Source organism: Daucus carota, chromosome 3 (assembly GCF_001625215.2).
Source record: "Daucus carota subsp. sativus chromosome 3, DH1 v3.0, whole genome shotgun sequence".
NCBI classification, from domain to species: Eukaryota; Viridiplantae; Streptophyta; class Magnoliopsida; order Apiales; family Apiaceae; genus Daucus; species Daucus carota.
In genome coordinates this window covers 41,933,671-42,064,852 of record NC_030383.2, presented here as the reverse complement: position 1 = coordinate 42,064,852, position 131,182 = coordinate 41,933,671, and the positions used below count along the sequence as shown (strand labels likewise).

The 131,182-nt window shown below is 34.9% G+C and overlaps 3 protein-coding genes and 1 pseudogene across 6 annotated transcripts; all 4 read left to right on the top strand.

The window, feature by feature from the left end:
- The first annotated feature begins 19,191 nt into the window (after positions 1–19,191).
- Positions 19,192–19,853, top strand: LOC108212490 (uncharacterized; annotated as a pseudogene).
- A 45,380-nt stretch (positions 19,854–65,233) lies between these two features.
- On the top strand, positions 65,234–73,243 carry LOC108215366 (organic cation/carnitine transporter 7). Of its 4 annotated transcripts, none has more exons than XM_017387844.2 (6): positions 65,234–65,470; positions 68,950–69,221; positions 69,919–70,156; positions 71,245–71,755; positions 71,865–72,067; positions 72,793–73,243. In XM_017387844.2, exons 2-6 carry the CDS (start codon positions 68,950–68,952, stop codon positions 73,021–73,023), a joined length of 1,455 nt encoding a protein of 484 aa, XP_017243333.2. In that variant the 5' UTR covers positions 65,234–65,470; the 3' UTR covers positions 73,024–73,243. The 4 variants fall into 4 exon arrangements, with proteins under 4 accessions (XP_017243333.2, XP_017243334.2, XP_017243332.2 ...); XM_017387845.2 differs by having other exon boundaries at positions 65,234–65,478; positions 68,946–69,221; XM_017387843.2 differs by having other exon boundaries at positions 65,236–65,470; positions 68,946–69,221.
- A 2,973-nt stretch (positions 73,244–76,216) lies between these two features.
- On the top strand, positions 76,217–95,558 carry LOC108215438 (uncharacterized). Its single transcript, XM_017387941.2, has 9 exons — positions 76,217–76,477; positions 76,561–76,669; positions 76,988–77,169; positions 79,449–79,594; positions 79,813–79,904; positions 80,068–80,396; positions 90,100–90,169; positions 91,926–91,985; positions 95,267–95,558. The coding sequence occupies exons 1-9, from the start codon at positions 76,335–76,337 to the stop codon at positions 95,450–95,452; spliced, it is 1,317 nt and encodes a 438-aa protein (XP_017243430.1). The 5' UTR covers positions 76,217–76,334; the 3' UTR covers positions 95,453–95,558.
- An 800-nt stretch (positions 95,559–96,358) lies between these two features.
- LOC108213587 (pollen receptor-like kinase 4) lies at positions 96,359–99,365 on the top strand. The gene is made up of 3 exons (XM_017385397.2): positions 96,359–97,298; positions 97,372–98,013; positions 98,378–99,365. The coding sequence occupies exons 1-3, from the start codon at positions 96,623–96,625 to the stop codon at positions 98,965–98,967; spliced, it is 1,908 nt and encodes a 635-aa protein (XP_017240886.2). The 5' UTR covers positions 96,359–96,622; the 3' UTR covers positions 98,968–99,365.
- Positions 99,366–131,182: the final 31,817 nt, after the last annotated feature.

Below are 131,182 nucleotides of genomic sequence, written 5' to 3'. Positions count from 1 at the left end.
ACTGATTCTAAAGCGCAAGGTTTGACTTTATACACATGTATATATATTCAAGGCGCAACTTTGTGATATATATATATGTGTATACATAACTGGCGCCACTTCATGATATTATGGAGTTAGAATTATTTTGGTGAATCAAATCCGTCCAGGACGAACTCAAGTCGTCCAGGACGAACTCGTTAACCATGGTTAGTTGTTGGAAAGCCTATAAATAGAGCTTAGTGTTTTCATTTGGAAACAACTACACACTTTGTAAGTGCACACACTATACACGTTCTCGAGAGTTAAATTAGAAGATCGTATTTATCGAGAGTTTGTAATAGAGTGATTGTAGTCTCTGCAGCCGACACTTGTGTTGGAATTTGTAGCACCCGAGGATTATTTCTAATACAAAGAATATTCCCCGACTTGCTGGAGTTATTTATTTACGATTGATTTAACATGGACTGAAACAGATTATCCGCAATTAAATTAAATCAAAGAAATTGGTACGACGTATTCAACCCCCCCCTTCTACGTCTGATTGGACCTAACAATTGGTATCAGAGCTTAGCTGATCGATATACAGATCTGAGATCCGTAACCAATCTGAAAAGCTAGCTGTCCGTACAATCGTAATTTTATCTGATAACAATGTCGACACACAAGTTAGGAATCAAAGTACCTCCATTTGACAAGGATGACTACAACAACTGGAAGATGAAAATGTTGCTGTACATCAGAGTTGCAAATCCCATGTTCATTGGGATTCTGGAAAATGGTCCATTTGTGCCTATGAAGATTATTCCTGAATCTGTTGAAAATGGTGTTCGTATTCCACAGAAGTCTGTTCCCAAAGAGAAAAGTGAATACACTGACACTGATAAGGAATATGTTGCACAGGATCATAATCTGCAACTCATAATTGTTGAATCAATGACCAAGACAATGACACATCTGATACTAAGTCTGAAAACTTCAAAGCAGATGTGGGACACTATTGAGGCATTGATGGAGGGATCTGAAGAAGTCAGGGAAAACAGATACGATATGCTAATTGCCAGATATGAAGCATTTCAGGCAATACCTGGAGAGAACATTTCTCAAATCTACGAAAGGTTCATGTTGTTACTGAATGAACTCACCCTGCATGGAAAGACTTATCCACAGAAAGAGATTAACAGAAAGTTCTCATTTGTGATGCCACCCCATCTAGTTGTAAAGACAGAGACCATCCGGGAAAGAAGCGACTTCAGAACTATGACTTTGGAAAAGCTGTTTGGAAAACTGAAGACGTTTGAGATGGAACTTGAACAGAGAAAGATCATATATGGTGGTGGATCAACAGAATCCAAGAGTATGGCCTTACAGAAGACCACTGCACTTATTGCTGATCAACCATACTTTGGTTATCAACAATTAGTTGAATATGGTATCAATGATCACACTGTTGCTCAGAGTGATTGTTCATCCATCAAAGCTGACTATCCTTCTACCATTACTGAGATTGTAGAAGCTGAAGTTGATGAAGTTTCTGATGAACCGGAGGATGAGTTTTACACTCAAGAAGAGCTGGAGCAGCTAGAAGATAAGTCAATGGCTTATATGGCTGCAAGGTTCAAGCATATCAAGTTCAGGAAGAACCCCCGGTACAAGAAAACTTCAGGGAACAAGTTTCAGGGTAAAGGAGGATACTCAGGCTCAGGGTCAAAGACTACTGGCAGTTTCAAACCAAACATGTATGACAAGAGCAAGGTCAGATGCTACAACTGCAATGACTTAGGGCACTTTGCAACAGAGTGCAGGAAACCTAAAGCTGCTCCTGTCAGAAGCAACTCATATGATAAGAAGAATTCTTATGAGGATCTGAAGAAAGAGAATGAGAAGCTAAAAGCTAAGTTGGAAGCAATGGTGGCCAAGCACAAAGGAAAGGCTTACATTGCTGAGGGAAAAAGCTGGGATGACACAGATTCTGATGATGAACCTGTCCAGAGCAATTATGCATTTGCATTAATGGCTGACACTGTCGAGGAATCTCCATCTCAGGTATCTCCTGAAATTTCTGTTGATGACATGACTACTGCTGATTATAAAAAGACTATAAATGAACTAGGTCAAGAGATGTACAACTTGCACACTAGTTTATTAGCTTCAGAATCAGATAACTGTAGTCTTTCTCTAAAGATAGCTAAACTTGAAGAAAGAGTAGATGAATTAGCTTTAGAGAAACTCATGAACACTAACCTTAAAGATAGAATTGAATATCTAGAGAATAAGGAGAAGTGTAGTGCAGAAATTGAGGAGTCCCTTAGGTCTCAGATTGTTGACCTAGAAACTAAGCTTAGGGCCTATCAGAACTCTGCCTTTCTACAGAAAGAGATCTTGGATAGTCAAAGGGTTGATAAGAAGGTTGCTATTGGCCTTGACTATAGTTCTTTGGAAAGAGCTAAAAGAAAGAAGAGAAAAGAGAATGAAGGCATATTTGTTTCAGCAGGAACTGAGAATGCTCCTGAAGGAACAAATATACCTAAAATTCTGAAGAACACCAAGACCCCTATCTTTAGAATGGCTCAAACAGAACCTCTGATAGAAGAAGACCTTGTCATCAAGGAAGAGTTGAAAAATGAGGAAGTTGTTAAGCCTCAAGTAAAACAGGAATCACAAGATGTACCTTCTAATTCCCATGTCAGAGATGACTCAGATAAAACTGGATTAGGAAGTACTAGTTCCAACAAAAAGAAGAACAACAGGAATGGCAAGATAGATCCTAAGAACACCAACTCTAGGAATTCTAATGCTAGAAAGGTTTGTAATAATTGCAATTCTACTAATCATCTTACTCATGCATGTAAAGTGATTAAAGTAGATAATTCTGTTTCTAGCATGCCTAATACTGTTAACATGAATGCTGTTCATTTGCCATGTGGTAGAGTAGGTTGCATGCAATGTGCTATGAATATGATGTCTGCATGCTTTACCATGTTGAATGCATCTTTTTCTGCACCATCTGCCATGAATATGAATATGCCTGCACCCTCTGTTGCCCCTGTGGCAAAGACTGCTAGTCCTTCTAAGAAGAAGGAAACTCCCAACTCCAAGTCTAAAAGCACTTCTGCTAAGACTAAAAAGGAGAAGAGTCCAGTCACCCCTGAACAAGCACATGTTAAACCAGTTTCTGTTGATAATCCTGTTTCTACTAAATCACCTGGACCCAAGAACGTCTGGGTACCAAAGAAAGTTTAATCCATTTGTGAATGCAGGGCACAGGAAAGAAGAGAAAAGTTGTGTGGGTTCTTGATAGTGGTTGTTCAAGACACATGACTGGTGAAAAGTCCCTGCTCACAGATGTGGTAATGAGAACCGGCCCAATTGTAATCTTTGGAGATGACAGCAAAGGTTTTACAACGGGATATGGTAAGCTGAAAGTTGGAAATGTCATAATTGAAGACATCTCTCTGGTGGAAGGACTTAAGCATAATTTACTAAGTATCAGTCAGTTCTGTGACAAAGGATACGACGTAATCTTTCAGAAGGAAGTTTGCTTAATCCAGAACCGGAAGAACAAGGATCTTACACTCCGTGGTGTAAGAAAATCAAGTTTGTTTATAGCCGACATAGACTCAGCAAGTAAGGGGGAGGTCAAGTGTTTCTACACCAAGGCCTCTGCTGATGATAGTTGGTTATGGCATCGGAAGCTCTCACACTTGAACTTTAAAACTATGAACTCTTTAGTTAAAAGGGAACTTGTGAGAGGATTGCCACAGAAAGAATTCTGTCAAGAAGGACTCTGTGATGCATGTGAAAAAGGGAAGTCAAAGAAAGCATCACACAGGAGCAAAGGCATGACTGATATTGGTTCACCCCTTCAACTGATTCATATGGATCTGTTTGGACCAGTCAACATTCCTTCTATATCAAGGAAAAGATATGCTCTTGTGATCGTCGATGACTACTCAAAATACACATGGGTATTATTCTTACATTCGAAGGATGAAGCAGCACTCGTCATCATTGATCATATCAAGAAGATTGAAAAGGAAGCAGATCTGCCAGTAAGGGCAATCAGATCAGATAATGGAACAGAATTTCGTAATGCTGTTCTTAATGACTTCTGTACTGATAAGGGCATCTCTCGTCAGTATTCAGCTCCAAGGACTCCACAACAAAATGGTGTCGTAGAAAGGAAGAACAGAACCTTGATTGAAGCAGCAAGGACTATGATTAGTCAATCAAGACTTCCAATCTATTTCTGGGCTGAAGCTGTAAGCACTGCTTGCTACACTCAAAATCGTACCCTGATTAACAAAGATTTGGATAAGACTCCTTATGAAGTTATGGCCAACAGAAAACCATCACTGAGTTACTTTCATGTGTTTGGTGCAAAATGCTTTGTGTTAAAAGAAGAGCATTTGGGAAAGTTTGATGCCAAAGCTGAAGAAGGCATATTTCTGGGTTATTCTTTGGAGTCTAAGGCCTACAGGGTTTATCTGATCAATGACGACAAGCTGATTGAAAGCATCAATGTAAGATTTGATGATACCAGACTCCCAAGTCTTCAAAAGGAAAATGAATCTGATTCTCTGGAATTTGAGAATTTAGAAGACATCTACTTAGGAGAAGATGAACCTGAAGCTGATATAAGAGATCCTAATGCAAATGAAGAGAATGCTGATCCTGAACCATCTGGAGGAAGTATTGGCAACAATACAAATGATCATCATGGTCACAGTGGTCAAAGTGGAGGATCATCAAATAGAATCTACATCAGCTCAGGGGGAGTAAGTCAAAGTGGATCTACTAGTCATCACACTCAACACAACTATGATTTTGGTGAATCATCAAGATTGAATCTGCCAAGACAAAGGGTATGGAGTAGAGACCATCCTGTTGAACAAATCATTGGTGATCCAGACACAGGAGTGCAGACTAGAAGAGCAACTCAGAATGAATGCAACTTTGCTGGATTCTTGTCTCAGACAGAACCAAAGAAAGTTGAAGAGGCTCTAAGTGATCCAGATTGGGTATCTGCAATGCAGGAAGAACTCAATCAATTCGAAAGGCAGAAAGTTTGGAAGCTGGTGCCAAGACCTAAAGGAAAATCTATAGTTGGCACCAGATGGGTTTTTAGAAACAAACTGGATGAAGATGGTATTGTTACGAGGAACAAGGCAAGACTGGTTGCAAAGGGTTATTCACAAGAAGAAGGAATTGATTATGATGAAACCTACGCTCCAGTTGCTAGGCTTGAAGCAATCAGGATGTTCTTAGCATTTGCTGCACACTCCAACTTTAAAGTATATCAGATGGATGTGAAAAGTGCATTCCTGAATGGTGATCTGGAAGAGGAAGTCTATGTTGAACAACCCCCTGGGTTTGAAGACAAAGAATTTGAAGACTTCGTTTACTTTCTCTTCAAAGCACTCTATGGCCTGAAGCAAGCCCCTCGAACCTGGTATGACACTCTTTCCAAGTTCTTACTTGAAAATGGTTTCACCAGAGGTATCATTGATAAAACTCTTTTCCATAAAAAGCATAAGGATGATATAATTCTTGTACAAGTATATGTCGATGACATTATATTTGGTTCTACTAATGATCTTTTGTGCGAGAGATTTGCTAAGTTAATGCAGAGCAAGTATGAGATGAGCATGATGGGAGAATTGTCCTTCTTCCTAGGACTTCAAGTCATTCAGAAGCCTGACGGTATTTTTATCTGCCAATCTAAATACATCAAGGATCTTCTGAAGAAATATGGAATGGAAGAAGCATCTACTGCCAAAACCCCTATGCCAACTGCTGTCAAACTTGATCAGGACAAATCTGGTAAGTCAGTTGACATCACGAAGTATCGAGGTATGATTGGCTCTCTCTTATACTTAACTGCTAGTAGACCAGATATCATGTTCGCAACTTGTTTATGTGCTAGATTCCAGGCTGATCCTAAAGAGTCACATCTTATAGCTGTTAAGCGTATTTTTAGGTATCTTAAGGGAACCCCCAATCTAGGGATTTGGTACCCTAAAGATACAGGTTTTAATCTGGTTGGCTATACAGATTCTGACTTTGCAGGATGTAAGATTGATAGGAAAAGTACTTCAGGAAGCTGTCAGTTTCTTGGACGAAGATTGGTGTCATGGTATAGCAAGAAGCAACACTCCGTGTCTACGTCTACAGCGGAAGCTGAATACATAGCTGCTGGAAGCTGCTGTGCTCAAATCTTGTGGATGAGGAATCAACTACAAGATTATGGACTCATGTTGGATAAAATTCCGATTCTGTGTGATAACACGAGTGCCATTGCCATTGCCAACAATCCTGTTCAACACTCCAGGACTAAGCATATTGATATCAGGTATCATTTCCTTCGCGAGCATGTCATGAATGGAACAGTAGAGTTACACTTCGTACCTACTGATCAACAAATTGCAGACATCTTCACTAAACCACTAGACGAATCCACTTTCTCTAGACTGGTTGGTGAACTTGGGATGTTAAATATGTCTAATTAATTAGACAAGAAATAACTGCAATTTGTTCGTAAGTTCTCAAGTTTTAAAATGTACATATTTTCAGGACTTGTGAATTTACAAAGTGCATCCAGTATTTTACATAATTTTCTGATAATTAGTTTTAATTATTTGCCATGATTTATCTGATCTGCATGACCTTGTGTGATTATGTGATTAATTGCTAAGTGGTAGATATTTAGAATTAATTTTCTTGAATTATTTAAGTGCTTATATTCAATTAATGAATATTAGTATTTATTTAATTCATATTTTAATTATATTTGATTAATGGATTTGAAGCAATTCAAATTATTTTAAGTTGTTCATTAATTAAATTTTAATTAAAATACCTGCAGCATAATTAATCTGGATACTGGTTGACTAATTTTTAATTTAGTTTAACTTTATTTAGATTAATTGTGGTTTATTCAAGTTATTTGTAAATTATTTTGTCTCGAACAAAATAATAAACAATTTGAACTGTATGTTTGTACTGAACCCAAGCGCAAGGTTTGACCAAGTCAAAACTTGCGCCCAGGATCAGTTCTTGGCTTGGATATTGTGACTTAGGTTTTTTTCTTCTTGGTGCAATGTATACATTCATACTCTCGTTCAACCAAGCGCAACATTTGACCAGAAAGTCAAACGTTGCGCCTCTGGTTCTTATGTATGCATATATATATACTCTCGACTTAGAAGAATCTAAGTCACTGAAACTTGCGCCTCTATACTGTTATGTATAGAGGGCATTTCAGTCATTTCAAACGTTGCGCCAACCGCATCACTCTGTATGTATGATGGAGGGCAACTTGGTAATTAACCAAGTTGCGCCTCGATCATACTCGATGTATATGTATATGACTTGGGCGTTTTTATTCTCATATCTTATTTTAGTACTGATATACACATATACATACACGAACTCAAACCTCTCCCACTGCCATTTCAAAACCACGGAGTCGAGGTTTTTGATCGAGCAAAACACGACTGAATACTTGCCCATTTTCGATTTCAAGACCAGTTTTAGATTCCTTGAGACAAGGGCTTTCATTTGATCCGAACCTCTTCACGATCCATTACGCTTTTTCGAAAGGGTTTTTGTAGACTTTTCGAATTCCTGGACAGATTTCTACGTAATTTTAGTGTCGATAATTTGCGAAACCGATACCATTATTCTTAGAATTTCAAGAAGTATAACATACTGTAATTTCATCAAAATCTGAAATTCTTGAATTTAGGGTTTTTCGGAGCGTTATTAATTAATTATTTTCGTGACATAAAGTGAATATTTGTTCGTGTTTATTCGTGAAACGAAATTTATAATCATTTTTAATTCTAATTAAAAATGGCTGCAAATTTTGAGATTCCGAAAACAAATTTCACAATTGTTGAGAATAATAATTTAATTACGCAAGCGAATTATCGACGTTGGGTTAGATATATGTCAGAATATTCATTTGCTAGATTTGCTATGACAGAGTCAGTATATCTTAACAAATCTCTTCTACGAGATTTCTTGTCTTCTATTTCTGTTGTGAATGCAGGACAGGTACTTGGTATTACTTGTCAAATTCAGGGACGAACACTATCAATTACTGAAAATACCCTGAACACTGCTCTGCAACTTCCAACAGAGGACTTTGAAGCTGTTCCAGATAGGGCTGAAAGAACAAATTTCTTCTTTGCTATTCATTGCCAGAGGGAGAATGGTGATCTTCCAAGCAAAATGTACGTCAAGCATTTACCTCGAGAATGGAATTTCTTCTTTAATTCCATTTCTCATGTATTTGCACCAAAGACTGGAGGGTTCCATGGCATCACTATCTTCAACCAGGAAATAGGAATTGCAATAGCACAGAACACAAGGATAAATCTGGGACACTTAATCATGGGAGCTTTTCAGGATTCTCTAAGAAAGAACAGGAATGTACTTCTCTACCCTCGGTTCTTTCAGATTGTTCTGAATCAAATGCTGACTCCTGCTGAGAGAGCTGTCTATCCAAATATAGACAATGTCATATGCTCCTTCATGACCACAAGGGTGATATCTATGCTGGAGAGTCACCAGAACTACACTAACAATGAGGATGTGGTTCTTCCGGAAGCAATGCAAGAATTTCTAAACAACCAGAATTTGCCTCCACCACATATTCCAAATGTTGCTAATCCAGTGGTTCAGGAAGAGGAGGTCCCTGAAACACAAAGTGCAGAAGTTCCTGAGTCATCTCATCAAGCTGACATTCCTGAGACTCAAACTTCTCAAATTCAAGAAGAGGTGATAGTGGAAGATGCACAGACATCCTCAGATGACAATGCTCAATCTGAAGGAGAGGATTCATTGCAAGACAACTCCACTGATTCAGAAGATGAAGTGAATACTCCTATTCAATCCACTGCAGCTGATGTAATGGTGGATGTTGATGAACTTTTCTCTAACACCTACAATCCACTGCTACAGTCAGGTATTCCTTCTGACTCTGACAACTTGTCATTTGATGCACCTGATTGGGTTCAGAATCTTTTGGATTCCAATCAGCTTTCACCTACTATCACAAGTGCCATTGAATTTGAAATCCCCCAAATTCATAACCAAGGCACCACTTCACAAACAATTGTAGCAGAAACTTCTCAACCCCTCAGCCAACCACTTCATATTTCTGAGAAAGAGGGAGAAAGTGCCTTAAGTGCACCACATAAGGAGATTGTTTCTGAAACTGCAGCTCTGTCTCCTAGTCAAGAAAGGAGAATAGAACCTGAGACAACTGCAGATATGTCTATTTCTTCACCACCTCAGCCAAATACTATTTCAATGCACAGTGAGGTTGCACACACAGTTGAAGAATTGACGGTTGCGAACACTTTGTCGTCCATGTCAGGGATAGACACTGTTGTTTCTGATCCTTTTCAGGGTCAATTGCCTTCACAGGCTTCTGGGGGAAACTTGGATGAATTGCCACATTCTACATCCTTGTCTACCCCCCTGGGAGGAACATTCCCAGATCCTTCAAAGGACTCTTCACCTCTCGAAGGTGAACGGCAATCTGTTTCTGAGCCCTTCGTATCAGGAAGTGTGCCAGTTATAGAGGACTTGTCACAAAGTCATTCGCCGTCAAAGGCAGTTGTGGGAAACCAGGGTGCTTCGCCAATTCAAGGATCACATCCTTCGAGCCCTGTGTCTACCCACCCTGAGATTCCAACTCAGGATCCATCAAAGGACTCACCACTTTCAAGTGGTCGGCAACTTGTTTCTTATGACTCAGATTCATCTGACGAGGAAACCGAGGACGAAGGCTCACGAACCTTCATTGCACCTTCTGTGACCTCTCTAGAAGAGGCTAAGAAGATTTCTATTGCAGGTACATCCACAGAAGCTGGAGATTCTTTGAGTGAGAGGGAAACACTTACAGAACCAGTAATACAGAAACCCTCTGACCCACTGAGTGTTCTAGCGTTGAGTGAAATGAGAGAAACACCTGCAGAACGTACTAGTGAGAACCCCAAATCCCAACCTACAATTGAATCTGCCGTTCCAACTGTATCTGTGACAGAATTTGAAGCTCTGAAATTCAAAGTTCAACACTTAGAAGCTGAGAATCTTGTTCTACGGGAGGAGTTGGTAGAAATCAAATCAACAATGGAGCAAAGGTTGGCTACCCTGGAGGCTAAATTGCTGGCATCTCAACCTTCCAGAGAGGATTACTCAACTGAGGGGGAGAGAGCAGCAGAAAAAGCAAAAGGAAAGAGGGTGATATCAGGGGTGTCTGAAGAACTGATTGATTCTGCTCTTAGGCATCAATTCAGTTACACTCATGATGAATACATCCCTGAGTTTGTTGATGACAGGGTGATTAGGATGGTTGGTGCTGAGAATGAAGATCTTGAAGAAGGAGAAATCCCAGATGCTGAAGTCTTTGCTGATGAACTTGCATATCACAATGACATCTTTCCTGCTGAAGAATTTGAAATTGCAAATCCACAAGACATTGCTAATGTTGCTAGGGATTATGCTGAGCAAAAGAGAGCAAGGGAGAAGTTAGAAAACCAAAGACGGATTCGACGGGAAAGGAGACTTGCCAACTTACATAAGGATGGAGCTGAATGGGATGCTGCTAGATCTGTGTTTGACTTTCCAGAGGTCACTCAAGATAATGATGATGACGAAGTAAAAGATATCTTTGACTCCTTCAGGAACAACTACAAAGATTTACATGATTATCACGAGGTGTTGAATGATATCATTTCTACTGTGTCTGTTGCTGTTCTTCCCAGAAGAGGATGGATGGTTAACATATCATTTGAGCTACAAAGAGAAGGCCATGGACTCAAGCATGTGTCAAGTCAGTTTCTCAGAGATCTATCTTTAACTGAGTTGTTTGTGGTAAGAAACAAGATCATCTCTACCGGCAGAAAGCATAATGAAGTATTCAGAGATATGGTGGAAGAATGGATCACTGATATTGGAGTTGAAATTCATGACAAGCCCTCAGTTATTAAGTACTTCAAGGATGGTATGATTCAGAGTATTGGACTCACTGATGAAGCATTATCAACATACAATCCTCGTATACTGAAATATCTGGAAGCCCAAGTCAGGGAGAAGTGCTCAAGGACTAGCAAGGGAAGACTAACTGCTGAACTGCTATATGCCTATCGTCTGAACTTTGCTGCTCTGAGAGAATTAGACTTATCAGCCATCAATCGTCAACCACCATATCCACTGCCTCCACTAGACCCTGAAGTTCCTGAAAATCCAAATGCACCTGTTGTCACTTACAATCCTACATCTGTAATATTCAAGAAGAAGAAAGACTCTGAAGTCACTGCTATACCACTCACAGAGATTGGAAAACTTAATTCCAAAAGAATCACTCGTGCAGTTGCAGCTGTTAAGTGGTCAGTGGTAAAAGAAGACAAGAGTGTGCTCAAAGATTTGGTTGATCTTCTGGAGATAAGGAAAGCTGTAGAGACTGTCCACAACACTTCTAGGGTTCGTGCTCATCCATCAAGGATCATTATGAAAATTGAAGGAATGGAGATGAATGTCACTTTCAAGAAGTTGAAGAAGATGGTTCACCTGCAGACTTTAGAGAAGATGAAGAAAAATCTAGAGCAACCTCCACCTGAGAATACACTGGAGCAAGTGGCACTGAGTACCATTACAGCAAGGATTGAAGAGATTGAAAACAAGCTTACTCAGAAGAGAGTAGAAGAAGCTGCAAAGAGGAAAGCAGAGCAGAAGCTGATTAATGCAAGAGCCAAGAAACCAAGGAAAGATTAGTTCAGGCTAGAGGAACAATGGCTGCTTGTACTTACTTTTGATTTCTGGAAAATGTAAAATATAATCCAGACTGTACTTAGTATTATTTCCTGTTTAAATTAGTATGCTTTTTCATTGTGTCAGTTGAGTTATCCTCTTAAAGGATTTGCTTGTCGAACTCTAACAATCAAATAGGGGGAGATTGTAAAGCATAACGTAATGTAACTGTAATTACGATAACTCAACACTACTAAAGACAGGAAACAATACGTAAGTATTATACAGGAATCTACAGGTTGGAGATTCGATACGAACAGACAAAGACAATCAAGATATCTGAGACGAGCATCCGTCCACTGGAAGAAGTTCATTAACATGTTCAAGCCTCAGTGAAGAATAAAGTTCTATGTGTTTCCGCTATCAAGATTATCTGAAGATCAAGTATCAAAGACCAGAAGATTCCAGTATATTTAAATTGATTATTTATAATCAAATTTATCGAAGCAACATCTAACCCGGAATGACTGATCAAGTATATTATCAAGCAAAGGATTCAAGGAATCATTTCAGTTCGAGTCGTTCGTGAACCAGACCAGTGCACAGGACGTCAGGACATACGAAAGTATTCAGTGGATTCGATCAACGGATTAATTGATCAAGTCAATTAAGCTGCTCCAGTGTATATTGCCTGAGATATTAATTAAATATGTTTATATATATATATATTAATTAAAGTCACTTGAATTAAATCAATTCAAGTAACAATCAATTAATTAATATATATATATGTACATATTGTGACATGGAGCGCAAGTTCACTAATTAAAGTGAATTTGCCCAAGGCAAATACTCACATACACTATATCCTTCCATAAGCGCAACCTTTGACCTTTGGTCAAAGTTGGCGCCTCACATACTGTGAAGGATCAAGCGCAAGTTTGAGTGCTCCAAAGATTTTCTAAGTCATATGCCATACAGGGTCTCAACAGCGCAACGTTTGACCACCAAGGAAGGGTCAATGGCGCAAACTTTGACTTAAGGTCAAAGTTGGCGCCACAACTCTCATCTGTTCTCTCAAAGCGCAAGTCTACATGTTTTTGGCTAAGTCATCACAGTGGAACAATGAGGCGCAATGTTTGACTGATTCTAAAGCGCAAGGTTTGACTTTATACACATGTATATATATTCAAGGCGCAACTTTGTGATATATATATATGTGTATACATAACTGGCGCCACTTCATGATATTATGGAGTTAGAATTATTTTGGTGAATCAAATCCGTCCAGGACGAACTCAAGTCGTCCAGGACGAACTCGTTAACCATGGTTAGTTGTTGGAAAGCCTATAAATAGAGCTTAGTGTTTTCATTTGGAAACAACTACACACTTTGTAAGTGCACACACTATACACGTTCTCGAGAGTTAAATTAGAAGATCGTATTTATCGAGAGTTTGTAATAGAGTGATTGTAGTCTCTGCAGCCGACACTTGTGTTGGAATTTGTAGCACCCGAGGATTATTTCTAATACAAAGAATATTCCCCGACTTGCTGGAGTTATTTATTTACGATTGATTTAACATGGACTGAAACAGATTATCCGCAATTAAATTAAATCAAAGAAATTGGTACGACGTATTCAACCCCCCCCTTCTACGTCTGATTGGACCTAACAACTCCTCTTCCAGCTCAATTGCATACCTTTCATCAACTTCTATTTCTTGATTTTCAGAGAGTTGAGACTCAAATTCCTTTCTTTCACATTCTCTGGCCACCTCCTCAGCTTTTGCAAAAGAATAATATGGGTGGCCAGTTCCTATAAACAGCTTCTAGCCTTCTTTGTAGATAATAACAAAGTGAGCTTTTAGAGCCTCATCACTATCCTTGTAGTTTTTAATTTCTTGGCCCAGAAGCTTGTATTCATTCTTATCAGGCCTGGCTAGAGGAAAGTAGTTTGAGCTTGAATCTTTGCCAGGCCTTAAATAACCACAATTGTTTGGAGATAGGATGGCCTTGAAATCATTCAGGCTGGATGGCTCACCCTTCTCTTTCTTTAAAGGAATAACAATCTCAGGTGTGATTACCCTGAGGATTGTTGTTGTGGTTGGAAAGGAGGTTGGGACTGTTGTGGTTGTAGATGTAGACTTTGAGGACTGTTTTGCCAACAACTGGTCTAACCTCTCCCTTATTGAATCATTTTTGCTCCTTGCTTTGAGCTCATTTGCAGTGAAATAGGGAGGTGGAATTCTTGCTACCAACTCTGTAGGTGATGGTAAGGGTGCTTTCTCGCCCTTTTTGTTTTCATCAAGTGCAGGTGGTCTGGGGATATTGATTCCTGATGCCATGAGAAGATGCTGTAGAAGATCAGTTTGAATTCTTTGGTGTTGCAGCATCTCATGCATCCTTGCATCCTGAACATTGACTCTATCCTCCAGAGTATCCAACTTACTTTCCAGCTTAGCATGTCTCTTCTCAGAATCAGACATGGCAGAAATAACTTTGCTAGGAAGTTTTTCATCAATTTTGGCAGTAAGATCTTTCTTGACTGCAAGAATGGTGGAGTTTAAGTGCTCAATTTCACCTTGGAAATGCAAAGATTGAAACTTGTGAAGCTTAAGATTTTCCAAGGCTTGGCTGGCCAAAGTTGCAGAAACTTGAGAGGAAGAAGAGCTGCCAGTTTGAGAGTTGACTATGTTGGAGGCTTGTCTGTGTAGTTCCATGCTGACTACAGTAGCATTGGCTGATTGAATAGAGAGCCAAGAAGGAAGAGAAATGGATGGCTCTGCAGACTCTTCATTAAGTGAATCTTCAAGAGCTTCATTGAGGTCCTCATCACTCTCATTTGCATATTGAAAGTCATCACCAGCATTGGCAGGCAGAGCTGCAAGTGCCTCCTTTGCTCTGAGCATAGATGAGGTGGTGTGAATGAGATTTAGACTCCTCTGAGCTGCTTGATTATCCAATCTTGCAAAAGCTTCAATAGAAGGCATTCCATGAGTAAAAGTCTCAGGATCAAGAGGCACACTGTCCAAAATGGCTCTATATTCTGCTTGATAATCTTGCTCACTTGATCCTTCATTGACACCTGCATTTCTCTCATTTTCTCTCTGTTCTTGCATCAAGGGCTCCCCTTGGCTCACCACACAACTCACATCTCCCTCACTTACCCTTTTGAAAGGGCCACTCAATGCCTCTCCTTTTTCCTGGCTGGAAGAAATAGCTAGACTCTCCACACCCTCTCCTTTTGCCAGCACCCAAGGCTGCCTCTCCTCTCCAGTGCTCACCTCACTCAATCCTAGTAGTGTTTGTGCTATGATGTGATCAACTACTGTAGAAGATGGCGAATTAGTTGAAGTACCAGTAGTTGTCAACTGATGAGAGACATCAGTTGAAACATGCATAAATGAGGCTTTCAACTGATGAAGGCTGCTAAGCGCATCAGTTGAAGGACAAACACTATTCAACTAATGAGAGAGATCAGTTGAAGATAAAGAAGACATAGGCAAAAAGGTTGTGACAATTGAGTCTGTGGTGATTGATTTTGAGTGTAAGTCCACAGAGCACATTGTCACAGTAGAAGAAATGGTATGGGAAAGATCCAACAAATCATCAATTTTATGATGATCAATCTCAGAAAGGGGCTTCTCCATGAAGTCTAAAGATGGAGAATTTACAATTGTGGTGTGAATTAACTCCACATCCACAGAAGAGGTAGGGGAAAGTGTTTGAGGTGTAAAAATAGTAAGATCATAGATATAATAAATGGGTTGAGAAGTAGAAGGGGGCTGTGACTCCACATTTACTGGAGCCACATCAATCTGACTTTGAGAAATTGAGGTGTGTGCAGAGTGCTTAGATTTATCACCCATTAACTTCTTTCTCCCATAGGCTTTTACTGGGGATTGAGTGTCCCTCCCCCTCTTTTGCTGTGTCCCTGGATGGGGACTATTTTCAATAACAACATCCTTTTGGGAGGATGCTGCTAGGGATGTGTTTGAATCCTTATTAACCTCTACAGTCTTTTGGGAGACTGCAGAGTGGCTAGGCTGGTTATCACTCACCTCTCCAGCCTTATCCTCAGGGTTTCTTTGATGTTCACCCTGTCCCTCCCCCTCACTGCCACCAGTCACACTCCCCTCAGGTTTGTGCTTCTTTGTTTTTACAACAGATGCCTTTTGGGAGGCATCTGAGGTTGGCTTTGTAGATTTAGATTTAGAAGGTTTTGCCACTTGGGTGGACTGTTGATGGGCCTCCTCAACAGCCCTGATGGCCAAAAGCAAAGAAGGAGAAGGTTGAGAAGGAGTAGTAGGGAAGCCGGATACCTCTTTTTCCTTACCAGCTTCCATGATTGGAAGATAGACCACCTCTAATGAGGGGTATAAATTCATCCTTAAGAGGTCCTTAAACACCCTCTTTTCCTGCACAAAACTTGGAAGCTTGGCTTCCTTGTTAGTGATAACTAGCTTATCATCAACATGATTAGCTAGCATCATTAAAAATCTAACATAATATATATTCTTAGGCCTATCAGCCCTATCACCTAACTTCTCCCCAATTTCATGGATCATCAAAGTACCAAAATTATAATATTCATTGGTCAAAAACATGTAAAGCATCTGCAAAATCTGAGAAGTGATAGCATTAAAATTACTAATTTTACCAGAAAAAGATTTTACAAAGGCATCACATAAATAACTCCACTCTCTCCTAAGTCCTCTCCTTCTTATTTTACCTAGAGCATCAGTAGGCAAAACATAGTGCATGGCATACAGCATATTACCTAGTTGATTGTCAGAAGGCAATGTTGTAACAGTATTTTCGGAATCTTAAAACATGCATTCATGACATCACAGTTAATAATATGAACATTATTCTTAAGAGTGAAAGAGATAGTATCATCCTCACTATTAAACTCAACAGTTGTCCAGATTTCCTCTACCACATCATGGTAGATTGTTGGAGTGGAAAGCATGGCATGAGACAACTGGCTGGCTTGGATGAAATCCATTATTCTGTGGAACTCCTCCTCTTCCACAGCCTTTTTGTCCACAAAAGACGCAAAGTTGTTCTTCTCATAGATGAAATTGGTTGGAGATGTGTACTTCTTCATTGGCGCCATTGTAGTTGCAGAAAAAGCTTGGAGAAAATAAGAACTTGTTTTTGCACAAAGAGAGAAGGGGGTTTGTGAATTCGAAAGAGTGAGATGAAAAGAAATGAAAAATAAACTGAAAATACTTATATACTATCTCAAAAAATTGCTGTGATTGGCTGAGAAATTACCGTTGAGAAGAAATAACTTTCATTTAACTCCGTAAAAATTACACACACGATTGTATGTATAAAGTAGAGGAGAGAGAAAAGTAATTTCAACGGCTCAGATCATGTAATTGTTTCGATGGAGAAGATAGGCGTCTTGTTCAACTTCTTATTCAACTGATGATGATCAGTTGAAAGTATTTTCAACTGCTGTCATCAGTTGAACTAAAAACAAGGCAATAGAGTATTGTTTCAATGGGTGAGTTTGGAGATCATCCGTTGAAGCGATACTTTAGTATGAGAAAATTTCACTATCTCATCAGTTGAAATATTACACAATTTATCCAGAGTTATAACTAAATTAATTTTGAGAAATTAAAAATACAGCTGCAGGTTCATCACTTGAATAGTTTCTAACTCTCAGATTTTCTCTCAAGTTTTCGAACACATTCAACTGATGCTACTAACTTGGTTATATACTCCAAGTTTTACAAAGCTTTTTAACTAGAATACAAATTGCACTCTAATCTAAACAATGTTGCACATCTTTGTCTTATGCATGCTTTCTGTGTTGTCTTCATCTTTGACCATCATCTTGATTTGATCCAGATTGCATTGCATGAGATAAGAATGTTTCTGGTTCTTCTTTATTGTCCTAATCAGGCTTCCATGTCTATTTTAGTGTAATTCGATCCATGTGATTTGTCAGACTTAAGCTCTAGTCACTTTCAACTGATCTTTGCTTCATCAGTTGAAAGTACCTTCATCAGTTGAACGAATTACAGACTTCATCAGTTGAAAGCTGTTCCAGTCTCATCAGTTGAATTCCTTAGCATCATCAGTTGAACACTTTGTCTTCAGTTGAATGCTTGGTTTTCATCAGTTGAAACACGATCCAGTCTTCATCAGTTGAATAGTTACATCTCATCAGTTGAATATCCTTCACTTAGATAGAATTACATGGCATTGGATATTTATAATTATCCACCCTATTCTATCCATCCGTTGATAATTCTCAAGGACAAGAAATATAACAATTACAACTGAAATTTTGATAAAGATTCTAAATAAAACATGTTACAGAGTGTTTATGTTATCATCAAAATTATTGATTCCTAACAGGCTTATAGTGTACAATAATTGTACCTTGTCTATGATCTTGTCCCTCTGCTCTATTTTCTGTTTCTGGCTACCTTTTTTTACCTTTATTATTTATATGTTTTTGCTTCTTTTTTTTTTGCCGTTCATCAATTTTTTTTAGCCAATCTCTTTTCTACAACTATTTTTAATGATTTTGGAGGTCGAGTTTCAAAATCATCGTCAGAGTTAGTTTCAGCAACATTTATCACTACATCATAAATTAATTATTAAAAAAATGCTCAGAAGTAACAACAATACTCAATACTTAATGCACCATAAATATAGAATTTAAATACCTCCTGTCAAGCCTTTCTTCTCTTGTTCAATGATCACCTCCTTATTATCACTAGTATTTCTCTCAATGACATTCTCATTAGTCCCCTTATCATTGCTTTCCAAATCAATATTTATGGGATCGGTGCTTATATTTCTTTTTAGCTTTTGGAGAATAGTACGCGTGCTATGCCGTCTCTGAGTCCCTGTAATTAAAAAGCAAAATAAAATTAAATTCCAACAAAAATTACAACACAATATCTCTATTTAAAACATGTTGTCATATGATTAATAAGATCACTGCATAATCAATACACAAGCAATTATCTGCATCTACAGTACATAATAAATATAAGAGCAATCAAATTATGAGGAAAATAGATGAATGCAAATAAATGTGTTGTTTGTGTCACACAATCGGCTGAATCATCACTCACTAACTTGGAGATGACAATACCATTTATAAAAAATTGACTTTGGAAATATGATTTTGCATTGAAAGTTGAAGTTACAAGTAATTTGAAACAAAAAAATTTCATAAAAGTGGACATGTAAATTGAAACGGAGGGAGTATTTCACAATTTGAAACATACGAAGCCAAGGACTTTTTTGGCTGAACACTTCATATTCCCACCCGAAAGATCAGTAGAAGTTTACTTGGTTCATCTTTCTTGTTTGTCCCAGCCCATCTTCGTGTGTATATAAAGGGGGTGCAGATTTACTTTATTCACATCCCACAACAAGAAAATAAAAGCTTATTTCAACAATGGCTTAATTAATGCTCCTCCGTCCATTATCCTTGTTGGTTTTTGTAGCTGTGCATGGAACCAATGTAGTTACATACAGTGTCACCAACATGGCTGAATCGACCACGGGTGGTCAGAAATTCACTAACGAAATCAGATCAGATTACAGCAGACAAACCATGTTGGTCTCTACCGACTTCATATGGAGGCTCTTCTAGCTGAACACTGAGACCGACAGGAAGAATATTGAGCAAGTGACTTTATTTATCGACGATATGGATGGAGTTGCCTACACTAGCAATGACGAAATTCATGAAGTGCAAAATGCATACATGATTACATTGGTGATGTGAAGGGTGATTTTACAAGAGTACTTTATCATGAAATGACACACGTGTGGCAATTGAGCAATGGAGCTCCCTGGGGATTGATTGAAAGGATTCTTGATTATGTGAGGCTTAAGGTTGGATATGCACCAAGCCATTGGGTGCATCCAGGGGAAGGTGACAAGTGGGATAAGGGCTACGATGTGACTGCTCACTTCTTGGACTATTGTAATAGTCTCTGCAATGGTTTTGTGGCTGAGCTCAACGAAAAGATGAAAGATGGTTATAATGCCGAATTCTTTGTTCAGCTCATAGGCAAAACAGTTGATCATCTGTGGAGTGAGTACAAGGCCAAGTATCAGCCTTAGAAAGCTTTCACATGAGTGGTTACATTAAATGAATACTTCATGGGGATGTAATATTTACATGCTTACATAATCACTGATAAATAAGTTTTAAGCTTGTATAAAGCTAAACATTTTTAAAATAAGTTATTATTGGTTCCTAATTATCAGTTGACTGGTGTAATCCCTTGATCATTGTTCTTAATTATATTTGTAGACATGGATGTCCAGAGTATGACGAGATAGAAAATACAACAGAGAGCAGGCCTTTGATGATAGAGGACCTACTTAAGATAATGCAGGGAACTTTAGGCCACCACAAAATCCTACACCATAGCAGAATTACTGTCCTCCTAGAGTTGTCTCGGTGAATAATTCCGCTGGTGGTCAGGATAATCATACAGATCAGTAACAGGTCTACTAGTATCTTTAGTTAATATGGATACAAAGGAATCACCCCATGGCCGGTCCATTGACGATACGCTCCTTGCTCCCAGGCTCTCGCCAGAGAACATAGAAGATCGTCTTTGGTTGTCTAGTGTGATATTCTTGAAACCTTTAAACTCCGTATACTTATAAAATCACCATAATATCACACACATAAGAGAAAATCAACACATAGAATAAAATCACTTAAACATACTGTTATGTAATATAAAATCAACACAATATCACACATACAAAAAAATCTCTACATAAAGAATAAAATCACCTTAATATCACACATACCAAAAAATCTTTAAATAAAGAATAAAATCAATTCAAAACAGTAAACAAACAATAAAATCAATTCGGATTTAATTGTTGGAATCTTAATTGACTAACACATAATTGAACAAACTTAATCACCAAATCAGTAAATTACAACAAATAAATACCATACCTTCGGGTGTATTCTCCATTAGAACTTTAGGTAAAAGCTAAAATCACTTGAAACCTAGTAATGACAAGATATAACACTCAGTTTCAATCAAAAGATAGTGTCAAATCAGATTTTTAAACAAAAACCCTTGTTTAGCTCGTTAATCCTCAAAAGAGTATAAGTGTCAATGATTATTACCTCACTATGACTCGTCGAAAAGTATAAGCGTAGGTGATTAATCGTCGAAGCACGCTGGTTGTTGGAGGGTTTACCTTGGGATGAGTACTGCAACAATGGCAGAGCCGTGTCTATATTTTGGTGTGTGTAAAATAGTTATGTGTATTTAGTGTCTCTATAACGGGTGTGTATTAAAGTGTGCAAATTTTCTTAAACACCCTTGTTGTTCCAAATAATTATAAAAAAATTCACTGCTATTGTTAGGTCCTATAAACTTACTATATTAGTTTATATAATGAACACAATCAATCACACAGAATGACAATATAAGAGATTGAAAGCAGTAAACTCTTATTCACAAAGCTTAATCGATTACAAAAACTCTCTCAGTGATTTATATATTATCACTAAGAGCTGCTAGGATTCTGTAAAATATACTCGATAACTCAACTCGTATAGAGTAACCCTAATCTGTGTCTATATATACACAGTTACAAAATCAATCTCTGATTTGATATCCTATAAATCAGCTATGTATTCTATCAATCAAAGATTGCTACTGTTTTCTGTTTGGTTTCCATAGTCAGCAAATCACTCCTCCGCTTCTATCCTTCCTTGAAGTATATCCGCTTCTGAGCTCTTTCCACGTGTAAACTCTGACGAGTCTTGACTATGTAAACTCTGATTAGACTTTATTAAACTCTGATCAGCTTCCAGCTTAAACTCTGATCACTCCTGTTCTAAAACAAACTTTAAGAACATTAGTAATCATCAATTATATCTAACAATCTCCCCCAACTTGTGCATAAATATGTTATGTGCAAGTTAACAGATAATTGATGATGTCAAAACAAATAAGTCAAATGCAACAGAGTTTAGCTATATAACCATAACAGAAAACTTTTTAAACTTACAGATACTTTACTCCTTAGCTTCATAGACACCATGAGCTGTCTTTAAATATTCCTTGAGGAGTTCTCTTTCAGCTTCTGCAAGTGCTGTGATCATCTGTCTCTTGATCTCTCTTAGTTCTGGATCTGAAACTCCAGTTTGATAGATTGCAGCTCTAAGATCATAGATCTTGTTTCTTCTCATGTCTTTATCCAGCCTGATGTAGTAAGCTTTATCAGACTCTTCATTGAATGTAAGAGCACTGATTCCAGCTACTGTTTCTATTTTTGCTGAATTCTTCTTCATCTCAACTAGCTGACCTTGATCATTGAAGTACTTAGGAATAAAAGGTCCAGCATTCTTGTTTCCTGTTATACCCATCTTTCTCTTGATTTGATCCTTGATCAGATTTGAGATGTGCTGACATGATTTGTTCTTCACTTGAAATATGTACTGAACATATCTCAACTCTTCCCAATGTTTAGCATAAAGATCAGCTTCAATAACTCTAAACACTGTTCCATCAGACATAAAGTATATGAGAACATTATCACCTCTGTCATTCTTCACCAGTTGAACTGAATCAAGCTTGTCCATTCTTTCTTGCAAAGCTCCAGTCTTTGGTGCACAGAGGGATGAGGGATCATTAGGCATTGATGCTATGCTCTGCTCAAATACTTCATATTTTGATCCTAACCCTCCTTTATTTCTTCCTGCTTTTTGATGAGAGATTGGTTGAATTGAACCCTTGTCAAATTTTATCTCAGTCATCAAACTAGGCTTTACAAATCCTGATAAAGGAGTGATAGTTGGTTTAAACACAACTTGAGCCTTGTCAGAGGTTGTATCTTTCTTTGATTCCTCATTAACTTGAGCTGTGTCAGAGGTTAATTATTCTTCTTGTGATTCTGCAATATGAGCTTTGTCAGAGATTGCAGCTTCTGATTTCTTTCCTTTTACAACTTGATCTTTGTCAGAGGTTGTAGGCTTCTTCTGAATCCAGCCTTTCTCAAGGCCTCATCTACTATGCTTTTGCCTTTGCTTGTATATTCATCTTCAGAGTATACCTTTTTGATTGGTAAACTCTGATCAGCAATAGTAGTTTCCTTGATCATTATTCCTTTTTCCTTTGGTCTGGCAGTTGATTTTGCAGGTTTCTGAATTTGTCCTGAGTTTATAGCTTCAACATATTCTTTCTTCAGTTCAGCTTCCTCTGCAGCAATCAACTCCAAATCCAATTTAGCTTCTGGATTTTCTTGTTCAAATATCAGTCTAGCATATTCTTCATCAGTCATTGGTTTATCTGATCCAGCCACTGGTCTTTGCTTTGATCCAGATGTGACATTGTGTGTTGGAGCTGGAGCAGACTTTGAGCTTTGCTTAGACTGTTTTGCACTGTCAGAGTTTGAAACTCTTCCACCACTTGCAGCTTGAAATCTCTTCTTCTTTGTGAAGTCATCCACATCATCATCATCATCATTTTTCTTTCTTTTCAGAGTTTGAGAAGTAGACTTGCATTTGACTTTTGCTACTCTCTCCCCCTTTTTGACATCATCCTCATCAGGAATCAGTACTGAGGTTATCAGAGAAAGTGAAGATTGGATGGCTTCAAGCTGTTTAGACATTGTCTCTTGAGTGGACTCAATGTTTGACATCCTCAGTTCCAGAGATTGATTTGCAGACACCAGCTTCTTCATGTCTTCCTTCAGAGGTAGTAAATGCCTTTTCTTGTCCATATTCTGAGTTTCAGACAAGTTAGCTACCTCTGTTCTAAGACCATCTACTGACTTAGATGTCTGAGCATGAGCAGTATGAAATGTCTTCAGATATAGAACTGTGGCTTTGAGGCTTGACATGACATCAGAGTTTGTAATTTTATTCTCTGCCAAGGATAGAAATTCTTCAGCCTTTACTGGCTCCAGAGAATGCTGGTGACTCAGCCAGAGTTTATCCCATACTTCATTAGGTGGATCAACCTGAAGATCCCTGGGAAGAGGCTCAGAGTTTGTCTTCAGAGTCTGCAGTCTGGCATTGTATTGACTGGTAGACTCCCACTTCTGTTGTTGAAGAGACATGGGGACTTCATCTTCATTTTCATCATCTTCATTTTCATCATCCTCATCATCATCAGATGCAGGATCAACATCATCTTCAACAGGATCTGGAACAACATTCTCTTGATCTGCAGATTTTGATTTGCTGGGCTCTTCACCAGCCTTAGCAAGTGACTGCAATGCTTCCAATACTACCTTGTCAGAGTCTGCAATTACAGCATCTGACTTGTAATTTTCTGGAGCTGTATCATGAATTATGGCACCCTCAGGAAATTTCAATGGAGATTGAGGAATTGGAGTGGAGGGTCCATGATCAGAGATTGGAGTGTGAGGATCAGACAATGTTGTCACAGCTTCAGTTGTAACTGGTTCCTTGCAGATTATTTCCTCATCTACTTCAGATGAAGTAGAAGATGCTGTAGCAGTAGAGAGTGGAACAGCTTGAAGAGGATGCACCATCAGAGCTTGAGAAGAATCAGGAAGTGTAGTAGATGGTGCTTGCTCTTCCTCAATAGTGAAATCAGTGATCTCAGTAATGGGTACCTTTGCCTTCTTAGGCTTGTTTGCCCTTGCTTTAAATCTAACTTTTCTTGACTTAGGGCTAGCCTGAGGAGGTTCAGAGTTTGTTGCATGAGAGGGTTCCAGATCATCATAGTCATAAGCTGCAACAAGTCTCCTTCTTTTCTGCTTTGGTGGAGAAGCAGCTTCAGCGTTTAAAGTCTTAGAGACTGTATCAGAGTTTACAGTAGGAACTGTATCAGAGTTTGTTGGCACATCAGACTTTGTCTTCAGAACTTGTGTAGCAACAGAGGTTCTGGTCTTCACAGTGGAAGGGGCTGCATCAGACTTTGTAGCCCTTGTTGACTTGGATGCAGAAGATCTGCTTGCTGTGGGAGGTCTGGAAGGTTGAGGTTGTTGTTGTTGGGGTTGTTGTTGTTGGACTGGGGGCAAATCCATCCTAGCTCTAACTGGAGCTGGAATTAGGAGAGGCCTCTGGATTGGATACTTCTCATCTTTTGAGATGAGGTCCTTGAACACCCTTTTATGGAGCCTAAAGGGCTTGATCTCATCATCAACAGCAAAATCCACCTCACCAATAGTGGCATTAAACAGTAATTGACAAAATCTTGAGAAATATATGATTTGTCTATTTTCATGCATTCTTTCACCAATATTTCTAAGAACTAATCTACCAAAATCAAAATTAGTAGAGTAGATCAGAGAATACCCAATTTGTAGCATATCCATGGGTATAGCATCCCAGTTGGTGCTTTTCTTCTGGAAAGCCCTCGTGATACAGTCAAAGAAGAAGCTCCATTCCCTTCTTAGTCCTGGACGCTTTAATTGTCCCAATTTATCAAGCGATTCACTGTAGCCCAGAGCATTCATCATGCCCCTGAGATTGGTATCTCCATTTGTGATGTAAGCTGCATTCTCTGGCATGTTGAATGCTTGACGAACTGTGGCTGGAGTAACAGCATACTCCTCCCCTTCATATTCGAACACAATAGATGGTGATCCATCTGCACCACCATTATCATATTGCCCTGTCCTCCAAAAAGTGATGATTTGGCTTCCAGAGAGTCTGGCAGGAGCGGTAAGAGCAGTAGCCAGGGCACTCTGTGCCAGGAATTGCTGGATTGGATGATAATCCCTTGGAGCATCTGCTGTGTTAAGAATGGCAGCGTGGTTGTTGGGAACAAATTCCACACCTGCATGAGTAAATGCTGAAGTCACCATTAGAACAGAGTTTGTAAAGGAAGAAAGGTGTTTGAGAAAGTGTGTAAGAGAAGATTTGAGTTGCAGAGAGAAAAGCTTAAGAGTTTGTTGAGAGAGTGTGTGTAAAGATGAAGTGTATAAGTGAATAACAAGCAATAAAATCTGATTTGATAAACTCTTCAGATTTTGTTTAGCTGTACACGCTTGGACTTTTGTTCAGCTGTACACCTGTCAGATTTTAACTGGTAGATGAGTGTTAGTGGCTTGGAGAAAAGAAAATAGTAATCATGAGCGCAGTAAAACTTGTGCAGTTATAAATGCTGATTACACGTTCTCCTATTAAAAAGTTTTACATGTAAGCCCACTAACAATACAGCCGTTTGGAACACTCTCTTCACATTCTCTGAATATTTAAACTCCTGAGATGTACAAGATTTAAAAAAAAAATCAAGATCAAATCCCTCGAATTTTAAACTCTGAGATTTAAAACAAAGAAAATAAATTTCTAAGTACCTCAGAATAAGACATAATGTTTAGAAAATTCATCAAAAATCAGATTTTGTCATAAAATCCATAGTTCAATAATGTGCTTGTGAAATAATGTGTGTGATTTAACATATTAAATCAGAGACTAAAGAATTTCATAATTTCCTAAGAATAAGGAAGACAAATATAATCTGTTCAAACTCTCAAGACATAGAGAAGTGACATACTCTGATGAAGAATTATGCAATTAAATACCCCCTATATATATATATATATTTATTATTATTATATATAAGGACGCTTCTCAGTGCAAATGAGGCACGACCTTTAAATATATAATATTGCATCAGTATTTCTCCAGTAATCAGAGATTGTGACTGGTCACCATAGATTATAAAATCTTAGCAATTACTTAATACCAGCAAATGTTTGGGTCTTCCCAGTCACTGTCATATAGACATCTAAGATCTCAAAGGAGTACCATGCTTATCATCTGGGGTGTATTGGCTTAGATATAAAGTCATCAGAGTTTATAACCACTGTGCATCTCTAATTTAATGAGAGAAAATTCAAATTAATCAGTCTCACTTATAATTAAGATATGTGAAGTAAAAGAGTCTCAATGATATTAACATGCTTCTTGTGTAATACAGTTGCACAAAATTGAGATCAAGATTGAAGAACTTAACTGAGATTCATGATTACTAATTCAGATCATGCTTCATAGTATCTTCACAGGTTATTTGTCTCAAAGAAATAAAATGAGATCATTTATCAAGATTCAGAGTTTACAAACATCGGAGAATATCGTCAGAGAATGACAATCAGAGTATAACAAACAGAGTATATCATCAGAGAATGTCATCAGAGTTTAACAATCAGAGTATATCATGGCAAATTTGTGAGCAATACATATGGTAATTTGACAATTTAAACTTGAAAGATCTGACCATTATGTTTACTCAGTTCCTGATATCATTCCTAGCTCATTCACCAGCCTAGTAAAGGTTGCTTCACATAGTGGTTTGGTGAATATGTCTGCTAGCTGCTGTTCAGTAGGAACAAAGTGAAGTTCAATGGTTCCTTCCAGCACATGCTCCCTTATAAAATGATATCTTATACTGATGTGCTTTGTCAGAGAATGTTGAACTGGGTTTCCTGTCATAGCAATAGCACTTTGGTTATCACAATAAATAGGAATTTTAGAAAAGGATAACCCATAGTCCAACAATTGATTCTTCATCCAAAGAATTTGAGCACAGCAGCTGCCTGCAGCTATATACTCTGACTCTGCTGTTGATGTTGATATTAACTTTTGCTTCTTGCTGTACCAAGAAACAAGTCTTCCACCCAGAAATTGACAACTCCCACTTGTGCTTTTCCTGTCAATTTTGCAACCTGCAAAATCTGCATCAGAGTATCCAATTAGACTAAAATCTGATTCTCTAGGATACCATAATCCCAATGATGTGGTTCCCTTGAGATATCTGAATATCCTCTTTACTGCAATCAGATGAGGCTCTCTTGGATCTGCCTGAAATCTTGCACATAGACATGTGGCATACATTATGTCTGGTCTACTTGCAGTCAGATAAAGCAAAGATCCAATCATTCCTCTATAGTTTGTGATATCCACTGATGCACCAGTATCTTTGTCTAGCTTGGTTGCTGTTGCCATAGGAGTAGTTGCAGCTGCACTGTCTTGCATACCAAATTTCTTCAAGAGATTTCTGGTATACTTGGCTTGATTGATAAAAATCCCATCTTCAGTCTGTTTAACTTGTAAACCCAGAAAATAACTGAGTTCCCCCATCATGCTCATTTGGTACCTAGACTGCATGAGCTTGGCAAATCTTTGACAGAGTTTAGCATTAGTGGAACCAAAAATGATATCATCAACATAGATTTGAACTAAAAGCAGATCATTACCATGATTCAAATAAAACAAGGTTTTGTCTATGGTACCTCTAGTGAATCCACTTTCAATAAGAAATTGAGCTAGAGTTTCATACCATGCCCTTGGAGCCTGCTTTAGTCCATAGAGAGCTTTGTCCAATCTGTAGACATAGTCTGGATGCTTTGGATCCACAAATCCTGGAGGTTGTTCAACATATACCTCTTCATCCAGTTTCCCATTAAGAAAAGCACTCTTGACATCCATCTGGAATACCTTGAATTTCTTGTGCGCAGCATAGGCCAGAAAGATTCTAATTGCCTCCAATCTTGCAACTGGAGCAAATGTCTCATCATAATCAATACCTTCCTGTTGTGAATACCCTTTTGCCACAAGTCTTGCTTTATTCCTTGTAATGACACCTTCACTATCAGTTTTGTTTCTGAAAACCCATTTTGTACCAACTATGGATCTATCTTTAGGTCTTGGTACTAGGGTCCAGACTTTATTTCTCTCAAACTCATTTAGCTCTTCTTGCATTGCTTGAATCCAGTCAGCATCTTGAAGAGCTTCCTCCACCTTTTTAGGTTCTGTTTGTGACAGAAAGCAATGATGTAAACACTCATTTGCTGTAGCTGTCCTTGTTTGCACACCTGCTTCTGGATTTCCAATTATCAAATCAGGTGTATGAGATTTTGTCCACTTCCTAGCATGTGGGAGTTGGCTACTTTCATCATTGGATCCTCCCCCCTGATCCATGCTCTCTTGATTCTGTTGATCTTTCTCTGTAGCTCCCCCTGAATTTGTGCTATCAGAGTTTGAATCAGTATTCTCTGATGAGTTTGAGTCAGCATTCTCTGATGAGTTTGAGTCTTGGGTAGAGTCTGAAACATTCTGATGCTCCCCCTCAACATATGCTTCATCATCATGAACTTGTAAATTTTCACCAGAGTTTGCTGTATTTTGCTCACAGTCAGAGTTTGACTGTTCATCAGAGTTTGTCGAATCAGAGAATATTTCTTCTTTTTCAAAATGCAGTTCTTCATGATCATCCATATCTGCTAAACCCATAATTCTCTTGTCATCAAATGACACATGTATGGATTCCATGATCAGCTTGGTTCTTAGATTATAGACTCTGAAGGCCTTTGTTGTCAGAGGATAACCTACAAAAATGCCTTCATCAGCTTTTAAATCAAACTTGGTAAGCTGTTCTGGATGAGTCTTCAATACAAAGCATTTGCACCCAAATACATGAAAGTACTTCAGATTTGGCTTCTTTTTCTTCACCATCTCATATGGGGTCTTGCCATGCTTATTAATCAGTGTTGCATTTTGAGTGGAACAAGCTGTTTGAACAGCTTCTGCCCAGAAATAAGTAGGTAATTTAGCCTCATCAAGCATAGTTCTGGCAGCTTCTATTAGAGTCCTGTTTTTCCTTTCAACTACACCATTTTGCTGTGGTGTTCCAGGTGCAGAAAATTGTTGCACTACACCTCTTTCTTTGCAGAACTTTTCCATTGTTGAATTTCTGAACTCAGTTCCATTATAACTTCTAATGATCTTTACTTTGTCTTCAGATCCATGGTCCAGTTGCTTCACATGATCCATCAGATGCAAAGCTGTTTCATCTTTAGAGTGAAGAAAATATACCCAAGTGTATCTAGTATACTCATCAACAATGACAAGAGCATATTTCTTCCTTGCAATGGATGGTACATTAACTGGTCCAAATAGATCAACATGTAGAAGATGATATGGCTTCTTTATTGAGAATTCAGTCTTACTCTTGAAGGATGTCTTTCTCTGCTTGGCCTTTTGACATGAATCACATAGACCATCTGAAGTGAGTAGTGATTCAGGGAGTCCTCTCACAAGCTTTTTCTTTATAAGCTCATTTATGGAGTTGAAATTGAGATGTGAGAGCTTCTTGTGCCACTTCCAACTTTCTTCTGCAGAGATTCTTGTAGATAAGCAAATTGATTTTCCTTCAGAGTTTGTAGGCAAGTTGATTTCATAAATATTTCCATGTCTGTGAGCAATCACTGCCACCTTGCCTGTTGACTTGCTTACTATCTCACTGTGTTCTTCATAGAAATCAACATGATATCCTCTGTCACAGATCTGACTGACAGAGAGTAAATTGTGTTTTAACCCTTGAACAAGAGCTACATTTGAGATGATGACATTTCCAAGATTGATGTTGCCATATCCCAGAGTCCTTCCTATGTTGCCATCTCCATAAGAAACACTTGGGCCAGCTTTCTCCACAAACTCTGACAGCAGGGCCTTATTTCCAGTCATGTGTCCTGAACATCCACTGTCCAAGACTAGGATATTCTTCCTGTTGCCCTGCAATCACAAAGACCACTAATTGTTAGTTTTAAGGACCCAGACTTGCTTGGATCCCTTGGCCTTATTAAGTTTGTTAGCTTTTGCAGCGGAATTATTATTATCAGAGTTTGAGCTAACAGACTTTGGAACAGAGTTTGTACTAGAAACAGATTTTGTACTTGCAGAGTTTTTATTAACCTTTTTCAAAGAAGGTTTCAATTGATAATAATCATAATACAAACTATGATATTCTTTGCAAGTATAAATAGAATGCCATAAACTACCACAATGAAAACATGGATCTTGTGGTTTATATATAATACTACTTTTTCTAACTCCAGACTTTGTAGGTAAGGAGTTAATGTCCTTGTTCTTCCTGCAAAAATTAGCAAGATGATTAGTATTTCCACAGTTATGGCATGTCTTCCTAGGTGCATTTGGAATAGGCATGTAGTTATTACTCTTGTCTATTCCAACCTTGCCATTTCTATTTTTCTTAGGCTCCTTGTCTTTGTTATCAGACTTTACCTCTTTAAGCTTATGCTTAAGCTGTTTCTGAGTCATCAGTCCTATGTTAACCTGTTTGGGCTTATCAGATTTTAAATTGTTGTTAATCTCTGATTCTGGTCTACTCTGTTTAGACTTAGAGGATTCAGCAACAAATTTAACAGGTTTAACCTTAGGTTTTTCAGTTTTAACAAACTCTGTTTTTGATGACTCAGCTTCTGAGTTATCAGTGTAACCTAGTCCCTTCTTCCAGTTTCCACTACCTAAGATATCCTGAGTAGTTTTGCCTGAATTAGTCCATGTCTTAATAATATCCCTTTCCTTAGCAAGTTCTAATTGAAGAGATGCATACCTCTTTAATAGTTCATCTTTGACAATGACAGCATCATCTCTCTCTTTCTGAACTTCTAACATCTGAACTAATTCTTTTTCTAGATAATCATTCCTTTTCTTTACACATAGAGTTTCAGATTTTAATCTTTCATTCTCTAAAGTCTGATCTCTAAAGCTGATATGCAAAGTTTTAAGGAACAATCTTAACTCAGTTATATCTTCAGTATCAAAGGCAAGAGTAGAATGAGGTACCTTAGCAGTAGATTCAGAGTTGTTGTCAGTGTTTGCCATCAGAGCATAATTGACTTCTTCCTCTGAATCAGATGTATCTGTCCAGTTTCCTTTCTTGGTGATAAAGGCTTTTTCCTTTTCTTTCTTGGCTTTCTTGCATTCAGATGCAAAGTGACCCTTTTCACCACAGTTGAAACAGGTATACTTGTCAGCTTTTCCAGCTTTTCCTTCCTTGCCCTCATTCTTCCTGAAGTTCTTCTTATCATAAACTCTGTCAGAGTTTCTGTCTTTCCTTGAGAAACTTTTGCCTTTGTTGAACTTTTTGTAAGCCAACTTCTTGAAGCTTTTCACCATCAATGCTGCTAACTGCATCATCTCATCATCACTGTCTTCAGAGTCTGAGGGAACATTAGAGTTTGAGTCATCAGAGTTTGATGACTCAATGTCAGACTTTGTGACATGAGCTTTTCCTTTGCTCTTAGCAGCTTCCTCTTGAACTTTTAGAGCAACAGACTTTGATTTGCCTCCATGACGTTTGCTCCTCTGCTCCATCTCAAGTTCATGAGTCTTCAGTCTTCCAAAAACATCATCAAGAGACATTTCTCCAAGATCAAGATTGTCTCTTATTGTAGTGACTTTCAAATCCCATTTTTCAGGAAGAGCCAGAAGGAATTTGAGGTTTGAGTCTTCAAGATCATATTCCTTGTTCACCAGAGATGAGTCATTCAACAGTTTGACAAATCTGTCATACAGATCTGTCAAGGACTCACCATATTTTGAGTCAAAGTGCTCATACTCCTGTGTAAGGATGGTTTTTCTGTTCTTCTTGATGGCTTGAGTTCCCTGACATCTGGTTTCCAGAGCATCCCAGATTTGTTTAGCAGTTTTGCACCCAATCACCCTATTAGACATTGCATTATCAAGGGCACTGTGCAGAAGGTGTTTCACCTTTGAGTCTTTACCAATTGACAAGATGTCCTCGGGGGTATAATCTTTCTTGGCTTTTGGAACCATCTTCTGAGGTTCATCTCCAAGCCCAACAGAGAGCTTGGTGGGCATATGTGGTCCATCATAGATCCTGTCAAGGTATTCTGGATCGACAGAGTCTAGAAATATAATCATTCTCTCTTTCCAGACTGGATATTCAGATGCCTTAAGGACTGGAACTCTAAAAGACGAAGCTTGTGATTTTTCAGACATGATTGTGATTAAGATCTCACTGTAGTTATCTTAACAGAGCCGGCTCTGATACCACTTGTTAGGTCCTATAAACTTACTATATTAGTTTATATAATGAACACAATCAATCACACAGAATGACAATATAAGAGATTGAAAGCAGTAAACTCTTATTCACAAAGCTTAATCGATTACAAAAACTCTCTCAGTGATTTATATATTATCACTAAGAGCTGCTAGGGTTCTGTAAAATATACTCGATAACTCAACTCGTATAGAGTAACCCTAATCTGTGTCTATATATACACAGTTACAAAATCAATCTCTGATTTGATATCCTATAAATCAGCTATGTATTCTATCAATCAAAGATTGCTACTGTTTTCTGTTTGGTTTCCATAGTCAGCAAATCACTCCTCCGCTTCTATCCTTCCTTGAAGTATATCCGCTTCTGAGCTCTTTCCACGTGTAAACTCTGACGAGTCTTGACTATGTAAACTCTGATCAGACTTTATTAAACTCTGATCAGCTTCCAGCTTAAACTCTGATCACTCCTGTTCTAAAACAAACTTTAAGAACATTAGTAATCATCAATTATATCTAACAGCTATCTTGTCTTTATTTTTGATTTTAAATGGTTGGTTGTGATTGAATCTCATATCTCACACTAAAGTTCTCTCTAGAGCATGACTCTCTCTCTCTCTCTCTCTCTCTCTCTCTCTCTCTCTCTCTCTCTCTCTCTCTATATATATATATATATATATATATATATATATATATATATATATATTCTGATTTGAACGCATCTTCAAAATAAAAGTAATTCTTATCCAAGTAATTAAATATTAATATATAAATAATATGATACTCCCTTCATTCCGTTGAATTTTATAGGTTTGAGAGAAGAGTTCGACACATCTTATAAAACATAATTTCATAACTTATTTTTTCTTCTAAATAAAAGTATAATGTTTAAATTTTATATTGAGAAACAAAAAAATTAAAAATAAGTTACATAATATACTTTATAGAAATTTTGAAATGCGTGTCAAGTAATGAAAAAAAATTGTATATAGAATATTTTGAAATCTTCTATTTTTAACAAATTTGTATTCAAAAGAAAAAATTAAAATAATTCATAAATCTATATTTATATGACCGTTAAGCGTTAAAATGCTTGTCAAACCATGTATCCCAAATGTTAATAATCCGGAGGGATAAGGAGTATTGTTTTCAATAATAAAATAACTCAGTTATTAAATAGAAATAATATAATTAAATTTTAATTCTTTAGGATATATATAATTTTTTTTATTTGATATTTTATGATATATAATCATTGTTGTAAATTTCGGTGATCAATTAACATTAATCGTCGATTATCTACATTCTATAACTCAACTAATTGATTAAATCTTCAATTATACTAGGGAATTATGCCCGCGTTTCGCGTGCTCCCATCTAAATTAACCTTATTATTAATAAAATACATACTATGCAAAAAATTAATATTAGCAAGGTTTTATCATGAATTTTTTGGCAAAAAAATATCTATATATTACTTATTCATGAAGGGTACGTATAGCATAAAAAATTACTCATACTTCATAATAATTATGATGAAAACTTAGCCTCTATATACACTACCACGTCTGGGTATTAAATTATATGTTCTTTACAAAAAGAGTTGTTGTATTGGTTGTAAGATTGCTTCTGTCTTGACATAATAAAATAGGAATGCCATGTTGTAGATTTTGTAAGTTACAGCTCAAAAATAACAAGTGCAAATTGAGACATTAAAAAACTATGAGAACTATAATTTGTGTGCTTTGTCAACTGTGATATATTTTGAGTGATAGAAACAGGAAACCGAGATAAATCAAATTCACAAAATAATAATCCATTAAATTCAAATGCTGAGAAAAATCATGGCTGAGCATAGGACATCACTCAGGTACAAAGACAAACCTAACAGGACCAAATGTTCCAACTTATTAGAATTTGAAAAACTACAAAAACAGAAAAGAAGCTAGCACACACGTAGGAAAACAAATAAAACGTCCACACGCTGTAGATAATCCACAGCTGTATAAGCAGACTCTTGCATGACATTGTCGCTTGACACATCATAGCTGGACATCCTCCTGCATAATCAAACGCATTAGGTTAAAAAGTAGACAAAATCATGAAAGATAAACTTGGAAATGAGCGAAAGGAACCATACCACTTTGATCTTTTTGGTGACAGACTGGGATGACCCCGGAGTTTGGAAGAGTTCAAGTCCAGCATCAACCTGTTGTGTAGGAAAGACAGATCCATTAATTTTTGGTTTCATAACAATGGTAATGTTATACATAAAAGAGTTTAAAATTGTGGATCATGGTGCATACAGATACTCCGTCGACTGATGCAGAAGTGGTAGCTCGAGATGGTAAACCCACAACCATGGCAGTTTCATACATAGTAGCATCACATAAGTCGACAACATTGTACAGGTTGCTGTCTCCATTGACATTAGTCTTTGATAACTGTAACAGAACCGTTACTTCTCTCCCAATGATTCTGTTAAAAACAGTGGATGGAGCACTCACGGAGGAATCCTGTCAGCAAGTATACCAAAGGATGAATAGATGAGGATACTATTGAGTACAACAACAATTAATGTTATTTCTACCTTACCTTTTTAGACTCATTTAGAATATTAGCCACAGTAGTTCCAGCCAAAAGCTTCACAACTCGGTCAAGAAGTATTACATTCGTCACTATTGTGCTATCGTCAGCCAGAACACATATGCGAAACCTAGAAAAGGAATGAAATATAACTTCATGTTTGTATAGCTACGTCAAAACTTATCACCAAAATTTAACATACCTTTTCTCACAATATCCAAAGCTGCGCTTACAATCTGGACATTTGAATTTTTTATCAACTTTCTCAACTTCGGCTTGGCATGATACGCAACAATTAAATCACCAGTTGTCCTCCTCCTCAACTTTAGTAATGGAAAACTTGAAAATTACAATCCTCTGGCATCATGAATGTTACAAACAAATTACCAAGCTACGAAAACAGAATCAGTAAAATGACTATTTTCTTTACATACTGCTGGCTTGCTATGAACTAAACTATGTCAGTAACAAACCAATACAACCTTGTCGCGGTAGGTGACCGAATTTTCAATGAGGTCTCTAAAGGACGTCCTCTGAATCACCGTGTTTGCAGGAGGCTCAGATGTGGAATCTTCATCAGTTTCATCCGGCTTGTAGCCTTCTTCCAACATTCTTCGGCAAACAAAACATGTTGGTTTAAATGACAAAAAATATAGTGGACATATACGCTTGAAAAAATGTTAAAATAGTGGCTCTCGTCAAAAATAAAAATGCACTGATACGTTAATAGGATTAAACCTTTCACAAAATTCAGCAACTGAATCAATGTTGAGGTTAAAGTATATCCTTGTTGACGACAAGGCTCTAATCTGATAGTCTTCTGCAGAAAAACATAGAAGAAGGTTTAGTTACTATAGGATTTTTGTTCACTAATAAAAACTATAGAAACTGAACTACATACTCCTGAATGTTGAGAGTTTTGCACTGGTTAGTATGCCTATGACGGGTGACTCCACCGCTGCAGCGTAACTTTGGCTAACAGAGCTAGCAAAATCACCCCATAAAGTCACGTTGAATTTCAAACTGCTTTGGGACAATTAATAAAACCATTAGAATTATATATGCATTGTTCAACTAACCACCAACAAATAAAATCCGAAAAATGGGAATAAGCTGCATATTAAAAAATAAATTGATCAAGAGTGTTGTGTTGACCGTCCATTAGTAAATATGAACCGTGCTTGGTCTCTCTCTCCATATCTAGTAGGGACTCGTTTAACCATTTTTAAAATTCTCAACGGCACCAATGACATCTGGACAATGCAAAATACTAGCTTTATTAGTTGCATACGCAATAAGATAATTTTACCTCATGTATTACATACCAAAAGCATATTCAGGATTTTGATTTTTCGTCAAAGCTTTACACTCTTCAAGCAAGTCTCCCATGTCCATGAACTCGAACTTGAAATTTGGAATCATAGCATCATCTTCAACAACTTCGATAGTAGTACTACTTAGGAGTCGAATCCAAAGCCTCGTAGAGACTGGCTTCAATTTCCCTGTTGTATCTCTGACTTCAATTTCCAGTTGATGATGACGAATCATCAACTTTGAAGAATAATATTCTTTCATTGACACACACTCTCTAATTTTCCGTTCATTACCAATGTCATCATCATCAACAGGTGGAGGCCTTCTTTTGTTAATATTTTGGAGCTTTATTTCGGTGTGATAGCCATCATCCCCCCGAGGGAATAAAAGAGGATTTTGTAGCTGCATGAAATAAGGATCAGTTTCAAAGACTCGCTTGAGGTAACCCTTTTGAGTCTCCACAACAGTATCCCTGCATCCAGATGTATTTGCATCAGCATTCACTATCAAACTTGCAACCTCATTTGAAGGACCTATAATGTTTGGACGACCATCTTCAGCCTGTGATGATATGAGAATCAGCTTGAACTCTTCCTGATCATTGTTTTGGAACTTTTGACGCGCACTGCGAAAGTACCTGACCAACTTATTATTTTCGTTTAGCATCCTTGTAAGACCTTCAACAATGACTGCATCTATGTCATCTGGATTAGAACCAACTGCTGAAATTCTATTTCTTTGCTCGTTTTCAGTGTCATAGATGTATAGCTGACAGAATTTAGGGGTGGCTCCGTCAGGTGGTATCAAGCTACCAATATAGTGCATATTCTGACCCCTGATTTTAAAAAAAAAGCGGTGCTCCGCCTCTGTTTATCTTATGGTCCACCTTACCCCAACTTGAACACATTGCAAACATGCAGTTATAGACGCAGATGTTATGATGGAAGTGCTTGGATCTCGGACCACCAGAGAGATAGGAAGCCAGCGGCTCGGGGGCATGCTGCTCAGGTGGAAGTAAAACATGGCCACTTTTACAGCATAGTGAAAATAGTGGAGCGGCATTTTTATTGGACTTATTGTTCCGTTCCACATGATAGCAGAACAAAATCTGTAGACCGCAGCAGGAGGTCCTAGGTCTGCATACCCCATCCACATGTTGGAAGGTAAGTATTGATGTTCTGCAGCAGATAAGAATAGGTGATCAAGGCATGCTGATGCATTGTTAGGTCCAAAGTATCGTAGAAGGGGGGTTGAATACGATACTCACTACAATTTAAAATTCTTTCGAATCTTGCGGATAAACAAATTGCAGTCCTGTAATGTGTTTCGTGTTCCGGATATTTATTGGGTCGGTTTCTGAGGATATGAAAATATTAAATCAACACACAATATTTTCCAAGGTATATCTGTATATTGATAAATACCTCGAAGGTGCTATAAATCCAAACCCGAAGGTTGGCTACAATGGCTACTACTACTTACACTCACAAACCCTAGCTTCTAAATATATATATAATACAAAACTAAGCTAGAGTTTATTTGTGTGTAGTAGTGTGCAAGGCACAAAGCCATTCCACCATAAAGGTGGTGAAGAGTGTGTGTAAATTATGAACCCACATCTCAAGTATTTATAGACTTCTCATTAACTAACCCTAGTTAACAGAATTGAGTTGGCGCCTGGATGAAGTTGCGCTCTTGCATGAGTTTGCGCCACTAATGTTCACGGAGTGTTAGCATGACTTAGAATAAATCCAAGGAAAAGGAACTTGCGCCTGCATACAAACACTCCCCCTGTTCTCTCTCCAAAACCACAAACTTGCGCCTCCTTCAACCTGCGCTACCAAAGTTACGCCTCACTGATGTTCACTGTGTTGGACAGGTGACTTAGAATAATGTTTCTAGTTCTAACTTGCGCTTCCATATACAACAATGCATGGCTGTTATCACTCCTGGTTAGGAGTTAACCAACCTGCGCCATACTGCCGCTCTCATGTGTATTGTTCTCTCTCATCAGCATGCAAGTTGCGCCAACAGCTTACAAATACAGTGTGCACAGTGATCCCTGCCTTAGTCTCCTGCTAGTATATCCACAACTCGCGCCATACAGTGTGTACTGATGCTACAATGCGTGCATGGCCTCCATTACGTTCAGAGAGAGTGAAACCCTAGCTTGTAGTAGACACATGACCATATGCAAACCCTAGGTTGCCCTAGACACCTGACATCATCACATGCATGCATAATATATATAATATAATATATTATGTTGTTATTATATTAATAAATAAAAGTATATATAAATATATACACACATATATATTTTATTTATATGAACATATAATAATATATGTATATATATTTAAATATATTGTCATATATTTAAATATATATAATATATATATATAATTATATGTAAATACAAATGTAAATATATATATAAATATATATAGAGATATATATAGTTATTTATAAATATAAATATAAACATAAATATATATAAAGAAAAGTATATATAAATATATACATATATATAATATTTATATAAACATATAGTAACATATATATACACATATATTTAAATATATTCTCATATATTTAAATATATATAATATACATATAACTATGTGTAAATATAAATATAAATATATATATATATAAAGATATATATAACTCTCTCTAAATATACATATATTTATGCACATAATATAATATATATATACACTTAATTATATAATTGTTTATGTAAAATATAAATACATATATTATATACATATATATTTATTTAAATATATATACATATAAATATACATATACATATGTTTAAAAACATATATACATATATAGTATGTATATATATTATATTTAATTAAATATACATATATACAAATATATAAATATATTTATACATATATAACTATATAAGTGCACACATATAAAAATGTCACTTCCTGATATGGCTTTCTGTGGAAGCTTGACATATGGCATTTGAGCAGTAAGCTTTGGCATAGCTGGCATTTGACTTGGCTTGGCTTTGGAACAAATGACTTGATATGACTGGATCAATTCTTCGATCGATAAATACTTTGCAAAGCTCCGTACGTGCTGACGCTTAGTGCACTGGTCTGGTTCACAAGCGACTAACACTGAAGTTAAACATTGTATCGTCTTTGTCAGCAAACATTGATCAGTCGGTTCCGGGTTAGCTTATGCTTCAGTTTGTTGATTGTAAATAACCAACCAAGATATATAGAATATCTTGCTTCAGGGGTTGCACTGAAATCTTTCGAGTACTTGGACAACATCTTCATTGCTTCCACAATCTTGAATACTTCAATCTTTATTCTTCACTGAGGCATGAACATATTAATGAACTTCTTCCAGTGAACTTATTCCTTCAAGACTGTAGATGGCTTCTTCAACCTTTGTCTTCGTATCTTCCGATTCCGGTGCAGGCGTAGTGTTATTTACTTGTCATGTTCTATTGTTGAGTTATCATCCCTATGTAACAGATAGGGTTGTCTTTACATTTAGACTTACATGCATTTTGACCATAACTCATATGATTTCTCAGAATAAAAAAATTTATTGCGAGTAGTTGTACCTTCCTGAATCATGTCGCCAACATCATCAGTTGCCTGAAGCACTTCATCAAATTGTTTCAGTAAATCCTTCACACCAGATGTTGAGGCTCCTAGTGATGGTCTAAATGTTCAGCGCAAATCTGTTATGTCAAGATGATGGTTGTAAGTCAGTTTATAAATTAATTCCAATATGTTAAGTATTAGAGAAGTACTATGGAGTATGAGTATTTGTTATACCGGATTCTTCCAAATGTGACGTCACTGTCGAAGACGAAAATGGAGTTTGAAAACTGGATGTACTCGTGTTAAAACCATTTGTGCGAAGACCTAATCAATCTTGGTCTTGCTTCCTCCTATCTGAATGGTCTACTGTGACAGTACTTGACGGAGTCCCAGTATCTGGAATTTAAAATTAGTGAATAACATATGCAATTCAATCAGAAATAAAAATGCAGCATTTTGAGGATATGCCAAAATAAGCGCATCAACATGATTTTTTAATTAAGATGTTATCAACACACTTCAAGAAATGGGACATGATTCCGAACAGTAACCTGCTGTGGAGACATTAGCAGGTGTAGACTGGACTTTGTTAAAAAGATTATTAAAACCGGGACCTCGACCAAAAGATAATCTCCCCATAGAGAATTTAACAACGCTAAAGCTGGGGTCGAAGAAAGAGTTCAGAAAAAGGGTTTACTTTGATTGGGTTGGTCCCTATGCTGAAAGAATAGGTTCCAAACGGAAAAGTAATGAGTAAAACTGACATTCCAGTAACAACATCCACTTTGTCTTTAGGTATAAATTTGGTAATTAGTGGGTGTCTCACTAAAATGTTCTGCAGGTGTATCACTCAACACTCAATTTTCTCTCGGTTTTTGGGTAAGGGTGTCACTCACGAGTTCTGTAAGTGTATCCCTCCACACAAATACTGAGCTTCCAAAATGCTGAGTACCTGCAAGAAAATCACCTTAGCCACCCTTAAAGGGGGTCACCGGTGGTGCAATGGGAGTTCGTAATTCCCAGTCCCTGCAGACTCATCAGATAAATCTGAATCATGGTCCACAAGTTGCCAACCACTAAGTGGCTTATCCAATTAAGGATCCAGAGTTGTTTGCTCTGGGAGGTTAGACAAAGGTTTAATTATGGCAAAGGCCTAAGTCCTCCTCAATGTCTGTGAAGACACTTGATTCAAGAGAATCATCAACCACAAGTTCACATCGTGAAATGGAATGAACCGTAGTTGCTTCCGTCAATTCTTTCAACAACATGTGAGTTTTCGATACTAAATATTATAATATGTACCTCACAAGTGTTTCACTCTTCTCAATTTCCTATGTGTTTGCACTCACTCATGCTCACATATTTCTCATTCAGATATCTCACTGGTTCTTCTCAGAATCTCACCAAGTGTTTAACTCTTAGTGTTTGGCTCACAGTGTTTCTCTCAGCACTCAAAGTATGGTCTTCTGTACCTGCATGAGAAAATCACCATAGCCCCTTCAAGAGAGGTCACTGGCGGTGCAATGGGGTTTCGTAAATCCCCGATCCTCAACCGACTCATCAATAAATTGACTCATAGTCAGAGAGTTGCCGATCTCCTATAAATAGGAAATCCATTCCGATTGTATCCAGATCTGTTCTTATCTGGGGAGGGAGACGAGAATCCTGAAGATTTGGCAATTGAGATCCTCGTTTCCTCCTTACACCTGTAAAGGCATCAACCATCTTATTTACCGTAAAATGGTAAATGAAGAAGTTGCTTCCAGAACAAAACCTTTAACCTCACTGTGCACTCTCTTGTATTGTGTCCATAAGATTTCTGTTTAGGCTCTTCATCAGAGTGAAAACTGATGATGTGCTTGACTCAATACAAGATGCTCTGGCTGACGAGGGAATTTCAATGGACTCATCCTGTTGAGAGAATGATTCCATAGACTGTTTTATTGCATTTTCAGCTCTATATTCTTTTGAGAGAATATAGATGAGCAACAGTTACCTCAATTTTGAAAACACCTTTTCTCCTTGAGAGGTAGAGCTGTGGGTACACTATCCCTCACATCCTTATTTGCTGCAACAAGTACAATTTCTCCCTCATTGACCTCTAGTCTAATAAGTTCCTTATCACTCCAGGGGAAAGTTGGGATGTGTTCTGAATTTGGTTTTATAGTCTGGGATAAAGATTGTTGGTTTTCAACCTTATGACTATCTAGGAAAGCCAAGAGGCTGATAAAGTTCCGAAGAACATAATGAGATATAAATGCACTTTAGAAATCTATGATTTTAAATGAAAGCAATTGCATTTAATCTTTTGAGAAAAATGAATCAGTTGTGACTGTAAAATGATTTTCATAAAGAATGACAATCACAACCGATGAAAGAATCAAAGTTTTCCATTAAAAAACTTGTTTGAGTACGAGAGTCTGAATCTATGCATAAAAGTTTTAAATGAACTTGTCTTTGAAAAAGACACAGACTCTTGTTTCTCACTACAATTTAAAAAGGAAACAAGAAAAATTTATGCGCTACAGTGTATAAAGCACTCATCACAATAATTAGTAAAAAGGCATCATACTAGCACATCGTCAAAACAGACGCTGCAAGTGACAAAGATCACCAAGTACACAAATACAAGATAATCAATGTCTCGTCCTATGACGCTACATATATAGATGCAAAATATTCTAAGAAATATTTATGAAATAGAGTAGTGGATACCAATTATTGAAATCAATTGATAAGAAAATTTCTTTGAAGAAACTCACAACTCCAGAACATAAATATGAGACAGAATAAAGATTATGTTGTCTCCCTTGTACTCAGAATATTAAACACCTAAAATATATTAGCACTAGTGGTTTTAAGAAATATGCAACAATATTTCACCAGTGCCAATACATCACAATCAATTCACAAATAAAACATCAATAAAGCATCAAGAAAAGATACCAATCAAATATTTCAAAAATGTGAATTAATCATGTATCTATTATTCTATCAAAGTCAATCATGAAACAAATAAGCATATAATTGTCATGGATCACAATTTAACTAAGAAAAAATAATAATTACCTACGCAATATCATATAATTATCAGATCAGCATATAACAACTAAAATCATGACAATCATACAAATATATTCGCAAGCCCGGGGGAAAGTTGAAGAAAAGTTCACGAGTCTTATACAGATAATCATTAAACACAAGTGAACGCACACAACTCCTCGCAGAAAAATATTAACAATTAACATTAGTGATCTACATATTAGCATGCAATAATATCACTAACACTAAAAGTATCACAACTATATGCAGTTAGACATGAAATAAAATATCAATTAATAAATCATCAAATATCCAACACAAATAGTTATGCTTCAAGTATATGCACTAATATAAATGGATTCAGCCTAGAGAGAATCTAAGTGACTCCACAAATACTAGTATATCATGACTAAATTCTAACTAGATTCTAACCACATACCAATTACTGATACAAGTCACAAGTCTAGAAACAAATAAGTCATGCTTCAGATTTTATACCTATACAAATGAATTCAACCTAGAAAATAATCCTAAGTATGTTCACAAATACAGATATATCACGACTAGATTATGACAAAGTTCTCTACTAGATACCAATGGTTGAAGAGGTATTGATCAAGAAAAATAACATAATTAAGTCATGCTTCATGTCATCCCTAATTATTTAAATCATGAACAAATAAGTCACTTAATTGTCATGCAACACAATTTAAATAATTGAAATAACAAACACTCATGCTAAAACATATAATCACTATCTAAGCATGCAAAGCAATAAACATGACAATCACATATAATAGCAAAAAGCACGAGGTACTGGATTTTAAATAAATTCACAAGTCCTAAGTATAGACAATTTAATACTCATGAATTCATTTAATAAATACGATAGACATGCTCATGAAATAAGTAATACCTTATGAAAAATATAGTATGTGATCCACTTGCAGTTAAGTAAAGTGATGAGTTGAATGCCTCTGAGACTTGACATTTCAGTTGATGTACCTTTCTTGTACTGATCAAGTCCAGTGGTTGTTGGCATAAGTCTTGGCAGGTCTAGAATCTTCCAAATTGCGCATATTCAAAAGATCCTTGACTTCCTTTTATTGCCATCATTCTTTAGGCTAACTAGTAGACCATAAAGAATTGCATCTTTCCAACAAACTCATCATATCACTAATCTGCATTCACTTAGCAATTATCTTGCACAAGTGACGTTAGTCCATATATAATATAATCATAGTATCACAGCACAGATAGTTGTATTGTGTGTGCCTTGAATCATGAGAGGTAATGATTTGAATACCAAATATGACTCTAGCAAACAGATATTAAAATAATATGCTAGTCAGAAGTCATACCATGTCCGTGATGATCATCAGGTGTTGGATAACAACTCATAGAGAGCTGGTGAAGAAAGAGATATACAAATTCCGTTGGATCTGCAATTGCAAAGTCCTTGAAATGTTGCATGAAGCTTCATCTTCTAGCTCACTGTAATATCCTGAACCCGAGTCTCGTCAATGGTGCTTTAGTTCAATCATGAAGGTCGTTGAGTCCCCTAAGATGCAGAGTCCTGAACTTGAAGATTCTATTTCCATCATCTTCATAAACTTCTCTTTTGAAGTAACTTTAAGCAACCAAATTGGCTTGTCCCTCGTAACATAGCCAAAAACATCCAGTTGGAATCTAAATACCCGACAAGTACTAAGTACTGAATTGTCTTTAGGTCAGGGTATCAGAATCCGCACAATATGCTTTCAAACTGATTGAGATCATCTTGCTGTGCAATCACTCAATCTGGATCCCTTTAAGAGCTTCTGAATATTCCTCAAGTTTCACTTCAGATTGAAACCTAAAGAAACAACATTCTTTGACAATAGCTCTCTCAGTCTTCACTTCACCATTAGGAACATTTAAGAGCTAGAACCCGGGAATGATATTGACTTCAAACCATTTGTCTAAGCAGATACGTTCTTCATATGTCCTGTTCATCTTCAATGTGGTGTTGAGTTTGACTAGTGGATCCACCAAATGCTCCCCCTAAGCTGTTGCTGGGATTTTCTTAACAATCATTATCCTTGCAAAGAGATTCTGCTTGGATTTGAATCATCATAATACCAATGATATCACCTTTAACAGCTTGGAGCAAAGTGTCGTTCAATGTCCTGTCCAGACTTACAATCACCTTCTGTTAATTAATCACAATCACCCTGTAGACTGTAGACTTTATTGAGTAGCCGAGGAAAATATTCTTTGAGCTTCAAATGCAAGACTTGAAAAGAGGCATTTTCCTCCAAACACATACCAAGAGTTAGTGTTTGGTTCTGATTGGCCACTGACAAGAATGGTGTCTTTCTGGATTTATCAATGATCAGGGTTCATCTTGATCAACCTTCATTTGTGACGTCTTGTCCTTCGAACACATACGAACAACACGAAAGAATCTAGAGTAGTCAATGATCTTCGCAAAAAGATATTTGGCTTTGTTGTAGACATGACATTAACTGATCCGTAGAAATCCATACGTATCATCTGAAGCGGCTCAGTAATATTGATCATATCTTTGCTTATGTGCGATGCTCCTTTGACTTCCCTATTGACATACCTCATAATCTTCATCCATAATGAATTCCAGATGAGGCAGTCCTCTCACCAAATCTCTTCTTACTAATAAAAAGAGCTCCTTGTTTTGACATACAAGTTTGAGAGCTTCAAGTGCCATAGCTAATACTCATCTGATGAGGCTTCACTATCAAAACAGCTCACTCCATCTTCTGTTGAAGTTCCATATTAGCTACGAGCAATATTCACATCCATCTTGATTTAAGATAAAACACTATTCCATGAACTGACATAATGTCCTTTGTCAGAGAACCGTTTGATACTAGGAATTTGTGTGCTTTGACTCTTCCAAGAAAGATATTCTTCCATGATGACATTCCAGGAAAACAGGCATGTCCCGTAAGAGAATCTTTGTTGTCATCTTTCAAAAATTATTGACGGAACTGCTCACACAATCACATTTGCTAACAGGGTACTTTTTGTGAATCATATGATTTCAGCTACTCAGCAAACAAAGTGCACCAAAAATCATATGGATCATATGTAACCTGCAATCACAAATGGAAAGAGTTCTATGGTCCCCAATCATAACTGGGTCCGGATGGATTAGAGATTTTTCTTTAACAGTGGTAACAACAGAAGCAACCTTAACATGCTAATTCTTATCTAGACATTGCCCTAATGTGATTCTCAAACATGCTTTTCTAAATTCAATGCAAGTACAAAGAAATGCATTCATGACATGAAAATAAGCAGACATGATGTTGAATACACATGGCAAACAATCAAAGATAACACAAGAGCAAGACAGGCAGTTATGCAATTCAGAAGATTCAGTACTCTCTACTTAAACCAATTAACACAAGTGCAACAGGTATAAAGTAGAATTACATATATTCAATAATCTTCTAAGAGCATAAGGATCTGATTCCAGTCTGTTGTTATATGGCATTATACTATCTCTATTACCTAAGTCAGTTTTAGATCTAACATGAAGTTCTAAAATTTCTACTGACACAAGGTAGACATTCCATCATAGAAGAAATAAATTCCTTAACAAACAATTCAGATAAATAAGCAAGTCTAATTGTACTAGGGAATCTGAAACAAAGTGTTTTAACAAAGTTATACATGCTAGGATCATAACCCCTAAAACTAAGAGTCGTGTTCCAAAGGAAAGCTTCTAATCTCACCATTGCAAATAATCAAATCCTAAATATTCATACACATGTTAAGAATCTGCTAAAGACACATGCACAAGATTATCATCAATCCTAGTTACCAGAACAGTGATCTAGCATACTAGTCCAATCATTATCTATTGTGATGCTATCATGCTTGTGCTTGTGTGTTAAACAATTCTACTCAGAGATTTATAACATGCTTTGAATATAAAGAAATATGTATTGCATAGATAGAAAGAATTCATACCTGAGATGTGCGAATTGAGTCATCTTCAGAGAATGCTAGGATCGCCAGATAACCATAATCATCCTTCTCATCAGCAACTGATCCATCTCACACCTGTCCTAAAATAGCATAAGAACTTCTTGTGATGCTTCTTTCAAAACATCCACTTGAAATTCAGACAAGCCCTATCATCCTTGTTTGTCGAGGCTTCAATATATATAACAACCCACCTTTGCTAAAGATACCAATCAATATTGTGTGTACTGACCAACTCAGTTTTCAAATAGCCTGTCGAACTGAACCCCGAAGAGTCTCCACTTGAAACCAATGGATTCCATCTGAATCTGACATGACTAAACCTCTCAGACAGTGTTATGCTAATCCTTGAAGTTCTGTCCTCACATTCTTCAAAAGTGTTAACTTTCGTCGACTTGAGCTTCCTCAAATTCAGCAGTTACAAACTCTTCTGTTCAATCCTAAGGTTCTGACATTAATGCACGAAACTGATTTGGCGCGGTAGTAATTCGATAATTATATCCTTAAACCTCCACAGTTCTCTGTCTTTGATCTCAGCTGGTTCCAGATAGATTTAGCATTGGTACAATTCACTGAGTAATCGTATATCCCTGAATCACTGAGTTAGATTGAAATCCCTTGAAGATTCTTCTGCAAAAACTTATCTTTTCCTACTACTAGTGGTGCCATTCAACGTTGACATTCTGAGCCCTGGAAAGATTCTTCATTGCAGATGTATTAAGTTCCCATCCTAATCTGGTGATCTGATAATCAAGTCGGAGTAATTACTCAGATCAAGGCCTGAAATACCTTCTTCAAAATTCACTGTCAGTAGTGTCCAATCAATCTTCAATAGAATCTTCTTCGAATCACAATCAGCTTTGTTGAACATAGAAAACTGCTTCTAATAATCCTTTGAGAAATCAATTGGATTGGGTCATCAATGTACTTCCATTACCGGTTCTGAGAATCTGGTATTTGAAAGCCCGGTGTTTGTCTTGTAATCTGTCAGCCTCATCTGTCTCAACTAAATGTCAATCTGATTTGTCTTGGAGTAGAATAATTAAAAAGGTTACGGAACACTTGATTATTTAAACTAAGTTTAAATTGTAAAGAAGATAAATTTAAAAATAAGTTTTAAAAGATTAAAGAAAATAAAGTATAAAATAAACTTAGTTAAATCTATAAAATAAATTTAATTATATTTAAAAAATAAATTCATAATAAACTGAACAAGTTTAGAACAAATTTATTTCAAATTCATTTAGTAAATATATTAAAATTTATTAGATAAATTTAATTTTTGAAAATATTCAAGTGTCTCGTCTCCAATTAAATCATAGCTTCCAGAACAAACTAAATTGAACCTTTGAACTTGAACTTATATCTATAATCAGTTAAATCCTCTTAAATTTATATTTTATATTTTAACTTAAATATAAATTATAAACTATAAAAATTTAAATAATAAATTTATAAAATTTATGATAAACTTAATAAAGTCTAAGAGTAAACTTTACAAGTCTAAAATAAATTTGAACAAATTTATTAAATGAATTTCATAAGGTTTATAAAATAAATTTAATTAAGTTCATAAGATAAATTTCATTAATTCATAATAAACTCAATTAATAAGTTTAAAATAAATTAAATCAAATTTATAAAATAAACTTATTAAAATTTAAAATATAAATTTATAAGTCCTGGTCCAAAGTTCAGTATCCAACAGATAATCCTTGATTAGGCCTACAGACAAATTCAGCAACACAAACCGGAAGAACATTTCCCCTAAACAAATATCAAAAGCTAGGTTCTTGATTTTCCGTACGATAAGGATCGTGATTTGTATATCAATCAGCCTGCTCTGATGCCAATTGTTAGGTCCAAAGTATCGTAGAAGGGGGGGTTGAATACGATACTCACTACAATTTAAAATTCTTTCGAATCTTGCGGATAAACAAATTGCAGTCCTGTAATGTGTTTCGTGTTCCGGATATTTATTGGGTCGGTTTCTAAGGATATGAAAATATTAAATCAACACACAATATTTTCCAAGGTATATCTGTATATTGATAAATACCTCGGTGCTATAAATCCAAACCTGAAGGTTGGCTACAATGGCTACTACTACTTACACTCACAAACCCTAGCTTCTAAATATATATATATATAATACAAAACTAAGCTAGAGTTTATTTGTGTGTAGTAGTGTGCAAGGCACAAAGCCATTCCACCATAAAGGTGGTGAAGAGTGTGTGCAAATTATGAACCCACATCTCAAGTATTTATAGACTTCTCATTAACTAACCCTAGTTAACAGAATTGAGTTGGCGCCCGGATGAAGTTGCGCTCTTGCATGAGTTTGCGCCACTAATGTTCACGGAGTGTTAGCATGACTTGCGCCTGCATACAAACACTCCCCCTGTTCTCTCTCCAAAACCACAAACTTGCGCCTCCTTCAACCTGCGCTACCAAAGTTGCGCCTCACTGATGTTCACTCTGTTGGACAGGTGACTTAGAATAATGTTTCTAGTTCTAACTTGCGTTTCCATATACAACAATGCATGGCTGTTATCACTCCTGGTTAGGAGTTAACCAACCTGCGCCATACTGCCGCTCTCATGTGTATTGTTCTCTCTCATCAGCATGCAAGTTGCGCCAACAGCTTACAAATACACCATACAGTGTGTACTGATGCTACAATGCGTGCATGGCCTCCATTACGTTCAGAGAGAGTGAAACCCTAGCTTGTAGTAGACACATGACCATATGCAAACCCTAGGTTGCCCTAGACACCTGACATCATCACATGCATGCATAATATATATAATATAATATATTATGTTGTTATTATATTAATAAATAAAAGTATATATAAATATATACACACATATATATTTTATTTATATGAACATATAATAATATATGTATATATATTTAAATATATTGTCATATATTTAAATATATATATAATATATATATAATTATATGTAAATACAAATGTAAATATATATATATAAATATATATAGAGATATATATAGTTATTTATAAATATAAATATAAACATAAATATATATAAAGAAAAGTATATATAAATATATACATATATATAATATTTATATAAACATATAGTAACATATATATACACATATATTTAAATATATTCTCATATATTTAAATATATATAATATACATATAACTATGTGTAAATATAAATATAAATATATATATATATAAGATATATATAACTCTCTCTAAATATACATATATTTATGTACATAATATAATATATATATACATTTAATTATATAATTGCTTATGTAAAATATAAATACATATATTATATACATATATATTTATTTAAATATATATACATATAAATATACATATACATATGTTTAAAAACATATATACATATATAGTATGTATACTATATTTAATTAAATATACATATATACAAATATATAAATATATTTATACATATATAACTATATAAGTGCACACATATAAAAATGTCACTTTCTGATATGGCTTTCTGTGGAAGCTTGACATATGGCATTTGAGCAGTAAGCTTTGGCATAGCTGGCATTTGACTTGGCTTGGCTTTGGAACAAATGACTTGATATGACTGGATCAATTCTTCGATCGATAAATACTTTGCAAAGCTCCGTACGTGCTGACGCTTAGTGCACTGGTCTGGTTCACAAGCGACTAACACTGAAGTTAAACATTGTATCGTCTTTGTCAGCAAACATTGATCAGTCGGTTCCGGGTTAGCTTATGCTTCAGTTTGTTGATTGTAAATAACCAACCAAGATATATAGAATATCTTGCTTCAGGGGTTGCACTGAAATCTTTCGAGTACTTGGACAACATCTTCATTGCTTCCACAATCTTGAATACTTCAATCTTTATTCTTCACTGAGGCATGAACATATTAATGAACTTCTTCCAGTGAACTTATTCCTTCAAGACTGTAGATGGCTTCTTCAACCTTTGTCTTCGTATCTTCCGATTCCGGTGCAGGCGTAGTGTTATTTACTTGTCATGTTCTATTGTTGAGTTATCATCCCTATGTAACAGATACGGTTGTCTTTACATTTAGACTTACATGCATTTTGACCATAACTCATATGATTTCTCATAATAAAAAAATTTATTGCGAGTAGTTGTACCTTCCTGAATCATGTCGCCAACATCATCAGTTGCCTGAAGCACTTCATCAAATTGTTTCAGTAAATCCTTCACACCAGATGTTGAGGCTCCTAGTGATGGTCTAAATGTTCAGCGCAAATCTGTTATGTCAAGATGATGGTTGTAAGTCAGTTTATAAATTAATTCCAATATGTTAAGTATTAGAGAAGTACTATGGAGTATGAGTATTTGTTATACCGGATTCTTCCAAATGTGATGTCACTGTCGAAGACGAAAATGGAGTTTGAAAACTGGATGTACTCGTGTTAAAACCATTTGTGCGAAGACCTAATGAATCTTGATCTTGCTTCCTCCTATCTGAATGGTCTACTGTGACAGTACTTGACGGAGTCCCAGTATCTGGAATTTAAAATTAGTGAATAACATATGCAATTCAATCAGAAATAAAAATGCAGCATTTTGAGGATATGCCAAAATAAGCGCATCAACATGATTGTTTAATTAAGATGTTATCAACACACTTCAAGAAATGGGACATGATTCCGAACAGTAACCTGCTGTGGAGACATTAGCAGGTGTAGACTGGACTTTGTTAAAAAGATTATTAAAACCGGGACCTCGACCGCGTCGTTTCTGACATTTTTCTACATCCGATCTGACGTTGCAAGTGGTTTGTGGAGAGCTGTCCATGTCAATTTGAAAACCTGTTTACCATCATGCATGGGAAAACTACATTTAGTGACATTATAGTTTACCCAGAGATTTGCGATCCATTTAAACAAATTAGAGATTAGATGTTCACCTGCTGAAGTGCCACTGGAATTATCGGGTGTTGAATGAAGATTGTTTAAGACATTGTTAATAGAAGGCCCACGACCGCGACGCTTTATAACATTGACATGACTTGCCAAAAAAATTGATTTTGTAAGTGTACATTAACAACGTAAAAGGTTATTAAATTCACTGTCATTTATAGGAACTATATAAAAAATCGACAACGTAAGAGTACATTAACGGGATTAAAAGGACTCGGGCTGCATATACGGTGGATTAAATAAATGATATAGTAGTAGTCTTTATAGTAAATAACCTGCTGCAGATCCACCCTCCTGAACAGGTGCAGGTGCAGGATATAATTTGTTAATGACACTATTAACACCCAGTCCATGTCCACGTCGCCTTTGAGGCCTTGTTTTGTCATCAGAGTTATTGATCTGTGCATTCTCCTTGTCATTGCTAACGTTAGAATGAAAACCGGTATTGATATGTTTGAACATGTTATCAAATGCAAGACCACGACCTCGACGGCCTGTACCTAAATGCATAGTGGAATAATGAATGGTGACATAAACACACTTTAAAACACACCATCTACAAAGGAATACGAAAACCTTTTTTTGGAGATTTTCCAGTGGCTTCTGACTGTCCTGGTCTCCTTTCAACCATCACGAAATCCACACTTATGATGTTTGTATTAAGCGTGCCAAGAGGACTTCTTTCTGTATAAATCAGGGGTGAAAAAATAATACATATCATAAGGACAATGCACTGCATCTGCTGGATACATATACATTGTTAACAGTATGCAATTTATGTGAAAATTGGTCTTACCCATGTTGTTTTTTATCTTAGCAGCCTGCATATTATTCAGTCTATTATGAAGGAACTCGTTAAGCGCAGCACCACCAACACGTTTCTTTGCTCCTGGAATCAATACGTGAGAATATATAAACTCTTCTTTATAACACATACCCATGGAGACTTGTTTTGTAGTAACATTAACACGCTATGGCCTATGAGCACAACATTGTAATACAGTTTTGAAAATAAAAATACCACATGGCCTGTGAATGCGCTTATACCTGTTGAGTCATCTTCTAAAATTGTATCCAGACCTCGCTTCTTTCCTGTAAACCACGATATGAACTTCATCCAACTTTCAAAAGAACTCACAACCGGAGTCATATATCAAAAAAATGAATCAAGAAAAAAGAGTATAAGTTCATAACCTAACTCTTAACACAAGTGATTAAATAATGCTAGCATGACATTATATCAAACACCCGGCGTGGATGACTGTCGCTTGTTATGTGATTAAAACCATACCTGCTGATTGTTTGTCTTGCATCGCGACAATATTTGGCTTCTTCACGACTTTGATACTATCAGGAATTCGATGACCACGTGTTCAAGTGAAAAGCAATTGATAAACACCTATAGGAATATATACTTCATGACTGATATGACCGGCACATTATCAAAAGCCGAAATCAGACATATCTACCACCAGGATGTACTATGTGAAGATTATCGACATAGAATATCGTAGGCATGATAACACCGTACAATTTCGAACTACAGATAACGAAACAAGAGTCAGTTTAGCCTACTATGACGCACGTTAGTTTTTGAAATTTAGTTGGAGTATCGGGCAAAACATCCGGGTAAAAAATATGGGTAAAGAAAATGGGTAAAATGTAGCCCTTCACTAGCAAGTATTAAGAGTATATTGAATATTGAATATTGATATTGATATTGATTGATATATTGAATATTGAATATTGATATTGATTGATATTGATACTGATACTTTATCTGATTAATCTCCGATCAATCCAATTAATATGAGTAATCATTATTCAGGGTCAAAGCGTAATTACTAGTATCGTTTACAACACTTTAATACTTTATACCCTCGGAGGAAGAAAGAGCATATATTAAATCATTTATTATAATATCTGAGTCTACCACACATATCAGTTAACCAATCAGAAAATTTGAATTAGTTTAGGACCAATCAGGGAAGACTCCTAAATTTTAGACCAATCAAATTAAAACAAAATTTTAATTAGTTAACTCAAGCTAAACTACATATCAGTTAACCAATCAGAAAACTTGAATTATTTAGGACTAATGAGAGAATACTCCTAAATTTAGACCAATCAAATTAAAACAAACTTTTAATTAGTCAACTCAAGATAAACTGTACAGTTAAATTCATTAAATTATAATCAGAAAAGGCTACTGAATTTTAGACCAAATAAATCAAATTAAAATTTAATTAATTTCCTCAAATCAAACTGCTCTGGCTCATCGCGATACTCAAATTGTAAGGTTATAAGCCATATTAGTAAAAAAAATACACATAACATAGGTCATTCCTTTGTGTCGTAAATTTTTTATTAACAAAGGAGTAATATATCCGAAGAGTTTACGAGAGAATTACATGGTCCACTATAATACCAAAGAAAAAGAAATTACTATGCTTCCATCACTAAAGTAATTAATTCTTATAAAAAATCTATTAAAAATTTCTTTTAATATGATTATTATATATTTATTTTTTGATTTATTTTATATATTATCTTAAGAACATTTAATACGCTTATTCATATACTATTTCGTAATTCAAATAAATAAAAAACACGTATAAATTTTAATTTATCGCTACCTTACTATTCACAAGATTATTATAAAGATGAAAAGGCGGTGGTAGCACTGTAATAACAAACACAAACTCCAACGAAGAATAAATTATTGTAAACTGTTTGGTTATAGTCATAAAAAGGACTTGCAAGACTTTGTCAAAAATAATTTAAAAATAAATTAATAGTAAATATATTTAATTTAAATTCTCTGTTATAATTCTATATTAATTTGACAAATATCTACCAATATTAAATTTACAAGAAATTTAATTAGCGTTGCATCTAATAATATTTATTAGACGTCTTAAACAATTATAAATTATAAAATTAAGTTGTACGAAAGATTGAATACCTTCTCGGCCAATTTATATATGTTGATTTATTCTTTTCCATCTATTTAGAATAAAAAACAACATAATGATTTTATTAAAATAAAACGTACCGTTTGAAAATAAATTGATATCATAACATGTATTCTGAGAATATTTTTTTTTTTTTGAAAAGTAAAATTTAGACATAATTAAATATCAATATGTTAATGCATAATAAGTTTTGTATCTCAATAATAATATTTTAAATGAGTATATGGAAAATATTATATTTCTAATATATAATAAACTTATATTTGTTGAAATGGAGTTTAGGATCGGGGTGGATTCGTCCCAGATTTCGGATTCTGAAATTAGAAACATGGGTTGTGCTCCCAGATGGACGATACTAAAATGACATAATAGTGGTCGCTTTTGGCACAAAATAAAAACTTATCATATAAATATTTGCTCTGGAAAAATTTATCGAAGATTTTCTGGGATTTTTAATAAAATTAGAGTGTAATCGGCAAATGGGTGAATTTTTTTAAAAATTAATCAAGAATTAATTGATAATTTATATTAATAAATCGGAGCAAGTTAAGACTTATAAGTGATTAAAGTATTTGGTAAATAAGTAGAAGTCGTGAAACAAAAGTTAGCATTCCTAATTTTTTATAAATAATTCTTGACTTTTACACAAACAGTACCAAATAAGTACTTCTAACTTATAAACTTGGAAACCGGCTTCTAAATCGTTATCAAACAGCCCCATAATACTAAAATTATTTTTGTTAAAAAATTAACGTTCGATGCGTAGCACAGGTTGAGAAAGGAATTATTTTTAACACCAATAGAATCATATCTAAATTTTAGACCACTGATATCCATTCTCCGACTTTCTTTCCATAAAATTTTAACCAATATATTAATTACATACAAGTTACAGTTATCCAATAATATTTTTTTAAAATAAAACATAACTAATATTTCAAATATTATGAATTTAATTATTCTTTCGAAATCTTATACTTATAAATAATGAAAAAGAAAACTAATTTTCCAAAATATATTGCAATATATAAATTAATCAGTTTTATATTATTTAAGATTCTATCAAATTCTTGCGCGATCTTTATCCCCGTTCGAACGGCAACGGTATCAAAAAGCACATTAATACTAGATAGGTGTTGGTACAAATTCAAAAATCATGATGAAACTGAATCCAAATTATTCAAATTTTTGGTTTGAAATTGGGAGCAGAAAATTGCATTATATGATGTTTGAACCGATAATCGATTTTTATGTAATATTTATTTGAAAAATAAATATAATTTTTTATTTTTTATTTAACATAATAAGGGGATATTTTATAATTGATCAAATCTAGAGTATTAAAAAATAATATTTGTTTTAAAAAAATTATATTTATGTTTATGTAATAAAATTGTGTAAATGATGACAAAATAATATATAATTGAATTTATATATTAACATAATTATTTTTATTTAAAAAAAACATTCGGTACGTAGCACGGGTAAAACGCTAGTATTTTATAATATGAGACGAGCATGAAAAGAAAGTTTGGAAGATTTCATAAAATTATAAATAAAAAAAAAAGGATCCAATTAAAATTTATGAAATGGATATATTTATCCAATTATGATTATAATTTTATCATAACGTAAATGATTCTTGAGAGGATCCGCGAGAGGTTACGTAGAGTCTCTAGAAACTTTCCGTTTAAATTTTTAATTTTTTGAGAAAAAATAGGTAATGTAGCTAAAAAAATAGTATAAGAGATACAATTCTAAATAGTTAAGAATTAAAAATTTTAACCAAAATATAATAGCTAAAATTTATGAAATTCTAAGTAGTGAAGAAATAGAAATCTTAAAAGAAAAGAGAGATAATTCTAAACAATTAAAAAATAGGAATCTTAAAGAAAAATATAATAGCTAAGATATATGAAATTGGATATATTTATCCAATTATAATTATAATTTTATCATAATGTAAATGATTTTTGATTAGTATTGTATTTCAGTGGAGGGCGGCCCAAATTAATTTTTATCTAAATAATAATAAATTTTCTATTAGTATTATGTTTGACGTGAAAACGGCTAAAATAATTTTTTATCTAAGTTATAATATTTTTTTATTCAAACGGGACCGCAAATTAAAATAATTTTTATCCAATTATAATCTTTAACTTTATCATAATTATAATAATTTTTATTAGTATTGTGTTTGACGGCAGGACGACACAAACTAATATCAACATTACAATGTTTTGTTATTAGCATTGTGTTCGACAAGTGAGCGGCTCAAACTAAAATTTATCTATATTATTATATTTAATTTTATCATAATTATAATAATTATTGATTAATATTGTCTTTGATAGGAGGGCGGGTCAAACAATTTTTTTATTAGTATTGTGTTTGACAAGAGCGTCACTTAAACAAATTTTTATATTAATTATAATATTTTTATTGATGATATGTTTAACGGGAACACGACTCAAAATAACTTTTATGCAATTATAATATTATTTCGTATCAAAATTTATAAAAAAAGATTCTTTATTAGTATTGTGTTTGAGGGGAGGATGGCCCAAATTAATTTTTATCTAAATAATAATAAATTTTTTATTAGTATTATGTTTGACGGGAAAGTAGGTAAAACAATTTTTTGTTTAAATTTATAAAAAATTCATAACGCCGCCGCGAACCGCGGCTTTATTCACTAGTCAATCAATCAATATACTTATATTATATAAAGAAGAAGCGAGGGTCGTGTAGGTGGCGCCTCTCCGTTCTATTTTTTTAAATTTCTGGAATTTTTGGATGCGGACATATCGAAATGAAATCCCACGCCTTCCCAACAACTCTGTGCAAATTGACATTCGAAAAAGATGTGAATCATGTGCTCTACATCAGTCAAGCACATAGGACAATTAATCGTAACGTGCACACCTTTATTTCTCAGCAGATACCTCACAGGCACGTTGTTCTTACAAATACGCCACAAGAAAATCTTGACTTTTCCGGGAATCCTCAAATTCCACAATCTTGTTCATCCCTTTTGCTCTTCATTTCGTCTGATTCCATGCGTTTGATTAAACCAGTAACTTTAAATATGATAGATCAATGATTATGACATATAGATAGATTGATAGACATGCGAGAGGACACTTCACGTCAACTTATACTCTATCTCTGCATGTTACAGTTTGTATTATTTGGACCACCTTTGATGGCTCCCTTGCGAAACTAACCAGCCTGAACGTAAAATTTTCAAAACTAACCAGCTTACGTTCAACTTTTCAAAACTAACCAACCTAAATCAATAAAAGTCGGGCGACCCAAACTGAATTTTTTTCCCCATTCAGGTCGCCCTCATCAGGGGCGACCCCCACAAATTTTTTCCCCCGTTCAGGTCGCCCTACACACGGGCGACCCAAACTGAATTTTTTTTTTCAAAAATTGTATGTACGCAATTAATTTTTTATTGTATTATATATTTAATATTTTATTTAAAATCAAATTTTATTTGTTTTGTGAAATAAATATAATTAATAACATGAAATAATATATATCTTAGCACCAGTGTTCTAAAATTCGGCGATTAATCGGGATTAATCGCCGATTGACCGCTGTTCGGTCGCCGATTAATCGGGAAAATTTTAAAAATTTAAAATTAAAAAGTAATTTTTTTTTTTAAAATTTTAAATATAATTTGAAATAAAACAGAAAGGCACGGAAATGACAAAACACAGAATTTAAGGTAGTTTTTATTACCTTTCACTCTAATTACATAATTTTACAATATCTTCTTTCGCAGATTCAATCAAATTCAAGTTTATATATGAGATGCATGGATTTGTATATGTATATAAAGGCATGTTTTGTGTTATAAAAAATCATCAATCTTTTGATTTTATATGACTATAAATTTATACTATATATAATTATATTAATATATATATATATACATATATATATATATATATAATTAAAAAAATAATATTAAATTGATTACGATTAATGATCTGATTAATCACTCTGATTAATCTCCGATTATCTGATTAATCGCTGGACGGTGCGTTCACCGACTAAGTCCAATTCCCGCTTTTTACAACACTGCTTAGCAGTAAACATTACAAATTATGTACTCATTAATTTAAAAATAAAAAAAAAAAATTAATTTGACCAATTTTTGACGAAACATTACAAATTATCTTCTCATAATTTTTAAAATCTGAAAGTTGCATATAAATCTGATAAATTTAAAATCTGAAAGTTGCATATAAAATATGATAAATTTTATATTATTTTTTTCAGTTATTTGATATATGTAAAGTTTAGTCAAAATAAAGTCAATTTTACTGGTTTCGAGAAAGATCAATGTGTATGTGTTTTAGTGTTCTGTCGTTTATTATGTTATGTTAGGTTTCCTTTATTGTCCTTATGAATTTCAATGCTTGAATCATTATACAACATTATGACATAAGAATGAAGAAAAGCACAAGAACTGCATAATAACGTAACAACCGATCTACTAGACTAAGAGTACATAATCAGATCAAGAAATAAAAACGTACGAGTACATGGTCAGGTACATAACCATAAACAAACTACATACGAGGGAAATCCTACTTCTTCTTATGCCCGAAGATGTGGCTTCCAGTGTGACATCTTCGACCCTTTCCCTTCGCAGCTCTAAGTGGCTGCTGTCGATGCTCATCCTAAGGTTGCTCCTCGGCCTCGGAGTGCCCTAGTACTGCTGTGCTGGGGGCGCCCATGGACTACTCTCACCAGTGTACGAATAAAAAGTGGACATCTGTATAGGAGTAGGAGTGGACCTCACTGGTGGCAGTGCGAATGGAAACGCGGGTGCCCCGAAGATGTAGGACTGGCTAGCAAATGACGGCACCGGGACCTGTGGCGGAGGTGTGGTGTACTGATCCCTCAGGAAAGACATGTCAGGACGATAAGCATCTGCATCCTGGAACTGGTATGACTCCTGCGACTGACCCTCAGCAGACCAGGTGTGACCAACCTCCCCTATCTGAGCTACTACTGCCCACATGAGTGTAGTACGTGCCTGGCTCCGGCTCAACTGGTGTAACTGGTGGCCGTCCTCTGTGTCTGCTAGGGTTTGTTGAACCCCTAAAACATCCTAACAACCCCTGTACAATCCTCTGTGCCCGACCAATATCCAGGGTAGCAGGGTCAATGGCACTCTCCATATCTCGAAGCTGATCCTCCTGTTAACAGCCATGTGAAGACATAATCAGATGAAGAATAGTTATAACAGAACATATAGAAATAAGCTAGCATAATAATGGAAGGAAGTTAGAAGAACAGTTACAAGGGAGTTTACCAGTGCCTGTGTGGCGCCCTGTGTGCCCTGGAAAGCCTCTGCAGTCCCCTAAAAGACGGGGTTTACCATGTATCTACGTGTCACTGCAAGAAACCAAGGCATGTATGCCGCAGTGTAACCCTCGCCAAACATGAGTGGGGGAGATGTAAGAGCTCGGTCAAGGGACCTATCCCATAGACGAGTGTGAGACTCCCTGGCGCCCTCCCAGTTAATGGACTCGTTGACAATGTCGTGCAGGTTACTATGATTCGCACGTGGAGAGGATGTGGCTATGTCCTGCACGAACCCGAACTGCCTCGTCACCCTATCAGTATAACACCACTCGACATAGGCCATGTACATCAAAGGCGTAGTAGCAGTCCAACGCAGGTATAAATCATACTCAGGCTGATGCTCGTCATCTAACTCTGCATACGGCCTCCACCAAAAATTTGCCTCAATCATGTTATCCAGCTCGTACCGGGTGATACGACGCTGACCGTGCGGCACCTCAGTACGGGTAAACGGCCTTGTCCACCTACAACAAAATGTTTATATTATACGTGTGAACTAGTACATGTGCACAAACTGGAGGATATACAAACTTATTGCGATTACGAGAAGAGTAGCATATTACAAACCTTAGCGCAAGTGGGTAGGTAATCAGGGGTGTGGCCGTGTGTCGGGGAGCTAATGTAGGGAACCGCTCGTATATCCACACCTAGTGTGAAGGTACATACATATATGTGCACATCAAAATATATATGAAGAAAAACTTGATAAATAAAATGATAGTAAATGTGTACCTGTAATAACGTGGCGTATCCAACGAAGCCGGTTGCGACTTTATGGGTGGAATCGCACATCTTCCTATAAAGGTATGCAAGAACAGCACTCCCCCAGCTATAACCATCCACGCTCTGCAAGTCACGTAGCATCCAAAGGAGGTTGAGATTCACATAGTTCCCGCTGCTATCAGGAAACAACGATCCAATAACACACAGTAGGTGTGCCCTGATGTGAAAGATAGTCTGCGCATCAAAATCCTCCGCTGCCTCGTCCAACCGGGCACAGTTGCCAAAGTTACCAATCAACCAACCGATCCTCAAGCAGTTCTTCCTCACATCACCCTGCTCGGGAGTCAGTCCAAGAAGATCGCGTATCATGTCCTTCCTCTGGCGAGCTGTGGTGGTGAAGCCATGTAGAATAAATGGCCGGCCAGTGGTTCGTAACCCGAGAATGTGATGGACATCCTCCAGTGTAATGGTGGCCTCCCCGAAAGGTAGATGAAAAGTGTGCGTCTCTGGACGCCACCTCTCGATAAAAGCAGTGATCAAGCCCCTGTCATGCTTGACCTGACCCAACTTGAACACCCACTCAAAGCCCGCATCATTAATAGCATCCATTATCGCCTGAGGCGGCCTGGTTTGATCAACTACATTCCAGTACTCACCGAAGTTCGTCCTGACTCTAAGATCAGGAAGGTCCTGCAATTAAAAATACATGAACTTGTCAGCAGTTTATAGTGAAGCAAACATTAACTTTAATAAACAGCAGTCCATCAAGTCATTACCTTACTACTGTTCCACACAAAAGTGGACCTATGCGTGTCCTGCAATGTCAACAAAGTGCCGTTTACCGGCCCGGGATGATAAGCTGCAGGATCCATCTGTGCCAACAAATTTCAAATATATTTATAATTCGAATTCAAAGCTTTTGTATATATACAAAATCTCATTCCAACATAATATTATTAAATTTCAAATTTCATTCTCTTCATTTCAAATTAAATTTCTACCTATAAAATCTAAAATTCCAACATATTTCAAATAATTCAAATCAATTTTTTTATGCTCTTAATATTTTGATTTTATTTCGAATATTATATTATAATTTTTGTTTCTAACTAAATTAAATTACTACCTACAAAATCTAACATGCACACATATCAAATCTATAAATTAGCCTTAATTTCAATTAGCCTTAATTCCAACATATCAAATCTATAAATTAGCCTTAATTTCAATTATAACAAATCTCAAGTCACAATCAATAAACTAACCGATCTTATAACATGCAACTCAAGCTAATCAAACAACAAATTAATCCAAATCAAGTCATTATATATATATACACACTAATTTAGAGAGAATCGAGATCGTACCTTAAATTAATTTTTGTTCAAATTTCCTATTTATTTTAATTCTCTTAATTTCATAAATATTCTAATTCTCGAAATTTCATATATATCTTATTTTATAGAAAATTTAATATATTCGAATTATTTATTAATATAATTAAGATTTTTATTAATATAATTCGAATTTTTTATTTTAATTCGATTATTTTGTTTTATTTCGAATTTTTATTATTATAAATCGAATTTTAATATAATTTTGTTTTATGCTAATAATATTAATATAAATCGAATTTTTTTTAATATAAGCTATTAATATCTTTTTAATTCGAATATTTTATTTTATTTCAAATTTTTTTAATTCTCAATATATTTTATTTTATTCTAGCATATATATATATATTTATATATTTTTAATTCGAATATTATATTTTATTTCAAATTTAATTCTCTTCATTTCAAATTAAATTTCTACCTACAAAATCTAAAATTCCAACATATTTCAAATAATTCCAATCAATTATTTTATGCTCTTAATATTTTGATTTTATTTCGAATATTATATTATAATTTTTGTTTCTAACTAAATTAAATTACTACCTACAAAATCTAACATGCACAAAATCTAAAATTCCAACATATCAAATCTATAAATTAGCCTTAATTTCAATAATAAATCTTAAAAATATTTAACAAATTTAAAAATCCAAATGTAATAACAAATCTCAAGCCACAATCATTAAACTAACCGATCTTATAACATGCAACTCAAGCTAATCAAACAACAAATTAATCCAAATCAAGTCATTATATATATATACACTAATTTAGAGAGGATCGAGATTGTACCTTAAATAAGATTTCGGATTTGATTTGGTATTAAGCCGCGCTAAATCTCGATTGTGAGCCTCGAGCGACCTCTATTCTCTCCCTCTTCTCCCTCTTTTCTCTCTTTTCTCTTCTCCTTTTTTCTTTCACTTCGGCCGTATGAATGCTGTGTGTATTTTGTGTGTGACTGTTGTGTGTGTTCTGTGGCTTCGGCTGGGTTTTTAAGTGAAAAAGCTGGACAGGTGGTCGCCCGTGATAGGGTCGACCACGTCACGTTTTTACAGCAGGGGTCGCCCCTGGGGAAGGCGTCCTGCACGGTGGAGAAGACAATGGGGGTCGCCCCTGACGAGGGCGACCTGTACACGGGAAAAAACTCAGTTTGGGTCGCCCGACTTTGAATGAATTAGGCCGGTTAGTTTTGAAAAGTTGAACGTAGGCTGGTTAGTTTTGAAAACTTTACGTTCGAACTGGTTACTTTTGTAAGGGAGCCCACCTTTGATCAGTCTACACCACAAACTCAATTATTTCTACCAGTGAATGCTTGGTCGGCCTGTGGTGTGGGGCGTTTACCTGGTATGGGCGCGTGTAGGTGGCGCCTCTCACATTGCTCCGTTCTATTTTTCTAAATTTCTGGAATTTTTGGATGAAAAATATCAAAAATTAGAACTACCTTTTTTAGTTTCGGGTATATTAGAAGCAAGTTTCGGAATCTGATTTTATTTCAGATTATTTATAGAATATAATAGCTTGAAAGTTTTAATCTGATTTGATTTTGTTTCAGATTATTTAATTATGGGAAAGACAAATTATTTATGGAATATAGTAGCTTGAAAATTTTAATCTGATTTTGTTCAGATTATTTAATTATGGGAAAGAGTAGCAAACAAGTCTCTCTGCACCTATAAATACCGTATAGATCGTAGGGTTTTGGATCATCTAAACACAATCTCCTCTCTCAATACCACAAACCTACCTGATAGTTCTCTTACTACTCGATTTTTAAAGGAGAAACGAGGGGCTTGTAGGTGGTGCCTCTCACATCGCTCCGTTCTATTTTTCTGAAATTCTTGGATGAAAAATATCAAAAATTAGAAATATCTTTCTCTTGCTCGATTTCTAATTTGGAGGTGTCGTTCGTCTGCAACGATAAGTGAAGGCTGTTTATACAGTAAAGGTTGTTGCAAGCAAATGTAGTTATAAACCGTTACATTGGAGTCGACAAATCCAAACACGGGAAAAAAATATATAGTCTTGACATGATATTGATGGTTGATGTCAATAAATTAATTATTAGTGATGTATGTTTGTCGGTTATTCTTTTATAATATTTGTTTTGTTCATCGGACATGTTTGTTGTTGTTAATTTTTATATTATTCACTTTGTATACATGAAAATATTATTCATGATTATCAGTTTTATCTGTTTAAGCAACTTTTAAGAGGGTAGTTATATTTAAGTTAGATGTTTTTGTGCACAATCAATCCAAAAAAATTGGAGGAAGGTGACAATGTAAGAACATGATTACTTTTCAAAAAAAAAACAAATAAAATTAAAATTCATCAGGCTTTAAATTGTTAATTATGTGTATAAATTTATTTTCATTTTTCACCATGAATTATAATCCAATTTTGCAATTTTATATATTAGTATTGGTATTAAATCAAGATTTTTATAATATAAATTTATTTTATCCTGCAAATATTAACTTTAAAACATTAATATACTTTTTATAGATAGCCATAAAATTATTTTATTCCACAAATATTAATATTAAATCATTAATATAATTTTTATAGGCCGCCGCGCGGCTTCTCAACTAGTTTTATAATATAAGACGGGCATGAAAAAGAAAGTTTGGAAGATTTCATAAAATTATAAAAGAAAAAAACAAAAAAGGTGTCTCCGGGTAGTATATTTAAGGAATCGCCCGCACATGCCAAAAATTTGAGATGGGAGAGTAGCTAACGTATGGTATCGGTGCTCTACCAAACTGCAATCATATTCGCTAGCGGTGAAATAGGAGGCCACAGCCGCGAAAAAGCCTCGACTTTGACATCCGTTTGACGAGGACGATTAGAAGGAGGTGGAGGATTTATCGGAACACCAACATTAAGACACTGTTTTAACGTTGTTGACCCCGACATCCTGGTACGTATGTATGTCTCTGTGTATCTATCTACCCATGCCTGCCTCGATTTATGGTTTCTTTTCTGCTTCTAATTTTTATCGTCTCCCATTTCGGTCTATGTATTAATTAATTTTCTAATGAAAATTTTGAATTTTAATCAAACAACGTTGGCAATGATATTTGATGGATCGTGTGGATGAATTTGTATGTTGGTGGTCCTTATTTTAATATGTGGTCATGCCGCAAATTAATCTTAATTAATCTTAATCATTATAATCAATTGAATTGTAAAGGTATGTTTTCCATCTGCGTTTTCATGGCTTGGTAGATAATAGTGAAGACAGGTATTAACAGAAGTGATTCTGGGAAATAGCTTCTACTAAATAAGCTTGGCATATATATATAGCCTAATTAACGATGAAAGACGTTCCTAAATTGGAGGAATTGTTCAAACTGACTAGGAAGGACTTTTCTAAAACTCAAGCAGAAACCTAAACTCAATTCCAGACCTTTTAAATGCACAGACTGTAGCTGGCTTGCACGGATGCAACTACATCCATGTGCTTGCTTCGGCCATGCAACACACAATTTGATCATCTAACTTTGTTCTTTTTACATTTGGGATATGCACATGTGCCACACAAACTCTAAACTCAAAATGCCCAACTGAAGCTTTATCTCCGCTCCAAGCTTCCTCTCGTGTTTGATTTCTTACAGCCAATGTTGTCCAGTTTACTCAATTGATGTTAATTTTCTACCTCGATCTGTTTTTAAACATTTTTTAGGTTTTCTCACTTCTTTCTTAACAGAAATCTTAAAATGTTTAAACATGATCAATACCTCAGATTTTTTCTTCCAAAAAATAACTCCATCCTTTTCTAGTTAAAATCATCAATGAAGCATATATTAGTACCTCTTTATGCTGTTGGAGATGGTAGAAATTGGTCCACCAAGATCTGCATGAGTAAGTTGGAGCTTCTCTGTGGCCCTCCAATTGCTTTTCTTTGGGATTTGATCTTGGAGTTGCTTCCCAACTATGCAGTGATTACATACTGTTGACGTCTTAAACTGAGGTATCCCCTGTACCATATTCTTGAACTGAAGTAGCCCTAATCTTTTGTAACTTAGATGTCCATTGTGACCATGAGTGTGCCAAATCATGTGTAATGGTTTATAAGCAACGTGGCTTTTGAAGTGGTGTTGAACACAACATAAACATCTGATTTGTTGTCATTTTAGTCTGTATTATATGCCCTTTCTCAGGATGATAAACTTTAACCCTTCCATGTTGAATAACAATTGCCAATCCTCATTCTTTTAGTTGACCAATACTAAGAAGATTGTTTCTAATTCTGACGCAAAGTATACTTCACGAACAACATGTGTAATACCACTTAGTGTCAGCTTGATGCTGCCTTTTCCTAACACAACCATAAATATCTTATTTCTGAGTTTCACATCATGCCTGATATCATCGTTTGGATCGAAAAACAAATTCTTATCACCACACACACATGTGGTTGCTATATCCAGAATCTAGGTACCAGACATCTACCCTGCGAGCATTATTCATTTCCACATATGAGATTTACAACACTGCCTCTTCTTCTATTCAGCATGTTAGCTTCCTTGTCCCAACCTGAACACTCATATTGAAAGTGCCCAAGTTTGTGACACTTGGCACTCCATGGCTTCTTTGTTGTAGAACTGGCGAGCTTTACCTCTTCCCCTATCTCTGTAAGCACTTCGACACCGTCCTAATTTGAGTGCGTGTTCTTCTCCTGTATGATGTTGAAACTTCTGCCCATGAACAATAAGATAGCTCTGCAGTTCATCAATGGAGAGTCAATGTTGTTAAGACTCCTCAATAGAGCAAACTGCATAGTTAAACTTTTTACTCAAATATCTGACTAGGATGACTTCTCTAAACTCAAACAAAAACCTAAACTTTCTCTTCAAAGATGAGGGCACTTGCCATTATTGATGTTAATTTTCTACCCTCGATCTGTTTCTAAACATTTTTTAGGTTCTCTCACTTCTTTCTTAACAGAAATCTTAAAATGTTTAAACATGATCAATGCCTCAGATTTTTCTTCCAAAAAATAACTCCATCCATTTCTAGTAAAAATAATCAATGAAGCATATATTAGTACCTCTTTTTGCTGTTGGAGATGGTAGATATTGGTCCATGAAGATCTGCATGAGTAAGTTGGAGCTTCTCCGTGGCCCTCCAATTGCTTTCTCTGGTATTGGATCTTGGTGTTGCTTCCCAACTATGCAGTGAGTACATACTGTTGACGAATTCTTAAACTGAGGTATCCCCTGTACCATATTCTTGAACTGAAGTAGCCCTAATCTTTTGTAACTTAGATGTTCATTGTGACCATGAGTGTGCCAAATTTTGTGTAATGGTTTATAAGCAACGTGGCTTTTGAAATGGTGTTGAACACAACATACACATCTGATCTGTTGTCATTTTAGTCTGTATTATATGCCCTTTCTCAGGATGATAAACTTTAAGCCTTCCATGTTGAAGAACAATTGCCAATCCTCATTCTTGTAGTTGACCAATACTTAGAAGATTGTTTTTAATTCTGGCGCAAAGTATGCTTCAGGAACAACATGTGTAACACAACCATACATATCTTATTTTCGAGTTTCACATTATGCCTGATATCATCGTTTAGATCGAAAAACAAATTCTTATCACCACACATGTGGTTGCTATATCCAGAATCTAGGCACCAGACATCTACCCTGCGAGCATTATTCATTTCCACATATGAGATTTACTACACTGCCTCTTCTTCGAATTCAGCATAGTTAGCTTCCTTGTCCCAACCTGGACACTCATATTGAAAGTGTCCAAGTTAATTAGCGAGCTTTACCTCTTCCCCTTTCTCTGTAAGCACTTCGACCCCGTCCTAACTTGAGTGAGTGTTCTTCTCCTGTACGATGTTGAAAGTTCTGCTCATGAACAATAAGAGAGCTCTGCAGTTCATCAATGGAGAGTCAATGTTGTTAAGACTCCTCAATAGAGCAAACTGCATAGTTAAACTTTTTACTCAAATATCTTACTAGGATGACTTCGCTAAACTCAAACAAAAACCTAAACTTTCTCTTCAAAGATGAGGGGACTTGCCATTAATTAGGATATGTGCTTCAGTCTTCATGGACTGTAAGTAAGAACTTTGCAGTTGGAAGAATTTGTTCTCAAGTGTAATTTATTAGTCAAGGGTGATTATTAATAAAACAAAAAGTCTCTTAAAAGGCATATCAATTTGAGATGTGCTTCTCCATAGAAAATTCTCAAATGTTACTTGTTTCGTATTGGCGGTTACATAATATTACTATATTAGTGGTAAATTCAGATAGCTTTACTGGTTTACCCTTAATTCATATGCCTTCTGCTTTTTCTGTTAAGAAACAATGTTTGTGAAATGTGTATGTTGCGGGTTGGTTGTGATTTCCGAAATCTTCTCTTTGTATGATTAGTTAGATGGAAGATCAGAGCCATAATGTGTACTCACTGGATGAAGCATTATCTGCAATTGGGTTTGGGAACTTCCAGGGTTTGGTGCTTGCTTATGCTGGCCTTGGTTGGGTTGCAGAAGCAATGGAAATGATGATTCTCTCTTTCATAGGGAGAGAAGTTCAGGTTGAGTGGGGGTTGTCATCTAGCGAAGAGAGCTTGATATCAACAGTGGTTTTCGCTGGCATGCTGGTTGGTGCATACTCATGGGGTTTGGTATCAGATATGTATGGAAGGAAGTAAGACATGTTTCTTTTAGTAATCTAAATTTAAGAATTTTCTGTTTCTCATCTCTGTGTAAAATACTTTTGGTTGCATGATTTTCTCCTCTTCTTTTCTTTTTGTTCGAATTGTGCTTCACATTGTTGTTATCTTTGAGGAATTCCAATTTGCACAAAGAGCGGAAAATGTATTACACTGGGGGTGCATTTTTGATTATGAGAGAAATGGTATAACATGCATTTGTCACGCTTTTCTGATGATTTTGTACTTAGAATAATAAGCCTGCATTTGTAGTTACATTTCAATTGCTTACAGTTTTGTTTTTATACCTGGAGCTTGGTGTCCCAGGTAGGGAGGAAAGTGATGGCTATATAAGTAGCACTTTTGATGCATTCCAGATCGTATGGTGTGTAGATTTTGTTTTGCACAGAGAGTGACAAGTGTATAAACTGGGATGATTTTGGATTATGAAAGAGATGATACACATGAATTGTTGAACATTTCTGACATTTCGTTTGTTGAATAAGTCTGCATCTGTAGTTATAGTTATTGTATAAAGTATCATTTTTATACCTTGAGCTTAATTTTCCAGGTAGGGAGAAAGGTAATGGCTATATAAGTAACACCCTTCATGCATTCCAGATCCTATGGTGTGTAAGTTTTGTTGTCTGGGGGTTGCCGCACATGCGCATCTAATATTTTTGTCCCTTCCAGAAAGGGGTTTCTTGGTGCAGCTATATTAACCGGTGGAGCTGGGTTATTAAGTGCTTTCTCACCAAACTATATATCTTTGGTGGTGCTTCGTTTTTTGGTTGGTATTGGTCTTGGATGTGGGCATGTGTTTACATCATGGTTTCTAGAGTTTGTTCCTACTCCAAAAAGAGGGAGATGGATGATTATTTTCTCAAGTTTCTGGACTGTTGGAACAATTTTTGAAGCCGCACTTGCATGGGTATGTTTAAAACACTCCAAAACCAAAACGTTTGCTTAAGGGACTTAATTAAAGCGCACTGCCTATTGTTATGTCCATTCCATGTACTTGTCCTGATCTGAAGTTCTTTGAGTCCTTTCTTACATGTGGTCAAACTAAAACACTCAAACTTATTGTGATTGATTCAATTATCTGACATCATCCGAATAAAACTTAGTAGTATTTTGTGGATAGTTGATAATATATGCAAGTGTAGCAGCTTAAATATAATCAACTACGGAATTTGAATATGAGTGCCAAATTGATTTATCAAAGTCAAATTGGGTGAAATATCATAGGAAAGAGGGAGTGCTAGGATTTGGCTCTGGTATTAGAGACAATCTACCCAGTAATCATTGCAATGCCCAGTATAATAATGGTCTGTAAATACTTGGAAATAGACATCTTCCCTGGATATTCCAGTGAGATCTGAGAGAAATTGGCTGGAAGATATCTTCACTGGTGTGGAATATGGGAATCTGTGGACCTGGACCTGTGGTATGCACGATGATACTCATTCATGTTAGTTGTTTAAAAGCTAGAGGCTTACAAGCTAGGGTTATCTTTTACTGAAACTTACTGTTTAACATCAACGTCGTCAGTGATTGTTGTCTAAAAGCCTGGGTTCTACAAGCCTGAGTAATCTCTATATGAAATATTGAACCATCTAAAGGCTCTGGGTTTGTTTTGTACTCTTCTAACAGTATAAATTGGGAGAGTTCAAATATATAGTTAGCTGATACATTACCTTTAGATTAAAAGACTAAAATCTGCATAATTTTTAAAATGATGATGATAAAATCTTGTACTAATGGAATATAAGGAATGTGTTTGTCCTGTAGTGATCGTGAACCTACCTGTTATTGTTATTCACTAGTCTGCAGTTGCATGCTTGCATTATGTTGTCTCTGTTTAATGTAAACAGTTTGTGTCCCAATACTGATTTGTCCCGATTATTATATGTTTTGATAGAATATAAGATAAACAGTCAACTAAACTGAGGTTGAGTTAAGTTTCCTCTTGTTTTAATTTCGATAGGAAATTGAGTTTTCATTAATATGTTGCTGCAGATTGTCTTGCCAAGGTTTGGTTGGAGGTGGCTCCTTGTACTTTCTTCTCTACCATCTTTTGTTCTGCTTATCTTCAATGGTGTTATACCAGAATCTCCAAGGTACCTATGTATGAAGAGTAGAACAACTGAAGCATACGACATCCTTCAGAAAGGAGCTCATTTAAATCAACAAGAACTTCCTTCTGGCATGCTTGTTTCTCATAGCACTAGTGAGCTGAATGAGGAGTTTGCTTCATCTGAAGATGCATATTTGCTCTCGGCAAGAAGGAAGACCCTAGCATCTGAATCAAGAACCTCATCTGTGGCTGTAATTTTTTCACCAAAGTTGATCAGAACAACGCTTCTACTGTGGTTATTATACTTTGGAAATACATTCTCATACTATGGCATCATATTGCTGACCTCTGAGCTGAGTGGTGGGAAAAGTGATTGTAGCACAACTTCTTTGAATTTAAAAAACACGAAGGATGCCAGCCTTTACTTGGATGTATTTGTTACGAGTTTGGCTGGTATTAATGTTCAGTGCCTTTTGTTTTCCTTGCAAATAATTTACATATGCTCTCTTCAATTTATCTTACACAACACATGCCAGCTGACATAATTAACCTGTATTTTCAGAACTTCCTGGGCTTGTATTGTCAGCATTTATCGTGGACAGAGTGGGGCGCAAATTTTCGATGCTAATTATGTTCATTTTAGGTTTCATTCTGCTGTTGCCACTGGTCACTCGTCAGAATGAAGTTTTGACCACGTTATTGTTATTTGGTGCTCGGATGTTCATTTCAGCAACCTTCATAGTAGCGTGTATATATGCCCCTGAGGTAATTCTGTCTTTTCCTATTAGGTGCAAGTCCTTGTTGATTTGCAATACCACCATTTTAAAATTTTGAGGAAAGAAACTAAAGATTGTAATCTTAAGAGTAAAGTGCATTATGTCTACTTGCACTTTGACCACCATACAACTTGCAATATTACACTGTTGAAACTACCCCTCGTAATACTAGGGTGCACACTTGTGACATTTGTGCACATTACTTTTATTTCAACTAAATGAGGACTTTTTTGTCCAGTTCTTTATTTCATTCACTATATTTTTTGGGCGGGGTAAGTACATAATGTGAATATAGCAGCTGAAATGTGAATTGGACACAAAAATGTCATGAGATTAGCTAAATAGACATAATATGAATTTTGATATTGCAAGTTGTTATAAAACATGGTATGGCAAGTGTTATGTTGGCCGAGGTGTAGGACCTTATCCACTTTAATCTTTAATTAATCTTAATATAACAGTGATACAATTACTTTCAAAAAAAAAAAAAACAGTGATACAACCAATTGCTACAGTACCCTAGAATCGTCAATTAAACATTACACCCTTTTTGTTCCAGTCAATAGTATTTTGATCATTGTTTTTCTTGTAGCCTATATTATTATTTTCATTACATTCAGTTAATATTTTCAAAGCATTACACCAAGAAAATACAAAGTCTCTCAATAAAATAAGTAGGATGGTCTTATTAACTTTTAATAATGTGAAATGTAGGTGTATCCAACTAATGTGAGATCGACTGGTGTTGGTATTACGACTGCCATTGGAAGAATTGGTGGGATGGTATGCCCTCTTGTAGCTGTTGGACTAGCTGGTGGCTGCAACCAAACGGTTGCAGTTGTAGTGTTTGAAACTATGATAGTTCTTTCTGGACTAAGTGTTGTACTTTTTCCATTTGAAACTCAAGGGAAAGAGTTGGCTGATCATGTACACGCGTCTGCTTGAATTTAGGAGTAAGTTATGAAGAGATCATGTTGCTAATACTATAGGTACAGATGCATATTCTTGATTTATATGCATAAATTTCTTTATACTGTAGATTATTACCCTGGACAATGATATTTCATTGTCCGGTAGATCAGTAAACCTTGGTTGTGTAATACAATAAAAGTGTAAGAGGCCTTTGGAAACATTCATTCCATTTTAAATGATGGATTTCAAATGACATGATTTGAATTGTCATTTCAAATTCTCAGATTTATACTAATATCTAAATGTTCGGACTTCAATTGAAATCCAAATCCAGATTCCAAAATAGATTATATGATCAAATTCAGAATTTGAAATGAAATCTAGGTTCTCAAACCGGCCATAGGGGCCGTTTGGACAAGTTTAAAAGAAGTAACTTCTTGGTTAAACTAAAGAATTGGAGTAGAAGTGAGAAGTAGAAGTAAAACTTTTAAGTTGTTAAAATGTTTGGTAACCTTAACTTATAAGTTTTTTGTAGTGTTTGGATATTTTGAATTATAAGTTCATGCAATGTTTGGTATTATAAAATATTTTTTAAAAGTTTTTACATTGATAATATATAAAACTCGGTAACAAATTAAAATACAAAATAATTTAAATATATTTAAGAGTAATAAAACTTGATACAAAATAATTAAACTCTAACATAAAATAATTGAAATACAAAACTATTAAACTTGATGTTTTTAAAAAAAGAAAAATCATTGATAATAAATAAAACTTGGTAACAAAATGCAGAGTGAGGCTGGGAAAGGGGTTACGTTTTGTTTTTAACGAGAGAAGTTAAAAAAAGCGAGAAGCACATAGAAGAAATAAGGAAACAGAGCTTCTAACTTCCGGCCTCAGAATAAAAAAAAAAAGCGTTTCGGCTTTTTTGTCCAAACAGGCTTCGGGCTCCTGAAGTGGGCTTTTCCTTAAAAAAAGTCAGGACTTCTTCAATCCAAACACCCCATAAACTTGATTATGTTAAATGGTCACGTCGTATACCTTTCATATGTCCCAGAAATGTAGATTTACCTTTTTACGTGTATTTTTGAGTAAAGTTATTATTTACAATTTTTTCAAAAAAAATCTAAATTCTATACTTTTTATTAGAAACGAAATTTAAAAATATTAACATACATGAAAATATCAAAAATCATATTTATACCGGGACGGAGTGTGTATGTCTCAAAAATTAGATAAAAAAAACTTGGGTTGGGTATGAAACTTTGAGAATTTTTAAACTAAAAATTACACTGACTTGAGTTTTTATTACTCATGAATATACGAATAATTGATAATATGTACTTTTAATGAAAGCATTTGTCTAGTGTGTGCTCATGGGCAGATGCTAAGCACTAACATTTATAAAATTGGAGGGTTTTGATTGGTGTGGTTGTTGTAACTGCAGGGGGGGTCCACCATTATTAAAGAAGGTAAGCCAATAGAAACCATCCAATTTCATAAATTTTGGTGCTTAATGTGTGCCCATGGGCACACCATAGAAAAACCGTTAATGAAAATATAAATATGATTGATTATTAAAATATTATTTTTGAAATTGAAGATATTTATAGTTAAGCTGTATTGTCAAGTGGGAAGTTTTTAAATAAGTTTAACGACAAAAAAAAATAAAATCACTTTTCTCTTTAAAGGTCTATATTTCAATACGGTTAGAAATCTTGTACACCTTGCGAATAACACCGATCAAATATCCATATTTTATCATGTATTGTTGTCGTACCAAATTAATATCTTCTCATAATATTTGCTTTTGGGCTATCCTTTTCAAGTCTCCTCCGAAATCATAACATCAAGTGATTAAACCCCATATTTTGAAGTTAAAAATTTAATCTTTTCTTTGGATATTCTAGTGCATAATTGATGATTTTTAAAAATTGATTGATTGTAAAAGAAAATATCATGATTGATGAAGTTGCAGTGGTGTCTGGTCTGAAGCATAATTTGTTGAGTATTAGTCAACTTTGTGACAAAGATTTTAGTGTTAGATTGACTCATGCAGCCATATTATTTCAAATGAAGAAAATAATAATGTGATGCTAATGAGAATCAGGAAAAAAAAGTGTACATAGCTTACTGTTACTCAATTATTTTAGATTCAATCACTTGTCTTTTCAGCAAGGCAAGTAAGAATGAAAGTTGGCCATGGCACAAGAAGCTGTCCCATTTGAATTTAATACTCCTATAAAGTATAATTGTGTAACTTATTTTTAAGATATTCTTTTTCTAAATAAAAATTTAAATGTTAAATTTTTATTCAGATTTTTTTTATTAAAAATAAGTTATAAAACTATATTTTATAACAGCATTGAAATGCGTGTTTAGTATTGAAAAATACCGTATACAATTAAATGTGACCGAGGAGTACATCATGTAGTGAATTACTCCCTTTGTGTCTCTCATTTATTTCCACTTTTTTCCATTGGTCGACACGCATTTTAAGGCGCATATAAAACATAGTTCCGTAAGTTTTTTTTTGAAAATTTTCTTTTTAGCACTCCCTCTATCCCATTCAATTGTACACAGTATTTTTTTGACACGTTTTTTAAAGCTACTTTAAATTATAGTTCCATATTTTTTTTAATTTCTTTTGCCTGAATAAAAGTTTGATGTTTAAACTTTTATTCAAAAAAGAAAAATTTTAAAAAAACATTATGGAAGTATACTTTAATGGAGTTTTAAAATACGTGCAAATAGTGAACATATACTACTCCGTGGGACGGAGGGAGTATAAAAATCTAGGCAGTAAATATTTATTCAAAAGAAAAAAAAATTCAAAATAATTTATTAAACTAAATTTTATGAAGAATTAGAATGCGTGCTGAGCTCCCTGTCTCCCAATGTAAACAATTGATGAGGAAGGAGGGAGTATAAACTTTACGAGTTAATAATCTACTTGGTCACTCAAGTGGACTTAATGTATCAAGTTGATCATTGAACTGAAAATGATATCAAGATGGTCACTAAAGTCACAATAAATATCAAATAATACCTCGAAATATGAGTTGAAGTAGTAAAAATATTATTTAAAGAATTTTACACATTCTTAAATGTTATCATAACCAAACGAAATATTATGACTTCTGACATGTATGATAATATATTTAAATTTTATCAAGTTTGTTTATTATTTATTTTTAACTAAAATAAACGGTACACCTGAGTGCTCTAAGAAGCTGCCCCCAAACACCCGCATTCTATCAAAATTTCTAAATTATTATTAAATTGCTAAAATTCAAATTGAATAGCAAACAAAAGAGGTGCTAGAAATCAAATTGTTTCATATGCTGCTGCTGCAACTGCTGCCTGAGTTGAGACTAGGGTTCCGTGGTTGCGGTGCTGCTCGGGCGATGACGTCACCCAGCGAGTCGAAGCATGTACACTACAATCACAATGACGCTTGTGAGTTGACAAGGTGGAATGCTAGGTACAATCTCAATTACGCCTTCCTCTAGCTTTAGCTTAAACCCTTTTACAAATTTATGTTGATACTTTTTTTTTTTTTTACAGAGAGTGTTACCAATTCATGTATGCTTCAAGGTCTTGGAACAAAGTTAATCATTTCTATTCCCAATTGGTATTGGGTAACATTTCTTTTTCCGATATTTTTGATAACAAGGTGATCTGCCCCTCTTTGCTACTGATCCTCCGTTTCAAAATACATGTCCCGTCTCGATTGTTTTTGTCAAATTGACCCAAATTAAAAAATTATATTTATATGATTTTAAGAATCTGAAAAATACATTCTAAAGTAAATTATGTTTTTTTTTTTTCAATTGTATAATATATGCAAATTTCAGACAACATTTGGTATATTTGATCGAAGCAGGATATGTGATTTGAAATGGAGGGGGTTTATTCTACTGCTAGTCTGCTAAATTTCCGGCCAATTAGGTAGTGTTGTGTTTCAGTCTAGTCTCATGCCAGTTTCTTACAGATGCACCGTGTTGATCATGAGGCTCACCTTCTAGATGCTTCTGTTCAAACGGAAGAGGTATCTAGTCCAACTACCAAAAAGACAGGGAGGTGGGCACGGGTAACATTTAAGATCGTCTTGTCATATAATGGAGCCTCCTTTGATGGGTGGCAGAAGCAGCCTGGCCTCAACACGGTTCAAGGGTAATTTTTGTGCCCTCTTATTCATTACTGTATTATGGCAGTTTGCTTTGGATTATAGTTTTTTGTCAAGTGATCTAGCAATCGAAGGGGGTTGAAGAAATATATCATTTTCTGTACTTTATGTAATATATAAACATGTATATGTGAATAAAACAGTGGAAGTTTTGTTTTGATAAACTTCAACAACTCCTTGTTTAAATACACGGCTGCGCCAGTACTTCTCTCAATGCTTTACAAACCCTTGCTTTGTAGCTCTTCATCATGCTTGTTAAGTCGACAAGTTGAGCCTAGGTGTCCAAGTACCTTCAAATTGATTATTCGACAAGTCGCGACTAGTCGTGAGAAGTCGAAAAATAGTCAACATACATATATTTAGAGTAATTATAATATATAATATTAGTTAACACATATCAATTCCATAATTCAAATAAAACTAATAGATAGTAAGTTCAAGTACCCAAAGTCATATAGTGGAAGCAACTAAAAAAAAAACACAATAATGCATCAAAGAGTCAAATAAACTAAACAAACACAATTATGCATCAATAGTCATCCATCTCATCATCATGATCTCTATCTCCCTCTCGAATATTCTCCTCGTGGGGCAAACCATAATCATCTTCAACGTCCTCATCATTAAGAAGAATATTGTCATCCTTCTTTTCTTCTCCAACATCATCAATCGGTTGATCTTGTGTTGAACTTGCTCCACGTCGAGTGTAAATAAGAGTGGAATCACCTCTAGCTCTCCTAGGAAAATTGCGTCCCTCAAGTGCTTCGGATGCACCCGAAGCTATATCCACCGCACTCCAAAACCTTTCCTCAAGATCACCTATCCACTCATTAGTCCATTCCAAGTCCTCAAGTACAAGTGGATCAAATTTTCTTCCAAGCTCACGCTTCTTTTTGAATCTTGATTCTACCTTTCGGTTAAGAGTCTTCATCCAAGCTTATAATGAGATATACAATTCGTATCCTCAGATAGCTCTCTCTCTCTCTCTCTCTCTCTCTCTCTCTCTCCCCCTCTCCATCCCTCCTTCCCTCCCTCCCCCTACAGTATAGCAATGCAGTGCAGAAGGAAACAAATAATTCTTTACCGGGTCATAATTGGTACCTTCTTCTGGTTTCCACTGACCTATCTGAGTAAGGATTTTTTTTTTGTTCTTTTGATAGATTTAATTCATTGAATGAGAGAAAGTCTTGAAAAAATTGCCACCTTTTGAATTTAATGACATGTAGAGCTGGTTGACACTTTTGACTCTGCTTTATAGTTAACATCTGATTTTAGTCTTAGAATCCTGAATCTTTGACCTGTCATGATCACAGCCAGTAACTATGTAAAGACTTAAATGGATATGACTTCTACCAACCTTTCATCCATTGGTGAGCTAACATTCGTTGCTTAGTAATTCTTTCTTTTGTATGACATCTGTTGATTCACTTCATTTGCTGCTCAATTGATTATTGATATACATTGATATGCAGACATAATATTCATTAACCAGCATCGTTTCACTTGTACTTCCAACATCTGTTGAACTCGAAATGTTAATCATCCTTTACTTGCATTAATATACGAAGGACGTGACCTGTTAAATAGCTAAATAAATATCCATTCTAATGTTCCTGACTACACTATTATCATATTCATCAATACATAACTTCACATAGTCAATAAATTGAATTTTAAAGGCCCTAGCTAACTTATCTATTAGTATTTATAATTGCTTTTATATTGATAAGGTACACAAATTGGACTTTCCATTTTTGGTGTCCACTTATGATTATATATATTCCTAACAAATATTGGAACAATATAAACTTCCTGCAGCTACTATTAATACTTGATTCTTCTAGATAGGCTATATACATGGTAGTCAACTGTCGTTACTTCATTGTTGTTTTGGCTCCTTTAGAGAAGGTACATTTAGTGTGCCTTGAAAAAAAAACCATATTTTCAACTAAGCTAGTTGTGTTTTACCATAAAATTTGGTGAACATGCATTGGCTCAGTACTTTGCTCTTTAAAATTTATGGATGGATATCTTGTCAGCTTGTTCTTGTTTATAGGGTTGAGGTGAACTGGTTATGTAACTAGGTTAGCATATTTGTGATATTTGATTTTGGAAACCATGGTTGATTATTTCCTTAAAGATGTGCTCGTAGTGAGGGTAGTGTTAGGATAATATATGATTGAATTAAGTCCTCCTTGCACCTTAAGGTTTTAGGAGAGCTGGTCATGGAACGTTTGTGTATCACAATTTTGTGTTTTTGTATTAGGTCTGTTGAAAGATCACTTGGGAAGTTCATTGATGAAAAGAAACATTTATTGCTCAAAGACAAGGGTTTACCAATAGAAGGTTGTGTTGTAGTTGCTGGGCGCACTGACAAAGGGGTGACAGCTTATCAACAAGTGTGTTCTTTCTGTATGTTATTCCATGCTTATTGTGTGCTAGCTACTAAACAGTATTTACCATCTTGTATAGCTGTATGGTGATGTTTTCTGATTTTGGTTATGTGTTTAATGATTTGGTATGTATATTATTGTAAATTTATTTGTGTTGCCCTATATGATCTATATGTTTGAATCATATACATTATTGATTCTTGTAAATTTGATGGCTTGGGACACATGTTTAATCAGTTACTTGGAGGAAGGATGTTAAAGTTGAAGATATTGAAGAAGCAGTAAATGATGCAGGGCCCGGAAAGCTTAGGGTCATATCTGTTTCTGAGGTATGCTTCTTTAATCTTATATGCTAACAAGCAGAATACTTTTAAGCACCAGTAAGAGCAATTTTCTGGCTGAAAGGAACTTGCTGAATTGCTGTAGGATAATTAAAGTGTCTCAGCAATAGCATTCATGTGATTATACTGGTCTGGGTATAAAATTTTTCAGGTATCACGTGCATTTCACCCAAATTTCTCTGCCAAATGGAGACGCTATATTTATGTCTTTCCATTAAATAATGAGAAGGAAGAAAGTAGTCAGCATCAGGATGCGGATAATGATGTATCTAAAGGTGGAAATAGAAATGATTTTGACGATGTCCGCATGGTTGTCGAAGATTCTGATGTGCTTGCTGACAATTACAACACTGAAACTAGATTTGTTAAGAAACCAAATAGTTTCTGTGTTAAGAAGGTTGATCTGCTACTGCGTCAACTGGAAGGAAAGTTATTATCATACAAAATGTTTGCACGTGATACGAAAGCCTCGAGAAACATGTAAGAATCAAATCCTTATGTTAATGGAGCTTGCTAGGCTTGGTTATTATTTAGACATAAGTTTATGATAATGAACTATTTTTGTTCTCATTATTAATATTAGAGTTAAGGGTCCTGGTCCCCGGCAACTGGTTGCCGGGGAGAGTTTATATAACACACACATCCAGGGGCGTCGGATCTATATTTTAAGGGTCCAGATTCAAGCAATTTTTTTTTGCCATCCGCTATAATTTTCCGCGGATCGGACTTCTTCCCTTCCGCGGAAAATTTCCGCGGAAGGGAAGAAGTCCGATCCGCGGAAAATTATAGCGGATAACAAAAAAAAAGTTTGAATCTACACCCTTGAAATTCAGATCTTACGATTCTGAAGCTGTGTGTTGGTTAAGGCTTACATGGCATACGGGGGCCGTGGAACAAAACCCTAGAGTTAATTGTAAATTGCACCCCTACACTTGGGCCCAAACACACTTTCGTATACATACTTTAGGAAATTGCATTTCGCATCCCCTTACTATTTTGTGCGCCGTAGTATGCACCCTTTCTGTCAAAAGTTAATGGTGCCGTTAAAAAAGTAAGGGCAATTGAGGCATTAAAAAATTAAAATACAAACCCACTTCAAAATAGGGGGCACGGGGGCATTTCAGGGCCGGGGAGTGCTATCCCCGCCTCGAAACCTTGGATTCGATATCGATCCCCGAACGGGGATTTTTTTTCTCCCCAATCACCGTCCTGAACAGGGAACGGGGATCCCCGCGGAGATTCGGGTAATTTTATTTTTTAATTAAAAACAATAACTTTACAATATATAATATACTTTTTAATAAAGAAAAACAGTCTACTAACTCGTAATATACTAATAACATGTATTATCTCATATTTTTAATATCAAATCATATTAAAATTGATTTATAATATTAATAAATGACAATTTTAAAAATTATAAAATATATTATATTGTAATGAAAAAAATTGATCAATAAAGTTATAGATTATTTTTTAATTTTAATAATATTATAAATGATATCTATTTTTGATGATTTATTTAGTATAATATATATAAATATATTATTAACTTTATATATACATAATCGGGGTTGGGGATCGGGGTGGGGAGACACAAAACCCCGACCTGATCCCCGAAATATTTATAAAATTTTCCCCTGTTCCCGAAAAATTCCCCGAATCCCCGCCTCATTCGGGTTGGGGTCGAGCGGGGTGGGGTGAATGCCCATCCCTACTTCAAAACCCTTATTATCTTCTGCTGATGACATGGAGGGTCTTGATGAGTTACTAGCAATAGATTAAGAAGAGCAAGATCACGTGCAATCATCTAAGACTGATCGTTAACCATGATTATTATGTATCGTACTATCTACCTTCATCATCTACTTAGTGTACAACTTAAAATTAAGCTCTAACATATTTTTAATGATTCGCAGGAGCTAAATACACCTGACTTTGCACCACCATATTTCCAATCTTGAACCCGGAAATCACCGTGAAAGCCACTGAAACTTCACTGTAACGGTCCATGAACACATCACTTGTCACACTCTCCAATCTCCATGTACACTTCTGAAAAGCTTCCAAGGCTGCCTTGTTTCTTGTTCTTGATTTATCTCAATTGTCAAGTAACCTCATGGCCTTTTTTCGATTTATCATGTGGAATGGACAAGCAAAACCCACTGCTTGGAACACAATACTCCCCCATCTTTTATGAAGAAGATAAATTAAGAGGAAAATAACAACTAATTAGGGTTAAATACACATTGAATAAGGGCAGATATGGGGAAGAAGAATGATTTTCCCGTTTGAACCCGGACTTAATTATCGTTAACCTGCATATTTAATGGAATGAGTGAAAAGATTGTATACTACACAGCGCACAAAATAGCAAGGGGATGCGAAATGCAATTTCCAAAAGTATATATACTTAAGTGTGTTTGGGCCAAAGTGTAAGGGTGCAACTTTGCAATTAACTCTTAATATTATTGTTGATCTAGAATACTGAGTTATGAATAACTTAATCATCAGGAAGAATGTTTTAGTTAAGCAAAAGAATATTCGTTATTTGTACTGAGGGACGGTACTCTTAATAGCTAGCAAAACCTTGTCTCTAACATAGTGGTTTGTAAACCTTAAGTAAGCCGAAATTAATGTTTTAACCCCAAAGATACAAGGTTATCAGTTAATGTAAATTTTTTAGTTATACTCCTTATGTTTTGGAATATGGAATCTATCCTAAATATTCTAAAATTTTCAAATCTTCCCTTGGAATTTCCTAACTTTTCAGCTCTGCTCTTATATTGTCTAGCTTTGTACTGGAAATTCTAGTCTTTATTGTTTTTGAGAGTTTATTGATGCAGGATAGGCCTTTAAAAGACCCCAAGGATCAATAAGGGAGCAATTGTATTATTATATCATAGGCCTAGGAAGTCCGAAGTCCATTACTTAAAAAAATTTAGAAACGTTTAGTTGTATTATTATTGAATATGTTTTAGAGTTGTAGTCGAATTAGGATAGTAAATTTTTACATAGGAGACTTTATTCATTGTAATTCAAGAGAGATTTTTACTGTTGAAAATTGAATTTATCGTTTTTCAACTTGCGCTCGCAAAAAAAGTTCCTGTGCCTCCCCCGTTAAAGTAACATTACGGCCATTTAGTCCATTCCCCTGAACCATAGTTGCAACAAAGCAATCCTTGCTAACACTTATTTTAAATCACCTCCCCCGTTACAACTTCCCTGCACAATCCCTGATGCAGGTTAATAGGGCTGAGCAAAACTGAACCGAAACCGAAAAACCGAACCCAACCGTGCAATTCTGGTTAGGTTCGGTTTTTATTTTTCTGAAAATTTCGGTTAATTCGGTTTTTGGTTATTGACTGAATTGTTATTGTTATTCGGTTCGGTTCGGTTATTAGAATTATAAATACAGTTATAATTGAGATAACCGAATTATATATGTATTATTTTTAAATTATATTGTGTACACACACACACAGATATATGTATTATAGAAATAGAATATAGAATAATCAGTTACAAACTTACACTCGTACACAAACACAATCCCTAATCTAATTACACGCTCTCCGCCTCTCCCTCGTCCCGGGACACTAGCCGCCGACTTCAAGAATCAAGAACCATAAGGATCAAAGGTACTAATCTGTATCTAATATTCTAAACCGTATCTAATCGACTAATCTATATCTTCTTAAATCTTTGTTATTTGCCTACTTTGTGTTTAAATTCGGTTAATTTGATACCCAATCTGTTGGATTCTTATTAATTATATGTTATTCAGTATATCTCAGATTATATTCTTCGTATTCTACAGTTTTACTTGATAATTCATTCTTCATATAAGTTTCTAGTTAGGCTAGGTCATTAGGAGCTAGATTCATAGTTTTATATTTAATCAGTATGCAGTACATCAGTAGCTTATTTGAAGATAATATATATGTTGAAGTAACTTTATATATTCTGGGATGTTTTTCTTTGAAGTGTTTAATAGCCTTGTTTAACAGCTTCCTGACTCTACTACTTGCTGCTCTTTTGCAGTTGGAGCTATGTCACAATCTCAACCATTGCAACTGGAGGTAAAGATGAAGGATTCCAACGATGCTAATACGAATACTCAAGCAAGCTCCATCACGAAAAGAAAAAAAAAAGCCGATGGACAAATGGTCAGAAGTGTGGGATCACTTCACTAAGTTCACGGACGCGGATGACTCTTTAAAAGCCAAGTGCAATTATTGTGCAAGAGAATATTTTAGTGATAGTAGTAAGAATGGCAACTCTAATCTCCGTACTCACCTCAACACTAATAAACTTCCACTTAGTGGTGACTCAAAACAAACTCAGTTGACTTTGCAATCAGGAGGATGGAATGAGCTTTTAAAAAATGGCATTTCGATCAAAAAGTTTCTAGAAAAAAATTAGTTTCCATGATCATTATTGATGAAATTCCTTTTAGATTTGTTGAGGGTGAGGGATTTAAGGATTTCATGTAAATTACTCAACCTCTTTTTAAGATACCATCTCGTTTTACTGTAGCGCGAAATTGTCATCAAATTTTTTTAGGTAAAAAGAAAGCATTGAGTAGTTATATTAAAATGTCAGGTCAAGGAGTTAATATCACCACGGACACTTGGACTTCAATACAAAAGATTAATTATATGTGCATCACGGCTCATTACATTGATAAAAATTGGAACTTGGAAAAGAAAACAATTAATGTTTGTATGACCCTCTGTATGACAAAAGTTAATTAGTTTGTTGTGCAAGTTCCAATTTGTATCAATTTGTATTGAAGTCCAAGTGTCCGTGGTGATATTAACTCTTTGACCCGACATTTTAACATAACTACTGAACGCTTTCTTTTCATCTAAAAAAATTTGATAACAATCTCGCGCTATGCTAAAACGAGATGGCATCTTAAAAAAAGGTTGAGTAGTTTGCATGAAATCCTTAAATCCTTCACCCTCAACAAATCTAAAGGGAAATTTCATCAATAAAGATCATGGAAGCTAATTTCTTTCTAGAAGCTTTTTGATCAAAATGCCAATTTTTAAAAGCTCATTCCATCCTCCTGATTGCAAAGTTAATTGAGTTTGTTTTGAGTCACCACTAAGTGGAAGTTTATTGAAAGTTTTGAGGTGAGTACAGAGATTAGAGTTGCCATTTTTACTACTATCACTAAAATATTCTCTTGCACAATAATTGCACTTGGCTTTTAAAGAGCCATCCGTGTCCGTGAACTTAGTAAAGTGATCCCACACTTCTGACCTTATGTCCATCGGCTTTTTTTTTTTTTTTGTGATGGAGTTTGCTTGAGTATTAGTATTAGCATCATTGGAGTCCATCTTTACCTCTGGTTGCAATGGTTGAGATTGTGACATAGCTCCAACTGCAAAAGAGCAGCAAGTGGTAGAGTCAGGCACTCTATTAAACAAGGCTATTAAACACTTCAAAGAAACACATTCCAGAATATATAAAGTTACTTCAACATATATATTATCTTCAAATAAGCTACTGATGTACTGCATATTGATTAAATATAAAACTATGAATCTAGCTCCTAATGACCTAGCCTAATTAAAAACTTATATGAAGAATGAATTATCAAGTAAAACTGTAAAACACGAAGAGTATAATCTTAGATAGGGGAGAGCATGGGCCGGTTCGGCTCGGTTTTGGGATAAAACCGGAACCACAACCATATATCATCGGTTTTTAAAATTGAAAACCGCAACTGTCGGTTCGGGTTCGGATTCGGTTTCGGTTTAAAAATCCCGCTTCAGTTATAATCGGCTTGGTTTCGGTTTCAAAACCGACAACTACAAAATTGAGAAGCAATATGGAGACAAATGGAAGAGAACCTGGTAATAAACTGATTGCATCTATGAAAGCGTCAAAAAAACTAGTGACCTCTCCCACGTAACAGTAGTGGTTGAAGTTTTTACAACAAAATTAAATGGACCAGGGAATATATTACTTGCAAAGGTAGTGATAACTGAATCCACTGCATGTAATTCAACAAGAAACCACTGCATGTAATATAATGTAAGCCATCTTTAGAATAGAATTCTTTGGAAACTTTACCAAGCGCCTCAATCAGCATGTAAGTTCCACACATAATACAATACAATCTCTAAATCTATTATGATAGTGACAATCCATAGTAAAAAATAGTACAACTCATACAACATATTTCTCCATATAAAAGCCTCTTGTATAGTATATGCCCGTTGAAACTTCAATCATATTTAAACTTTAATCTAAAAACCAAATTCTGCCATATTTAAAGTTGTTATTATCATTTACCTCGGGACTCAAATGAGATATACAAGAGCCTTGATAAGAAGCATGGTATAATTAATACTCCTTCCGTTCTTGAATATCTGCCTTTTGACTTTTTAGCACACATTTTAAGGTGTTTTGACCATATAGCTAGAAATGTTATTTTCACATATTTCTTTTTGTGAATAAAAGTTTAATATTTTTATTCAGAAGATGAAAATTTCAAAAACAATTTTTTTAACTATATAGTCAAAACACTTTAATATGCGTATCAAAAAGTCAAAAGGCATATATTTAAGAACGGAGGGAGTATGAATTTAGCCGGTATGTGAAATATTTAATTATATTGATTATAAAAAATTATATTTAACTATTTATTTTAATAATCGGTTCGGTTCGGTTTTTTCCGGTTCGGTTTGCAATATAACCGGAACAATATAACCGGAACCGAACCAATTAAAACGGCTCGGTTTAATTTTTTCGGTTTCGGTTTTTTACGGTTCGATTTTAACCGGTTTTTCCCGGTTTCGGTTTCGGTCCAGCTTCAGATCGGTTTTTTGCTCACCCCGAATTTTAGATATACTGAATAACCTATACTGAACAAGAATCCAACATATTGGGTATCAAATTAACTGAATTTAAACACAAAGTAGGCAAATAAATAGGATTTATGAAGATATAGATTAGTCGATTAGATACAGATTAGAATATTAGATACAGATTAGTACCTTTGATTCTTATGCTTCTTGATTCTTGAAGTCGGCGGCTAGTGTCCAGGGATGAGGGAAAGGCGGAGAGCGTGTAATTAGATTAAGGATTGTGTTTGTGTACGTGTGTAAGTCTGTATCTGATTATTCTATTTTCTATTTCTATATTATATATATATAGGGACGCGCTCAAGAGAGAACCAATGCTTAAATTAGAATCATAGAACCACTAAGGTTCTGCTGCAGAACCCCTTTTTTTACATATATTTTTAGGATCTAAATCTAAATACATATTTTTTTGCATCGTTGTGTGTGTTCAAAAGTAATTTTAAAATATCATACACAAATAAGACATATTTTTTTTGTGGAGTTCTGCAAAACCCTAACTAATTCTAGAAATAAGCTAATGGTTCTAAGAGTTCTATGACTAATGGTTTTATATGGAACATGACCCATATATATATTATAATTTAAAAATAATACATATATAATTCGGTTATTTCAGTTACAACCGTATTTATAATTCTAATAACCGAACCTAAAAACAGTAACAATTCGTTCAATAATCGAAAATCGAATTAACCGAAATTTTCAGAAAAATAAAAACCGAACTTAACCAGAATTGCACTGTTCGGTTAGTTATTCGGTTTCGGTTTGGTTTTGTTCAACCTACTATCCTCATACAACCGATTTCCCATATATGTATTTTCAACATGCTTGAGTTATAATTTACCTTTTCGGTGGTTTTGGTATATTAGAATGTAATTTGTCATGCTTATGTATCCCTATGACTAAGACACAAATCTTTCATAAACCTTTCAGTGCAGTCTTTTGGATGACATGCACATATTTCTTCAATGATATTAATTCCTACATAGACGCTTAAACTGAAATTTGTTATTATCTTCACTATGTTTAAGGGGGTATAACTGAGTTCAATAGAAGACTTCTAGGTGGAGTTTTAAATTATCGTGATGATAGTGCTGATTTGGAACTCTATGAAAGTTTGAGGGTTAATCTGTAATGTTTGGGGAAAGCAAGGTCCCATTGGACACATTAAAAGAGACTCAATTCAATATTCAATTATTTAATACTCGAGTCTAGCCTAAAAACTTATGTAGAGAGTGAAAATACTAAGATAAATATTTGGACTTATTATAGATATCCCATATATTTGCCTAGCCCCACTTAATAAAATTTTACAAAAAAATAAGTAAAACTAGTCCTCATACAATAAAATATAATCAAACTATTTATTAATAAATGTAGAAGTGCTCATAGTGCCACTTGCGTTCCTTATCAATGTGGAGTCATATTTGAGTCTAATTTTTTTTTTTTTTTTTAATGTTAATTAGAAGGTAGTTAAGGTTCACATAGAATTTCAAATCATATTTTCCATGGGACCAAAACTTTTTAAGAAGACCCTTATGCTGACTGTGCACTACCTTTCTCCCAATAGTAGCGGCATTTCTTATAAAATTTAATTATTAGTTATATATTATTTATAATAGTTGTGAATTTTAGAGTTTAATATCTTTTATACAGCTGAATCGATACCTCCCTCGGTAGATTTTTTTTTTGGGTTTATAATTCGTCAAATTGTATAATATTAATATATGTTGATAAGTAGATTACATTTTTTATGCTGTACAATGATTACAAAAATAAATTACTTGCCTTTATTATAATAGATACAACAATAAAAGGAGCATACCTTTGTACAGTAATATGATTCAGAAATGTTGGGCCAAGTACTCCTCCCTCCATCCCACTCATTACTATACATGTGTTTTTTCACTGCTCGATACGCATTTTAAGGCTCTAATCAAGTATAGTGTCATAACTTATTGCTGAATTTTTTTTTTTTATGAATAAAATTTCAGTCATTATATTTTCATTCAGAAGAATTTTTTTTATAAAAAAAATTAAAGAATTATACTTAATCAGAGCCTTAAAATGCGTGTTGAGTCCTCGTCCCCCAATGTAAAGAACCTGGTGGGACGGAGGGAGTAGTAGACTAGTAGTTAATAACATTATATTATATCCTACATATTAGCTTAAGGAATTTTGGTATAATATTATATTATATTCTACATATAATTAGCTTGGATTTGGGTCGTTTGGTCGACATCAATTCCCACAACGAGAAATATATGTAATACATACTACTTGTGTTAAATATAATAAGAAGATAAAACTACAAGATCAAGTAGTTCTCTAATATTCTTATAGTATGAATGTATGTAGATAAAAATATAAGCAAGCAATTAATAAAATTAAATATATAATATATCCACACTTGATATCGAATAGAATGAAAAATTACTGAAAATTGAAATAAGAATAATATAAAGTAAAATATAATATTAAAACGTGAATTATAACATATTAAAAGCAACATGTGCTTTCCGTTGGATATAGTCTAGTCCTATATAAAATTAGCATACTGGACTTCATGTAGTTATAGTTCGACGTGGTACTAGTAATTGTATCCCACAAATTTAAAACTGTAAATATTAGAGAGGAGATGTTAACAAAAAAGATTAATATACACAAACTACTATTAAATTCAAGGTAAGAAATAATAATATAGAAATATAATAGGCATACATTACTTCTAAATTTTTATTCATATTTACTAAAAGTTTCGAAATTTTTAACAGCTTCACTTTTGTCATACATCACTGATTCACTATCACTGGGAACAGTTTAGAATTAAGATATTAATGTTAGCATTAATACTTTAAACTTGGAGTGAAGAAATAAGCCTTGGAGTTTGAGTTTGAATGGGACTAGTTAGCTTTATTTATAAATTTGGCTGTAGTATTTGATTTATCTTAGTGCTGAATACAAAATTTTGAATTGAATATATTGCTTGCTGTATTTTTCTAGTTTTGATGGCTTTTTGCTTATGTTTTCCCTAATTTTCAAACCCTTAAACTACTATGCTTTGTTTTTCCCTGGCATTTCTAACTTTTTATTGCATCAAATATATTAATTTATTTGCTAATGTTGTCTGAGATTATCTTTATTATATTGTCAATTAGCAAGGGAAAACATCAAAGGAAATCAAAAAGTTTTCATTAATCAGTGTTTAGTCAATATTCATTTTACCTGAACAAAACTAATTTGAACAATGACTGGGTTTTCATGTGAGATTCTGTAACCAACTTTGTATATTTATATTTCAGAGGTCCACCAACAGAATGTTTTCTCTTCCATGCTCGAGCAACTGAAACCAAGTTAAAAAGTGATCCAAAGGTTAGTTTACTCCTAATGACTAAGTGTTGATTTTCCGTGAATTTGTGATTGTTTCTGAAAACCATATTCCCGTAGGAAATGCATGGTGTAAAGTAACAACGCAGGAATTTGCATGATTATCTCTTAAAAATTTCCAATTTAACTTTCTTTATTTTGTCCCTTGTAGTTTTAACTTTTAAATTTAAAGAATATATTTCTATTGTCTCTCCTACAGATTATTTTACAGAAATTTGGCATGTGTAAATATATAATAAATGTTATAAATATTAATATGGAAGGACATCAGGAAGATAAGAGAAAGGACTAGGGGAAGCTTTATTATTTTCCTAAGAGAAAGGACTAGGGGAAGCTTGATTAATTTCTATAGATGTACCAGAATGCATCAATTTTATTATGGCAACGCCATATCATTGCTAAAGTGAGTCTTGGCATCTGGAGCTAAAAGATGTCAGAGTCCCTGTCGGCCTACGAACGTGGCTATGATATCAATTAAGGAAACCCGCCTCCGCCTTTGCTTGCTTGTCCAGACTCCCGATCCAACCCGACCCGATATGCTGAAAACAGTGCATACATCTTACAGATGTGGGTCAAAAAGAAGTGAAACTGATTTTGATACATCTCTTCTGCCAACCCTTTACAGCCAGCGACCATTTAATGAAGTTACTTCCAGTTTTTCTCTTTCTGTATGCCTCTCGTTGTCTTTCTGCGATCTCTTTTCCCTCGCCATCTCCTATTTAAACTCCCCATTCCCGAAAAGAAGTGAAACTGATTTTGATACCTCTCTGCTGCCAACCCTTTACAGACAGCGACCATCTAATGAAGTTACTTCCAGTTTTTCTCTTTCTGTATGCCTCTCAGTGTCTTTCTGCGATATCTTTTCTCTCATCATCTTCTATTTAAACCACCACCACCACATCCCTATCGTTTAATTCTGAATTCAATTACTTTCTAGACTTTGTGATGATGTCAACATATATGTTGTTCCCTATCGCTATTAATTTGTTTTTTAAATTATATGTAGTAGTTTTGTATTAAAATAACACAGCTTCTTCACTACATTCTTTGTCTATATAGGTACTATGATGCTGATGTTTCTTTACTTACACAACTACTAGCATGCTGATGTCACAGAATACTAAGACATTTATTTGTCCAATATATTATATAGCATGACTATTGATGTTTTTTTTGTAGAGTGACGGTCATTTAGAAACTTCTAATTCGAAACCTAATCAGAGTGTATTTGTATTTGAAAATTTATGTACTTTCTAGTTTTATATTACTAGCACTCTCAGTAGTTGTACTTTCAAAAAATATATAATGTGAACGTGTGTAGCCACAAGGACGTTTTATGGTCATGCTGCCTGTGGTGCCACCTTGGCAGTAGTACCAGTGTCATGTTTCCATAGTGTCTTAGTGCTCGTTTTCATGATTGACGTAATAGCAATGGACTGCTTAACTTTAATAGGGTAAAAACATTCGAGTTAACATAAAAAGTGTATATCGGTTTTTCTGGATATTTTTGCAAAATGATCAAAGACGACAATATTGAATGATATTAGATCCAGTCGCTAGAGGAAATACAAATGTGAATCAATTCTTTTCCTCTTTTTTGTTCTCTAAAATCTATGTGAATTTTGACCTTTAATACACATCTTAACATCATGTAATTGTATGCAGCTTAGAATATGAAATATTGTATCTGTGTATAAATACAATGAACTTGTGTTACTAACTTTACATTGTTTTTATGAAGGATCAAGAAGGTACAAGTGCAATGTGTATTGAGTTGGTTGCTAACCGCTTCTTACGTAAGGTAACATGTTATTCCCCTTGATTTACAAGAGTATACTCTCTGTGGAATTGCTTAATGCTATCATGTCTGCTTTAAATCTTCTATGGTCGAGGGATCTGTGATTTGTCTGTTTTATACCAACAACCCATGCAAAATATTGAGGTTAAGTTGGTAAACAAAGACTCAACTTTTGGTCAAGTTACCTTGTGTCTATATATAGGCCATTCTTCCTAAAGAATAATCTTTATATAGAGTCCAGTAGAGAACCATTGCTTCCACTTTATAATCTCATATAAAATATTAAAATTAATCATTCTTATGCATAAAATTTGATTCTAATGTAAAATAATAATCATAGATAACATGCACAAACAATTTAGCACTTACAACTTAAGCAAAAAAGTTTGATTTTTAAATTTGGTTATAAAATAAAACCACTTTGGACGAATATGGTTATACTGGAGAACCGGTTTTAAATTTTATGTTCAATTTCCAACAAATTTTTGAAGGAAAATGACAAAACTTTAATTTTTGATATACTAATTAAATATTTGATGAATAATGAGATTGAGACATTTATTTTGTGTGTGTATATAGTTGTTTTCTGCTAGACTTACTCTATGTAAGGTGGTTTTTCATGAAGTATATGTATGTATGTATGTATGTATGTATGTATGTATGTATGTATGTATGTATGTATGTATGTCTCTGTGTGTGTGTGCGCGCGCGTGCGTGTGTGTCTGGGTGTGTGTGTGTGTGTGTGTCTCGGTGTGTGTGTGTCTGTGGGGGTGTGTGTGTGTGTCTGTGGGTATGTGTGTATGTATGGGTGTATGGGTCCAAGTCCGAGCATGTGAATGTCGGGGCATATGAATCGGCAGAAAAAATCGTTGGATAAATTGACTCATTCTAGTGTCTCTCTTGTCCAAAGCTTTTTACTGCTGGATGTTACTTAAATTCGATTATTCTGAACTAGTTGCCTAAATAGGGTGGCACTCTAAGGCATACCTTCTTATATGAAATTTCCATTATAAACATATACATAATGCACATATTTTTTTTTTTATAATTTTTATGAAAAATAATTATAAATCTTAATTAGTAAATCGAAAACAAATTTATGTAACTTTTTTATTTCAAAAATCATTCAATTTAGACTTAATTGCACTTTGTGTGTCTGAAGTATTTAAGATTTGCACATTAGTGGCTAAATTTTTATTCAAGCCAATATGATGGCTAAATGTTTTATTTCTTGACATGTTAGTGGCTCCGCGTTACTTCCGTTAGTCCAGCCCTAAAAAATGAACAGGAATGAGGTTAAAAAGGTAAAAAAAATATTTTCCTTCCTGACTTTAATATGATCAGCACTCTCCAACCAATACTCCATTTGATCATCTGCATTGTGTCGTCTTCGGAAGCGCTCGGCTCCACCAGGTGCAAGTTTACCAACCACATGCTTGATGAGATGATCCAACGACAGCCTGTATCACTTATTCTCTTTCTTGCCTCCAATCTCAGATCAGGCCTCAGAATTGGGCTTTATAAACTGCCCCCTTCGATTTCATCAATTCCAAAAGATTTTTCTCAGCTAGCTTGTACCTAGTTAACAAATGCAGACTAGTTTGAATTCAATCATATTTATAGCTTAAAAAATTGAGCAAATTTATGTAACTGGTACTTAATTTATAACTTCCGTCTATCATCTTTATGCACTTATTCCTCCTGGCCTTCTTATTACTCTGTGTTTCACATTTTACCTTCTTTGCATTTCTTGTATTCTCTCAAGCAATACGGTTTTCTTTTAACAGCTTTCTTATCATCTTCATCTGGGTCCTCTCTTTCTTCTTCGACATCTCCATTGTCTTCATCATTATTTTCATCTTTATTCTCTTCATCAGATTCCTGCTCCAGTTTATCTTTTGATCCTTTAACAAAGCTTGTTGAATACTGTGGGTGGCTGGTGCTGCTGTCTCCTTGCCTGTTGAGAAACTTGACTTGACGTCGAATGCCCCACCAAACCATCCCATTACTCTTCAGTTGACACATCAAAGGGATGGTTGTTTCTTTATTAAAAATCCCACGCAGAGCAACAGGTTCAGGAGAGTTTTTGATCAACCAGAACCTCTCGAAGTAATTGTTATCAAATACTCAGTACAGTTGAACCTCGATTAAGTAATAATCGATAAAGTAATATCCTCACTAAAGTAATATTTTTTTCTAGTCCCAACATAATGTAAATAGTGTATTTTTACTCAATAATGTAATAAACTCGATAAAGTAATTTTTTTTGTTGGTCCCGACGTTATTACTTTAAAAATGTTTAACTGTAACATGGAAACAAATATAAAATCAAGAATGTCACCTATCAATTATTTCAATTAAGACATCATGTTTTTCCGTCAAAAAAATAAAGACATGTTGTTTTAATCATACTCAGGTAAGTCTATATCGTTTCTTTTCTGAAATGCATAATTGATGATTTGTTATCCAGTGTTCTAGAATGCATATAATCTTACGCATGGTGTACTTTTTGGATATGTATCTACACTATATACACACACAGACATTGGAGAAGAGAAGCACCTATGCAATATAGTGGTTACACAATGAAATTACCAACTTGCCCCTCAAAACGTTAAACTGCCGTTATGTTTTTAACAGAGATGGTGCGGAGCCACTCCTGTGGCTGAATAAAAGACATAACCATCTCTTTGGCATGAATAAAAATTTAGCCATTTCCGTGCGAATCTAAAATACTCTAGGCACACAGAGTGCAATTAAGTCTTGAAATTATGTAATATTTCAACATGATTCTGCAGCAGAATTGTTCTACTACTGTGCAACCAGTTTCGGAAATCACATATTATGTATTTTATAAATAGAATCTAATATTAAATCAATGATTTATAATGGTGTATTACTTAACTCAATATAAGAAGGTCCTTCATCAAACTTTGGTATATAGAGGGGGGGTCCTCAATATAAGAAGGTCCTCCATGGAATTTTGGTATATGTATAGAATATATATATATAGAGAGAGATAGAGGGGAGGGAGAGAGTGTCTATGGTGTTCAACATTTAAACTGGAGTCTTGGAGTACGAGTCAATAGATGTGTGCGTAAGAATTGGTTTTGACATATTATCAACTGATCATGCATTCCTTTAAGAAATGAATGAATGATATTATTAATCCATAATAAGCTTTCCTCCCCCAATGTATTTGTAATACCTAACCTAAACCCCTTTGGTGTCAATCTCATCTGGATATAGTTGTTATACACTGTTGTATGAAACATGCCTTGCAGATGGTTCGGGTTCTTGTGGCAACGGCAATAAGAGAGGCAGCTGCGGGTGCAGAGGATGATGCCTTGGTAAAACTGATGGATGCCACGTGCAGGCGTGCCACTGCCCCACCTGCACCCGCGGATGGACTCTGCCTTTTTGATGTTGGGTATTCTGACTTTAATCCAAAAGTTTGCCTAATTTTGTAATCTTCCTTTCTATGAGATGAAAGTGAATAGGACATTTTGTAATGACCTTGATATTGGTGAATTTTTATTTTTATTTTCTAAATGTATGATATGCTTTCTAATGGCATATTGACTATTTTAAATCCTCTTTGTTTGAGAAATGTCCATAAAAAAAGGGAAAGTATAGATTTTGTTTAATGTGGAATGTCTGTGCGGGTGTATGTTTAATGTAGAACAAAGCAAAGATTATATATTTTGTTCATTGTTTTCTGTTACATCAAACGCTGCTGTAATATGTATCATGTATAAAATGACCTATTCAAGTGAAGATACACACAGGTGTACACAGATAATTTAGTGCATGTTTGGGGGCACAATATAAGCACTTCTTTTTACACAAACGGGTCAAGAAAAGCTGAAGTTTTTCTTGACCCGTTTGTGTTAAAAGTTGAGAAGCACTTGAAAGAAGTTAAGAATACTAGCTTTTGTTTCGGCACTTCTACTTATTTCTTAAACACTTTAATCACTTATAAGTCTTAACTTGTTTCTAACTTCTACTTCACTTTTTTTACTTTAAGCAAGAAGCATTTATTTTAAACTCACCAAAACAGCCTCTTAATTTGCTCATATGAAGTTTCTGAGAGAGAAAGAGATGATTTATTCCATTTCTTCTATCACCAAAATTAATTTCTGATATTTTCCTTATAATTTTGAAATTTTGTCCTTGTACATCCATGCAGTGATAGTGCCCATGACTTGTCACTGGGATGAACAAAAGAAGCTTTTAACGAGCATGCTATATATAAAAATTTGACATGCATGACTTGGTCAAAATTGTATGACCTCTTTCTTTTTTGTGTTGCTTCTCCTCCAGTAATATTTTGCACAGATTGACCATCCGTCCATCCATACCTTATTCTATTCTTGGGCCTTCCTTGTTTTCAGAATATTTATTTCAGTTTTTGCCTAATTAGTTATTTGTTTAGTAAATCCTCAACCCCACCCCCACCCCCCCCACACAGAGACCTACCTTTTAATTACTAATAGTAATAGTCATTTCTATAGTAACATAAATTATCTCATCTTCCACAAGCATCTACATCTGCAGAGGCTGCAGACCCCCTGGAGAGGCGAGGCGCGCACTTTTCACAAGGGTGCGCGCATGATCGTCATACAAACTACTGCTGCATCATGGCCCTCAATCCACAGTACCGTATTTCTCGTCCTCCAGGGCTGCTCATTGCGCTTGCCATCTTACCAAATCTATGTCTAACATCTTTGTCAGACATTCTACCAGCGGAATCTGAGATCCTTCTCAGATTCAAAGCCACCCTCTCCAACCAAGCTGCATTGTCTAGTTGGAACGAGACGAGACCGCCCTGTCCTACGGGGAACTGGGTAGGTGTGCATTGCGTGGATAACAATGTGCGGGGATTGAGGTTGCAGAATCTTGGACTGAAAGGAAAATTCAAAGTCGATGTGCTCAAAGATTTAAAAGGTCTGAGAACTGTGAGCATCATGGGGAACCAACTGGAGGGGGAGTTCCCGGATTTCAGGGTGCTAGGGGCGTTAAAAAATGTGTACGTGTCTGATAATAAATTCTCTGGTGTGATTCAGGCAGATGCGTTTCGCGGAATGATATCGATGAAGAAATTTCATGCGGCGCGTAATCGGTTCAATGGTTCGATACCAGAGTCATTGGTGCATTTGCCCAGGCTTAAAGAATTGAGGCTTGAAAATAACAAATTCAGCGGTCACATACCTAATTTTGAGCAGAAGAATTTGACTGTATTTAACGTCTCCCACAATGAATTGGAGGGTCAGATTCCGGCTAGGCTTGTCAAATTTAATGAGACCTCATTCTTGGGTAAGTTGTGCATTTCATTTCTCATTTTTCAGAATTAGAGTTTTGATGGAAAATTCGTTTATGTGGGGAACAGGAAACTATTATCTCTGTGGTGGACCAATGGGTGCATGTCGAGCAAGTTGGTTGAGATTACCGGTTGTCATCTGTGTAGCCATTGCAGTGGCAGCAGTGATCACAATAGTGGCCGCTTTGGTAATCCTGCGTCGACGCAAAAAGAGGAAGGCCTTATCAGCTATGTCTCCGGGAAACACAATTCTAATGACTTCCTCCTCCACCTCCTCATCTGTTACCAGCGATTTGGACATGTTGGAGCACGGCCATCCTTCAAAAAGCCGAATGATGCCATCATTGTCAACGCGTAGGAAGAGTCATGCTCATAATAACAGCACCCCAAAACTGACCTTCTTGAGGGATGATGGACATAGTTTCGGCTTATCTGACCTGCTTAGTGCATCAGCTGAGATTTTGGGGAGTGGGGTGCTTGGGTCTACTTATAAAGCGGTTATGAACAATGGCTCGTCCGCTGTTATGGTTGTGAAGAAGTTTGCAAAAATGAACGAGGTAGGAAGAGAAGAGTTTCAAGAGCACATGAGATGGTTGGGAAAATTGAGCCATCCCAATATTCTTCCCCTTGTGGCTTATTACTACAGGAAAGAAGAGAAGCTTTTGGTTTTTGATTATGTTGCCAATGTCAGCTTGGCAGTTCATCTTCATGGTAAGTCATGTCAGTAGCAAACTAGCAGCCAGCTAAGTACTCCCTCCGTCCCCTTTTACATGTTCATTTTGACTTTCGACTAGTCAATTTGATTATATTTTGACTGAAATTTACATGTATCATATAATTGAAAAAAATATATCATTATAAATTATATCTGGTCTATTTCAATATGCAACTTTCGGATTTTAAAAATATTGAATAGATAATTTGTAATGTTTATTCAAAAATTGGTCAATCTGACTTCTAGAAAATCAATATGGATATGTAAAAGGGTACGGAGGGGGTAATTATATATATATATATATATATATATATATATATATTCCTAAATGCTCTGCTATAAATAGTTAAATTCTGGCAGGAGGAGGCAAGAAGCTGGACTGGCCAAAGCGATTGAAAATCATCAAAGGAGTAGCTCGAGGGCTTCAGTATCTTTACAACGAGCTTCCCAGCCTAATAGCACCTCATGGTCACCTGAAATCTGCAAATGTAGTGCTTAATGAAGAGTGGGAACCTCAGCTTACTGACTACGCCTTGTCACGCATAGTAAATCAAGAGGATACTCAGGATCTGATGATCGCATATAAGTCCCCAGAATACAAACAACTAGGCCGTATAAGCAAGAAAACAGATGTCTGGAGTCTTGGAATGTTGATTCTGGAGATTCTCACCGGGAGATTCCCTGCCAACATGATACAGCAGGGGAAGGGAGTTGCAGACAACGCGGAGTTGGCAACATGGGTCGAAACCCTTGTCAGGGAAAATGAAAACTGGAAAAACAAAGTGTTTGACAGAGACATGATGACGGATATCAATGGAGTAGGGGAAGAGGAACATCAAGAAATGCTCAAGCTTTTGAAAATCGGTTTGGCTTGCTGTGAGATGGATGTGGAGAAGAGATTGGATATAAAAGAGGCTGTTGAACGAATCGAAGATGTGAAGGGACCTTAATCATTAATTACCCTCCTCCTCTTTCAACACTTGGTACTCATCATCATTATCATCATCATTAGCAGCAGCAGCAGCATGATAGTGCTTCAAAAGATGAAGATTTCTGCTCTTCAAATGCCAGTGAAGGGGGTGTGGGTTTTTGTAGAGGATAAATTCTCTTAGCTCAGAGCCTCTAGTTTCACCACCCCTGTCAGTAGTGTATATTCCGATGATATTAGTTTCTTTTCATTTCTTAATCTAGGTTTGTGTGTGTATATACCTACTTATTTATGCACCAGATTTTCACCTGATTCAGTATTTATCCAGGAGTTTGGCTCTGGTATGATTTCAACCAAATTTCTCACATCTATCAGAGATGATGATTTCTTTGTTGTAAATTTATCTACTTGTTATTAAGCACATAGCCCGCCTCATAAATTTGATTTGAAGCAAGTATGAATACGTCAATGAATAATAATATAACATAATATTGTTCTCGAGTAGAATATGAATTTGTAAATATATAATTTTTCAGCAGAACCAAAAACTAGAAAAACATAAACTAACTTCTATCATATGAAAATTTAAAGTAAGATTGATTTGAAGATTTCTACTGTACAATCCATATTTACAGACAACAAATACATATTATTAGAAGTGAAATCTAGTTCATATATGTAAAATACACATCTCAATCTAGTGAGGAAGATATATAAAACTACAAAAACTACGATAGTTCTCAAAAGAGTTGTTAATTATTCAAAAAAGAAAAAATTTACGATAATTTTTACAAGATTGCTAATTTTTAATTTTTTTTAAAATAATTATAAAAAGAATTACGATAATTTTGAACCTTATAGTTCTAAAAAGATCTTTTTATTCTTTACAACTTTCGTTCTTTAAGTTTTTCCGAAAAATATCATTTAGATGATCAGAAAATTTAAATTAAGGTCTGATTTTAATAAAATATAATAAGGGGATTCGCCAAACAAAATAAGGGGATGTAAAGTGTCTAATGTAAAACTATTGAACCCATTTTGCTAATAGGCGAAATCAAGGGGGTGCAATTTGCAATTAACCCAATAATAAATATTTTATCTTTTAAAATTTGAATTCGTATGTGATTATAAGAGACATCAATAATTAAACAAACAACAATCTAAGCTACTTTTTGAGTTAATTAATACTCCTTCCATCTGAGCACGGTTGGATAGCTCAGTGGTTAAGAGCTTATCCTCTGTCGTCCCAGGTCCTGGGTTCGACCCTGGCTCGCCCCGAGAGTTTATCTGAGAACAGATACTCATTTGTAAGGCTATAAGCCATATTTGTCAAAAAAAATACTCCTTCCATCTCATTTTTATAATCTTGGTTATAAATTTCCCTATATTAAGGAGTATAAAATGTGATGTCTTATTCTCATTACCAGTGTTATTTCTTTACCTTAACATGAATATGGTAAGTTTTTGAGCATTATATGAAAAGTTTACAATCATCTTCATGATAATCTATGGAGATATTTTGTGAAATTTTTCCACAACATCTACATTTAGTCAATCTAAATAGTAGATGATAAAAACTTTTCGAAGTGAATATTCAAAAAATTTGAACAAATAATTATAAACTTATCATTAATTTGTATTATATACTTATACAACTCCCAAATTACATGTGAAATTTTAAATTAAAAGCTTCACCATTTTACTAGAGCCACAAAATTCAATTTTCCATTAAATAGGAAGAACGCATTACTAACATACACAATTCCATTGATCAAATTACAAGGAAAAAACAAGAAAATAAGGAAAGAAGATAATGGTTTTAACCAATAACCTGGCTATGACAAAAGAAGTTCCATGCTATTGTTCCAAAGACAACTTGAGCCTCCACCAATTTTTCAAGTTCACTTAGCCTTAACTATTTCCTTTCAAAATGTCCTCCCGCTCGACCTGATTCATTAGGATACAATTTCAAAGATAAGCTCACTCAAATATTAAATGAAAAATTACTCATCAGATTTTAGCTTTGCCTAGTAGAAACTCATGGAGTATTATTTTGAGATTACGTATAGTGTGTTTGTTTGAAATATATATAGACAAAATAAGATTTTATATAAAGACAAAATAAAAATTGATGGGCTATTGATAGAGTATATATTTACATATATTCTAGGTGATTTTATTCTCATATTTAATTGTATTTTGCATTTCATTAGATTTTTATTTAATAGATTTTAATGTTTTATTGCAGGAAGCAAGGAGTTCCTAAACTTTGAAGGAATTGGAATAAAAAGCTTAATTTGGAGATTTATTTGAAGGAAATTCGGATTTGTTGGATTGCTTGCACATGACTCACTGTTTGGGCCATATCTTGAGTTCTAGAAGTCAGAATTGGGTGATCTTACAGCCCACGCGAAGCTTGGATAATTTTCTTTAATTCGGAGATGGTCCAGTATCCAAAATTCAACAGAATCAGCCCAGAATCAGGAGAGAATAATCTGCTGCGAATTTTCTTAGGAGAAACTAATTCCGTTTGGGAAACTGTTTTGTATTTCCTTGTAAGCATTAAAATCATATATATATTAGGAGAATAGACATTAGAGAGATATTGTATTGTATAATTAGGTTAGGTTTAAAACACTTTTTCCCTTCTTGTTCAAGACTCCGGGATTGAAGATCCATTGTATAATCCATCTTTATTTTCTTTTATATTTATTATGCTAGAGTAGATTTTTATTCTAGAATTGAGTTGAACCCTAGTTGTGGTTGATGCATGATTTTTGATGATCTTTGATTGATTATGTTATTTGCTCTTGCTTATTGAGTTGTGCTGATTAACAATTACAGGTCAGACGTGATTATGTGTATTGTTCGAACCGATATCTATCTACCATCGGAAGTTGGATTTAGATGGTTGTGATTTATCCAATAAGGACATGAATTTCTCCATGGAAATAGGTAGAAGGAATTGTTTGGAAGTTAGGATGATGTGTTTAATGTCTCTAAATTGCATGATACCATGGAAATAGGCTTGATTGTATTTTAGAGAAGCCATTAATACTCGGAAGAGGTTATTGGTATTTTATAGGGCGCATCTTTCCTCTTGGGTAATTTATCTGATTAATAATTAGGGGAGAAAATCATAATTGCATTAATTCATGCTAGTGGGGATACTTGATTCTAGATATTTTTAGTTGATTGTTTTATAGATTTTATTTGTATTAGTTTAATAATCTCTCAATATTTTTATTGTGTTCCTTGTTAGTTGGATTAAATCGAGAATAACTAGTGTTTGATACGTTTGTCTCTGTGGGAACGACTCTGACTTACCCTACTACATAATTAGGAGGTTTGTTAGATATTTTATTATTTGATAGGCACGCGACAGCCTTGTCAGCTATCTAGTAATTTTTTTTGTTTATATGTTGAGACATCTTAATTCCAATATTATGTTCATAAGATAGCAACTAAGTAGCACTTCAAATAATAATAAGATGATTGATAAAGTACATCTTGGATTGGATATTAATAACAAGAAGCCATACCAAAATATCAATACATATCACACTTTATATATTGTGTTGTTATTGAGTTTTGAGAAGAGGAGAAGTTAAGAAATTTCACTATGCTAAATTATATAATTTATATGCCTGCATATGAAATTACTATTTGTATGATTTAGATTTATAATACTCAACAACTCAATAATACCTTTTATATTTCACAACGCATTCTTCATGATTGAAAATTTTAAATGACTATGTCAAGCATTATGATAATATCCTATTTTTGTTTTAATCTCAACATGGTGTCATCAATTCCACCTCTACCCTTCTTGCTTCCCCCCCCCCCCCCCCCACTTAGAGATTAACATACCTCTTTTACTCTCAACCTCTACAAAGGTTGGGGGGCGGGCGTATGTGAAAGGAATTTAGTCATTCACTTGGACTTTGCTTTCATATTTAATTAACCACTTTGATTCTCTTTAATATAGTCATATACCTAAATTTTGAAATACATATTATATTAATTTTCATATTAAATTTGTCTACACCGAAAAGCCTTTTAACTTTTTTTAACAAAGTGATTTAATAACTACCAAACTAATGAATATTTTTAAAAATTACATAGAGTAATGATTAGTTTCTCCACTTTTAATTACTCAATAAGTTGTACTTGGTAAATATTTTGATCATAAATAGACGATTAATCATGATAAGAGACTTTAATTAGTGTTTAATATTATAGTTTAGTAACTACTAATATAAATTTCAAGGAGCTAAAAGAAAAGATTTCATAAAATAATCAATTACCTATCTTTACTATTTTTCAAAAACATAAACATTACAAAAGCCTAAAATATTGAAAATTTGGTAGTGGGGTGAGTTAATAGAAAATAGTATGCATGGTTAAAGTATTAACAATAATATTGTTAATATTATAATATTTTTGTATGTTAAATTCTACATGGAACTTAACTCTATATGAACAAAGTTATATATTATTCAGTGCTATGGAGATTTTCTTAATCAATTCTTTTATTAAAAATATATGTGTTTTGTAATTGAAACCCAAACAGAGAAAAAAAAACATGCATTTACCAAAGAATTATCACAGCTATATACACGTGCATGTTATGTAGTTCTATAATTAGTGTTGTATAAAATTTATTTGCTCTACAAAAAAAAATTGAATTATGAGACTGTATTATATGTAATTGAATCAGCTGGAACTAATTTGAGGCTAATATTACACACAAATATAAATTTATAGGAATAAATTTTGACCAAAGCATTAGTATCAAATTAAAATTGAATATGTTTAGATTATTACAAACAAAAAAGTATATGTACATTCGACCTCACCTCAATGATTGCATTCATATGTGGTTCAACATTGACAAACTCTCTTTTTGCAACAGCAACAGCTTGTATACACCTAAAACAATTAAAAGACAAACAAAACATAGAAGGTAAGGAAGAATACCAAATGAGCAATTGGCGGATTATTGTGCATTGTGCAACCAATAATTATTTAGCACAATAGTGAATTGATGTTACCTAAAACAAAGCACCATACTATATGCTCATGAACTTAAGTAAGAGAATGAAATAATGAAATTTTTGAATTTCTAATGGTTTAGCTTGATTTGTTAAAGTATTTGATAAGTATACTTAAGGTTTTGTGAATGAGTTATTGACTTCGATTCACTAATTAGATATCGTATTATGAGTTGTTGAATAAATAAGATAAACTAAAATATACATATGTAGCTAGTTATTAAACCTTCCTAAACTAAGTTAATTACTTATGTAAGGTTCAACTTGATGAAGTTATCAATGTTATCAAAAAAAAATGATTAAGAGGGGTCTTTAGGCTAAGCCCACATGTGTGCAGGAGTGAGTAAATAAGGAAGTCATCTTGATCATTAGATATATTGTTGAGATATAAGATAAAAGTGTAACTATTAATTAGTTTAATATTATTATCAGAATTATTAAAAACACAATGGTCGAAAGATACCTGGAATTAAGATAATGTTTTTTCATTCATTGAATATGGGATTACCAAAAGTATGTATGTGTGTATGTATACATATGTATATATACATATGTATACATATGTATGTATATACACACACACACACACACACACATGTATATGTATGTATATACATGCATACATATGTGTGTGTGTGTATATATATAGACACACACACACACACACACACACACACACACACACACATATATATATATATATATATATATGGTTCTAATCCAATACAAACTGCTAAAATACAAACTAAATACAAACCAACGCGATTAAGTAGAATATGATGGGTTTGGTACCGGGGATGGACCCCGAGATGGGCCTAGACGGAGTCTAAGTGGGGCCTAGTGGGACCATGGTGGGGCCAAGTTTTGCCTCTTAAGGCTGTCTAGAGCCTGTTCAGGGCCTGTGTGGAGCCTTGGCGAGGCCCTAGCGGGCCCGGGGTGGATTGAGTGGGTCTAGGATGGGCCTTAGGTGGGTGATGACATATAGGGGTGGGTGATGACATATAAGGGATGGTTGATGTCTATAGTTTCCCTGGTTTGTATTTTAGTTCTTATTTTAGTTGTTTGTATTTGAGCAATTGCCTATATATATATAATAGCCCAACAGGTTCGTGTCAAGCCTCCCTTCTGAGCAAATAAATTACCGCTCCAAACCTGAGCCTAACTCCGAACCTAACCTCTTCTCATATATATATATAAAAAAAAGATGTTATCCATGAGACTCGAACTCAAGACCTCTCCAATACAAATACATCACTCAAACCACTTGATCTACACAAACAATTAGTTTGTTATTCAAAAGCATTAATTACATACTTTAAAACTTTTGTATTTATATTCATTTCAATATCTTATTTATTTGGGATGAGTTATTATTTCAGTTTAGTCTCATATATTGTTTACATGATAGATTAATATCTATAAATTAATTATTTACATAAATAAATTTAAAATTGAAAAAGAATATGAATAATCGGGTTCATGGCATGATTCAGATTTCAAAAAATAGATATAATTCGTATTCGAATAAAAAATGAACGAATTCAAATCTAACTTAATAGTTTAAACGAACACCGATACAATATTATAGAAATTTTAAGTCATGAATGTGAGAAATAAGCACAAAAACTGAGGTTTAAGCGAGCATCTTTGAAAGGAAAAATTGATGGGCTTTCAACATGGGCTATGTCATATTAATTTCTTTTATTATAAAAGGCGATTTATAAAGAGATTACAATATTTTGGAGAACACGAAATAAGGTGACTGAAAGAATATTCCTATTTAGAATATTCTTTTATTTTAAACTTATGAATTCAGAATTTGATGTGTAACTAAATTTTTTTAAAAGAAATTATAGATATAAGAATAGTGACAATACATCAAATTTGGTGTCGGAAAATATATCTTAATGATATAATTTTGATGATATATGTATTTGAAATACTATAACTTGTGATATGAAGGTGAATTTAAGGAAATTTTATATTGTTAATCAAAAGTCAACCACATAATAATAAAACGCGTTTACGAGAACTACTAAAAAGATTTGAGTTATAAATTTTACTTTTATTAAATAAAATAACACAGAGAAATAAGTTATATATATTAAAGTCTTAAAACTATAATTTTTAATATGCCATCATCCAACATATAACATACCAGTTAAATAAAATGATTCAAACTACAGTTAAATTAATCATTTATAAATTAAACTAATAAAATATAATTAATTCTGAACCGGATAATCTGACGCGATACGGTGAAAACTAATATCTGATTAAACAGGATTAGAACAAGAATAGTTTTTTCATAATACAAAATATCGAATATATGACTTGATCTTTAACAATTGTAAAGAGATTACAATATTTTGGTGAACACGAAATAAGGTGACTGAAAGAATATTCCTATTTAGAATATTCTTTTATTTTAAACTTATGAATTCAGAATTTGATGTGTAACTAAATCTTTTTTAAAAGAAATTATAGATATAAGAATAGTGACAATACATCAAATTTGGTGTCGAAAAATATATCTTAATGATATAATTTTGATGATATATGTATTTGAAATACTATAACTTGTGGTATGAAGGTGAATTTAAGGAAATTTTATATTGTTAATCAAAAGTCAACCACATAATAATAAAACGCGTTTACGAGAACTACTAAAAAGATTTGAGTTATAAATTTTACTTTTATTAAATAAAATAACACAGAGAAATAAGTTATATATATTAAAGTCTTAAAACTATAATTTTTAATATGCCATCATCCAACATATAACATACCAGTTAAATAAAATGATTCAAACTACAGTTAAATTAATCATTTACAAATTAAACTAATAAAATATAATTAATTCTGAACCGGATAATCTGACGCGATACGGTGAAAACTAATATCTGATTAAACAGGACTAGAACAAGAATAGTTTTTTCATAATACAAAATATCGAATATATGACTTGATCTTTAACAATTGAATATGATATGCCACATTGATCACTCCTAACAAATACGAGTATCAAAATATTTAAAAATGTGAGTTTGCACAAAGCTAAAAAAGTAACTACACGACTAATTGAACTAAATCTTTTATGGTTTTATGAACTTCATGATGCCTAACTCATATCTACTCTTTTTTTGCTATTTGAAATTCTAGAAAATCAATTCTTTGAGATCTGTTTTATAACGATTACATGAAAAATCATTAAAAGTCTTAATAGACAAGCTCAAAAAAACTAATTATAGAAAATTAAAATTTTATAACGAGATAATGTTATAACATACTGTATCAAAGTAATAATCATCTAATATTTTTAAATTAACAATAAAAATATAATACGTTGAAGTACTATATAATTGATATGAAACATAAAAGGATAAGACACATCAAAAGTGTCAGAAATTTTTGGGTTGCAATTATACAATTAGTAGTTCAATTGATGCTTTTATAATAAAATAAGGTACATGTCTTTTTACGTACAACATATGTTTCAAATTTTATTTATACAAAATGTGTGCAACATATGCTAAAAAGAATGTGTTGATGATCTCCTCCATCATGTATCACTTTAACAATTATGCAAACGTACGCTCAAAAAAGAAGAAATAAATGTAGGGCAACGCGGACCACACATCTTCATTTAATCATGATTTAGGATATCGTAATTCACATATCAAGAACAAGTTTTCATCAAAATCATGGTATATTAGCTGAAATAATTTAATAATTTCAACAATAAATTACAGATACTTTTAATGAGGTATAATATATTTAAAATTTAAAATTTCAGTATTAATTTCGAATATAATTTTGAACATTGATAATATGATAATGGTCTCTATATCCTAACGAATTTGAATATAGAAATATCAGTTCAAATGTAGTTTTTAATCTATAATTTTTTTTTTAAAATATACTCCCTTCGTCCTATTTTAAGTAACCTTATTTGACTTTCACGGAGATTAAGAAAAATGTAGTAAAAAAGAGTAAATTTAGTTGGAAAGTGGGTAAAGTGGTGGAATATATCAAAATTTAATAATAGATTTGAGATAGTGGTGGTAAGTAGTGAGTGTAATAGTGTTTATTTAATATAAAAGAGTATATAATAGAGAAGTAGTGGGTGTAATAGTGAAAAATAGTGTTTAAAAATAGTAAGTATAGTAAGTTCATTATTTTAGAGATGTTTCAAAAAGGAATAAGGGTCATATAAAATGGGATGGAGGGAATAGTACTTATTATTACTATTAATGCTATTAGGTTGCATATATTACATTTTTCATGTTTACTTTTGTCAAAAAGTAAAACATAATAGTTACGCTCGAAACAATATGATGACACACGGATATTATTTAAAACATAATACAAATTCAAGGTCCGTACGAGAATAATATAATGATATATGAATATTATTTAAAATACAGCAAAAACTAGAGCCCCGTGCCTTGCACGGGCTTTTATGCTAGTATATATATATATATAGAAGAAAGTTCTATGGAGACTGGATTATTTGGAGACTGTAGAGACCTAATCCTGGCCATCCAATCATTAAACATCCAACGGCTGCATATATTTTGTCCTGCACGTTTGTTTTCTCTCCCTATCCTGTCCTGCACTTCTAAATCGATGAACAACAAGCAGTACTTCTAAATCTTGCATAACATAAAATAATAATTCCATAAATATTGGTGTTCAATCACCGAAATCCTAACAAATAAAAATAATAATTGCATACAAAACAAAGATGTAGTTGGACACTGCTATGATTGGCACTGAACTCATTGTCATTGTCCTGCAACGAATTGAATTTGTTGCAGGACAAAATAACACTTAGATATATCACAAATATACAGGACAAATTATTAATATTACATTACTAGAAATGCAAGACAAGAATAGTGTAAATTACAAACATAGTTTTGAACTAAAACTAAAAACAAGAAATGCAGGACAAGAATATTAATAATATATTACTAGAAATGCAGGACAAGAATAGTGTAAATTATTAATATTACAAAACTAGAAATGCCGAACAAAAAATGCAGGACAAAACCTTCAAAAAAAAAAATGCAGGACAAAGAATATTTAATCATGTCCATTAATTGCCATATTATTTAACGGTAGATCTTGTAGTCTCTAATGACTCCAAAATTTTTGGTCTCCATTGAGCCCAACTCTCTCTCTCTCTCTCTCTCTCTCTCTCTCTCTCTCTCTCTCTCTCTCTCTATATATATATATATATATATATATATATATATATATATATATATATATATATATATGGGTTGCACTCCACACAGAACAATTTAAAAAAAGAACAACATAGAACACCGTCATAACACTTCATTTTTCACAAATAATTATTTGTTAAGGTTTAAGTACATAGCTAAACACTAATTAAACTTAATATATGAAATCTAACATCCATACTCATCCAAATTATTGATATGAATTATTATAGAATCCAGAACAGAATCCAGAATAGAATCCAGAATAGAATCATATAAATATATTTTTTGCACGATTATTTTGCATAGAATCATGTTATTTTTAATAAATATTTATTATTAAACATGGTGGATACTATTATCATTCATAATAAAACGTTACTCAGCTTAAAATTTGAATTTCATTCAAGTTTTAGATGAGATTCTATATTTGATTCTAAAGTGTTCTGTGTTGTTCTTTTTTTTTTTAACAGTGTTCTGTTTTGAGCAATGGCCTATATACATACATACATACATACATACATACATACATACATACATACATACATACATACATACATACATACATACATATATATATATATATATATATATATATATATATATATATATATATATATATAGAGTCCCTCTCCAATAAAAATCAAATTAAGCTAAAAACTAAAAACCAGTTTTAGACAGTTTTTTTATCACGATTTTTAACTACGGGATTCACTAATTTGTACACAACATATCACTAATTTATATATAGCATATCTCGTGAATATACATATACACACACACATATATGCAACGTATATGACCATCATCTTCACCCAAACCGTAATAATGGACCTCTCACCACCATAACCAGACGTTTTCATGACTTGTCACCATTGTCTACCATCACCAATAGGCGCATACACTTTCCATCATAACTTACAAAAACTAACAACTACTTACCATCATCATACAACTTCTCTTGCGACTTCCTACCGCCAAGAACCTTCCCAAAGATGAAATTGATCATCTATAATCGTATATCAATAGTTTAGATAAGTAGATTTTCTCAATTTTGATAATAAAAATCGCTGTTTACATACTGTATAAAAACAGTGATTAGTGCAGTATAAATTAGTGATGCCCGTAGTTATAAATAGTGGTAGAGAAACTGGTTTTTAGTTTGTATTTAAGAGTTGGTTTGTATTTGATCACTTGCATATATATATATATATATAAATGGATAGCGTTGTTAATGCAAGGATCACGATCATTCCAATTTTTGATGGAGAGGACTATGACTTCTGTTCCATAATAATGAAGAAAATATTCCGTTCACTCCGATTATGGGAATATGTAAATGTTAGATTTGTTGAACAAGAGAATACTGAGCAACTAAACCAAGCTCGAAGGAAGGCTTTGAAAGATAGTCAAGAACATGATGTTGATGCTCTTTCAAAAATTCAATTAGGAGTTTCTGATTCAATCGTTAAATTTCCAAGGATTATGCGAGTATCAACGGCAAAAGAAGCTTGGGATATTCTTCATCAAGAGTTTCATGACAATGACAAGGTATAAGTCGTTAAATTACAGAATCTAAGAACATAAACTGAAAAATATATAAATGAAAGAGAAGGAGAGTATGAATGAATTTTCTTCTAGATTTACTGAGCTTGTAAATCAAATGAAGTCTTGTGGTGATGATATTTCCGATAAGAAGCAAGTAGAGAAAATTTTGATAAGTTTACCAGATAAATTTATTCATATAGTTTCTGTGATTGAAGAAACTAAAGATTTATCTACACTCAGCATTCAAAATTTGATGGAATCTTTGAAGTCTTATGAGCATTCAAAATTTGATGGAATCTTTGAAGTCTTATGAGCAAAAAATCTTGGAGTTATGATCGAGGTGGAAGTTCCAGAGGAAGAGGAAGAGGCGGAGGTGGAAAATTTTCTGAAAAAAGGCCACAATATTTTCAACAAAAGGAAGATAGAAAGTGTGGAACATGTGGTTACACCCAATCATCTGGATAAAGATTGCTGGCATAAAGGTAAATCAAAGTGCTACAATTCTGGAAAATTTAGGTATGTTAAAAAAGATTGTTTGGTGAATATTAATCACAATACAAATTTTACTGAAGAAAAACAAGTTGAGGGAACTATGTTTTATGCTTCCCAAGCATTTGGAACCAACAGAGATGTTTGGTACATTGATAGTGGTTTTAGTAATCACATGACAAGCAAGAAGCGCATGTTTATTGAAATGTATCCATATGCTACACCAAAAGTAAAAATGGGAAATGGACAAGTCGGGGAATGAAATGGAAACGAAATCATTGTTGTCCAAACCAAAAGAGGTACAAATCATATTAGAGATGTTTTATTAGTTCCTGATTTGGAACTGAATCTCTTAAGTGTTGGACAACTCATGGAGCATGGTTATCGTATACTCTGCAAAGAGGACAAGTGCAGAATTTTTGACAAAGGTTGAAGCACTGAAATTATAGCTAGCATTAAGATGGAGAAGAATAGAAATTTTCCTCTCAGATTTTCAGAAGGTTTGGATGTGCATTAAAGATGGAAATTAATGATGAATCATATCTTTGGCATAAAAGATTTTGGCCATCTTAATTTTCAAAGATTGAAGATATTGCAAGAAACGAACATGGTGTATGGTCTTCCAAGCATCACAAATTCTGAAGTGTGTGAAGAATGTATCTTTGGGAAACAATATCGTATCTCATTTTCAAAACAAGAGGCCTGAAGAGCTAAAGCACCACTTGAATTAGTTCACACACTAATGTTTGTGGACCAATGAAGACCCTTTCAAAAGCTGGGAACAATTACTTCTTATAATTTATTGATGATTAAACAAGATATTGTTGGGTGTATTTTATGAGAATTTTTTTTGAAGTCTTCTCAATATTTAAAAAGTGATAAAAGTTACTTGAAAGACAAAGTGGTTATCTTGTTAAAAAGCTAGTAAGTGATCGAGGTGTTGAATATAATATAAATGAGCTTGATAAATTTGATGAAGATATTGGTTTGGAAAGATAATTAAGAGTTGGCTATACTCCTCAACAAAATGGAGTAGCTGAGCGGAAAAACGAGACAATAGAAAAACGGAAATTCAATGTTATGTGATAAAGGGTTGCTAAATTAGTTTGGGCTAAAGCCGTTTAAAAGTCAGTTTATTTAATTAATAGATGTCCGACAAAAACTCTTGAAAATCAGACCTCCATTTGAGGCTTGGAAGGGTAAATTAAAGGCCATCAATAACCACATGAAGGTGTTTGAATATATATGTTATTCTCATATGCCTAAAGAAAAGAGATATAAGATGGATGAAGTAAGTGAAAAATGTATCTTCTCGATTATAGCTTGCAATCTAAAGGCTATCTCTTTTATAGTTGAAAAAAAATATTTCAAAAGTCATTATTTCAAGAGATGTTATATTTGATGAGAATCCTGCTTGGAATTGGGAAGAAAAAGGGTCCAACAACAAATCATTGTTGATGTTGAAAAGTTAGACAACTTCGGAAAAACTGAAGATACTGATGCAACACCTCTTTCAACACCAATAAATAATCAGGTTTTATATCAAACTGACCACCCGTTGTGTCAAATATCTCATTTGACCCACCCATCTCATCGACGACTTATTTTAGCAACTATAATCAAATATATATCATTTTACCCATATAACTATGAGTGATTGACACTTTGCACCCCTTATGTTTAGGCGCTTTTTCGATTTGGTCTCAAACAATTTTTTTTGACAGTATGCACCCCAAAGTTTGAAAAGCGCTTCGCTTTGCACCCGTTTGACTAATCTCCGTTAATTGACCGTTAAAGTAGACAGATTTCAAGTTTTCACTTTGCACCCCACAATTTTAATTTTTTTTCACGAGTGTTTTGAAATATTTTTTTCCAAAAAAAAAATATTTCAAAACACTCGTGAACGGATGCATTAGATAAATGACCAACAAAGATGCTTTTACCATCTTTTCTGGCTGGTACTCAAAACATAGCAATATATAATTTTATCACTACTCCAAGCTGTGTATTGGTATTAGAGATTATGCATGGAACAGAAGGTGGTAGGTAGTTCTGTCCCGTTACATAGGTTAATTTATGATTGCATTAACTAATATCTATATTCAGCTCATTTTTTATTAATAGTTTTGATGGGAAATCTTCTCAATAATCAAAAGGGTAACACATAGATAGATTTACACACACACACGAGGTTAAATAGTCATATGAAAGATAAAATGACCAGGAAAAAAAAAATCTAACATATGTATGATGTCTGGTATAAGATTTACTGAACATGTGTCATGGAAATATGGTTAAGTACTGAAGTTACTTGAGGGAAGTGATTACCATGGAAAAGTTCCACAGGAGACGAATGTGTATAGGAGGTTTGCTCCGCAAAAAATCACAACCGCAAGGGAACTCATCATTTTGATGAGCAACATCCCTTCTGGTTTCTAGTAACTTCTTGTACTTCCGATTGGCAATTTTACTCAACTATGTACCATCCAACTACTACCAGATATCTTGGCCATGCCCTTTTACATAGCCGTGTCATGGATAGCGGTTTGCAATCTCTTGGCATCATCCCACCTCCCAGCCGAGAAGTAAATATTGGCCAGAAGTGAACAATAACTAGTAGTATCAGGCTCCAACTCAAATCAATGCTTAGCAGCAATTTCCCCAAGTTCAACATTGTTATGTAAATTACAAGCGGAAAGTAATGATCCCCAAACCCCAGCATGAGGCTGCATAGGCATGCTCTTTATTAAATCTCGGGCTTCTACTAACTTCCCTGCTCGACCAAGGAGATCAACCATGAGGCTGTAATGGTCTGCAGATGGAACAAGTCCATAGTTTTTCATGGAATTGAAGCAATGATAACCTTCTTCCACCAGACCAACATGACTGAAGGCAGTTAATAGTCCTGTGAAAGTTACTAAATTTGGAGAAAGTTTAGAATGTATCATCTCCTCAAACAACTCGATAGCGTCACTGTCCCGGCCATTTATGCCGCATCCCATTATCATAGCTGTATAAGCAACCACATCTTTCTTTCGCAAGCCACAGAATAACTCAAAAGCTTTATCCAAAACACTCATGAGAAAAAATTAAATTGGGGTGCAAAGTGAAAACCTGAAATCTGTTAACTTTAACGGTCAATTAACGGAGATTGGTCAAAGGGGTGCAAAGTGAAGCGCTTTTCAAACTTCAGGGTGCATACTGCCAAAAAAAATTGTTTGAGACCAAATCGAAAAAGCGCCTAAACATAAGGGGTGCAAAGTGTCAATCACTCTATAACTATTCATAACTCTTTACTTAATCATTTATAAAAAATTAACCATTTGTTATTTACTACAAAACTACTTCTAGTACTTTCATAATTGTTTCTAGTATTTATCAGAATAATTTGGGAATTTATAAAGCAACATAGATAGGGTGATCACATAAACATATATTTATAGCTATATTTTTTTAACTGCATAGCTATGTTGCTTTAGAAATTCTTAAATTATTTTGATAAATACTAGAAACAATTATAAAAATATTCGAAGTGGTTTTGTAGTAAAAAAAAACGATTAATATTTAATAAATAATTAAGTAAAGAGGTATGATGGCCAGTTTGATATAAAACCCTTAAATAATCAATTCAGCCCTACATCTCATGGTAGTTCTGAAAGCATAAATGACTCAAACCTTCAAGAAAGTTTAGAAATATATCTAAGCTTTATGAGCATTGTAACATATGTGTGTAGTTGAACCTGAAAAATTCGAAGATGCAACTAAAGAAGAAACATATATGGAGAAAAGCAATGAAAGAAGAGATCAAAATGATAGAGGAAATGATACATGGGTGTTGGTTGACAGACCAAAAGACAAGGATGTGACTGGAGTAAAATGGGTTTACAAGATAAAACAAAATTCATATGGCACTATAAACAAAAACAAAGCAAGACTCATGGGTAAAGGTTATGCTCAGTAGCCTCTGTATTGATTTCGGAGAGACATTTGCTCCGATATCAAGGCTTGATATATTTAGAACTCTTGTTGCCCTAGCAGCACATAAATGTTGGGTTTTGCATCAATTAGATGTAAAATCAGCATTCCTTAATGGAGTTTTGAACGAGGAAGTTTATATTGAATAACCACAAGATTTTGTGAAAGGTGGTGAAGAAAATAAAGTATACAAGTTGATCAAAAAGCATTATACGGGGTGAAGCAAGCTCCTCGAGCTTGGTATAGTCAGATTGATAGATACTTCACTTCAAAAAAATTTGAAAAAAGCAAAAGTGAGCCAACTCTATGCATTAAGACTTAAGGTGATAATGTTCTACTTATCTCATTATATGTTGATGATTTGTTCGTTACTGGTAATAAAGAGAAGATGATAATTGATTTTAAAAATGAGATGATGGAAACATATGATATGAGTTATATGGGTCTTACTTCATTTTCAAGGCATTGAATTTATCAAAATGATAAAGAGGTTTTCATTTCTCAGAAATAATATTGCAGAAATATTTTGAAGAAGTTCAAAATGAATGGGTGTAAACCTGTTGCAAGACCATTAGTTGCGAATGAAAAGTTTCAGAAAGTTGATGGAAGTAAAGAAGTGGATGTTACTTATTAGAAGTTTGGTTGGAAATTTGTTGTATCTCACACTAACAAGAGCGGATATAATGTATGCAACAAGTTTGGTGTCTAGATTCATGCTAAAACCAACTCAAATTCATCTCAAAGCAGCAAAAAGAAATCTGAGATATTTACAAGGAACAATAGATTTTGGAATCAGGTACAAGAAAGGAAAAAAGCTGGAACTATATGATTACTCAGACAGTGATTGGGCAGGCAATGTTGATGCTGAAAGGAGTACATCACACTATGCTTTCTCTCTTGGATCAGGATTACACTATAGTTCTTTTCTTTTGCAGGAGTAGTATATGTGGCAGCAAGTTTAGCCACATTACATGTTTTTTGCTAAGGAAAATTTTAGAAGATATGGAGGAAAAGTAGAAGTCTTCTATAACTCTTTTTTGTGATAATAAATCAGCAATCTCAATGGCAAGAAATCCAATCTATTTATAGTCGGAGTAAACATATTGATGTGAAGCATAATTTTATTCGTGAAGCTGTTAAAAATCGGCATATTCACCAAATCTCTACCTAAAGAAAAGTTTATTTATTTCCGAGACATGATGAAGGTTCAGCCGCAATACATTAAAGGGAAGTGTTGAAAGATACATAGAATTAAGATAATGTTTTGTCATTCTTTGAATATGTGATTACCAAAAGTCTGTTATTATTTCTTTCATGTATATCAAGAAGTTAGAGAGTTGTGATCACCTTAATTGTAAGTGGTCTTTTGTGTACGATAAATATATTATTAATCAATGAAATTATTAAGAGAGTTGCTTTCTCTCTTCTAGATTAATTCCAACAAAAATTAGATTATGCAAGAAGAAGTTTAGGTTTATTATAACCATAATTTCATCTTTTTAGGAATCATATAATCTAGTTTAGGTGTATTATAATTATAATTTTTTCTTTTGAGGTATCATTAGATTATAATTCAATGTCTTTTTGATGTTCTTGCCATGTTTATCTACTTTAGATTAAAATTTAGCATAATGTTCTAAGATTGGAGTTGTCAGTTGTCATAATTGGACAAATATTGAGTAAGTTTTGTTAAATTAATTTTTTTCTCCTCTAAATTTATATTTTTTTAAATTATGTAATATTTAGCACAAATATAATTCAGTACTATTCAATTTTCGCTCCTTAATTATTATAGTCAAGATTATTTGAATATTAATTTCATGAAATAGTGATAAACACATTAGGTGGAATCATCTATTTATTTTACAAAAGAAATTAAAGTTCAAGTTGCTCGAAAAGGAAAAGCACACTCACCCATTTCTCGAGCCATTTTCAATCGCTGTCCGGAGATTCGTACACGCATCTTTTATTTTGAAAGCGCCGGCGCTACCATTATCAAAAGTTTAAAATTTAATTAATATGTAAATAGAAAATCATATAGTCTTCTTTATTTACAATTCTTATATTATTGTAAGAGACTTCAACAAGTAAAAGAATAATTTATGTTAATAAAATTCATAATAATTAACATAGTGATGTTTTCAAATAAATAATACTCCATTCATCCCATAATGGTGTTTGCAAATTATTGATATTTTTTGTTAGGAAGACTGTTGCAGTATATAACGAGTCTTTTGGGTGCATATAATAAAATAAGGAATAGTATATATGGACTAGCTAGGCAATACGAAATCTCTCAAGGGAACATGGCCCCAGGCCCATGGCTACTTTTGGTGGATAATAATGATATATATATATATATACATATAATATAATATAATATAATATAATATAATATAATTAATGGGTTGTCTAACATGTGTACTCAGACACAAGTTAAGGTGTATTTAATACACCTCTGTAGTGGTTGACAGCTCATATGAATCAATAATGCTGACTATTTTTCACTTATCCTGTTTTTTAAATTTTTTTCTTCTTCCTCACCGTTTAACACTTTCATCGCTTTCATGTTTACTTTTCTAATTTTTATTTTTTTAACCACCACATTTAATTTCACAAATTATTATAAAATTAATGATGAATTGGCGCTGGAAGGAGGGGCCTTTCAAGATTTTCCATCAAGAAGAAATACGTTGAACAGCGGAGATACGACCCCTAGCGGTAATCAACAACCCGATCCAAGATCCAGAAGAGAAAAGTCGGAAAGACAAGCAACACCGGACAGACGGACAACACCACGGTTGGGAACACCCCCTAGGAACATGCAATTGTGATAATAGACAGAGACAACGTCAGTCTACGACGGTCGATTACCTAGTCGCCGCCAATCATGCTGAGTAACGATGAATTATCTGAGAAGTCCGTTCAAAGGGAATAGATAATGGGATCGAAGGAGAAGTCCGTTATGAAGGAGAAGAAGACGGGATCGAAGGAGAAGTTTGTTATGAAGGAGAAGGAGACGGGATCGAAGGAGAAGTCCGTTATGAAGGAAAAGAAGACGGGTTCGATGGAGAAGTATGTTCAGAGGGGAAAGACGACGGAAAGCATGGTTGTTTGTTATCGATATTGAACAAGGCAATGTTGTGAGGGCGAAAGATGAAGGCAAGATCGGAGCGAAGTTTCCAGAGGCCAACACATGAGGGAAGCGTGGTTTTCGGATCTGGAGACTTTCTAAGGGTTTCGGAAGGAAGCAAGTCCCACGGTTGGCACTGGAGACTTTCTAAGGGTTTGGGAAGGAAGCAAGTCCCACGGCTAGCACAATGTATCGAGAAGCGCGTCCTCCTGACTGGGCGCGCCTAAGGTAAATATTCTTCTTGCACTTGTGTACGGTATATTGTGTTAGTCGGATCCTTTGCAGGGAGGAAGTATAGTTTAGGCGCGCCTTCCCCTGACTGGGCGCGCCCTGAGGTAACTACTCTTCCTGACACTTGTATATAGTATATTGTGTTGGTTGTATCTCTTGCAGGAAGGAAGAATATGTCGAAGCGCGCCTCTCCCTGACTGGGCGCGCCTTAATGTAAATGTTCTTCCTGATACTCCTATACGATATGTTGTATTGTTTGTATTCTTTGAAGCAAAGAAGAATGTTAGGAAGTGCGCCTCCCCCTGACTGGGCGCGCCTTAAAGAAGGAATAATATATCGAGAAGCGCGCCTCCCCCTGACAGGATGCGCCCTATGGTAAATATTCTTCTTGATGCATGTATACGATTTTTTGTGGACTGTATCCCTTGCAGGAAGGATGTATGTTAAGAGGAACGCCTCCTTCTAACATGTCACACCTTAGGAACGGACTTGCTTCACTTCAATTTCATGGATGCTCAGATCAACCACACAACTCGACAACAGACATCAGCAGATCCTCTCGCTCCGACACCTTTAGCTCTTCACGCCTCGTCATCAGCAAGCTCTGACACCTTCAACTCTTCTCGCTTCCTCATCAGCAAAAACATCTTGCTCCGACAACTCTTCTCGCCTCTCCATCAGGAAATCCTCTTGCTCCGAGGAACACTCCGTCTACACCGATCCTTCAACCCAACAAGGATCAAGTACAATCAACATCGACAAATCTCAGGAGGATCTTGACACATCACTCCCAATCAAGTCCTCTTGCCATTCTTGCCAAAGTAATCAAGACTCCTTCCTTCACCAAGGACGCAGCATTCGATCAGAAGTACCATGGCTCTCCAAACTTACTACAAACGCTTCACGCACATAATCTCCAAACGTCAAAGGGGCGACAGGTAAGACATAACAATTTCCTAATTGCTGGTCTCAAGGATGAAGCATATAAGGAGGTGGAACAAAATCCTTGGCTAAAGGCAAATGAAGAAGCTAGGGATAACGCAAAGGAAAAAATGGGGCGCGCCTTCCCCTAACAGGGCGTGCCATAAGGTAAATACTAACCTTACTATTTTACTAAATATAATTGTGTACAGAGACACATCCAACACTCCAGTCTTCAAGATTTAGAGTGAATATACAACACATCTTCGCAACACTGTGTTCTCCAACCTGCATCTTCAATAAACTTCGGAACTGGGGGGTAGTAGTTGTTACACCCAAAATTCAACATTAGGTGCGCCTAAACATAGGGCGCGCCCAAAGGAAAGAATTAGCTTCAGCGCCCGAATCGTCTATAACTCAAGTGTCTGCCGATCTGAGATCCTTGTCAAAAACAATAGCTCCAGGGTGCGCACATCTTAAGGCATGCCAAGTCTACAAGTACTTAAAAGATTTTACGTTATCATGAACCTACTAAAACGTATGGGAGCAACGACAAGACTGAACAGATCAACGACAAAACAAACTCAAAACCAGAAAAAGCATCCTCTCATGAAGGGCTATTATATCTGCAAATACAGCTACATAGGGCGCGCCGTGATATCTAGCCACATCGACATCTAGTTGAAGGATCATCCTGAAGACCAATCTGATTGGACACATCTATGGCATCTTTATTAGCATGTCTTCATCATCAAGGCGCGCCTCAACTAGGGAAGCAGCTTCAAGATCAATTTCCAGCTTCTTATCTCCTCAGCCTTGGAAGGCCTCTATCAGCTCTGGTCTAATACTCTCCCAAGTTGGACTTGTCTTTCTCAGCAGCGTCTAGTTTTCGCTTCAACTCGTCCTTCTCTTGGTTGATGGCCTCCAGGCTTACCTTTAGTTTTTTCGCGTCTGACGGATTGCAGATCATCTGAAGAAAAGGTTTGGTCAAGGCACGCCTACATACCTCAGACATCATTCAATCTCAACACCTGAAGCAGTCGAAAAGGGACTAACGCACTCCAAATTTTCAGCCTTCTTGCACTTGCTAGCCTTGACGGTTTCTTTGATCCTTTCATTAGACTCCCATTAAAAGTCAAGCTCATCCTCAGAGACTTGGGGGGGGGGGTGATCATACGGATTAGAAGAAGGTTTAGGATAAGAAGGGCGTGCCTCATCCTCATCTAAGGCGTGGTAGAAGGTACGTTCGTCTCCTTCAGCCTCGGCTTCCGCGGCCTCTCCTTCAGCTTCGGTTTCTGCGGCCTCATCTGCATCTCTCCTTCCGCCTCGGCTTCCGCGGCCTCAGCTTCATTTCTCCTTCAGCCTCGGCTTGGCGACCTCATCTTCATCGACTCATCCTCCGCTTCCACGGCCTCATAATCGTCTTCAATGCCACCAAGATGGGCTCAAGATTGGACCAATCCCAAACTAGTCATGTCAGTCAGAAGGGACCACTTCAAGAAGATACGGCGCGCCTTATCCTCAGGGCGCGCCAAGTTGTAGCTTACAGAGAAAGATCATTATTTGAAGGGCATGAGAAGACCTATTTTACCTACGGGGACGCCCTTAGGTGTATATGGGCTCTACTGTTAACTTGTCGAAGACTCTACCTTGTAGTCTGAGGAGTTGCCCTCCTTGGGAGATAGAGAATGAAGATTAGAGGAGGCCTTGCTCTGTAGTCTGGCGAGTTGTCCTTGTCGGGGAGCTTGTGGAACCTTCTCGAAAGTGCGCCCTGGAAGGCTCTATCTCTGTAGTCTGGCGGGTTGTCCCTGTCGGGGAGTAGATAAGCGTCCTTGCATTTGGGGTAAGCCTTGAGTGCTCGAGAGTCTACAAGTCTCAAGGCTAGGCCTGATCGTATTGGGCCCCTTTCAGGAGGAAGACAGTAGAAGGGGAAGCCTAATCCAATTAGGTTTTTTAGGAGAAAGAACTACGCACCAGCTTGATCTCCTATAAATAGGGGTACGTAGGCACATCGTGGGCATAGGTAACTCTTAGGAATGAGAGGCCGGTGAATAGACCCCTAGGTTTCTTCGTGATCTTAAACCCTATGCCTACGATCTAAACCACATCCAAAAACACATCATCACCACCCCCTATTCCGACGAGCAACCGCCGCGACAAATGTTCATTCACGCCAAGAACCTCATCTTTTGTTAATAAACTAGTTTTTTCCGTTAACAAAAAGATTTATTTCAATGTAATAATCTATACTCGATCCTTGCATTTTTTGTAAACTATAAAAACAACATGTATGTGCATAAAAAAAATATAAATTATGATTTCATCCCACAAATAATAATGAGGCCCCCCTACATGTACACTAATTTTCTGATTAATATTAGTCTTCTAACTAAAATAATCAATTTGACATTTAATAATAAGTTTATAAATTTTTTATTATTTTAACAATATTAAAAATATAAATGATATAATTATAATCAATATTTTTTAATTTTAATTTTGGTTAGAAAATTAGTGTGTTCAACACATACATGTTATTTCTCTAGTTTGTAAAAAATGCAAGGATCGAGTATATATTATCATATTAAAATAAATCATTTTATTCGTTATTATTTTTTATTATAATATATAAAATTAAATGCGGTGGTTAAAAAAATAAAAATTTAAAAAGTAAACATGAAAGTGTTAAAAGGTGAAAAGAAGAGAAAAATTAAAAAATAGGACAAAGTGAAAAGTAGTCAGCATTATTAAATCATATGAGCTGGCAACCACTCCTGTATTAAATACACCTTAACTTGTGCCCTTAGAGGTTAGACCACCCGTATAATTAATCATTTACCTTGAAGATGCTCCTCGAAGTTTTATGGCATCTTCATCCAAATCTTCAAAGTCTATTAAATTTTGGCTCCTGATAACATATAAGAATAGGCAAACATGGCCTATAATTAGGGCTGATTGAACATAGAAAACTATACAATAACTACAAAAATATGTACAAATACATACAGGGACGATTCAAGTTTAGTGATGATAACATGGGCATCACTGGTGAAGGCAGTCAGGACCTGGAGAAAAAACTGTGGGTCGCTTTGGTGTTGTTTCAACGCATAAACCGTTTTAGAGTGTCATCCACAACACCCTGTATGTGGGAAAAAGTAAGATTCGGCAATTACTAATGAAATAATAAACAAACACAATCACAATTACACATGGATTAAGTTATAGGCTAAGTAAATGAAATGGATCAAATTTAATGATGACACGAACAAAAGAAAAATATTAAAATCAACGAAAAAAAGAATAATATTAAAATCACAGAAACTAAAAAAGTTACAGAGAAAGAGCTGTATTTCTTGTGCTGTTACCATATGTCGAGCAAGCTCGATTTGAGTCAGGACTGCGTTGGGAGAAGAAGAAGAAGCCATTGATAAACCTATAGATTTGAAGTTGTGAAACAAAGAGTAAACAAAATGGTACATTAATCATAAACAAGATCCAAGGATGCTTGAAAACTGACCTCAAATCTTAATGGCTAGAAAATGCCCAAACAAATGTGTTAAAATTTTAGTAAATACTAATACAGTTCACTTTTGCTATAAGCAGTTTGCTGACATTTATAGTCAAGACGTGAATGAGCTCAGTACAGCTGTAGTACTAATTTGAATTGCACCTGCATAATCTTTGTCTTTAAACCAACTATGAGAGCTTCCCTTATACCCATTAATTCAGCCATTTCTGGGTTCACTGTTCCCTGTCTACAACTTGCTTTTGCTTCTACTAGATCACCTGCATGGTTTCTCACTATCATGGAATAGCTGTATGTGTTAGAATCTTCGAATAAGGCTCCATCAGTATTTATCTTAATCATACCTTCCGCTGGTCGCTCCCATTGCGCTTTACCATCCGCCTGGGTCATAAACCCAAGATAATTGTCAAATGATTTATCTTGCGCATTTCTCCACTGATTAAAAACGAGTTCTGCTGATTGCACCATTTCAAAAGGTTCTACACTTCTTTGATTCCATATAATGTCCTTTCTATTCTGCCACAGTTTCCAGTAGATCACACAAGTTTTAGCTATCTCTTCGCTCCTATATCTCTGAAGTACAAATGTCATCCACTGCTTAAGATCTCTCTGAGCTTCCCCACTACCACCTTCAATATTCTTGTGTTCCCAACATTTGGCAGCATATTGACATGATACCAGACTGTGATAAATTGTTTCTCGGTCTTCATTGCACGCTGGACACATGGGGTTGACTGCTACTTTTCTAATTTGCAATTGTTCCTTCGTTGGTAAACGATCTCTTACTGCTCTCCATACAAAGATTTTCGTTTTGTGAGGAATTTTGAGGTTCCATAAAACTCGCCAGAAGCCCGAATGATCACTTGGATCATGCTCTTCTCTATCATCTTGCAATGCTTTGCATGCACTTCTGACTGAGTCATGGATTAACAGAGTTTATGAGTATGAAATAATATGACCAGAGAGGAACAAACCAAAAATATTAAAAGCATAGAAATTAAAAGAATATCGGGAGATTTGTTGGTCCATAATGGTAAGGCTGAGCAGAATAAAATCAATGGCCTCAGCCCTCATGCCATTTTAAGAAATGATTCTATCAGCATTCCACTTCATAATGAAAAGGAAGAAATCCTTGACTACAACAACTTAGCGGGTGCTAGGTGTAGTGGTTGTTTGTTCATCCTTATAGTTGTTCCTCCAATAAATACCTTTTACTTATTTTTTTTATCAATCTATATATGTTAGGAAAAAGAATAAAACCTTTCGAACAATCGAGTTAGGAGTTAGGTGTTCATCGACATGAGTTGAGATTTGAAAGTGTTGCTATCGTTCTTTTACTGTAAATTTAAAGCTCAACAATTACTAGGTTAAACACCGCAGTGGCGGAGTCAGGAATGAATACGAGGGAATGCCAAAATAAACTATAAATTTTTTTCCCAACTACGAGTAGAAAAATGTTAAGAAAAAAATATCATAAAGATCACCTGCATGGTTTCTCACTATCATGGAATAGCTGTATGTGTTAGAATCTTTGAATAAGGCTCCATCAGTATTTATCTTAATCATAACTTCCGGTGGTCGCTCCCATTGCGCTTTATCATCTGCTTGGGTCATAAACCCAAGATAATTGTCAAATGATTTATCTTGCGCATTTCTCCACTGATTAAGAACGAGTTCTGCTGATTGCACCAGTTCAAAAGGTTCTACACTTCTTTGATTCCATTTAATGTCGTTTCTATTCTGCCACAGTTTCCAGCAGATCATACAGATTTTAGCTATCTCTTCGCTCCTATATCTCTGAAGTACAAATGTCATCCACCGCTTAAAATCTCTCTGAGCTTCCCCACTACCACCTTCAATATTCTTGTGTTCCCAACATTGGCAGCATATGGACATGATACCAGACTGTGATAAATTGTTTCTCGGTCTTCATTGCACACTGGACACATGGGGTTGACTGCTACTTTTCTAATTTGCAATTGTTCCTTCGTTGGTAAAAAATCTCTTACTGCTCTCCAGACAAAGATTTTTGTTTTTGAGGAATTTTGAGGTTCCATAAAACTCGCCAGAAGCCCGAATGATCACTTAGATCATGCTCTTCTGTATCATCTTGCAATGCTTTGTATGCACTTCTGACTGAGTCACGGGAAATATTAAAAGCATAGAAATTAAAAGAATATCGAGAGAATTAGATAAAACACTGTTTTTTATATTGTTACTATATACTCTGAATGCTCAATTTGAGATAGGACGAGGTAATTTAATTAATTTCAAGGTTTGAAGCAAGAAATCAGCATGATAAAGGAGATACAAATGTGTTAGAAATTACATATTGCTAAATAAATCTGACACAATAAATCAAGGTTACTTGGTGCAATCAGAATTTATTCATCCTTAATTGTGGTTGTTCCTCCAACAAATACCTTTTACTTATTTTTTTATCAATCTATGTTAGGAAAAAGAATAAAATCTTTCCGACAATCGAATTAGGAGTTAGGTGTTCATTGACAGTTGAGATTTGAAAGTGTTACTATCGTTCTTTTACTGTAAATTTAAAGCTCAACAATTACTAGGTAAAACACGGCAGTGGCGGAGACATGAATAAATACGAGGGAGAGTCAAAATAAACTATAATTTTTTTTTCAAACTACGAGTAGAAAAATGTTAAGAAAAAAATATCATAAAGAAGATTGAAGGAGAAGCTTTAATATTTCAGTTTGAGTCTCTCTTGTGTCGACTCTCTGTTTGTTTTCTCAGTTGTCTATCTCTCACTCTCTCCGTTTTTTTCCTCAATGCTGCACTACTACTACTTGTTGCTCTGTGTCATGATGACTCATATGGTTGGGGTCAAACATGTGTTGTGGCAGTGGCTGGGCTTCCTCAATATTGCTCCATCCGCCACTGAAACACCAGCCCAGAGGGAGGGCATCCAAGTCGATTTAGGGGCCCAAAAATTGTAAAATTCATGTATTCTTACTAGTATAAATTAGTTAACTAAGAGGAAAAATAACTTATATTTTTTAATCAAACTTTCTATTATTTTAACCTCATGTGTGCATTGTGTCAATCTACTACATGCCTACCTAATCTCAGGTAAATATGATCAAGCATTAATTTGTTTAATCTTTTATTTTTGTAGATCCAATAAACACTAACTCAACGAAATTATTTTTCATCTAAAAGTTATATTTTATCAAATTTAATACAATACAAAAATTTAAGACTCATTTTCTCTTTTCGTCGTTAGGCCCTTAAAAGGTATGCAAATTAAACTTAGAGGCCGTTTGGGTGAGCTTAAAATAAATGCTTATTGCTTAAAGTAAAAAAGTGAAGTAGAAGTTAGAAGCAAGTTAAGACTTATAAGTGATAAAAGTGTTTGGGAAATAAGTAGAAGCCGTGAGACAAAAGCTAGCATTCGTAGCTTTTTTTAAGTGCTTCTTGACTTCTTACACAAACAGTACAAATAAGTGCTTCTAACTTATAATTCCAGAAGCCGGGCTTATAAGCCCGTGCCAAACACCCACTTAATCTTCAGATATGAACAACATCATATGGTTATTTCACAGATGATCACTCATCAAACTTCAATAACATTGATGTTCTTCGTTTTCTTCTTGTTGACTGCACCTCATCCACATATGTTTCTACATGGTCTACCAAATATTAAGAATAAAAAATTTACAGTCCTAACTGGGTATAAAAAATGTCTGCTCTGAAATGACTTAAGAATTAATTTATATAAATTATTAGATAATCAATAACTTCTTCAATAATGAACTAATTTTAGTCTCTCTTGCTTATTTTTAAACCAATTTTGATAAACACTAACACATGCATCGCTTGAGAACCCGTAGAAACTTGAATAGCAAGTAGATTTCTAACAATTGTTGATAAAAAAACTATATCTTTTATAATAGTCCTTCTACCATTATATCGAAAGAAGAGGTCATTGGATTAGTGGCGCATCAACGAATTAACTTTCTAGTAATTTACAATTGCAATGAAAAAAAAAAGTTATTACAGATCGAGGTTATTATATAATAAAAAGTGCTCCGCATATAAGTTAATTTAAGTTTATGCAAGTATTATAAACTATGCATATCATTATTTAAATAAACCAAATAACTCGTGCAAGGAGCATAGACATGTAAAAGAAAAGGGGATGGAGGGGGTAATTATATATATATATAAATATATATATATATATATATATATATTAGTAAATGCTCTGCTATAAATAGTTAAATTGTGGCAGGAGGCGGCAAGAAGCTGGACTGGCCAAAGCGATTGAAAATTATCAAAGAAGTAGCTCGAGGGCTTCAGTATCTTTACAACGAGCTTCCCAGCCTAATAGCACCTCATGGTCACCTGAAATCTGCAAATGTAGTGCTTAATGAAGAGTGGGAACCTCAACTTACTGACTACGCCTTGTCACGCATAGTAAATCAAGAGGATACTCAGGATGATCTGATGATCGCATATAAGTCACCAGAATACAACAGCTAGGCCGTATAAGCAAGAAAACAGATACAGCAAGGGAAGGGAGTTGCATATAAGTCTTGGAATTTTGATTCTGGAGATTCTCACTGGGAGATTCCCTGCCAACATGATACAGCAAGGGAAGGGAGTTGCAGACAACGCGGAGTTGGCAACATGGGTCGAAACCCTTGTCAGGGAAAATGAAAACTGGAAAACCAAAGTGTTTGAATGAGACATGATGACGGATATCAATGGAGTAGGGGAAGAGGAACATCAAGAATTGCTCAAGCTTTTGAAAATTGGTTTGGCTTTCTGTGAGATGGATGTGGAGAAGAGATTGGATATAAAAGAGGCTGTTGAGCATTAATTACCCTCCTCCTCTTTCAACACTTGGTAATCATCATCATTATCATCATCATTAGCAGCAGCAGCAGCAGCAGCATGATAGTGCTTCAAAAGATGAAGATTTCTACTCTTCAAATGCCAGTGAAGGGGGTGTGGGTTTTTTGTAGAGGATAAATTCTCTTAGCTCAGAGCCTCTAGTTTCACCACCCCTGTCAGTGTTGAGTTTGTGTATAGAATTTAGGTATAATTTCAGTATACTAGGTGCAGAACAGAATAGTGAATCAAACAAAGAACTGTTTTGTGTTTCTAAATATCTCTGTATTCTTAATCTAATTCAAAACAATACAATCTTCTCCTTTATATAATAGGAGAATATAAAACATCATACATGAATCAAAATAGATACATCTTCCAAGTTCTATGAATCATAGTTATTGTGTTCTCACATATTCCTAAATTCACTGAATATAACAGAGTTCCAGATTCTTCCTCTAAGTCCAAGAGTTAGTTTACTTATCCAACATATTCCTCCCTTAAACTAACTCTTTCCGATCCTTCATTCCCATCAGCCTTTTGTATGTATCAAGCATAGGTTTGGACAGTGGTTTGGTGAGCACGTCTGTTATCTGGTCATGACTAACAACATGACGCAACTGGACATTCTTTTCCTTCACATGTTCCCGGATAAAATGGAATCTAACATCAATATGTTTGCTCCTTTCATGATGTACTGGATTCTTGGCGAGCTCTATTGCTGACTTATTATCAATTCGAACTTCAGTAGATTTCTGCTGTGGACAATTCAATTCACTAAGCAACCTTCTTAACCAAATAGCATGACAGACACAATAAGAAGCTGCTACATATTCCGCCTCACAAGTTGATAATGACACTATAGGCTGCTTCTTAGAATACCACGTAAATGCTGTGTATCCCATAAAAACTAAGTATCCAGACGTGCTTTTACGATCATCCACATCTCCACACCAATCACTATCAGAATATCCCAACAATTTGTAGTCTGTTGTTCTAGAATATAACAATCCTAGTGATTTTGTTCCTTGAATATACCGCAGAATCCTTTTGATTGCTTTCCAATGTGATTGTTTTGGAGCCTCCATGAATCTGCTCACTACTCCAACACTATATGCGATGTCAGGTCTTGTGCATGTAAGATATCTCAAGCTCCCAACCAAACTCTGATATAAATTTGCTTCTACTGAATTTCCTCCCTCAAATTTAGAAAGTTTTGTGCCCAGTTCCATTGGAGTTCCTACTGGATTGCAGTGTTCCATTGGAAATTTCTTGAGAATATTGTTTGCATATGCTTCTTGTGAAATAAAAATACCTGACTTGTCTTGCTTCACCTCAATGCCAAGAAAGAATCTCATCAAGCCCAAGTCAGTCATCTCAAATTCTTGAGTCATCTCCTTTTTAAAATTTGTAATCATCTCCTCATTGTTGCCCATAAAAATAAGATCATCCACGTAAAGTGCAACAAGTAATATATTACCTTGCTTTTCTTTGACATATACAGCAAGCTCATAAGGACATTGTATGAATCCATTCTTCTTAAAATAGGTGTTTATACGGGTGTTCCATGCTCGAGGCGCTTATTTTAAACCGTATAATGCCTTATAAAATTTTAACACCATTCTTTCTTTTCCAGCCTTTTCATATCCAGGAGGTTGGCTCACGTACACTTCTTCTTCGAGCTTGCCATTTAAGAAAGAAGTCTTTACATCCATCTGGTAAATAGGCCACCCACATCGAGCTGCTTGAGAGATCAGAAGTCTTATTGTCTCCATTCGGGCCACGGGTGCAAAAACTTCATCATAGTCTATTCCAGCCTTTTGTCGGTAGCCTTTTGCAACTAACCGCGCTTTATATCTTTCTATTTCTCCTTGAGCATTCATCTTCTTCTTATAAACCCATTTAACATCGATGGGCTTACAACCTTCTGGAGGTTCCACTAGCTCCCAAGTTTTGTTCTTTTCAATTGCTTTGATTTCTTCATCCATTGCATCCTTCCACTTCTTGTCTTTCACTGCTTCTTCAAAATTAACATTCTCTGCATCTGCCACCAAACACACCAGATGCACCTCATCTGTTGTTTGATATAAGTCTTGCAAACTTCGTATTTTAGGATTCTGGGGCTCATCCTCATTTACTTCATCATCTTCTTGTGCATCAATATTTGCAGGTGAGATTTTAGAAATTGGAAATACACCTTCTTGTGTTTCCGCTTCTGGTGCTTTACTCCAGTTCCATGCATCATCTTCTTGTATTTGAACATCCCGACTTACATCTACCTTCATAGTAACCGGGTCTAGACGCCTGTAAGCTTTTGTTTTCTCATCATATCCGATGAAAATGTACTTCTTGCTCTTGTCATCCAACTTTGTTCTTCTTTGATCTGGTATATGTGAATATGCCACACTCCCGAAAACCTTTAGGTGTGATATAGTGGGCTTCCTTCCATTCCATAATTCTTGAGGTGTTTTATTCCCTAAGTTCGAATGTGGACAGCGATTCTGAATATAGACAGCACACTGCACAGCTTCTGCCCAGAATTCTTTTGGTAGTTCTTTGCTTTTTAACATCGCTCGAACCATGTCCAGAATAGTCCGATTTTTTCTCTCAGCCACACCATTCTGTTGTGGTGAATATGGAGCTGTTAAGAATCTTCTAATGCCATGTTCTTCACAGTATTCCGTGAAAGCATTTGATGTATATTCTCCTCCTCTATCTGAACGCAATGCCTTGATTTGCATTCCAGTCTTTTTCTCCACCAACACTTTGAATTTTTTGAATACTTTTAAGGCCTCAGATTTTTCCTTCAAGAAATAAACCCATGTTCTTCGAGAATAGTCATCAATAAAGTTAATGAAATACCTTTTAGAACTGTATGACATGGGTGTGATAGGACCACAAATATCCGTATGCACCAACTCGAGAGGCTTTACAGCACGATATATTGCCTTCTTCTGGAAGAAATTTCTTGTTTGTTTTCCTAGCACACATTCTTCACAAAACCTTCCTGTATAATCCATGCTTGGTATTCCTTGAACCATTCCTTTATTTGCCAGCTCCTTTAAACCACCATAGTGTAAGTGTCCCAATCGCCTATGCCATAAAAATGCTTTGTCTTCCATCTTCACTTGCAGACATGTCTCCTGTATATTTCTCAAGTTTAATTTGAACATCCGATTTTGAGACATTCCTACACGAGCTATTGTTCTGCCACTTTTGTCCTTCAAGAACATAACTTTTTCTTCCATAAAAATTGAGTATCCTTTTTC

Bases quoted from the DNA above. Each gene is read 5' to 3' on its own strand.
- LOC108215366 (XM_017387844.2), top strand. From the start codon at position 68,950: ATGGAAGATCAGAGCCATAATGTGTACTCACTGGATGAAGCATTATCT. The intron at 70,157-71,244 runs GTATGTTTAAAA...ATGTTGCTGCAG, and splicing joins TTGAAGCCGCACTTGCATGG to ATTGTCTTGCCAAGGTTTGG. The intron at 72,068-72,792 runs GTAATTCTGTCT...TGTGAAATGTAG, and splicing joins CGTGTATATATGCCCCTGAG to GTGTATCCAACTAATGTGAG.
- LOC108215438 (XM_017387941.2), top strand. From the start codon at position 76,335: ATGCTGCTGCTGCAACTGCTGCCTGAGTTGAGACTAGGGTTCCGTGGT. The intron at 76,670-76,987 runs GTGATCTGCCCC...AGTTTCTTACAG, and splicing joins CCGATATTTTTGATAACAAG to ATGCACCGTGTTGATCATGA. The intron at 91,986-95,266 runs GTAACATGTTAT...CATGCCTTGCAG, and splicing joins CTAACCGCTTCTTACGTAAG to ATGGTTCGGGTTCTTGTGGC.
- LOC108213587 (XM_017385397.2), top strand. From the start codon at position 96,623: ATGGCCCTCAATCCACAGTACCGTATTTCTCGTCCTCCAGGGCTGCTC. The intron at 97,299-97,371 runs GTAAGTTGTGCA...TGTGGGGAACAG, and splicing joins TAATGAGACCTCATTCTTGG to GAAACTATTATCTCTGTGGT. The intron at 98,014-98,377 runs GTAAGTCATGTC...AAATTCTGGCAG, and splicing joins CTTGGCAGTTCATCTTCATG to GAGGAGGCAAGAAGCTGGAC.